This window comes from Calonectris borealis, chromosome 2, assembly GCF_964195595.1.
Source record: "Calonectris borealis chromosome 2, bCalBor7.hap1.2, whole genome shotgun sequence".
In the NCBI taxonomy this organism is placed as follows: Eukaryota; Metazoa; Chordata; class Aves; order Procellariiformes; family Procellariidae; genus Calonectris; species Calonectris borealis.
Genome location: NC_134313.1, coordinates 15,240,134 through 15,365,763, shown reverse-complemented (window position 1 = coordinate 15,365,763; position 125,630 = coordinate 15,240,134). Strand labels below are relative to the sequence as shown.

The window sequence follows — 125,630 nt, the reverse complement described above, 5'->3', positions numbered from 1 at the left end:
CAACATTTACCTTTGTAAGATCTTGATTTTTGCAGTTTACTGCTCTGATAAACTAGCATTTGCACTGACCATTTGTGTGCTGGAAAGAGTGGGGATTTTTAATCTATTTTTAATTTAAGGCAAAATATGCCAAACATTTTTGAGATTAAAACAAAGGATGTATACTTTGCTATACTGATGTTAAACAAAATTCTCTGTCCTTTCTATAAACAGATCTCAAGCTTACATACCCTAGAGCAACAGATTGGATTTTGGGGGCTGGGGAAGAATGGCCTTTGTTAAGTGAATACGTTCATCCATCCCTACCAAATTCCAGCCAGATTTGGTCAAGTTATAAATCTTTGAGATCTTTGTGTATGCTCAGCACTGTGTGCTACTTGCTCACATTTAACGGCTGAGCTCTCTGAAGATCATCTTCTCCGTGTGTCTTTGAGCCCCTTACCGACCATGGGTCACACTGTAGGTTTATTTCAAGGGAAAGGAGTTTTAAAAGGTGCTCACAGTCACAACAGGATCCAGGAGTAGGGTCCTGTCCGTCCGTTCATCATACACACACCCCCGCCCCCCAGCACAGCTGCACGCAGAGCCCACATCTCTCCTGTAAAAAATGTGTGCTTGTGCATGCTGAGGAAGGGGATTCCTTGTCCTGAAAGAAATCCTGCCCCATCCCCCAGACAAAATCAAACCCCACCAGGAAATCTCCCCATGGACTCTCCGTCCATCTTCCACGCTCCCTACAGCCCCTTCCCTCACCATCAGTCCTTCAAGAGAACGAACATTGAAAAGGAGGATAAAATCAAAGCTTTGAGGAGCTGCTGAATAGGTGGTGGGTCCTGTATTGTAAATGAAACAGGGCTGCTGTTGGAAAGACAGCACGGAGTACGTTATAATGGCACAGAGACCATAGAAGCGGACAGATTTCAAGTGTTTGATTTAGAAATCTTAAAATACGATGACAGTATTTTTGCATGTCAGATCAAATAATTCTAGATAAAAATCCAGTTAGAGTTATAGAAGTACTAAATGCACTAAAGTACAAAAAAGTTTTGTTTGTTTTTTTTTTTAAATAAATATTCTGCAATGTCTAGAAGCAAAATATCTTAGCATTTTAACACAGGGGAGCAAAAAAAGTACGGAAGAAGAAACAAATTAGCAAACTCACAGAAGATGTCCCCACCTCATAGCAGGCTGTTCCCAGCATTGTGCTCCCTAATAGTGTTTGAATTCCATTTAAAAGAAGATGCCTCTTGCTTCCCTTAGAAGATAATGTGCAGCCTGCAGTGCCGTTGACAATACTTTTATCCTTTGATCCCCATCTGACTTTCATATGATTTTTTTCAATTTTTTTTTTTATTTCAGCTTATCACTTCTAATTATTTGTTGCCCCAGAAAAATACATCCGTTCTAGAGCAGAGGGGCTTAAACTCATCGTTACAAGTGCTCTGCTGAATAAAGACATGTTTACCTAACAAACTCAACAATTTCTCCGCATTCACAGAGTTTATGTATTATCAGTGTTTGGAGACAAGCACGAGCTTCCCCACTTAGTGTCCTTTCAGCACGGTTAGCAGGAACTAGCATGATTTAGTATTTTCCAATATATTCATTGCAATCTAAAAATATTTCGGCAGATATTTACCCCTGTTTAACACCACAGCATTCTTAGTCATATGGCTATCAACTTCTTTGAGTCACACTAAGTTAAAATAAATTTTTGTAAACTCTCTCTCGTTCTGTATAAACAAACTCAGGCTATTTGGCAAAACGGACGCTGTTGTCTCTAGATGTCATGGGGAGTGGTGGCTCTTGCTTTAGGTAATGTTTCATCAGAATTAACGTACACCAACTAGCACAGTTCAAGTGGGGGCAGTGGCCCAGGGCAGGGCACGGTCAGAGGAGCACGCAACACTGCAAGTGGAAGCCAGTGCCCGTCTTTAAGGGCCCAAAAGGCACAGGAAGGCTTTAGGAATGGATTTCTACCCATAAGTGGTAGACCCCTAAGAAGGGGTTTGTGCAGTGCCCCACCACTCTTGTACAGACGGTGACCATCACTGCATTTTATCAAACATCCTCTCCTTGCAGCGTATCCCCGGTGAGCTATGATCAGAGCTGTTGGATCTGCTCTCTGGACTTGGCTTTAGGCAGCAGTGAGGCACAAGCTGCTCAGATCAGGTCAGGGCTGGACATGCACGGGAATATAACTGCTGCCCTTAGGAAATTTCCAGGTGTGGCAGGCAGCTACTTCCCATTTGAAGGAGCAGCTCAGCTGGACAGACAGTGGATTGCAAGTCTTGGATAAGGAACTAAAAATCCATCAAGGTCCTACTTTGATCATGCAAAACATCCAATCTAATGAAAACCAAAATGACAACAGATATGTGAGGTTCAGAAAATAGTACTCAGGAATTTGATTTTACAACAAATGCACCAAGAAGACGACATACTGAGAGGCATAGTTTCATGCTGTCATATGTAGCACAGGCCAGGCTGTACTGGAAGGTTAATGAAAACAATAAAAAATATTCTTTCTTTTTCAATATTCAGACTTTAAGAAGATGATAGTGGGTAAGACTGAACCTCTGCAGCCACATAGGAGAAAAGATTATACAGGCTCAGCTTTAAAGCAGCTGTTCTCCTCATCAGAATCAAAAATCTGAATATCTCTTGATCTTGTGCAATCAGAGGGAGTAGCTATATACTTAAAGCAGGCCACACATTGAGCACCTATATATGGATTTCCGGAGCTAACATTAAGACCCCATTTTTAAAAGCTGTGTTTACAGATGCCTCAGCCTGCTAGAAATAAAGACCTTTTGAACATTACTCTTTTTAATCCCTTCATTTTCTGCATTCATTTTTAAACAGCATTGTTGCAAATAAATTCATCAAAAAATTATACTGGAAGTTAAATATGCCATGGGTAGTACAGCACTAAAATCAACCGTGAAAAACAGTGCTTCAAAAAAAATCGCGCTGTAGATAGTCACGAATAAAAGAAGATTGTGACTTACAAGAAATATACAACCCCTCCTCCTGTTAATCTGTTCCATATTTGATGATTGAGCGTGAATTACAGTTGAAAAATATCCTGAGGGATTACTTAATATACCGCCTAATCCAACCATCCACCCCCTGCAAAGAACAACCTCATGCGGTTTTGCTTCATTAGGAGTTTCTCTGCAGCTCCAATGTCCCGGCTCAGTTTCACCTCCTGCAAACAGGTCTGAGCATGAAGAAACTTCTTCTGTGGCCGGAACTGTGCAGAAATATGTAATTCTGTACAAGCATAATTGCACGAGCTGAGCTAATGGAAAAAACATACTTTGTCCGGCTACCTTCTAGGCATGGCTGGAGTTACCCCTTCTGCAATCTGAATGGATGATGTGGTCTTGTATCTATGGCTTTGCTTTGACATATTTTCCTTTTCTTAACTTAGTTTACAGTATTTGGGCTGGATACAGTTTTGTTCAAACTCCAGAGGTTTACCACTTCTCCTGTTCAACAACATTTTTCCTGCCATGAAATGTTTTATTTCCAATAGACTTTGACGGGGGGATGTTATGGTATCCTTTATCCTGAGTTTATGCAAAAATGTATCTTCACTTTGAAAAGTCATCAGATCCAGAACTTCTAAAGAGTCCCTGTCAAAAAATTAATCCTCCTCCTCTCCTGAGGCTCTGCTAACCACAGTACACCAGGCTATGAGCAGCTATAAGATAGCAGAGCTTTACAAACCTGCACCAGCAGGATCCACCTCCTTGAGAGTATCTGCCACAGGGAGCTTGGGATGGAAGAGAAATGGCCATAAACTGGAGTTGTGGGTAAACGTGTGCAGGGAGACCAAGCGTGGATACATGAAGAATCGTAAAGATCTTAACTAAAGTTCAGTTCTCCCTGACCAGCATGAAAAGGCTCTGCATGGGCTGAAGGTTTCCACTGAGAGAGCACGAACTTCCTGAGATAGCTTAAAGCTTTATCACTTGGGACATCACACATCGCGCTCCAGATCCTGGATAAGGCCAGAAAAGGGCCAGAGGGGAAAGCAGTGTATTACCAGCATCACACAAGATCCTGCTCCTTGGCTTGAGGGCTGACACCGCAACTCCTTTATCTACTTTCCACATCACTAAAACATTGCTTTCTATACCTCCTATCCTTCTCTTCTCCTACTGGTTTTCTTGCCCTAAACCAATCCCTATGTCCTATCCCAAACAACACCTCTATAATTTAACACAGATACAGCTCTACCTCATTTTGAAGTTCCTGATCTTGTACAATATGTACAAATTATGCCAAATTCCACATTCTGAACAAGATGTGCAAATTTCTTAAGTGAAACAGTAATTCACAAATTGTAACTAGGGACCAGGTTAATAAAATCCTTCAAGAAATTTGACATGCATATGCCCCAAAAGGGAACACCACAAATTTCAAGGCTGTTCTTATCTGCTACAGAAAATCGAATGTTGAAAGCTGGCTGTAAAGGTTTGAAAAGAGATATTTCACTAGGAATAAGGGAGATGTACATAAAATTTAAAAAATTGATGACCCAATAGCACAGCTACAAACTCCCCACAAACTGTACCCTTTTCACCAAAGAGCAATGGACCAGATAACACCGATCCATAGGTGAGGGTAGCCAACAAACACAGCCACAAATATAGCCAACATGCTACAGAACTGAGAAGTCGGGAAACTCCAGAAAAGTCTTACAGAGGAAGGGGTGATGACTTCCAAGTGGTCCCACTGCACGACAGGATTTGGACACACAGATGGATTTGCAGGTCATACAATAAGACCAGCCTCTGGAGCATGGTGAGGAATTTTGACCACCCACCAGCTGCTGTGCCAACAAGAAGCTGTTGGTCCAACAGCCGTGGCATGACTTGGGTTGTTCATGCAGCGTTTGTAATTCAAGACTTCAAGACCAGCAAATTGGCCACCATTACTATAGTGCCTGGATCCCTTCCTGAAAAGAAAGTTATAATCTGGAGAGAACATAAACATTTCAATCTTTTGGGGGTTGGGGAAATCGGTTGATTTTTTGGGAAGAAAAAAATAATAATAATTTCTTACTTCTTATCGCCTACGATTGGTGTATAAAGGATATTTCAAGTGAATGAACAACTTATCCTTGTATTGATTTCCAAGCATTTTGAGTGAAGCCCATAGAAAATCCAGTGTGAAAGGAAGCTACAAGCCCAACTACAACGTGGATTAGGACCTTCTGAGTGCGAGACTGAGCAGGTAGCAATCAAGGTGACGGCTGTTCCTGCATCGAAATGCACTCAATTCTGGGGAAAAAACTGAGAGCAAACTGGCCTGTTTGGTTTTGGATGCTGCAGAGTGGAGCTGTTGTGCAGTGAAGGTTTTGGGGCTACCCAAATGATCTCTGACTTGAATTTTACATATGACTATTTGAGACTTCTAAAACAACTCCAGTTTGTTCACAAAGCTTGGTTTATATTCCTGCTTATAATTTATCTTCTGCTTTTGATTCCTCACAACATCTGTGTCCTTTTTTCCAGACCCCCCTGCATGGTTTTATTCACTAAAGCTTTCAGAGTTTTGTTTCTGTTCTAAAGTTTTTGCCTTCTAAGTTGTTTTTATTATGATGTACACCACACTGAGTGCTCTGGCAGCCTGCAAGGGGTGTTTTCTAAGAAGAATAAATTATGGGCATTAATAAAACAAAGCACAGAGCTTTTGAACATTTGGTTTCAACGTGGAAGGATTCTCTTTCATATGAGAATCATGTTGAGGATTTATTTCTAGGGGGACTTTTTCCGTTATTAAGATCTAACAAAGCAGTATTTTACTGAAGGCTTTTTGTTTTTTCCTTGCCCACTCAGTCATGGTTATTGCGAAGCTCTTCTGCTGTTTCTCATTTTGCTGCAAGGTACCTATGTGCATATGAAAGGTACACTGTGCAGGGTTTGCTTTCAAGTTTTCAGTTAAGTGGGGGGAGGGAGGTTTTGTAGGTTTTGTTTGAGCTTCTTTTGTGGAGGGGGATTAAGGTAAGGATACGGAAACCAGGGGCAAAGTAGTTCTTTAAAATAAATCCAGATCTCCCCTCTGTAAACACATGCCAACTAAATATACAAATTATAGCAAATTGGTTGGCTGTGTTCACAACTGGGTTAGTGCTAAAAAACAAGAGCACTATAAGCATGAGTTACAACATTTATTTGGACCTCCTTGAAAAGTCTTCCTTTCAGTAGGCTCAATCCTGCAACATAAGCAATTTAGCTCTCATGAGTAGTCCCATTGACTAAAAGCAGGGCCTGGATTTACAGGGTCACCTAAACCAACAGAAGAGTTTTGAATGCAACATTTTCCCATAAGTCACTTCCCATTATACCCTTTTGCCACCTGGACTCCATCTCCTTAAATCTGCTTTATTGGTCCCATATGCCTTTATTCAGCGAAGTGCTCAAGCTTTGATGGAATGGAAGGGACGTAAGCGAGCACCGAATGGCTTTCCTGAACTGGTGCTGCAGCCGCACTCCCGATTAATGCCTCCTTTCATATAGCTGCATGCCTGCACTACAGGCAGGGAACAGCCTCCCACTTGTAGTTCCCAAACACGCCGGCTTTCTCTTCCAAACACGCTCACAAAATCCACTGCTTCCCGGCTGCCTCCAGCTCATGGCTTTGCACCGTTGTTCTTTACATGATGGAGGCGCATTTTGCTCAACACCACCAAGTGCTTAAACTCCCATGGGGTTCAGTTCCCTCTGGTTCCCAAGAGCAGGGTCTCACCTGCAGCCCAGCAGGTCTGGGGGCTGGCAGCCCCCACCTGGAACCGCTGCCCCCTCCTTGTACCGCCTCTGGCCCTCACTTGGCATCCAGGGGATTTAGTTTAGGTCCCCAAAGGCACAAAACATCTTTTTCCCCCTGATTTTTATTGGATTTGGTTTCTGGCTATTAGCAAGCTAAATCACCCCATCAAGGTGAGCCTCTGGGCTGATGTACAGGAATCCCCAGAAGTAGAGTGGGAGAAGGACAGGACCACCATGTTCAGCAATACTGGGTTAACTAATTTAGAATCAGACCCGAATTAGCAAAGAGACAGCGGCAGCTCCATATATCCTTCCTGCAGTGTATCTCCATGCACCTTCTCCTTTTTGTCTGCATTTTACAAAACAAAAATATGAGAAAATATTTTAGTGTAGATTTCTCTAAAACAATGGCAATTTTTGCACCCAGACAGATTTTTAGCAGCATCTAAACATATTTCAAAGCTAGTATATGTTAGCTATACACCTAGGTTTAAGTTAAAGATGCAAACAGTTTGATGACATCATACTTCACATCAAAAAGTGGGGGGTGGGAACCACAAACTTTGCAATGTTTGACTTGAACTCAAGTGAAAACATTTGAAGGCTTTTATGGGTGTTTGTATTTCTCAGTGACAGGAATCAAGGTAAAAGCGTCTTGATTGTTTCTTTTTATCACTTTCCAGCTGTGGTACAAAAACAGGAATCCGTTAATCATTTCAGACACCGATGGGGTCGGATTGGCAGCAGCAAGGAGCTCTGAGCCTTTTCCTTGTAACTGCTGTCATGAAAAACTCCCGTGTGTTTCCTTCCTCCCTGCATGTCTCACAAAGAGATTTATGGCTGTGTTTTAACCACGTGTCAATGAGCCATTCAAGATTTACAGCAGCAAATTTGGAGACTTATCTGCAACAGAATTTTCCCACTGATAGGACATAATTTATAGTAAGTGCTTGCATATTTAATTAGCTGTATGATGAGATGAAATACTACAGAACGGTGGCCTAAATGAAGGAGGCAAGCCAATGGCTCCGTATCCCTTCCTAGGAGGGTGAAAAGCAATCAGGACCTGAGAAATGAGATCAGATTTCTTAGCTGCACCAAGCTGCTCACAAGCAGCAGCAAGTAAGTGTATAGGAATACCAAGAAATGGATGTTTATTTGCATGTCCTGAGGTTTTGCTTTAGTTCTTGCAGGATCTCTTACCATCAATGCTACTTCTGTCAATTCGTTTTCAACCGGACTCCCAAACTTCCCAGCAGAGACAAAGACCTATACATTGAATTTATGCTGGTGATCATGTTGACTTGTTTAGCCACCTTTTACTAAACAAAGGGTTTGAAAGCCATTTGTCCAGGCATTTTGGGGGTGGATCGGGGGGGTGGGCTTGGAGTGCATGTGCACAGGACAGGGCTCTGTGAGGCTGGAACAGAGAGGGGCAATGGGCTTATGAGGGAATGCCAAGGAAGAAGCCTGGAGCAGGTGAGAGCTGAACACCCATATTTTCTTTACATGCCATCTCTTGTCTCTTGGCACTGTGTCTCTTGAGAGCTCTCAGCCGCTTTCATGACATGCATGCCAGGGAATGGGACAGCACACCGAGGAGTACCTGCAGAAGGTCTAAGCCATACAATTTCCTATTACCAGAGATGCACTTTTTTCTCAGGTCTTCTCCCAGCTTATTACTTCTCAGCCAACGAAAGCTCAAATCTAGCTAAGGTCGTGTCAGCTCCTCCTCCTCTTTTTTTGGCATGTGCCCAGAGCATAATCTTCCTCCACGTTTCAAATATCAAACTTTTCATTAGGGCTTTGAGCATTTCCAGTTTAAGTTGTTGTAACCTCTTCTGCAACATATCCACGTAGCCAAAAGAACATATACAACTCAGACACCACAGCAACTTGCTAAGTTGTGTTCAGTTTCTCACTTCCATTTGGAGTTTGCTGTTATAGATGACAATATTGAAATAAGCATATGTCAGACTTCATTAATTAAGAGCTGTTGAGTTGACTCGGAAAACTCCAAAAAGCTCTCCATCCTAATTTCAGATTAGATTTCTTTGGTTCATCTCTAAGGTTCAGTAACTCCTTTCCTTCAGGTCCGTTATTCTTAGTACCAGCGTTGATACTCTTATCACCCCTTTTGGCTCAAAAAGTGAAAACACCTCCAGGCTCAGCTTGCTATACCTCTTACTATCATCCCACCTGTAAATTCATTACTTCAGAGAGAGAGAAGCATTTAACAGAACAAGCCTAGGGAAGCCTGACCCAAATTAACAGGTGACAGCACCTGTCCTTCTTCCACTTTGTCTTCTTGCCCCACTGACAGTCATTTCCATGTAATGTTAGCATATAAACACCTTGATGCAAAATCCACATTTTACTTTTTACAAAATGCTCATAGCACCTTCAAAAAACATGTAATTACCACCAAAGCAGAATTTTGCTGTTTGAACTATCAGTCCTCACGCATCTTCCAGAGGACCAATATGAATTTCAAAAGTAAAATTAAGCACAAAATATACTCTAAAAGACAACTTTTCAAGATGCTTTCCTATATTTTAAAGGATTTACAGAGCACAATCCCATCTTGTTTCCTTCTCAAGTTACTTGCAAGACACTCGGGAATTCTTGAAGCACAATAAAAAGCCAACTTAGGTATAAATACAACACATGCATAGCAGAAGTAAAACAGGTAATCCATTTTTAAAACTAATTATTGGAGCATGTACTCTCCAGCAGAGTTTCACCCCTCTATTAATTCAGCTCATTCTTTACCAATAGGTAAAAACAGCAGGATCAATGTGGAACTGTGCAAATAAATAAGAAGAGCAATAATATAACTTGCAAAGGGTTCCAAGAAGGTGTTGCCTCTCTCTTGCAAAGCAACAGTCTTCTCTCTCTGATCCCTTATGCTTTCGCCATTCATCTAAGGTTGGAAGTAAGACGAAATTGTTAAATCAGAGGCTGGGGACTACGCCAGGCTTCCAAGCCCAGGCTGTGAAAGGCCCCCTCTGTCCATTGCAGAGTTTTATGGGGACTGCAGACAGCAGATCTGAGACAGCCTTTCAGGCCTGTCTTTATCAGTCAAATCTCCTCTTGCGCTCTGGAGGAGCCCCCTGGAGAGGCTTCAGCCCCCCTGGTTGTGCTGGCGCAAGGGGCTCGGCGGTGTGCACCCCCAGCCAGCCGGACCTCCAGGCTGCCAAACTTTCCCTTCATGCAGCCAGTTGGCTCTCAAGCAGCACTGGCCTCCCTCTGCTTGCAGGACTTCTCTTTCTTACACCAGTTTCGATATATGGAAAAACAAGATACCTGTCAGGAGAAGAAATTAAGCCCCTTTCAGTTTTATTACATTCCTTCTATTTTATAGGTAGGCTGTTCCTTTCTTGTTTGCTTTGCAAAAGACATTATAATAATAATTAACCAGTGGAAAGAGTTTGCTTTTGATTCCTTTGGATGAATTGCCTTAGAGAGACTGTGTCTGAAGTAGAAGAGATTAGTACTATATTTACTAACACACCACAGGCTCAGTGAGAGAAGGGGGGAGTAAGCCCTCAAAAAGGGCTGTTTGTTATAAAACCCACCACAAGTAATCAATATACCCCAAAAGAGCAAAGGCAGCGATGGAGCAAACCCTTAATGTGAACCAGACCGAATAACATGAAACAATCATCAGCTTGATGGGTGAAGTAGTGATTTGGCAAATGTTCCGATGCTCCTTGCCATGGGATTTCTGGACAGTCATGGTGAAAGTAAGTAAACACGCCTCATCAGAAATAACATTAGCAACAGGCACAGCAGTAATGCGCAGCTGGGCCGTTCATTCAGAAAAGCGATTCCTTCCTTTACGTGATACTAAATCTTACCCTCTGCATGGTGCCACAAAGCAACTTGGATATGAACTTTATATCAAAAATTCACTTCCATCAAAATACTTTTGAGCTAAGTTCACACTACATGACAAAACCGAGAGGTTCCCTGAACGAATCCATACCCAGAAGACCAGCCTGGCTGAACAGAGAGCTTTGGCTGGAACCCAGGAAAAAAAGGAGAGTTTATGACCTTTGGAAGAAGGGGCAGACAATTCAGGAGGACTACAAAGATGTCATGAGGTTATGCAGGGAGAAAATTAGAAGGGCCAAAGCCCAGCTAGAACTTAATCTGGCTACTGCCGTAAAAGACACTAAAAAACGTTTCTATAAATACATTAGCAACAAAAGGAGGGCTCAGGAGAATCTCCATCCTTTATTGGATGTGGGGGGAAACCTAGTGACAATGGATGAGGAAAAGGCCGAGGTACTTAATGCCTTCTTTGCCCCAGTCTTTAATAGTAAGACCAGTTGTTCTCTGGGTACCCAGGCCCCTGAGCTGGAAGACAGGGACGGGGAGCAGAATGAAGCCCCCATAATCCAAGGGGAAATGGTTAGCGACCTGCTACGCCACTTAGACACACACAAGTCTATGGGGCCAGATGGGATCCACCCAAGGGTACTGAGGGAGCTGACGGAATGCTCACCAAGCCACTTTCCATCCTTTATCAGCAGTTCTGGCTAACTGGGGAGATCCCAGTTGGCTGGAGGTTAGCAAATGTGACACCCGTCTACAAGAAGGGCTGGAAGGAGGACCCGGGGAACTACAGGCCTGTCAGTCTGACCTCGGGGGGAGGAGATCATCTTGAGTGCCATCACATGGCACGTACAGGACAACCAGGCGATCAGGCCCAGTCAGCATGGGTTTATGAAAGGCAGGTCCTGCTTGACCAACCTGATCTCCTTCTATGACCAGGGGACCCATTTAGTGGATAAGGGAAAGGTTGTAGATTTTGTCTACCTAGACCCTAGTAAAGCTTTTGACACCATTTCCAACAGCATTCTCCTGGAGAAAATGACTGCTCATGGCTTGGACGGGCATATTCTTTGCTGGGTAAAAAACTGGCTGGACGGCCGAGCCCAGAGAGTTGTGGTGAATGGAGTTAAATCCAGGTGGTGGCCGGTCACAAGTGGTGATCCCTAGGGCTCAGTTTTGGGGCCAGTTCTGTTTAATATCTTTATCAACGATCTGGACGAGGGGATCGAGTGCTCCCTCAGTAAGTTTGCAGACGACACCAAGTTGGGCGGGAGTGTTGATCTGCTGGAGGGTGGGAAGGCTCTGCAGAGGGACCTGGACAGGCTGGATCGATGGGCCGAGGCCAACTGTATGAGGTTCAACAAGGCCAAGTGCCGGGTCCTGCACTTCGGCCACAACAACCCCAGGCAACGCTACAGGCTTGGGGAAGAGTGGCTGGAAAGCTGCCCGGAGGAAAAGGACCTGGTTGACAGCCAGATGAATATGAGCCGGCAGTGTGCCCAGGTGGCCAAGGAGGCCAATGGCATCCTGGCCTGTATCAGAACTGGTGTGGCCAGCAGGAGCAGGGAGGTGATCGTGCCCCTGTACTCGGCACTGGTGAGGCCGCACCTCGAATCCTGTGTTCAGTTTTGGGCCCCTCACTACAAGAAGGACATGGAGGTGCTGGAGCGTGTCCAGAGAAGGGCAACGAAGCTGGTGAAGGGCCTGGAGCACAAGTCTTATGAGGAGCGGCTGAGGGAGCTGGGACTGTTTAGTCTGGAGAAGAGGAGGCTGAGGGGAGACCTCATCGCGCTCTACAACTACCTGAAGGGAGGTTGTAGCGAGGTGGGGGTCGGTCTCTTCTCCCAAGTAACTAGCAATAGGACGAGAGGAAATGGCCTCAAGTTGCACCAGGGGAGGTTTAGATTGGACATTAGGAGAAATTTCTTTACTGAAAGAGTGGTCAGGCCTTGGAACAGGCTGCCCAGGGAAGTGGTTGAGTCACCATCCCTGGAGGTATTTAAAAGACGTGTAGATGTGGTGCTTAGGGACATGGTTTAGTGGTGGACCTGGCAGTGCTAGGTTAACAGTTGGACTTGATGATCTTAAAGGTCTTTTCCAACAGATGATTCTATATCCATTACGAATGTTTGAGGAAACAATCCAGGAGCTGGCATCTTCTGGCTCCCAATCTCATGCTCTATCCGTCACACAATGAAATTCTGTGTTTCAGTGACAGGATTACCCAGGCCTTTCTGGGGAGTTTTAAGCCAAATTGATTTCCTCACCTGGAAAACAAGAATAAGAGGGTTAAAACATGCAAAGGGTTTTAAACATTGACAGTGAAAATGCGAATTGCTATTCTCCATGTAGCAACTGAATCTTGATCTTTTTGTTTATATTTTATTGAAGGAACTCCTCCCATCCCTGGGGAGTGTGAACTGTGCAGAATGGAGAGAAGCAGAAAAGGGATGTCTCATTTTGTCAGGAGAGGGATTCGGTCCCTCCAGGAAAAGGAATATAATATATAAAATCACTTTATAAATCTTCCGCTCCAGAGCTACTAATCCAGGGTTCCTTCAATGTCTTCAAACTCAGATGATCTCCTGATGCCCAGCCCTTCTCTCTGATTAGCTGCAAAGAGATGTGAGCTTTTTTGGTGACACCAAACTTCGGGGGAATTTGAGACAATCCCCTAGACTGGAAATCAACAGCAACAATTGTATACAAAGGTTTGGATTTTTGGATAAAACATCAGGGCCCATGGGGAACATTCCTGCATTAAAGTCAGTGTTTGATTCCAAAATTTGACATCTCCAAGATGCTAGAGAGCTTTCCAGAAAACAAGACCATCACTCAAAGTGTGACAGGGGCTTCTAACTGTTACAACATCTTCTCCAACAGGCATTAACACTAAGCTTTAAACACTGAACACTGGGGTTTGATGCAGCTCCAGGAAAGTGCTTTGCTAAGCTTCGGAGAGGATGTGATAAATTTGGAACGTTGTCCAAAGAGAAAACCAACTATTTTCACCAGAAGTCCATCTAATGTTTTGCAATGACCTTAAAGCAGGCAGATATAACAAGGGATGGCAAGTAGCCACTGACATGAATCGTATTTCATCCCAGCTCTAAGGTCGCTTGTCAAATACAAATAGTGATCAAATATTGAGAAGACACATGGTGTTTAACATGCAGCACAAGGCTGAAGGGAGCTTGCAGTATGGCTGAGGGACAGCCTCCTGCCTTCTACAGAAGGAGCTCCCAGCTGGTTGTGTGTTTCTCTGCTACTGAGGACCTGATCAAGATAGTGATCAATTTTGTGTTGCAGAAGACACCAGCGTAGGCCAACGTTTCTCCTGCACTTTTTATATATTCATATCTCTGCAACAACCAGCTTTAGCATGCTCTTAGAGGTACCAGCATGGTTACCTAAATGCAAAATACATCACCCAAAATGTACTCTAAGTCACTCAAACCAGGGTAGATTCCCACTCCCACCGGAGTATGTCCTCTGGCAAGACACTGATTCATGGCTCTGCTGCGCTGACTCCAGTGTGTCCTGTTTATTTGGGTGCTTCCTGCACAGGTCCTGGTGCTGTAGACCCTTGTTTCAAACTACATTATCCACAGCAACCAGCAGATGGTCTTACAGCACCCTTCCTCCGTTTGCTTCCCCACATCAACACCACACTGCAAACCAAGTCAGGGAGCTGTTCCAGATCAGAAATTTTGAGCCAGCTTGCTCTCAGTCAGATCCATTTTGCAATGTTAAATGCTGCCAAGAAGAAAGGGGCACAGCACCACACCCTTGCTGTTCGCATGCTGCATAGCTGCACGTTGGGGCTGCAGGACCAGCCGAATCTTCCCGGTGCTGCCACTGATACCAACAGCAACACAGAGCAGCCCAGCACGGTCACTGCATATGAATTCCTGACTTCTTTATTTATGGAGCACCATTCAAAATTGTTCTTTGGACAAGATGATCAAGAGATGTCCTTGCAATAGTGTCCAAGCAGTTTCCCAAATATTATGACAATGCTCCTTTGAGGTAAAGGCATTATCACTATTTTCAGATGAGACATTAACAAACTATTTCCACTAATTTTAGAGCCTGCCTTCAAGACTTCAAGAATCCCAGTTTCTAGAATTCATAGCATTATATAGCACTACTACTACAGTCTGTAATAGGCACTACCAGAGACTTGCTCTACTGGATATGTGCAGCACAGACCCCTGTTATCTCCAGCTGAAGCCATCAAGAATCAGTAGTTCTCTTAATCAGAGCTGTGCGTCTCAAGCTGAGTGCTGAACAGAAAAGTTAAAAATGACTTTTTCTGAAAATTATAGCTGAAATGACCTGGCAGCATCCCATAATAATTTTGTCTATAGAGACACAGAAACAGAATTCAGCCCTGAACAAGATTGAGCTGATCTGAGCATGACCTGATTCCTCCTGCAGCCTCATTCCCCACTCAAGACACTGCTTTGAGATCATTTAATCATACTTTGATGCCGAGGAGCTGAGTAAAGTTGCCCAGATGGTTTTATGTCCACTTGAATTGCAACCTTAATCATATTCTCCAAAGAGAACACTTTGTGGTTTTTTTTTTAGAAAGATTGAGTTCAAAGAAGAGCAATTTCTCGTGTGTCGCTGATGTGATGCACATTGACTCTTTTGTGGTTCAACAGCAGCACTGGAAAACACCCGGCTCGCACAAGGTAAGAGACTGGCAACTAAGAGACATCCTGTTGGTAACTGATACCTACAGAGGAATAAAGCATGCATTTTAGCGAACGGCTATGAAACCTATTGCCCAGGAGCACTGAGACTCCTGAACCTCTGGTTACAACCCAACGTCTGGAGGGGATTGTGCTTCAAAGGGCTTTTGTCTTGTCATTTTTGCCCGTTGTCCCTCGATGCCCAACCTCTCCTCCTTGTTGCTGTTCCCTCTCAGATCTTCCTTTGACTTTATTCTCTGTCACTGGTTCCTTGTTCCAGTTCTTGATCCATTCGCTTAGTTCCCTCACTCCCTGGGCTAGCTTAACTTTCTATTTCACGTTTGACTCACCTTCATCGGGGGTCAGTCTAAACCACCAGACTTCACCCTGGAGCGGCTGAGCCCGAAGCGCCCATTCCCTGCTGCTGCCTCTGCCCTGGGGGCAGCAACTTTGTGATCTGCTTCAGCCGTGTATCAAAGTGATAAGTCTCACAGAAATTCACAGGGCTTTGATTTCACCATGCTGGTGTCTCTTCTGGAAATCGGGCAAAGACTTCTAAATCACGTGGATGGTTTGGCCAATTCTATCTCTCATGTCTACTGAAAACTGCAAGTCTTTTCATTATTTTGGGCAGATGTTAGTGGATGATTCAGGGAGCAGATACACATAGTTGCCAGCCACTGAGCTGAAGAAGTCCAAGAAGGAGTCCAAGGGATGATAAAGTTGAGCAGAACTGAGAGTTATCCAAAGCTTGTAGTTTGCACTCAGCTCCCCTGGGAACACACAACACACACTGAGCAATGGATTCCAAAATATTAAGAAATAAGCTAGCGTGTAAGAAAAATAAGGATCTCCTGTTGAATTAAAGAGTTAGGTCATTAATGCTTGTTCATATTACATTACTCACACTTGAGAGACAAATAACTATCTGTTGCCTCACTAACCCACATATTTATTTGAACAAATATTTCCCAAGAAGTAGGGAGAGAGAACCATTTCAACAGAAAAGTTCTATATCATGGTCTTATCATAACAAACCACTTCACAGTACACTGATGTGTATCATATACAAGCATCCATTGTAAAAAGCTATTAAGTGTATCTCATTTTACGGTGCTGACATGTTCGTTCATTCACAGAGGTCATTAGCTCACAACGGGGCCTCTCATTTCCATATGCCCTACTGAGGTTTTGCTATATTTCAGAATCAAACCTTAATATGAGCATTATTAACTCCAAAGGACATGATCGGTGTCATATAAAGTCAATTTATATAAAAATCTTGCAATCATTCAAAACAAATTTTATATTAAAAAACCTATAGTCTCTGAATGGAAAGGACATAGTACATGATTAGCTCAACTTCACATGCTTAATATGTTTAACAGAAGGCTAGCCTTTTAAAAAGAAAAAGAAAAAAATATCCAATCCTAAACAAAACTACCTATTTTCCTGTTAAGTTGAAAATGCTGCTCAGCTGCCTGTTTACAGGCTGGCCTGTAAACATGGTGCTGGACGCAAGCTGTGTGTGGAGGTCAATCGCTGCTTACGTTTTGATCAAACAAGTCGGTTATTGCTGCTGGAGTGCCAGCGTGAGCCTCAGCCCAGCAAGCAGAGCCCTGCCAGGCAGCAGTGCTGCCCCTCGCCCCGATCGGCTCCACCGCGCCGGAGCTGTGCCGGGCAGCCAAGGGCAGAACGCTATCCATCCGAGCAGTAGAAAACACACAGGAGAAAGTGAAAACCTCTGAAAAAGTAAAACAACATGCTATGGGAGCAGGCAGCAGCTAATTAGCAGACTGCCCTCACCCGCACACATGCACATAGTTTTAACCATCTCTGTAACTTTTTCAAGGGCATGAAAGATTATTTGGTGGCATGTACTGATACCTTCTGCATGAATATACTTCTGTCTCCTGGTTCTGCTCCTCATCCCAATGGGGTTTGAAACCTTGACATCCTGAGCAGCTCATGTCTGAGGCTGTAGAAAAGAAAAAAAAATAGTAGAGGAAAAGAAAATGGGGGGAAGGAAGATGGGAGACACAAGAGCAAGCGGAGTGGGGGTGCGGAGAAGAGAAGGAGCCTGAGAACTGATGGGGTGCGAGGTGGCCCTTGTCCGTGCAGTGAATTCAGCTTGTGAGAGCTACACAAGCAGTTCACCTTCCAGTCTCTTCCCCTTCCCCAGCCTGGCAAGGTGCTGGTACAGCAAGAGCAGGCGCACAAAATGTCCTAAACAACTCACCTAAACAGCAGATGTGGCCAATGAACCGATTGGTCATCATGCAGAAGGAGGGGTTGGAGAAAAAGTCCTGGTGGGTACGACCTAGCGCGGGTGAGCTCAAGTACTTCTTGTCTATTTTATCCTGCCTCCCTGAAAGGGCAGAGAAGTCATTTGCATGCAAATAGAGGACTTGAGCTGTAATTTGAAGGAAGAGAGGGATGTTGCCTTGACAGAGAGGAACTATGCAGATACTAAAAAAAAAAAACCAGCCTGAACAATATCAGGATCCAAAAAGCTGGGATAGTCATGTCCCTCCAACGAATGTCAAAGCCCCAAGAACATTAGACATGTAACAACTCACCACCTGGAGCTTCTTTTAACAGTATAAGGCATTATGGATGCCTTATACGAATTAATTTTTACTTTAAATAACAGTTTCAAAAAAATGCCCTAAGATTTACAGCTTCCCTGTTTTTCTGTTGTAGACAGGTAACTGTCAGGAGTTGCTTCAGGAGCCTAGCGTATAGAGCAGGATCGTCCCAGCCTGAAGGTCTGCCCAGAATGAATCTTCCCGTCATCCTCGGGTGAAGCCTCCATCATATTTAAGTACAAAAAAGGTAGATGAATGAGAAAAACCAGCACTCAAACTGGGGAAGCTGGAAGGGCTCTCAATGGCCTGGCAATACCTGCTCCAACTGGTGACACTGATTACCTAAAATTGGCCCAGACTGTAGAGGCAGGTACGGGTCATTGGCTCGACTCAGAACCACGACCAGAAATACATATTGATAAAAACATAGCTCCTCTGTGCACAAAGGCCAATTCCCAACCGTGTTTCTGTGCAACCCAAGTACACATTACATATGTAATTATAGAACAGGTAAATCAGGTTCAAAGTGTATTTGATTTTTGTAAAACAACTGTAAATCACATATTTAGAAGCTTTCCTTATTTTTAATAGCATAAACGATTAAAGGAAAATTAAAAGAGAAAATCCAAGCTCTTAGTTTCAGGTAGTTGACAGGTATTCAGTCACGATAAATTGCCTGACTCTGGAAAAGAAATGAAGCTCTTGCTAGGTTCTCGATTAACACTAAGGAATACAGCACTCAAGGAGAAGAGTCAAAAATTAAGCAGCTGTTATATGTTATACACATTATCAGTGTTTTGTTTTCATTTTATAAATGCATTTTTCTCCAATCAAATTGTTGAACTTTTATTGAAAAAATGAATACTGTATTCAACCTCACTCTCGATACTATTTTATTTAGATTTTCATATCTCTTACATAACAGCAGTAGTCAATAAACAATTCCTTGAAGTCCTTTATCAATTCTCTTATAACATAATTGCACTTCTCTCTTCCATGAAGAGACATGGCCTCAAGTTGCACCAAGGGAGGATTAGATTGGACATTAGAAGAAATTTCTTTACTGAAGGAGTGGTCAGGCCTTGGAACAGGCTGCCCAGGGCAGTGGTGGAGTCCCCATCCCTGGAAGTATTTAAAAGACGTGTAGATGAGGCGCTTAGGGACATGGTGTAGTGGTCATGGTGGTGTTGGATTGATGGTTGGACTCGGTGATCTTAGAGGTCTTTTCCAACCTTAATGATTCTATGATTCTATGACATACAAAAAAGCTTTGTTCTCTCTCCTCCTCTGTGTCTTGTCCTAGCTTATAAGTGCTGAGTGTTTTATTAAGTACCTGAAAGGTTTTCAATGCTGTAAAAAAAAAGGTCTATTTTTAAAAATCTGAGTCTTAAGATTAAAGCAATTGAAAGTGTTCAGTATTTTGAAATCAGTCAAGTACTCAATAAAAACCATGAATTCCAACTTTTTAAAACGACTGCATCCTTTGATAAAAGCATTTGAGATAGATAGAGAAACATTTTCTATACATACTGCTCCAAACACAAGAAAAAGAAAGAAAGATGTATGCACAGGCTCTGGAACTGTAAGACGTCCATAAGGGACAAAGAACATCTATGCCTGGAGGAGAAATAGGCTGTAGTAGCCTGCTGGCCACAGAGCTGGGAACAGACCACGAAAAACCACGATAAGAGACTCAAACCCTCAGCGCAGGGCATCATCCTGCTCCAAAGCAGCTTAAACCCTCTGCTTTGCTGGATGTCTTTGAGTGATCTGCCTTCCTTGAAGCTTGGACACCTCTCAGATGACTATTACATCAATAAGCTGGAATAAGAATCAAAAGTAAAGAAATAATGGAGGAAAACAAGTGAAGATGGCAGCAGCTCCGTGGGTGAGTCCAAAATACCTAAAAGCAGTAGAAACTGCCTTAAGAAGGCGAGTGATAGAACTGATGCAACACCTTTAATCTCTCCAGGTCTCTCTTCACTGAGGTGATAGATCATCTCAGTCCCTCCTCTTCCTTCTTCCCTACCTCCAGTTGTTCCTTCTTCCCTACCTCCAGTTTTTTCAGTGTACAGAAAAATTGGGAATTAAGTGACTAAAACTAGCAAAACAACGATGCACTGCCAATAACTTTTATATCAACTTGAAAAGCTGTAGTCAAATATTTCCAAAACTGCTAAAAAACCTTCTTCCCACATATACTTCAATTCTACTCCCGGGTGTGAGATGAGCTACCAAAAGACGAAAGCCTTTTCTATAATGCCAACGTTGAAGGCATTAAAAAACTTGAAAGACTTAGCAAAATAAGCGACTAGAAGCTCAGCAGAAGCAGTAGTGTAAGGTAAAAGAGGTCCAGGACTGCTTCTACATACGCTGTAGCTGGGCGCTGAAGGAAGACTGTGGCCACCTTTCCGTTGCTCTCACGGTGTCCCCTGGGTCCCGCGCTGAAACCCACACCCCGGCAGGCGCAGCACGGCTGGGCACAAGCCGCGCCAGCACCCACGAGAAACAGAGGGTTACTCACACGAATTCAAACAGCTTTTAAATCATGAGCGACTTTGAGTCATCCCTCCTTTTCCTGGAAAGGTGAGGAACGGGTAACTTCCAGAAGAGGCTTTTTTTCCCTGAAATAAGTTTTTGAAGAGGGGAAGAGTCAATCATGACTCGAAATGTGGTTTCACTCCTAATGTGCTTTCAAACTTTTTCCCTCTTTTTAGGGCATATTTTCATTTAGAAGTTTTATCAGTTACTTGTATTTTACAGAATGATTTATTTATAAAATATAGGAACATTTAGAAAATGAAAAGTGCATTTTCAGAATGAAATGCTTCATATTAACACTCTTCTGAAATTCAATTCTGTGGATAAAAGTAAAATAGAATAGAATAAAATAGAATAATAAGAAAGAAAGAAAGAAGAAAAATAATTTAAAAAACTCTATTTCACCTGAAATGACCTTTGGAGTAATTTTTGAAGAGCATGTCTTTTGCCATTTATTGTTAAGACCATTCCTTTTTTATTTTTAACACAGCAAAGAAAAAAATAACTGCCGGTCACGTAAGCTCATCTCACTCCAGCCTTCCAAAATCTCCAAAATGAATCCAATTCAAACCATTCACTCAACCAATTCACAACAAAATTCAGACTCCCGAAGAGGCGCAGATGTAATAACTTGAGTTCACTCTATCGTATTGTTTTCTCAGAGTGAAGTCGCAAGGAGCCACGGAGCCAAACGAACCGGCGGCTGCTGCCAAGGAGGGTTTTGCTCTGGCTCGCGCCTCCCGCCCTCCTCTCCCCGCCCCACCCTCGGCTCCGCAGGCCGAGCATCATCCTCGCTGCCTGCTCAGCCTCTGCCCAGGAGTTTCGGCTCGCTAACGCAGCACGAACGAGCCCGATTTTATTCGCAGGTTAGAGAGTAGTATCGGGCCCCAGAAGAGCCCGGTTAGCACCCAGAAAATCCAGTGTGGGACTGCGGGGTCAGGAGCTGCGGGGAGAAATAGCTCCTTGCCGCAGCGGTGGCAAACTGAGATCAGCCCAAAGCACACCCGTGCGGTTTCACTTTGACTCAGAAACGAAGAAAATCCAGCTAAATACGCTTTCAATTTTTGCTGTCACTTCGTGATGTTTACCACAAAAACATTCATGCTTTTCTTCCTAAGCACCATACTAGATGAAGTATGCTTCAATAAAATACAAAGCCTTTCTAATGAAATCATGACTTATCTACATCAAGAAAGGTCACTAACATTGTAGATTTATCTGGACAAAAATAATAAAAAAAGAAAACCTTGGAAATGTGTTTAGCAAAACTATACGTAGGATATCAGGAATAACACAGACCTTATATATTAGCTGCCATGGCTTAATGTGTGTGTAAACACTCACATATTATTATTGCCATTTAAATTATAAAAGCAGGAAACAAATACGTATTATATAAATAATACACATTTTTATACATGTATATAAATACAAAGATATAAAAGTAATTAAATCTCATGCAAAACTTTTATTTTTACTGTGTGTATTTTAAGGCCCCCATTGCAATACTGATGCCGCATTGAAAATCAGGTTCCTAATTTTCTGTGACATAACTGTCTTAACGAACTAAAAATATTGCCATGACTAAAAATTCCTTGTATTGAAATTTACATAAATTATCAGATTTCTGTGAATATGAAATCAACTAAAACTAAACAGTTTTTATATCCTAAAAAGCTAAACAGTGTAAGGATACCTTGTGATCATTGAAACGAACCCTAATGACAGCTGGAGTACTTTATGGGACTGCACAATTTATCATAGAAAGATGGTACCTGCTCATCCAAGAACACAAAGAATTTGCACCCTGCTGTCCTTCCTTCCAAAGGCACAGGACGGACTGACAGGGCCTGGTAGTGAACCGATCAAAGCTGAAACGCATGCTTACTCGGGCACCAAAGGAAAGAAGCTATATCCTAATTAGAGACTTGAGCACGTCTACGAATTAAAACATGCAGCAGTTACTTCGTGAATTCTATGATTATTCTATAATTATGCTGAGAAATAAAGAAAAACATCAAGGTAAATGAAAAGTCTGCATTAAAAATGCATATTGGTCTTTTAATATTACATATTTTCCCTACACTTATGTGCATTATAATGTTTATAATGAACAAAACAAAGGAAGTCGTGTTAAAAACGGAGAAGTTGTCGTGGTTTAACCTGGCAGGCAGCCAAACTCCATACAGCCGCTCGCTCACTCCCCCCTGCCCCCAGTGGGACGGGGAGAGAATCGGAAGGGTAAAAGTGAGAAAAACTCGTGGGTTGAGATAAAGACAGTTTAATAGGACAGAAAAGGAAGGGAAAATTAATAATAATAATAATAATAATAATAATAATATACAAAATGAGTGATGTACAATGCAATTGCTCACCACCCGCGCTGACCGATAACCAAGTAGCGATTGCTACTTCCTGGATCATGCCTACCATTCATATACTGAGCATGACGTCACATGGTATGGAATACCCTGTTGGCCAGCTGGGCCAACTGTCCCGGCTATGCTCCCTCCCAGCCTCTCGTGTGCTTGGTAGAGCATGGAAGCTGAATGTCCTTGACTAGCAGGGTACTTAGCAACAACTAAAAACATCAGTGTGTTATCAGCATTCTTCTCATCCTAAATCCAAAACACAGCACTAGGAAGAAATTTAACTCTATCCCAGCCGAAACCAGGACAGATATCAAAATAAATTCTCCAGACTTTGACCTCTTTGTGCATTTTCAGGAACATATGCATTTCTACTTTATATGTGTAGTGTGTGTTCTTCCAGTATCTGGATACTACCCCACCTAAACCAAATATTTCTCCTTTTGTTTCAAGGACAGTGCACTATAAACCAGAAGTTTTAACCGAAAATCAGAGCCCAGACCAAAATCAACTGCATAGGTTACAGCCAGCCTACGAGGTTTGAAGGTGGCAAGGAAAAAGAGCTTAGTCCGCCGTCCAAACACAAAGTTTTAACTTGAATTGAAGTCAGGTTCTATCTTTGAAATAGTCATCGATTTTTCGGTAGAAGACAAATCCAAGCTAAACTGCGGTCGGTAAGATCTTTGGCAGGCAAGGGCCTCTGTTTCCTAAGCCACCCCCAAGCGCCCATCACATCCCGGGAGCCACCGCAGTAATTTCATCGACAAAAATGGAAGATCAAAGAATCCATGAAAATGAACTATAGCAGCAAGGACCCTGCACTGTGGCAGGGCAAAGTCTCCCATAAACATCCCCTGCAGATGTTTGCCAATCTGCTGCTTAAAAACCTACAAGAAAAGAGCTTTCACATCATCGTTAGGTGCCTGTTAGACTATTTTCCACCTTAACATTCAACAAAAATATTTTTCTTTGCAAATAAAGCTGATCCCTTCCTTCCCACAGGAAATATCAAGAACAACTGATAAACATTTTTTGTTGTAGCAATATTTTAGGTATTAGAAGGGAGAGTTTCTTCCTCAGACGACTTTTATTCTAGACCTGGAACACTCAGTTCCCTTTTTTTTTTTTTCTTATATGCAATGTTACCTATTGTTTCCATTTAGGGGAATTTGCCCACCTATTTCTTAAAATGTGTTGTCCAAAATCACTGGCACTTGATAGAATAATTACATTCACATCTTATATAAAAAATTCCTGCTAACCCTTAAGTGAGTTTTGCTTTTTGCAATAGGATCAAGTTGCTCACCTCTGTGCAACCAGATCCTTTTTTTCCTCACTGCATCCTGCAGGATGGGGGGAATGGTTTGCTTTCAGGCACTTCATTTTCCCTCAAGTTCAGGATTTCACATTCATTCCTGCTGAATTTTAGCTTTCTGCTTTTGGATCACTGTGCAATCTGCCTAATTATTTTGACTTCTGAGCACGCCCACCAGTTTGTGAGCACTGCCTGTCCATGGAGTAACCCCTGCAGACCTCAGACTTACTTTGTTTGACGGAACATCAAACATGTTAATGGATCTTCTGAACCAGGACCATGACATAACCTCAGAAATTGCACTGGAAAAAGTATTTTTAGATTTTTTTCCCCTCCCATTTTCTGGTAACGGTGTCCATATTTCCTTAGCATATATTCAATAATTTACTTACAGTCGTAAAGCCAAATACGGCGCTAGAAATACCGTGTTACAGCTCTGCCTCAGTTCTGTGCTCATATCACTAAACAATATGTTTCCCCTCAGCGTAAGAGTTAAATGCATGTCTCCAAAAGTAGAAACTACAGCAGCCTAAATTATCCATGACCTCATTTTTGAAACATAAATGCATCTGCCTTCACTCTCCCAAACAATGCCAGCTTTCATTGCTTATTAGCCCAGGTCTCCCACAAACACCTTTGGCACTGTTACCTCACTCCTTAGCCAAGGGAAAAACACCTAAAAATATTTCCGTCGAGCTATTGCTATAGCCTCCCAATCTCTCCCTGTGATTCACGCTTCATGATGCTAACATAACAGCTTGCTGGCTCACGAGAGGGGGTAAGGCGAGCTGCACACATGGCTAGTCTACCCAAAACACGCTCGGTACCTCATCCGACCCACACTTACGTGTTTTCCTGTTCCTGCTGCACCTTGAGCTCACCTAAGCTGTCGGAGCTTGCAGTGGTTGCTAGAGAGGAAACAAGTCACACCAAGGGGGGCTTCACCCAACACAAAGAGCTGCTGGCGCGGGAGCAGATGGGCACCACATCCCACCGGGAGAGAGGCTGCGACGCTGCCTGGGTCCATCGCGTCCGAACCCAGCCCAAACAGATCTTAACATGTATTCCGAGTGCAACGGTTCGCACGACTATCCACGCAGTATGAAAGGGATATGGTGTTTCAATAACAAAATCAGTGTATGTGTATTACAAAATACCTGAGTCCATCATCTTTCCATTTTACAGATAATTTGGTATTAGAAAAACTACAGGATTCAACAGCAGGTATATAATATAAAAGTATTTATTAACTTTCATGAAACAGAATATGGCTTAAAAAAAATCTTCTTGCGTCCCTGTTGAACTTTCTCTCTTTGCCCTAAGGAGAATCAGTCTCTCACAGGAATTTGGGAAAAAATTTTAAAAAATATTTAACCCAAATAGAACCATCTTCTAGAAAGCCAAATGTGAAGTGAACTCTGGGCAACAGAAGTCAACCAGTGCATGGAAATAAAACCCCTGCCTCTACATACAAATAAAGAAAATACATAAAAAGTGGCAGAGATGATTTATCTCTACTATCAAAACTTCTAAAAACTTAAGTTTTTAAATAAAACATTTGCTGGGTGTAAATAATATACTGCATAAAACACAGCTAAAGAAATTTAAATGTATCCATCATTTAAAGTCCCAGACCTAGCTTAATCTACTCCTGTATTTCTCCTGTAGATTCATGAGCTGATCGTATAGAATGCTTCCAAAAAAACCACTCTTCCGCAGGAGGAAATAGGTATTTTTCAATTTTTAAGCTTTTCAAAAGTATTTTTTAATTTTAGCAAAGCCATCTTTCAAAAGCATATTCCAATGTCAAGCTTGAAGAAAAAATTCTGCCTCTGTCAAAATAATTTGCAAACTTTATTGGATTTTTAAAAGCCTGATTACAGGACAAAACATGCATTAAGCATTTTGCTAAAATTCCAAAAACATAATTGCAGAATGTCATTATATTTGAAGGGTCATGTCCATAATAAATACCTGCAGCTTAAAAGCAGCTTGGAAATTTTTAAGAGTTTTAGTACCTGAAAAAGGCAAATGTTCTATACATTTCTTAAAATTCTGACATTACATTGCAATGGTTAAAGCAAGAAACAGCTCAACTGAAGACAACAGAAAATCCCTGTCTTCTCAGGAGGTCTACACTTGGTTATACAATACTACTCTGGAAACAGCACTTCACCAAAGGTCTGGCAATTGGCTTCTGCTTAAAACATACTCTGCCTCATAACATTCTTCAAAGGATTAAAACATAATTGATTCTGGCAGTACACATGGTCAGCATGATGTGCAGGGGGTTGCCAGTGGATGTGGGGCCCTTACATAAAGGGCTGTTTTCTTTGTTTAAAATGGAAAAAAGAGTGGGAGGTGTGGAGAACAGTGAAATACAAAATGACTCAGAATCGTAAAACATATTTTTTGAATCAGATTATTTCAACAACCACATATGCAAATAGAAGGCTTCAAACGAGGACGGTGGCAGAGCTTCTGAATTGCTAAGGCAATTCACATATTCTTATTTCCATAAAAAAAGATAGAAGCTATAGTTATATACATTCTTCTAAGTATTCAGAGAATATTGCAAGTTGAACTCCAGAGAAGCCATCGATATCAGTCTGAAAGTGACGGGGAACGGATTGATCGTGCACTGGCTGGACTGTTAGAGAAAGCAAAGGGATCCTTTTCCTTTTCTTTACTATCATGTTTATGTTTATGCTTATGTTTATGCTTGTGTTTCTTCTTCTTTTTCTTGTGCTCATGGTGGTGATGGTGATGGTGATCACTATGTTTTGAGGAGTTTGATTCTTTACTAAACACAGACAGTGGAGCTGCTGAGACAGGGTGCATGTTCATCTCTCCCGAAGATTGTTCTTTACCTAAAAAAATGGATATAGTGGAATTAATAAATGTTTGACTTGCATTGTTTTCAAACATAAGAAATTCTGAAATATTAGATCAAACCTACAGTATCATTTAAACATGCAAACACAGAAGCTGTTACTATACTTGTACCATTAGCTTATTGATTTTTTCAGAAAAGGCTCTGAACATGCCATTAATGCTCCCGTACTACTGATGATTTTTACAGAGAACTCCTTCCTCCCTCAAAAGTATAAATGTATCCCAATTAGGAATTGTAAAGAGCTAAGAAACGGCAGGTTATACTAGCTTCCAGAAATTCATTTTTAGACAGAGTAGGAAGGCCACTATACCATGCATAGTGAAAATATAACTGCTTATGAAAACTATGATACAAAGTGTAGGACTGGCATACATTAAAGTGCTGTTTTGGGATGTGAACTCCTTTTAGTCAGGAGCTAAAGCTCTCTGCAAGAACATACAAATTTTCTGATATTGAACAGAAGAATTAAATTGCTTTTTCTAAAAATTGCATCTTACAGCCAATTTAGCCTATTTGAAAGATTACACAAAGTTTTGTTATTAAACAAAAAGCACATTCCAATGAAGACAATTACATCATCTTTGTTAGTATATATTTCACAAATACACTAGAACTACTTATATATTGAGTAAGCCTGGTATCTGAATCTGAGGAGAGAAAATCTGATCCATGACCTCTCAATTCCTGAACAACTTTCTCGTTCTCTCTTTGGCTCATTTAGTATTTCATTATTTCACACAAACTGCTTCAATAGTAGGGAATAACATTGTTAATGAGGGGAAACACTTGGAAGGTAGGAAAGCTCAAATTCCTTTAGGCAAAAACTGAATCCAATCACTCACATTGCAAGGACGTGCTTTAACTACTAGACAAATGTAGAAAAGCACCATCAGATTTTTGAAGGCAACTAACTCTGTTAAGTTTTACTTAAAACGGATTTTCTTCAGAGCTGCTTTAAATGTTGGGTTTTTTCCCTCTCCAGTTGTCAGTGAAAATATCCCTGTTAAATAACAAGGAATTATGTTATGTACTTTGCAGTTATCTTTTTTCTGTATATTTGAAAATGGATTTTTTTTTTCCAGTACATCTTTTTGTTTGGTTCGTTGGTTTTGTATCTTTAAAGGCAAGAATGATTCGTTTATGGTAACGATTCCTGGAAGTCTGAAGAGCCAGCCCCCTTTAGTATGACAAACAAGCTTTGAGAAAGACTTCCATGCAATCTTTCTAGCCTTATCCAAAAGATGAAGAACTGATTCAACCAAGCACATACATAGGAAAGTTTCTAGACAGTACAGCTGTTCTGTTTTTTGTTTGTTTGTTTTTAAATATAGCTGGAAAAAAACAAAATCTACATCTGTAAGCAGTGTTTGTAAGTCAGAATAGAAATACAAAACATTTTTACAGTGAGGATAATCAATGACTTACTACGGGACATGGTGGAATCTCTATTGCTTAAAGTCTTAAACAGCAAAAGTGATGTCTTTCTAGAAATACGTTTGGGCTCGACTGCAAGATGTGAATATGGTGCAATATAAAATTCTGCTGATGTTACAAAGGAGGCTAGAATAGAGTACAATAGTTTCCTATAGACTTAAAATCTCTAATATGCAAGTATTTTAAAAAACTTTAATTTTTATTTCATCAGAACTATGCAGTAGTAAACACATGTTATCAATGCAAAGATTTATTCTTAGAACTCAAAATGACTTTACTTTTTTAACGTATATTATGGCAGATAGAAGATATGCACACAAATTCAAACTTCCACCTGCTGACTTCAATGCACAGTTACTACAACTTTTTTACGTTGTTACCTGGAGCAGTTCTCGACAATGCAGACAGCATACAAGTATACTGTATTTGATGCAAAAAGATACAAGATTGCTTCACAATTTAACAGTTTCTAATTATATTTCTCTTACCTGTACCTAAACCTATCTCCGTAACCTGAGCTCATTCCTCTAAAGCATACAGCTTTTAAACAAGTAAGAAAATTTTACTTAGTAGCTGCAAGCATGCAAAACCAGCCATGAAACAGAAGAGAGAATGGTGGAAAAGGAGCGTATCTGACTCGCGCCATTAGAAAAGGAATGGTTGGAGGCTGTACCTCAGAAAACCAAAGTACACAATATTTGACACCATTAAAATGGGCTACAGTAGTTAAAGGTGAACTGTTGCAGTGACACAAACACAGCTTCTAGTAACACAGAAATAAAGGTCGTGGCAAAAAGCCTGAAGAATACCCATCAGTGTTCGTCCATAAAAGATGTACAAAAGATTATCCAAGGTATGGAACACATTCTCACATGTTCTCAAGCTATCGGCACATGATGCATTAAAATATACAAAGGAAACTAAAGTGAACTTAGAAAAAAAGAAAACAAAAAACCCACACGCATGACACAAACCCTTAAAACTTCACAGCCCCATTAGTTCCAAACTGTGAAGTTATTTTTAGACGGAAACTGAACCTGTAAGTCTAGACACTGCATTTGTAACAACCTCAAACCAAAGCTAAGCCTCTGAGCTTTAAAAATTTTAACCCAGTATAGCTGGTATAAGGTCATGGGCTTAAGTCTGCCGGGATGATGTGGCAGTAGTGCCAAGTGCCAGTGAAGACCAAGGATGCAATCAAACAGACGCTCTTGACTCTGTTGCACTACCTGCCACTTGTACAAATTTCCTGCTGTTTACTGAACTACCAGCTCTGCTAAGGCAACAGTCTGCATTATCACTTTTTTACTTACTTCAGGTAGGTTATTAAAAAAAAATCTATTATTTAGAGCAGTTAAACACCATTGACTGGAACAAGTTAGGGAGCAAATACAACAGCAGCTTAAGCCAACAGGACTGAAGAGGAGGTGATGAGCACCTGGAAACTGAAAAAGGCAGGAAGATCTTCAGGAAGGGGAGAAATGGAATCCAACTGCAACTCAATGGCTACTGACGCTTAAGGAGACAGTCGACATTGGTAATATGGCACAAATGTCAATTAAAAAATGAAAGAATGTCATTACAAAAATCTACTTTTACTGAGCCAGTACGAAGAGTACACATACACTTTCTTCACAGAGGTCAATGATAGCTATAATCTTGTTGTTTTTTTAAATGCAAAAATAACAACTACTCAGAAAATTTCCTCCTACTGTTAAAGAGTGCTTTAAAATCAGGAATCAACTGTATTGATCCTGGACAATGGCTCAGAAAGGATGTACGCAGACGACTGAATTCAGTTGTCTATAAAATGGACAGACCTGTAAAAGCTCTATAAAAAATTCTACAGATTTGTACTTGCAAAATTCACTGTTAAACTTGCAGAACAATTTTTCTTCATTTTAATTTCTTTTTAATCAATATCTATTTAAGGCCCATGCCAAGAACCTGTCAAACTAGGGGAGCAAGGCTAAATAGGAATTGCTTTACAGGGTTTTAATATCATCCTCATATCAACAGGGGTAGCAGGACTGCTGCAAGGAGGCACGGAGCACTCCCTCTTCCTGCAGGGAACCCACTTCCTCCTGGCAGAGGGAGCAGGACTGGAACCCGGGTTTCTCAATTCACAGAAACACACAATAAGTGGAGGGTGAGCCCAGGAGCTCGCTTCTGAAGTGGTTAGTAGCATTCCTTGGAAGAAAATGCACATACATGTGTCTATCCACTTGGACCTCCTTCTGTTTGGGATGTGGAGATTCCAATGTAATTATTGGCTTTGCGGTGTTCCAGCTAGCTGGGTAGGTGTTCAAAATTAGACAAGATTACTATCCCATGGGAGAAAGATTGGAAACTGTGTGCATACCTTGTCACAGGGACTGATACAAATGCTGTAGATATTGTGAGAGAGAATAAAATATGAAAACCAGATCCCGTAGTTTAGTTTTAGAATGAAAGGGGATTACATCTTGATAAGCTTTAAAGTAACATTTTCTGTCATAATAAAAATCGCTGTCAGTTAATTGTAACATCCTGATCATCAATTACCTAGGGTAAGTTTTTTTCTTTTTAAGAATCATTGGTGCATGAACATTGAACAATGTTGTTGGGTACAGTGTTTTACCTATTCTCCTCTTATTTTGTTGTTGAACCTTTACAATTTGGGAACATGTAACTTGAAACTTTAACATGCCAACAAGCTTTCATAAGATCTATATGGTCTCTCCTGTATTTCTGATTTTGTGTGAAGAGGGTGGGACACCACAGACTTACAGTCTCTGTTTCTTTGCATATACAATCTCTTTAAAACAGTTGGCTTGTGTAGGACTTTTCCAAATTGGCACCTGTTAAAAATGATCCCATTTGCACCCTGATTTATTCAAACGACAGAGAGGGAGAAACCAACTTCACAAATCTCAGCAAAGGATAAGGCCCATGGGTCCAGTGTTTCAGCTGAGGACGGACTGGTGCTCCAGAACCTGACACTGACCACCTCTGGGAAGAAGGGGACATCAACACAAGCACATGAGCACTTAATATGCCTCTCCCAGAACCCAAAGAAAGCTTGCTAATGAGAAAAATAATGCACTCTCTTTGCCTAGCAGTTGAACTGCAGCTCTGGCTAGCATTTTCTCTAACGAGAGAACACTAAAAAAGCTGAAAAGATCTTGAAAACTGTTTTGACAATTACCCTGTTTTTCCTTATTTCTACTATTCTTTTTTAGTATTACCCTGGAAACATCCAAGACACACTATTTTTTAATTTAATGCTGTGTTTATGCACCTGTTGAACCATCAACAAAGCACATACAGAAAGTTACCAAGCATAAGTAATTCCAAGCTTCCAGAATGCAAGTGTGTTTTGTCATTTGTCTTAAGAAGCAGAATTTTTAGATTATGTATCTCTGGAAAAAAGTTATCAATTTCCTGTCTAGTAGAGTATTCTTTTACAGACCATATGACAAAATTTAAAGTTTGAGAGTGAGAAGTAAAGGTCTAGTAAAAAAAAAAAAAAAAAAAAAACAACAAAAAACAACCCACCCAAAAGTTTTCTGAGGATGTGCTAAACAAATCAGTTAATTTGGCTCCAACATAAAAATTTTAACTAGTTCCAATTTACAGATTCATTTGACTTCATATTTTTAGGGGGATTTATATCCAGATAGATAATTCCTTATACCTACACCAAAGGATAGCCTCTGCTGAAGTACTGCATAGACGAGCTGGTGATTTAACTAAAATATACTTTTAACTGGTAACCATTTTATTAGTTTCCTCATTTGACTTTCACTTAACAACTATATTGCTTTGTCCTTACACTAAAGTAATAACTTAACTGTGCTGTTATTTTTACTACATTTACTTCAATATTCTAGAGTATTCCCTACTTTAGAGAAAAATAATTTAAATCAGTAAGTCAATTCAGAATACTTTGTGCCTCTAAGTTTCAGGTAGTTCACTTGAAAATTTAGTTGCTAGTCTTATCCATCTTCTAGGTTTGAGAGTGATCAGATGTTTTCTCAGAGACAGTCATAGCTACAATATTATGTTGTTTTTATTAAATCATGTAGTTGACACACTGCAGCCACACGCTGATGCAATTCTCATTTATGCTGTCACTTTAATAGAAACATAAGCCCTGCAGATAAAGCTGCTTTCATGCACTTTAGGATAAAACACCTGAAAACACCCTTCCTTGTGAAGTGTACAATTAACCACGTACTATTTCAGTGAGGCAAAATTATCTACAGAACCTCAAAGCCTATGAGCTACCAGTTTGGAAACAGTTATATTTTAGGTCATAAAATCAACATATGTGTAACAGATACTATCAAACAGATACCATATTAATATTATATATTATTAAAGGGTAGTCTAACAGAACAGTTGTAACAGCTTTTCCCTCCTTAAAAAGTAAAGCAAAAATCCATCATTGTCAGCAGCATCCTCCTATCCAAGAAGCGTTCATTTCTGTATTTGTCTGTGTGCTGATGTTTCGGTAACCCTTTTGGGCAGGGAGCCACTAACTAATGGCTGAACTTTGAGGTACTGATGCTCTTATAGCTAACTCGGGTAACTCCGCTAGGCTGCAGAGGACCGGGCTTTTTATACATTTCAGACTGAATTCCTATTAACTACTGTATCCACACTTGAAATGTGGTGATTTGCACCACAAGCTCAAATCTACTTTGTAAACGTACAATATACAAAATAATGCCTATAGTAGTTTCCCTCTACACTTTACTGCAGTATGTGCTGTATCTAGTCTCAAATTGTTCCAGAAACAATTCAATCCAGCTAAATCATTATTTCATGAAACTGCAGACAGTAACTGTGATAAACAAGACTACAACCCAATCAACACGTATGACTGTGGTCTAGACCTTCAAAGTTTCATGTACATCTGCATGGCAAACAGAGTGACCTACAAGGTCAGCAGTAGAAATTTCCAGTTTGATTATCCTGGAAAACAGCAAAAGGATTAATAGAATGGCCAAAGGATTTTTCTGATCTGAGTTCGAATGCTCAGGATGTGTCCTCAAAGCCCACTGCTCCTGAATGTGATCAGAAAAAGGACTGCCAGTGCACAAAGAGAACATCACTGTATTTACCTTTTTTTTCCTTTGTAGAAATAAAAAAGAAACTTGGAGACTGCTTTGTATCAACTATCAAACTATCAAAAATAGTTGGGAAAGTTCTAATTAAATGTTTATCAGTGATGACCTGTTAAGCCATAACAACGTGTAACTTCACTGGCAGATCATGCAGGCTACAGCCAGGCATTTATTTTGGAAACAGAGAAGAACAGACCAATCAATAACCACTGACACATACAGCAGAAATTTTTCAAGGTTAATTTTGAAGTATTGTACTTTCAGATGAGTGAAATATTAAAGTAAAGAAGCGTATCTTAATCTGATTTCACTGAAGTCAACAATGCATGACAAGTCACCTTACATTCTGAAATGAGAGTTTAAATGTACTGTTTACACAGAATCTGATCTTGAAATTCTTTTGATCTTAAGATAAGAGTAGGGAGTGTTACTACTATTCTTGATGACTTAGTAGCAACTAAAAATCTGTTCTCGCATTAGAAACGTGACCTTGCACAGCTTTGGAGGCTCAAAGGAGGCTACCATGTTTCTAGCCCTTAGGGCAGATGAATAATCAACACAACAGCGTTCTTCAGACAGTTCACAACTGATGTTTTGTTTGTTTTAATAACTTATTGAAAAATGCTCAGAATCCCTTATAACTACCAGAGTCCACAGTTCTATTATCGTAGACAGGATGCTTTAGTAGGATTTAAAACATTTTCTATATGAACAACTACAAAAGGCGCTGTAATTATATTACTGAAACCTGTAATCCTGAAGAGTTGTAGTACAAGACTTCTTTTATTGCCCTTGCAGCATCTCTCAACCCTAACTTTTCACATCCATAAGCAGAAGCATACAGAAATAAAAGTTTTTAAAGGAAAATAATATTTTCCTGGCTTTACGGGGGTTACATCAACTTGAACAAACCCAAATTATCATTTGGGGTGGTATGGGGAGTGTAAAAAAAAAAAAAGAATACACAGATATGGCAGGATTTAGACCCAACATGAACTTCCTCCTGGCAGCTGCTGTTTGCAGGCTGTGTTTGGTTGATGACCTAACACTTCATGTGACATGTGGGGACATAACCACAGCTGTGAGAGGAAAACTGAGTATGGACTAAGAGCTCGCTGCCTTCCAAGTAAGAGTCATAGAACTGAGGCAGATACAAGATCTTACAGATTTACTAACAAGATACTGAGACCATTTCAGAACCTGTTGTCAATCTATTTCACAATAATCACTCACTGAAGTGCACCCATCCTCCGTCATTGCTGCAAAAACTCAAAGGCCCTCAGGAAATATTATCTGTGATTCCTTTGTAAAACAGAACACTCCTATGTGTGAACAATTTTATTTACGTATGCTTTTATTTTTCCCCATCTGTTTGGCATTTCTTCTCAGAAGTATGCCATTTCCTAAAGATTGAACTGTCTTTATTTACTCAGTCTGAAATTCATACATCTCTGCTTCTAAGAAAAATGCTATGAATAAGAAACAGGTGAAATTTTAGAAGCAAAGAATATCTGAAGTGGAACTGTTTCTAACCGCACAAACCAAAGAAAATGAAATTAATCTGAAGTGTTTCAAAATAATGCTTTTCAAAGGCTTATTATTTAAAATGAATTCTGTGGCAAAAAAACCAGCATTTGTCTCATTTATTACCTAGGAAAGAAAATGTACTCTAGTGTGCTGAATGCCTAAATGGCAGAGGTGAGAAGGTCATTCAGCACACAAGTGAAACTCGAAGTAGCTTTTGTATGCTGTAGGTCTACAAAAGCAGCAGTCAACTAGTCATTATTCCACTCCTGATCAGACCCTACCCTTTCTGAACTCTAGTGCAAACTTAATATGCAACAGTCCTGGAGCACAGAGCTGGCGTACAAAGGGTCCCGTAAGTCCTATTTGTGAAGTATTTGGCAGAGTTTTGTTTATGACTTTATATTCCGTAGAGTGTGTAAATCTAGTAAAAAAAACTGGTTGCAAAATGTTACGTAAGAGTTATAAATACTAATCCTCAGTGGATCAGCTTTGCACTCGCGTGCCCTGGATGTGTCATTCTTTGCCGTAACAGAAAATGTAACGGTTGACCATAACACTGAGGACAAAATTCAAAGCAGCTCTGAGAGGCTTAAAGTAAAGGTTGTGCGGAATTAGGCTCCTGAGTTCATGAGAGCAACTTATATGCAGCCTTCCCCTTTACTCTGCTGAAATGCCTACGATTTAGGCAAAAAGTTGTGAGGTTTGCTACTCTACGTATCTAACAGCAAATCCGTCCTGATGGAGCTAGCTGTACAGGCCCATGTCATTAACCAAAGGCCATCTGGAATCCAGAAACTAGACCTCCCTGTGTTTTATGTCCCCATATGAACTTAATTTGTTAGCTGAGCAATGACAGCAGTTACCTTTTATAAAAAAAAAGACACAAAACTCCTTAGTGGCTAGAGCCTCTGCCAAGGAAGTAAAAACGTAAGTCCTAGGCCCTAAGGGAGTATGAGCCTACAGCTTCCACATCCCCGGCCAGCACCAAGGCACCGGCCTCAGCAGGAGAGCAGGCCACCAGCCCTTCTCTTAAAACGTGGCCGCTAAATTGCCAGGTCACAGGGAAAGCAGATGAGGTTGCCTGTCAGCATAGCTCAGGACCTAGGGCACTCAAGACAGACCCAACATTCCAGATCCTGCTGCTAAGGTCTACTTGTGTTTTACATTAGGCAACCACTGGATAAAAACAGAAAAACAAGCAAGAGGATAATTACTTTGAATCCTGCTTCTAAGGCCAAATACTTCACTTTTACACATTGCAGTACTGCAACATTAAAACCTTGTTTTGGATGTGTACCGAAGATCTCTCAAAATGCTTGTAACATAGTCACACTACCTCAGCTTAGCTCCACTGGCACATTCTGGAACTAAACTTGAGAAATGTGGTTAAAATATTTTGAGAAAATGAGACTAACCACTGAATTTCTTTGCTACGGACAGATAAGCAAAGAAGGCGGAAGTTTATCAATGAAGTTCAGCCTCCTTTAAGGTTTTTAAGAAACGCTATTCTTTGAGAAGTAATTTTGCCAAATATTTTATGAAAAAGATACTAAGAGAAGTAGTAAAAGAAAAGAAGTGCTTGAAATGAAACCATTTTACTCATAGATGCAATCTTTTCAACTTTGAAAAGCCCTTCTAAGCATCTTTGAGGCTTGCATGTTTTTTAACTACTGATGTCAAGTTATAAATCATTAAGATAAGAGTTTTTTTTTTCACCTGAATAGTCTTGCTTTTTTTTTTGAAGTTAATCTTCAAAATTATTATTTTTTAAATGACAACTATGGTAAAGTAAGTTTTACCTAATACCTTATGGGGTTCTATTTCAGCTTTATGTTATTTTATTCATTCCTTAGCTTTTTACTTTTACAACCATGATACATACTTGCTTTACTTAGATATGTATGAAAATACACAAGTACAGAGTTACCTATAAATATACTGGAAGCTAAAGAAATGTTCTTATGCTCCCTTTACATACTTCTTTGAATTCATTTAACAATTAACACTTACCAGCACTATATGTATAGGAATAAGCAGTAGCAAAAAAAAAAACCCCACAACTCAAATAGTTGGAAAATTCATACTATCATTTTGCCAATAAATTTACTCATACCTGGTGTGGATGGTCTCTCCAACATATTCAAATGATGGTAAATAAAGGCTTGACTGTCATGAACTGTGTCCATATCAATTTCCTCCTCTTCTTGAGAGTTTGAGAACTAAGATACCAGGAAAAAAATAAGCAGATGCTAATAATTCATAGCAATATCACTAAATAGAACTTAAATATTTTATTTTTGAGGTAAACTGAGGGTGAGAGGGAAAGGAAGTGATATCTACCACTGCAAAGGAATAAAAATTCAATAAAATTAAAAAGGGTCAGTGTCTTTTCTTCTTTCTAATTTACTGTGAAACTGCGTGAACAAAAGCATTAACTGTCAACTTTAGTTCTTGCCAGCCAATAAAGAATCTGATGGGAAATTTTTTTGCCAAAGTAAGTGTAATAACTACTGTACACATATACACAACATGTCGTTTGTTTGAACACAGCTTTAAGGGAAGTCAGCAGAAGCCACTGCTGTTATTCTGAATACCCTACATATTGTGCAAGTTGAATTTCCATTTCTTACTCTGATTTTGAGTTTGACTTTACTGTCTTCATTCTTCTCTAGTATTTGCCCTGGCTCCAATGGAGACCCGAGTGGCATATCAGCCTTCCTCTTCACCCCCTGCTGATGACCAGAAATGCTGGATGCTGTTTCCTTAATAAGATGATCATCCTCCTGAAGCAGCATTAAAAGACCAGAATTAGAAGATAGCAAGAGCCATGTTTCAGCCTAAAAGAGACCTGATAGCTGAAAACACTTCTGAGTCAAGTGGGTGATTTGAACAAAGTTTTCCCTGTAGTTCTGGCAAAAAGTATTTTCTAAAACCCTGTATGGATTTGTGCCAACCTCTCCTACAAACATAGTTTCTCTTTACTTCTATCCCTGCTCCCTCTGCATATCTAGCATTGGCATCTTTTCTGTCCCTTCTCACAATCATGGTACTGTTGGTGTGCAACAACATTTGCTGCCTCTGAATAGCCTTTCTATAAATCTGTGCTTCGCAGACTCTCCTCAGTCCAAATCTCAGTTGAAAAACTGTGATAGCCTCTGATCTACACATGGGATTTAGCTAAATCTTCTTTTATTTAGCTTTAAAAGCTAATGCTTACTTTGTTGAATACAAATCATAACAAGCACTTATAACTTGGGCTTTTTTTGATTTCACAACAATATTTATTAAAAAAAGGTAAACTGTTTTGTAAATTACTGCTTAGATTGTCAAAAAAACAGGGTCAAAGGAATATAAAAATAGCAGGAGAGCCTACTAAGTTACACATATAGTAATTAAAACAGGAGACAAGTGTTTCAACAAGTCCAATACACAAAATATAGAAGGAAAAATAAAGTACCCACAGAAGCAAACATAATTAACAGCCCACTAAAAAACTAGACAAAGCCTTATCATAGACTCTCAAGAGTATATGCTGCTCCACTGAACTGCTCTTCCTCTATTCTACAAAGGGCACTCCATCCCCACAAAATCTTGCCCTGAACAATTCAAATTCAATTTTATGAAGTGGGGAACTTCTATCATCCTCATCAAATTCAGTGTCACAAGTCTATCAGTACTGATTTTAACGTGTTTATGCTCTCAGAATCTAGTTAATCTGATGTATTCTATCACCTGTTAATTCTTTCTTCCCCTCAAATACATATTTCCCTTTTTTCATCCCTATTATTCAACCCAACACACTGCTGTTGTGAAACACTTTTGGATAAGCTTTGGCTGATGTGAGAGGCAGCCTTTGTTTTATATTACTGGTTTTGGTTTTTTTACAAGGAAAATCAGTTCCCTGCATTTTGGGGAAGTTACAGTGAAAATGGTAACCTTAACAAAGTAAGGGGTAGGAGAATGGAGATGAGGCATAGGAGAAGATATGAGGGATGAAGTGTGAGTTGAGGCTTATACTAATGCTGTATTTTCAGACTAGTGTAAGGCAGTACTGCTGCTAGAAGCAGCAGCCTCTTCCCCTTCCTCACACATTTCTGTCCTGGGCTGCCACAAGCATTTGTATAACTACATGATGAACTGGATCAGGAGGAAATATCTGTTCATAAAGGTATATTCCAACCAGATCCTCCCCTGATCCAGCTCACTATGCAGCAACAACTGTGCTAGCACAAGGGAGAGGACAGTATAGGAAAAAGAAGAGCTAAGAGGAAATATTTTGATTAAGATAGTCTGGCTACTAAAAAAGTTTGGATGCTCACTGAACTGCAGCCTAAAAATCTGCCAACAAAATGTCTCCTGCTATTTAATTCTGATGTCTGTGCGCAGCAAATTAGGACTTGTTACACGTTCTGTAAATATGTAGGGTAGCTCTAATGATATTTGACTTCATCATCATTTTCTCCCCCTACTGGAAATAGCCTGAAGGTACCGTAATAGTTTGCACTCTCAGTATACTTCTGAATAAGAACAATTTAGAAATTAACTACGGACTGATAAAATAACAGTAAACCGTCCCATTCAAAAGGGTGGAAAGAGTTTCAAACATGCTAACCACATGTTCACATTCTCTTTCAGGATTTACTCCTAAGTAGTTTCAATCAAATGTAGTTTTTGAAACTGTTAAGAAAATTACTCATTATTTCCATGTCCATCGAGTTTTTTCCCTCATAATTAAATTCGTCCAACAAAAAGACTTAGTCTTGCAGCAGTGGCAGTTATTCTTAAGAAAAGTATGACTTGAATAGCTTGTAAGATCCATTTTCTAACTACACAATGGATTATGTGTTAGGACTGAAGCCTCCGAAGCCAGAAAGCTATCAAACTTAATGTATGCGATTTTTCAGAAGTTGTTACAAATCCTTCAGAGCAGAGTACTAAATAGTCAGATTCAAGTGTTCAACGAAGATGTGTTCAAGTTCCAACTTTCACATCTCTTAAAGTTGTTTAAAAAGAGCTACACTATGTATTTTAAGATGTAATAAATTTACTGATAAAAGGTTTTGTTTTGGAAAATTGCATAACTTGCCTATAAGCAATATTCTTAGTCTAATAAAATAAAGTTTTCATCACAGCATCAAACATTTCTGTGAATCACTTCAAGTCTTATAAGCAATATAGAAAAAGTAAAGTTTTATAAACAAGAGAAATTATGAGACTAGAAAAAACAAGTAAAAAGCTTGCATACACTATGCAAAACAGTTTAAAAAAGTCAAAAAAGTTATGGTATATGCCAGCTTTTCAAGTGGAAGGAATAAAGAGTAACAAGGTATAAAGGTAGCTTAGGTAAAGCATGAAAAGCTTGAACACAATACAAAATTAAATCAGCAACCAACGCAAGGACTCAGAGCCAGCTGAATGGGATGTATGCAGATGGTTTGTGCTTACGGTGTTCTGAAATCCTACTGACTGTCCGTGATTGTTAGTACTATTCACAGGTTCCTGATTATTTGCAACTGATTCAGGGATAATCGTTGGATTAAGTACAGCCTTCTTTTCTTTCAGATTAAGAACAAGTCCAAGCTCTGGTAATGGTAAACAAGAAGGTCTGCTGAGGCCAAAAAGTGTGAAATAGAGGTCCACAGCACCACATCGTAATCTCCAGTCATGTGAAGTTCCTAAAATCCAAAAGAGATTATTGTTAATACAGAGATACAATCTTCTCCTCCCCCACAAGACAGTTTAAGTGATCTGGATCTGCCAGACTATGACATTTTCTGTGCTTAAGATACACTTCCCTCATTATTCCTGCCTCTTACTGACTCAAACTCACATGCTACATCCTGTTCAAAAGGAAGGCTTTAAGTTGTTTGGGTTGTAAGCTGGATGTGTGTAGTAGAACAAGACTGGGAAACTATAATAACATAATGAAAAATAAAATGAAAATAATCATACCCATATGCTTTTATTTTCAAAGTTTCACTTTAGGTTTTACTATAGGACAATGAAGTAGAACATTTTGTTAGCAAACTGGCTTCCCATATCAGTGGATTTGGTTGCACTTGCCTATGTATTCCATGAAATGTAGTAGAAGCCTTAAGCATGACTGCGATCTGTACCCTCTGAAACCGCACTGATAGAGAACACAAATCAGCAATGCATAAACATGCTTTTTGATGTCACTACTATGTCACATACTTCACTGGATATGCAATACTTTATCTGGAGTATTCATACTGAAAATATGTATTCTTACTGCAAAAAGCAATGCTTTATTGATTTTATTTGTCACTGCAAACTGTGTACTGCTTTTTTATCTTCATACACAAATGGTCAAAGCACGTTTGGCACCAATCACAACAGAAAGACATCCGACATCTGGTGCAACGCTGCAAATTCAGTGATTCTGGTGTTAACTCAGCCTAGCTCTTGACTGATTGCAAGTTTATTGAACATATTGTTCCACAGCAGTAATAGAACTATATCAGGTAAACAAGACACAGATGTGCCAACTGCCATGTTAATGTGGCTGTGCAAGAGTTAGCACAAAATAAAATTACTAGATCTATCCCTGTAAATACTAAGCTTCAAGGGGCCGAATAGTGTTTTGAGTAAGCTTAGCTGTACATACACTTACCCAGTTACAAATAAGTCTGATGAGTTTCATGAACAGCTGGGTAAGGATAAAGCAATATGAATATTAATCTGGACATTTCTAACATTAAAATACTCTCCAGAGAATGACAAATTTTAAATTTTAGAATTTAATTTCACAATATTAATTTTAAAACTATTCTAATATTTTAACAATAAATAATTTACTCAACTTCTTAAATAGTACATCTTAAAATGATATGATGAATTCCCATTCAGTATCTCTCTCCTTTTCCAGCGGAACAGCTAAGCTTAAATACAACTGGTTGCTGAATTTCTCTGCAATCTTTGGAACTTGTGAGCATTATCAACTTAATGCAGATTAATACAGAAGGAAAAAAAAAAGATTATATATATCAATCAGATTCTGTTTTCTATTGCATGTGCTTATGCTAAATGAAAGCAACTCATGATTCTAGAATCATGAAGCTTTAAACCTGGCTACTAACTTGTCTCACATTAACAAACATTTTTTCAAGGCACCCTGGAATGCTACAGTTATCCCTTACAGAAAATAAACTGAAACATTATGTCATCTCGATGCCCAGAAATTTAAGTACTTAAAGCCCCATGAATCATCATAAGAATGTATACCCTATTTGTTACCTGCAAAAAGAGGTAATGGTTGTAAGTAACACTGTGCACACTCTTCTCTCAAGAAAAAGGAAAAAAAAACTCTCTGATGGGAACATCAAAATTGTTTATTTTCTGTGCCTGACACTTGGCAAATCCTACAGAACTGAACTAGTAGTCTCCCACTTCAAACCCTGGAGTGTAGCTGTAAACTTTTAAACATTAAAAACGATGATATACAGAGAAGAGACAGCCTTCAATGACCTAAAAAAGCTGCATAAACGTTTATATGTAATCTATGTAGTAATGTGCCAGATGTTAAAGGGCAGTTTGTCACGACTGGATAAAACTGCTTCAGTAAATGAAAAACAGGTCAATGGTAGAGATGCAAGCCCTTCTCTCATTAGGATCTTTCCTAATCACACAGGGCAAATTGAGTCTTAGGTTTATAATACACTTCTAGAAATCTCGTTTAAATTATCTATACAAATGTTATCCTCTCATATTCTCTCAGAGTTTAGTAAAAGAGGACAAAGAGAGAAAATCTAAAGCAAACTATAAAGAAAAAGGTAACACAGACACCATCATTTGAGGAAACATTTGCTTTGAACATCTGGGTCAAAGAATCATTCTGTGCCAAGGTACATCAAAGCATATTACAGTAGTAGACAAAATGAAAAACAAGGAAGTTTGGTACCCTGTGTCACTGAGAAAGTTCTGGAGGTACGTATGTGACATTGAAATTCTGAGACTGAATTTTCAATTTCTAATTATCTAAGAGAGCTCTTGCCATATTCTGAAGCAAGTCTTTAACACTTACTTCAAAAAACCTTACAATAAAAAAACCCAAAAAACAACGAAACGACAAACAAACCAAAACCCAACCTGAATTCATCAGTTTCCAGAGTTGATCTACCAAAGCTTCGTTACACAAAGGGGACTCCATGTTCTTGGTAAAAGGCGGATTCTTAGTCAGCATATCCAGAATCTTATGCCTGAAAAAGCAATAGAAAAAACCACTTTTATTAAATCCAAATGAATACACTATGAATACAAAGTCTGTTCAGTTTCCAATATTCTTACAAACTTATTCAAGACAGGATTTCTTCCAAAATTTTAATCAATGTTTTATGCTTTTAGTTCTTCCTTCTGTCCACAATATGCATAGACAGAGATTTACCATCAGCAATATAACTTAAAGTTAAAAAGTAAGGTGCAAGGCAACAGGATGTTATTAGACATCATTTTTAACAGTTAGGTACAAAATTGTAGGCTACATTATGCTCTTCTGTTTAGTAACAATCTTTTTTGCACACTGACTTCATAATTACAAAGAAGGAGCAACATTGGCTTATAAACTCCTCACATACTGACACCAAAGAGTTTTTAAATAACTTTAAATGTTTATCACTGATACAAAATGACAGGACCAAAACCAGTGACTTGCACATCCTTCTGGAAAGGAACACTGTCATCTCTTACGTTACACTGGTGTATAAAAATTCTGCACTTAACATGTTTGCCTATAACTTACACACCGAGCTGAAAGTAGATACATTTGTCCCCACTTTCTTTAAACTTGGCCTTGAAAACATTCTATGAATGAGAATAATTATTTGTTCCATTATTTATTATTTTAACTATTTTCCCCATATAGCCAGCTTTCCCATTGCTGTCTTACACATTTGGTACACAAAGATTTTTTTTTTTGCTTTTCTTTAAGAAGAGGTTTACATATAGCACTCAATTCAAAATTTAAACTCCTCTTTAAAAAGATACAAATCAAGTTAAATCTCCTTCCTAGACTGAAGCGAAACCTCCTCTAGTGAGTCTAACTGTATCTACTTTCATTAACAAGAATAATAGAAATAAAATAGAGAACAATTTTGCAGCTATGATTTTTGTAAGAATACACCTATAGAGAGAGTAAAAGTAGTATTATTAATCTCAGTATTTTAATGGTGGCCATAAGAAGAATGTGTTGGGGAAAAATAGTTATTATGAACCTTGGTGTTCAAGGGTTTATAATGAATGTGCTAAAATATCCGACCACTCACTGGTGGAAACAAAGTTGAAACAGGCAATACTAGAAATTACACCATATTCTCACATGTTATCCTTTCACCCCATCTACAGTCTAACAATTGCTTTACACTCCTTGCTGGCAAAACATTGTGTGCACTATATCTCAACCTTTGTCTTTACTAAGTATCACAGTCTTTTTGCCATACGCAACATCAGATTTATATACTTATTTATGATCACAGGGGTAGAACATAAAAGACAAAAATAATATAATGGAAAATAAGAACAGAGTATATTAATTTTTGAGACGTGAACTGTTGAAACTCGAAACACGTTTCAATTTATAAAAAATAACAAGAAGAAAAAACAGTTTTGTGAAGAAGTATTATGCAGTTAAGCATTTGATCTATTCTAGCAATTCCAGGCCAAGAATTTACTTAGTAGTTCCAGCATTAGTGAAAATACTGGCTCTTTATTACTCACTAACCTTATGTAGGGTACAGGATCATTCTGAACCATAGTAAGCAGCCACTGTAGCTCTTCATAGCTCCTATCAACTGCAAAGAAAAATAAAATAAAATGCCTATAAATATACATAAACTGGAAGGATTTTGATCAAGACAATCACAAGTTCCTGAATTAGCACACAAAGAGCTTGAATCACTGCAACTAAAGAGGAATTTCATTAATTCTAGTGCAAATTCAAAGTAAAAGGTGGTTTATTTTACACTGAAATAGAAATGTGCATGAAACTCCCTCATGCCTCAATTGTTCAGTAACCGCCAATTGACTATTAGCAGGTAACTCTGTCACTCGTGAGCATTGATTGGGAAGATCACAGAGTAAATGATCATCTTGATATTTTGTGCTTCCTAAAATGAATGCATTGAAATATCCTTTTAACAATCAGAAGTATAATATTTTCTATAGGGAATAGAGAATATATAATTCTCATACACAGGAGTCTGTGAAAGATTATTATCTATAAATAGGATAGAAAGAGGAAGACTATAGGACTCATACTAAACTGCAAGCATACTCCTCTCAGTAGCCTTTCTTAGTTTTTTAAATCAGTATATTTTGCAATTAAAATGTATTTTGAAACTTATCACCACATGCTTCTAGAAAATTGCTGCCTGACATTGTTGGAAACAAAATCAGCTTGTTAGTTTAAAATTTAAATTACATTACAAAATTCCTTTGATTGTCAGAGTAACATTGCAAAATAGGAAACAACACAGGATATCATCATCACCAATTACACAAAAAAAGAAAGAATTTTTATGTAATCTTTTTCTCAGGTGCATAATTGTAAGATTTTTACAGCAGTATTCTCTTCTCATTTCCTCAAAACAATGAAGAGCTTGCTAAGGCTTTGCTTTACTTCAGAATTTGGGGTATATTAATTCCTGTGTAGGCAGCTCCAAAAACATTTCTGTTGCTTTCCATTTTGTGGTCCTAGCAATGTATTTCTTTCTTCCCCATGCCTACTGTATTTTCAGTTCTAAATACCTCAGTTCAACTTTCCTTCCTGATCTCAGTCAGTTTTCAATCAATAATTTTTAAATACAACTTTTCTAGTCCAACCAATTCTAATACCTATTATTCCCTTGTTATTCTAGAGTAAGTTGCTTTTAAAGGAAGAGGCAATTATTTAAATTATATTATGAGAATCGGCACTTCAGTTCTATTAGAAGTTCTTTAAATACTTTAGACAACTAGAACATAAGATCTCTTCTTGGGTTGGGAGGGGGCAACCAAGCAATTAAAAACTACATTATAATATTGCTTACAAGATGGCTGAACAGCCTTTTGCAAGCGACTTGCAAGTTAGCTCTGCTCTCCCTACAGTCCAATCAGAACAGAACTGGTTATACTGGCGAGGCACTGAACCCGGCGGATAAGCCCTGTTTAGAGGCTGAATGTATTAGTTCACATTCTGCACCATTCAAGACCATGGCTACACAGTTCTGGATGATGCCAGAGCAAATCTGTATCCATACAGACCATAACTGCAATCTCAGATTTGCCTTAAGAGTCGGAGAATTCTTTGAAAAGTTACGCCTAGGACATACTTTTAAGGGATTAATGACTGGCTGTGCTCAACTCCATGCACAGCTGCTTTTCCTGGCAGCTACCTTGCTTGGGATAGAGGGCAGCTAGAACACTGCAAACAAAAGTTGTTTTGCATGGAAGAAAAAATAATATTGTATAACCATGCAGCAAAGACTCACAACATGGTGAACACATTAAGTCACATTCATAAGCAAGCTGCAATTATTTCAACGGCTAACAAAAGGGATTTTAAAATGGTTTTTGATCAGAAAATGAGAAGTCTAGGAGATGAATTCTTTAGGCTAATAGTACTGGATAACAGAATCAGGAAACACCATACTTTTGTGGTTAAAAAAAAAGTCTTTTTTGCTTCTTAAACTTATTTGTGCTTGAAATAAAGTTAAGTTTTCCCTGCTATTTGCCTTATAACATAAACTAGGCCTGCTAGACTTCCAAAGCTTTGATACTAACGCATTTAACCTGCTCTTCAAATTTATATAGTAACTATGAAACATTTGGGGAGCAATGACAAATTAAACCTGACCTTGGGCAGAACAAATCTTATTAGCCAGAAGAATCATGCAACAGCCCAGTTTGGAAGTGACCTCAAAAGATCATCTGGTCCAACCTTTCATGGGAAAGGGAGCCTAAGTGGGATTATCTAGCACCCTGTCCAATTGCATCTTGAAAACCTCCAGTGATGGGGACCCCACCACATCCCTGGGGAGGTTGTTCCACTGATTGATTATTCTCACTGTAAAAAATTTCTTTCTTATATCAAGATGAAACCTCTCCTGGTGCAACTTGTACCTGTTGCCCCTTAACCTCCCCATGTGGCTACTTGTGAAGAGAGAGCCTCCATCCTCTTTGTAGCCGCCCTTTAAGTACTCAAGTATTGCGATGACATCCCCCCAAGCCTTCTCTTCTCCAGGGAGAAAAGACCTAACTCCTTCAGTCTTTCCTCAGGGCAGGTTCTCCAGCCCTCTGATCATCTTCGTGGCCCTCCTCTGGACCCTCTCCAGTCTATCCATGTCATTCTTGAATTGTGGAGGCCAGAACTGGACGCAGGACTCCAGGTGTGCCCTGACAAGCACTGAGTAGAGTGAGATGATCGCATCTCTCTCTCTGCTAGTAATGCCCCTGCAGATGCAGCCCAGGATGCGACTTGCCTTCGTTGCTGCAGCGGCGCACTGCTGACTCATGGTCAGCTGCTTGTCCACCAGGACCGCCAGGTCCCTTTCAGCAACACTGCTCCCCAGCCACACAGATCCTAGCCTGTACTGGGCTCTTTGGTTATGTTGTCCCAGGTGCAGGACTTTGCACTTGTCTTTGTTGAGCTTTGTACAGTTTTTGCTTGCCCACTCTTACAGAGAGACCTGGACAGGCTGGAAGATGGCTCTCCCTTCTGACGTGTCCACCTCACCACCCACCCCACCACCTCATCAGCAAACGTGGTGAGGCTGCTTTCAATGCTGTTGTCCAGATCATTTATGGAGACATTCCCTCGGGGACCCCACTTGTGACAGGCTGCCAAGCCTAAGTAAAAACCATTGGTTGCCATCTCCTGAGTGCGGCCCATGGCCCAATTTCCTACCCATCTCACTGACCACCCATCCTCTCTGTACCTTGCCAATTGGTCTAGGAGAAGGCTGTGGGAAAAGAAAGATGTGTAGACTTTCGTACTTCTGGCAGACATAAAAACAAGTGATTGCTTGCTGAAGTAAAAATCCTCTTGAGATTTTTTTCAAATTACACGAGATGGTGTATCAGTTTTCAATTACAGCAGAGCATCTCTGAGACCCTACATTTGTCAGATTAGATAATCATGGATATTTATTTAGAACAGTTTGTTGTTACCCCTTATAAATATGCAACTGCTTTGCTGTATACATATAACTACTAATAGCCATATAACTATTAAAAAGTTAATAAACCCTGTTCACTTCAAGCCAATTTAGATCAACTGTCCGAGTCCTTATATGCTGCCTCAAGCATTTTAGTTACTGTGTCTCAAAAAAAGCCTTACTATTAACAGCAAAGAAAACAACTTATTCAGTTCCATGGAGAAATTATTTCTTCTAAAGTAACTTAAAAAAGGCATTGCTATTCCTGCCCTGAGAGTTGATAGAAAAACATGGGAGTTCCACACTGCCCCAGAAAATATAGACTTTCTTTTTTATGGAAATTACAAAATCTGTCAGCTTCCTTTACAAGAACTGTTAAAAAGCCAGCTTTGGCACAAGCAACAGGCATTTGATAGCTGCTGGTTTACATCCAGTACGAACTGGAAACCAGGTAACTGGGAACAACGAGAATTAGACCTCTTGGCAATAAACGGCCAATCATTTCTCCTTCCAAAGCCAGTTTTAGGGCTCTGCGAGACAAGCGCTGCTAACTTCTATGTGGGTAGCTGAAGAAGTCGGTTAGCACACTGAGCTTCCAGATGTACCCCTCCACCAAAAACTTACCAGTCTTACTGCTCAGGAGCAGAAGCTGATGTGTTTAGTGCTGGAAGGTTGTATTTGAGAAATGATACTGATGACCAGTTAGACAGTAGGCTGTGTTGTGAATTGTAGTGACTTTATAGCAGATAAGTATTTGCATCTGCTACCTCTGCATCAGAGAAAAACTCGTTGGCAAGGGGCAAGGCAGTTAGGTACAGTAATACTCTAATCCATCATTTCCAGATCTCACAGTGAGCTCAGTCAAAAATTATGTTCAGCTCAAGCACTGATTTCTTCAAGTAATCTTTCTACTACTTTTTACCATTCAAGTTTTACCTTCCTGTAGAGTATTTCGAGCAACTTACCCTATCTTGCTTATACAGTAACCCATTTGATCAGCTGTTTTAAAGATGTACTATATTACTTTGCAGTACAAACACTTTCTTATCCAAGTCAGTTATTAACTGTAAACATCATCCACAAAAGGTCAAGAATTTAATGAGAAAACATTACTTCTATCAGTTTGTCTTTCCAAAGGGTGGGATGAATTAGTGAGGAGATTATTCTAAAGGAAGCAGGCTGATGAGTAAGCTTTCCATCCTCCAGCAAATCTTTCCACTAACACTCTTTGAAGGGAGAAACAAAAAGAGCAGCCTAACAGAGAGAGAGATGCACAGCACCAGCAGACTTCTGAATTCTAGCTGGGTATCCCTCACAGGGTCACCAAATGATACATGTGCAGTGGGTTATAGATCCAGAATGCCTGGCGAATTACAAGACTGAGGACTGAGCTTGAGAGTGACACTCAGTGCACAGCCTCCCCTGAAGTTATTAGTTCTTCTGTATGACAGTCTGGTTTCAGTCTGTAAGCATACGTCCAAATTCTGCCAGATGCATTCACTCAAAGACTCTAATTGACTCAAAACCTCCCATTACCTATCTAGTTTGAGAAGTCTTTGGACAAAGTAATAAGAGATCAGTGTAATCAGTGAGATCAAAGTAATAAAGCCCTGATAAAAAAAGAAAACAATTATTCATGCAAAAAACAAAGGAAACTCCCCATTAGCCTGAAAATGAAAACATGAAATTTGAGGCAGAATAATTAGAAGTCTAGAATCACCAGTCTGTTCACAGAGGAAGAACTGAAAGATTTGGCCACTTTGATAGGGATAACGCTTCAAACACAAGAGCTGTCATAAATTTGCTGAACAGAGAAAGACTAACCCAAATAAATGAACAGGCCAATGTAGTACTAAATTCATTTCATAAAATGCAAATCATTAAAGCTATAATTTCTAACTACCTCTAGAAAATCTGTCAGGATTGAATTTCAACTTCAAATGGCATTTAAGAAAGGACCTGCAACAGTCAACTAAGATAAAGACAATATTAAAAGAAAGGAAACATCTCACAAACATAAGCTATGTATAAGGAATTGCAAAGCAGAATCAACCAATAACCATTAAAATAATCTAAAGTTTCCAAAATTTATAACCGTAAGATGCACGCAAAAGGCAAAATAAAGAGATGAGCAAGAAGGCAAAGCAAAACCAAGAACTTTTACTAGCAATTATGGCTGAACTCAACTGAATCAAAATCACAGAAAACGAAGTGTTAAAAGAAACTACCAAAACCCCTTACCACTACTCATTGTGCTGTCTACTCATTATTTCAAAACTTAGCTATTTGATTCAATTTGCAAGACACTGAGAAACAATGCTCACCACATCTTCATAAAACTTGCATTCTCTAGGACAAAGCATTAATAGCAATCTCAGCTTCTTATCAACACATCTGTCATTGCACAAGCTCTTCTGGTGGACAGTATTTCAACCTAATATTAATGAAGTAAGTATTACACTTTTCTACTATATCAAAAGTGTTACAAAGTGTCAGAATACTTGAAAAAAGTACCTTTTGTGTAATCAACGACAGCCTCCAATGCTGCTATTCGGACATCTACAAAGTGCCCATATTCTGCATATGACTTGAAGAGAGCAGGATCACTTGGGACATGACCATTTTTCTGAAGCACTCGAATAGCTTTTAAACAGCTAGATGTGGTAGAAAGAGGAAATTTACATTAGGTTTCTGGAATGCCAGCCAAGAAGAATAAAATTACTTTCTTCAAAATCAAGTACTGCAATTGTTCTAGAATTATATTATCCAAATTAAGATGTTACAATTACTTTCACAGCATTAACACATAGCTCTCATTACCTCTGAATTAGGCAGAAACACAAACAACATTCCCCACTGTGTCAAATCCATTGTTTGGTTTCAGTAGAACTGTACTAACTTACAGAGGAAACACAGCTCAGATTATGTGTGTACTCTACAGATGTTATTAAAAGGCTACCTTTTGTAAAACTTTCATAAATGCTCTTCTTAAAGAGGTACAAGCATGATCAACTTATGCCTGCTATTAAAAATCTACATTGATAGAAATTAATGTTGAAAAATAAAGCAATCGAGACAAACTTGCACTATCAGCTTTTGGAAACTGGAAGGAATTTGACATTTAAGATCAAGACATGAAAGCTAAAATCTCAAATACTAACTACAGAAGGGTACATAAAAAACAAAAAAGTTGCATTAATGTGTCTGCTCTCTTCATGTGTACAACAATTATTAAACCACACCTGACTGTAATGGTATGCCTGTAACTGGGAAGAAGCTTCTCCATATTTAGGAAACGGGTAATTTCCTCAAGAATAAGTCGAACATCAGGATTTAAGTTATCCAATGTTCGAACTTCATTGTTCACACTGACTGCAGGAGTTACAGAGTTGGCGAGGGCATCAATCAGCTCAGCACGATAGTAGTTGTCTGAAAACTAGATAAAAACAGCATTTAAACACAAGCAGATATAACAATATATATTCTTTAAAAGCTAAGAAATGCTGAAACACTGCTACAGAACAAGATCTTAAAAACCTTGGGAGAAACTGCATGAGAAAGCAAAACAGGAACAAATTTGTTCTGAAAATGGATTTGAGAGTGATCGAGCAAGCAGACATACTATCAATCATTAATCTTCGCTCTGTGATAAGAGCATGTTAATAGTAATACGAGCATATTAATAGTAATACATTGTTTTATAAAAATGGAAAAATCAGGCATTGAAATTTTTCCAGATATGGAAAATAAAAGCCATTATTTCTAAATGTGAGCATCTAAAACTACCTGTCTGTTTCTATATTCAGAACCAAGGTTACCAAGGTTAATGGGTGCTTAGCACCTCAGAAAATCAGACAGTTTATCTAAATAGCAACTTCACAAGCTTCTGAGGTGAACTAATGGGCTCACTGCTGCTTAGGGAGAAAAATCTTGCTTCTTCATTTGCTCCTTTTACCTAAGCTCACAGTTTCACCCCTTCTGTTGTGCTGGCTGTTGCATTTGTTGGTCGTGTTAATTTAGTAAGCAGCAAAAAGTATAAAAAGAAAATTTAAAACGCAGAAAAAAATACTGGATTTGAATATTAGTTAATTTAATCTAAACAAACCCAATTTCTGTCAGATCCAGCAGAAGATGTCAAATACATGCATGGAAGGGACACTTGGAAAAGTGAGGCGGGATCTCTCCTTTGGTAGTGGGGAGATGTTAGCACAACTCACCACATTCTGTGACTACTGGTGCTTACATTCACGTGTCTAACTCTCTACCTCTCCACCCTCTATCATCCTCTTATTTCAGTAATCTTGCAACAAGTGTCTTGTTACAATATATGTTTCTACACACAAGAAAGTGAGGCTTAAGAGGCTTCAGATTTGTTACACTTAACTTTGGCTACTTAGCTGGGAAGATCACATGCTAGGCTCCTAGCAATTGTAGACTTCCTCTGTAGCTAAGGAGCTAGAATTTTGTAACATCTCACGATCTTAAAGGTCATCTAATCATCCTTCAGAGGTGGTTTGTGTGGGAAGGAACTTTAGATGACAACACTTCCAACCCAGACGCTTCAATTTAGTGATGGAACAATATTAACCTGCGTTTCAGCTGTTATTCAACTAGATGAAGACAGTCCAGTTCTGTGAGCTACAGCTGACATTCAGAACCCAGAATTCCAGAGTCCTGTATACCATTTAAAAAAAGATTATTTCTTTTCTTTGCTGTTAGCAAATACTCTTCTCAAGGTGAAAAAAAAAACCAACAAACCAGTGCTTAACTTTGCATGCTACATGTTAGCCTCATGCACATTTTCTCAAAACACATGGGTCTTTTGAATGAAAAAGAGTAAAGCAAGAAAAGTATGTGTGCAAATGAAGACAGGCAGGTCCTTAGTAAGTCAACAAGCACAAAGAGCTTTGAAACATTCAAGAAATGCTGCCATGGAAATGTCAGCCACAGAACATTCTGTAACATTTACTGCTGAGTTTAGTGTATCACCTTTTCATCAACTCTCCTAGCCAGATATTTACATTAATGGCATAAAACATCATGCACTATCTTAACTAAGACTTTTTTCAACAAAAAAGTGAGAGATTAAAATAGACACGTTCTTTACCTTATTCTTCCTGTTATCGTTATATTTGATCAAATCCAAAATAAACATTAAAACCTCCTTAGGACAGAGGTTGTGAACATCTCTCAGAAGGGCCATGGCAACAGGCATAGTCTGTGTAATAAAATTAATACTAACGTCATTCTTACATTAGTGAAATGAGAGTTACACCCTGAAAAGTGCTACATCCTGAAAATGGGCAATTAACCATTTTACAATGGCAAATCTCTGAAAAGTTGTATTTAAATGCTTTTTGAAAGTCATACCACAAGCTATATAATTTTCAGATCAAATAAACTATGTAATTATTGCTCAAAAATTAGTCATAGTGCAGACATTCGAAAAAACTGTATATCCAAGAAAAGACTCTCAAGTCAAGGCACTATCAAAAAGATAACAAATGAAAAATAATGAAACACAGAAAATGATGATGAACTCTTCTTAGACAGACACCAAATTTGGGTGTTTTCATGTGAACACGATGTCTAAGCTTCCATTACCACCGAGAGGTATAGATCCAACACAGTCAGTGAAGCCTAAAGAATTATTAGCCAGACAGGTATTAGCCTGATTAGGTATTTATCTTAGAATGAGCTAAGCAGCTCTCTTAGGCTCCACTCACATAGATTTAGGAATCTTACTCTAGATCTATAAACTTGGGACATGGGATTAAAAGGGAGAAAAGTGTAAGATTTAGTGGGAAAGAATGAACAATGACAAAAAGAACAGGAAAATACAAAAGAAGGTCCAAGAAAGAGACTGGTGGGGACAAGGATGAAGAAGTTTTGGACAGAGTAAGAAAACAAAATTTGAGTTTTCTCCGTAATCAGGAATATGAAATCTGTGAAATAAGAACTCAATCATCCAATAATTACAGAATCATAGATTCATAGAATCATCAAGGTTGGAAAAGACCTCTAAGATCATCGAGTCCAACCGTCAACACAACACCATCATGCCCACTAAACCATGTCCCTAAGCGCCTCATCTACACGTCTTTTAAATACCTCCAGGAATGGTGACTCAACCACTTCCCTGGTCAGCTTGTTCCAATGTTTAACCACTTTTAGTAAAGAAACTTTTCCTAATGTCCAATCTAAACCTCCCTTGGCACAACTTGAGGCCACTTCCTCTCGTCCTAAACTGTTATAAAGTGAACCTTGAGAGAAAACAATTGTCATCCATTTTGTTATCCACTGTATAACAACTACAGGTCCCAGTAAAAAACAACTGCATTAACATCAAAATAAGCTGCAACTGTATGTATAAGCAATACATGATGTTGACAACTAATAGAAAGGAGAGGGCAAGAAGGATTATGCAGTGCCTTGAACTAAAAAGCCCACCAATTAAAGATAAGATTTATGAGATTTTATTTGCAGTATGATATCATTCCCATTAATGAATAAAGGCAGCTGCTGAATTCACCTAAAACATAAAATTAGTAGCTTTGTTGCTGTGCAATAAATTCTATTTAAGAATGAGCTCATAAATATTTACAAGTAATTATTATATGTACTCTATTCTTCTGAAGAAACTGCTAATTTAACTTCAGCTACTCAGAAAAAATTGCTAAAATTTTGTTAACTGATTTTTGACTAAGATGGAACAAACAGACATCATATAAGAAAGAACTAGTTATTTTGGATTTTTATGAAGGGGTAAAGCAGGACTGTGCTATCCATGTTTCTGTAGTTGTCAGCCATAAGAACATTTTTGTATTTTGACATTTCTTTTAAAACATTCAGTGAAAAAAATAAATTTTACCTTTTGCAGAAAGTAGCTTTGAAAGTTCATGAAGTTGTTCGTCTTCACAATGTTTGGACAAGTCTTACAACAAAACATTCGGGTAAAGAGTGACTTCATGGCTGGTGGTCCTGTCCACGTACTTACCATGGAATTTGCAATCTGTGTAATTAGCAGGGAAGGGAAATGGTATTAACATCACCACTGCAAGTTTAGTTTGGCTGTAGAAAAATATGCATTTCCCATAATCAAAAAGGGTAATTGCCAAGAACATACTGTCCTTCAAATAGATACATATTTTCATCAATATATTATCTTATATTAGCTAAGTTTTCATTGCCAAAAAACCTGCTTTTGTGCCTTCCCAGCATCCTGGGTTTCATACATTTGCTGTATGGAGCAATGAAAGCCTGCAGACAAGAACACCTATGCCTGATGAGGGATTAAGCCTGATGACAGACCGCGTATGTGTGTGTGCGCAAACAAATGGGGCCAATGTACCCTACAACATTGCAGGAGTTTCCGTTGTTACAGTCCCACCACAAACTAAGGAAAAATATGGTTTCACACAGAAGAAAATGAATTTGATTATTTCCTTCTAAATTATTTAGCTTGTTTCAAAGGGTATTACATATGCAATAAGAGAAAGAAAAGCAGGAGGCTATCTGAAGATGAGTAGCAATCCACTTCACAATTGCTCTTACGTAAGATGGGTCCTTTATTACCGAAAACCATTTTCCCACTAAGCCAGGCTTCAAAGTCAGAGAGAGAAAATACTGCGGTCAGACTAGATGTTCCCTTTGCAATAACTCAAGTCTTCGAACTAAAGAATGCAGGTTTAGCTTTTTCTGTAAGCTACATAATGACTCTTCTTGCAGAGGAAGCTTCATTCCAAAGACTGCTTAGAAACCATGATGATAAAATTGCAAATGTTTGAATTTGCATGTTGAAATTTATGTAGCAGTGTAAAATAAAACCCAATCCCAAAAATATTATCAAAGGTTACTATATTTACAAGATATTCACTATTCCATTAATATTGGAGTGTAAATTTTTAAATATTTTTAACCTTCAACTTATTTTAAGCATTTCATTTTGCAAAATCTATAGATGAACAACAGTCTTTTCAAATTAAATCAATAGTAGTTAAATCATCACCTTTTCAGTATGTGTTCTGACTTGTTTGAATGTCTCTTTAAATACTCGCAGAATCGAAGTTTTCTATTTATTCTACTGATATGCTATGCACTCTGAATTCAATGCATTTGTACATTCCCCACACCATAATGCAAGTAGCCTGTCTTGCATTATGTCTACTTAAAAAGACAGCAGGTACACTCTATTTCTGCATCCTTCAATTCAGTATAGCATAAAAACCTGGCCTAAGATGTAACTATCAAGCACAGCTATGAAACTCCTCAATGTTTGGGGAGGGGGTAGTTTGTCTTCTTGTTGCTTTTTTAAACCTTATAGCACATCACCAACACTGCAATGGATCTGAATGGAAAAATCAGCCTGCATACTCCTGGGAATTAATATTGTGACATTTGTTTTCTCCTTTCTCCGTAGGGTTATTTGTCATTAACTATTCAGCAAAGTGTGTGTGTGTGCGCACACACACATCTATTAACTTCTTTATCAATAAGGATTTAATATGTTACCTGGATACGTTATGTCTGAGAGACTGAAGTGCTGTTTTACAATGAAGTATACTGTACATTTAGAAAGTGTAGTAAATTCAGTTTTATAATTGCATTATCACCTACCATTTCTCTGTATCAACATGAGTACACCAAAAACGTTTTACAATAGTAACCGCAATCCAGCTAGAAGTGGCAAATCAACAAAAAAGAACCCTCCCTCTAATAAACATGAGGGACTTGGCTTTTTTTCAATAAAGAATACAAATCCTGAATATTTACAAGCTGCGAAAATTAAACTCAGTTAATGACAACACAAAGTGATTCTTACTACACCCTGATGTTGGCACTAGTAATAGAATATATCACACTTTCCTCCCAGGTAACTTACATAAACATATCTACAACTCTGTCCTGCCATGCTCCTTCACCTTGATTCAATGTCACAGCCATACCTTTTGCCTAGCTTTATAATCTTTTTTCCGTAAGTCAACAACCATATCTGTACACCCAAGATTTTTCATACAATTACAACTGAGCAAAACTGGTTATGATTATCTGCAGCCCAATTGCCTGAGAATTCAAAGTAAAGACAGAAAAAACTATTGCATTTAACCATTGTAACAACTGCTCTTTTAATATTTACCTGTGGAATATAGGCTTTTAAAGATTCCAAGTGAACTCATTATGAAACATGCATATTTGAAGTCAGATACTGGCAGTACCAATACTAGCACATACAGTATTACATACACATGGCAGTATTACATCAGTGTTTCATAATATTAAAATACTTTGTCACAAACATTTCTTGGATTTTGATTTTCAAAATATGGCTAAAGGGTTTATTTCTGTACAGGTATTGAGTTATTCTCCACGGGTACACAGCAGAAAGCAAGCTACATGCCAATAATCTGAACTCTACAAATTGTCAATAAGTATGCCCTTATGTCCATAAAAGTATGTCAATAACATGCCTTTTCAGAAATTCTTATTCTTCTGTGTTTCCATCCAGTTGTTTTATAGGGTTCTCTAATTTTCGTTCTTAACGCTAATTTTGTGTCTAAACAAAAAAGATCTTCCCTTTTTCAAGGCAATTATTTGGGTTTTTAGTATTTAATTGCAGACCAATATGATGTTTATTTTGTGCCCCTATTCAACCTGAAGCAATACTGAGCAGCAATCCGAATTCACATTAGACATACAGATGAATTTCAGCAGTTCAGAGTTCTCAACAGACAGGCCAAGGAACTTCCCAGTAAAATTAAAAAAACACATTTTGGCTCTGAAAAAGATTAAACAAAAGTCTTTTATTTCTGCCACTTAATGAAATCTGGAAAAATCCCTTGTGGTTTTCATGTCTGACATCTCAATTTTGACCATTATGAAAGCCTTCTGCAGTCTCCATTTACAGACTAAAATAATACAGCTTTCCTTTCAAATCAGTCATGTTAAAAATACTTGGCAAATACTTTTAAGAGGCTAAATATCAAGCCAGTTTAAGAACTGTGATGAGTTTTGACCCATTTTCAAACATCTACAACGTCTAGTGATTTCTTCCCTTACTCCCATCCACACAACCTCACCTTTGCAAGGCAGAAGCAGGCCAGCATTCTTACTCTGTAGAAACATTGTTCTTGTTCTAGTATATCAGTCAGTGCAAGCCGTGATGCTGGAGTAGGGAACTTTTCCAATGCCAGAATGGCTTCTTCTTGTGCAACGACATCTCTCTCATAACGAAGCTGATACTGCCACATGAAATCAGATTGTTCAAATTCTACCTTCCTCAGTACTGACATATCAGGGTCTATTCTTATCCAGAGCAAAGGGGAATCAGCACTAGGACAGACATGAAAAACATTAATAGTTTACAACATTTCAAGACTATAGAAATTGAAAAGATGTTCTAACTTGTTAAAAGTTATTTTTAAAGTATTTAGACTCAAAGAACCATAAAAGAATCTAAGTTAGAGGGGACTTTTGAAAGTCACCTGGTCCAATCTAGGATGGCAATTCTAGAGCCTCCTGGGGCAATCTGTCCAAACCTCTAATATGTCAAAGTGAGTACAGTGTTTTAGTATTTTTAACCTACAGACCTGAGTTCATGGTAAACTACTGTATAATCTCAATATATTTAATTCTACTTCCTCAGACACCATAACTTTCATAGGTGAGCAGCACTTTATCACCTTCTACAGTTTAAGACTACCAAAATAAAAATCCAACACAGAAAATCTGGTGGTAAGCACCCAGTTTTTTATATACTATTTTTTATCAATAGATGTGAAAGTGCTTTACAAACACACACATGCTATGATGTTTGCAGACGTTTGCAGAAGTTTGCAGACGACACCAAGTTGGGCGGGAGTGTTGATCTGCTGGAGGGTAGGAAGGCTCTGCAGAGGGACCTGGACAGGCTGGATCGATGGGCCGAGGCCAACTGTATGAGGTTCAACAAGGCCAAGTGCCGGGTCCTGCACTTCGGCCACAACAACCCCAGGCAACGCTACAGGCTTGGGGAAGAGTGGCTGGAAAGCTGCCCAGAGGAAAAGGACCTGGGGGTGCTGGTTAACAGCCGGCTGAACATGAGCCGGCAGTGTGCCCAGGTGGCCAAGAAGGCCAACAGCATCCTGGCCTGTATCAGAAATAGTGTGGCCAGCAGGAGCAGGGAGGTGATCGTGCCCCTGTACTCGGCACTGGTGAGGCCGCACCTCGAATCCTGTGTTCAGTTTTGGGCCCCTCACTACAAGAAGGACATGGAGGTGCTGGAGCGTGTCCAGAGAAGGGCAACGAAGCTGGTGAAGGGCCTGGAGCACAAGTCTTATGAGGAGCGGCTGAGGGAACTGGGGTTGTTTAGCCTGGAGAAGAGGAGGCTGAGGGGAGACCTCATCGCGCTCTACAACTACCTGAAAGGAGGTTGTAGCGAGGTGGGTGTTGGTCTCTTCTCCCAAGTAACTAGCGATAGGACAAGAGGAAATGGCCTCAAGTTGCGCCAAGGGAGGTTTAGATTGAACATTAGGAAAAATTTCTTTACTGAAAGAGTGGTCAGGCCTTGGAACAGGCTGCCCAGGGAAGTGGTGGAGTCACCATCCCTGGAGGTATTTAAAAGACGTGTAGATGAGGCCCTTACGGACATGGTGTAGTGGGCATGGTGGTGTTGGGTTGACGGTTGGACACGATGATCTTAGAGGTCTTTTCCAACCTGTATGATTCTATGATTCTATGATTCTATGTTGAAAGCTGATAAGGCTAACCATGCAAATGTACAGAACTGCCAAGCCAAATGACGGTAAAAGTGAAAGTATCCACAGACAGGATTAAAGTTTTAGTCCTACAGATAAAATTACTCAGTTGTATTCCACCCAAAGAAGCATTTTATACTTTACAATTCACACAGCACCATGACTGCAGAAGTCATTTATGGGAGCAACAAGCACAAACTATATAATAAAGTCTCTTACTCAGTTTTCCACATAAAATTGATAATAGGAAAATACAGACACGGAATTAGGAGAGAGTTTGGAATGATGAAAAGAGCATCAGTATAAATATGATGCGTATTTCTATATGCATTTGTAGAATATCTAGAATTACTGTCAAGATAGTAGCTGGAGAAGAAAGGACAGTGAAAAGAAGAGTGCATACACGGGATTTAGAAGTATAGAAAAGAACAAACATTATCATATGTGTTTGGAGCAGAGGAGTCCAAACTGGACAAAAGAATGACAGTAGATTAGAAAGTGAGCAGAAAAACAAAGCATAAGTTACTTGCATAAAATCATATACCAGTTCAAAGGTAGTTCTAAGAAGATCATTATGGTCTTGGCTCAGCGTAATGCAATAGCTACCTGAACATAACTGATCAGAACAACTCACAAATATTTATGCTAATTGCTCTTAAATACAATTAAAAAACTATTTATTCATATGTCAACTATCATATAGAAATGATAACAATTACTTGCTCAATTAAAATATCCTTTAGAAAATTATTTCTCATCCTATTTTAAATGAGGTTGAATTTACAAGAATCTCCAACACTTTTAAGGTGACAAGCAATCTATCCTTCTTCAAAGAGACACCATCAGTTTTCAAAAGCAGATTATTTGCTTCCCTCAGCCAGCACAAGGTACCAACACCTTCAGTATTTCTGAGAGCACCACTGGCTCCAACTCAAGGAGGGTAAAGCATGTAATTATATTGAGCAAGAATTTGCTTCCAAAGAGCTAAACAGTTCCAACTGAAATTAATGCCAGTATGAATTTCAGTATGAAGCATTTCATCACTTATTTTCAATCTAAAAGGATTCTTTTGGAATTAACCACAGATTTCAGGAACTTGTCTATCTTGGTGCTAGTTAAAGGGTCTTCATCGAGGTCCAACAAAAATTGCTCTTACTTTGTTTCAAGCAAATTCTTGTTTACATTTTACCTATAAACTCAGCTGAAAGATATCATTAGAAATGTGTAAGAAAGAATCAAGTAATTTATTCTATCACCTTATCATGCTTAAGATTTTTTTTAAAACTGATTATAGTAGTTAACCCATACATTTTACACTTCACCAGCATCTTCCCAGCTACAGAAGAAAAGTCTCAAAGAAGGCAAAGAAATGTGGTATAGTCTTGAAATTTGCCAGTCATATAATGAAGTACAACATCACTATCAAATCCTTCAAAATAGACGCTTCGGACAAGGGGAACAAGGCTCAGTCTCACACTGAGAAACTCCAACAAGCTAACTTACTCCATAGCAGAAAGGTCCATGTCCACCTCTTCTCCATTCATCAGTGGAATCTTTTTCTTCTTATTTCTATTAAAAAAGAGAAAATAGAAAAAAAAGGTATTTAAAAAATTACCATACTAGCAAAGATATGTTTATAAATGGAGCTTAAGCCTGCAGAAGTACTCTGTGTATTTCACCACACCGAAAAATAACGCTCTCTCCAGCAAAAAATACTCACAAAGTCAGTGAGTGCATCAGTTTTGTTCAAATAACAATCACCAATATTTTACATCGGTTTAAACTTGACTCCCCACCATTTTTACAATTACACATAAGCATACAACTCTGAGAAGTAGGGGTGAAAGTAGTTATTAAAATGCATTAGGAAACTGAGAGAATGGATTTGGGAAGTATGTTACTTGACTTTTCTTGCTCGTTAGGTTTGGTGAACAGCCCTGGCACTCTCAACAGAAAAGGAAAACTATGCAAGTGCTTCATTCATATATCTTCCCTTGAGGTAATCCTCTGGCCTACATTTGTCTTCCCTCTAATTTGTCTTTCCCACTCAAAGGCATTTTGAATAATTTGATTAATTACAGTCTTCATTTAACTTGTTCTATACAAATAAGCTCTTTATAAAACTTTTACAAAATTTAAGACCTTTACTTATAATTAAGAACTGCATACAAAATGTAAGGTTTCTTGCTGTCCAAAAACAGTAGTAAATTCTATTTTCTCCCCTTACATCACAGGGGAATCTTATCCAGTAAGATTAACAAAATATAAACACAAAATTTAAAAAGCATATATTTATCATCAATGCACTATATGTCTTCATATATCCATACTAAAAATACTTGCAGTTTGTATTTTAATTCTTACCTTCTGCTTTTAGAATGGCAAGGTATATCATGTTTAAGACTGTTTTCTTCAATCTGCAATGTATGGTTGAATGATCCATCAAGTTCTTGCACCGTCACTTTAAGAGGACCCTTCAAGTTCACAAGATTTTGTTATTAACACTAAAATTATGCTTATTAATGTTTACATCATACCTGTACGTGTATGTAAAATATGGAAAATTGGCCTTACCACGTATTTCTGAGTCCCAGGAGACGTGTAGTCTTGCTTTATTTCCAATTCCAATACATTCCGTTTTCTATTAAATGCAAAGCTACCATAAAATTTTACCACTCCACTCTGATCCCTAACAAGCAGTATAGGAATTCTAGCACACAATGCAGTAGTAATAAACAAACATAATTCTCAATGTTTGCACTCTTTACACTTGCTTTATGCTTCTTTATTCCTAGAATTTCCTACCCAAGAAAATCAGGAAATGAAAACATTTATGTTAGTTTATGAACTTTTAAAGATTTTTTTTTTCTTTCAACAGTTCTTTAATGTACACTCATGTATCTTACAGAGAAAAACTGAAGTACAATGAAAATTATCTTGTAAGAAAAAAGTCATTATGAAAAACTGTATTGGACCCCACTACATCCAATGTCCTTGGCATGCTCTCAGAGAAAGTAGTTGAGTAGGACTTCAGCAATTTAATATAATTTGTTTTACTATATATTTCAGTTAAATAAAACTCAGGGGAAAACACAGACATTAGCTTCTGTTTTCTACCCACGCTACATTTAACTCAATTATTTTATTGCAGTTTTTCAAACTGGGTCATTGTGAGCGTGAGTGTGTGTGTGTGCGCGTGCGTGCGTGTTCACATATACATGAGAGTATACAATATGACTGATAAAAAGTTATGATCTCACTCTGCATTTTTATCCCAGGCAACAATTTCTTCAAGTCAACTGTTCCTGTGAATAATTTCATCATTCATTATTTGTATGACAGCCGTTACTACACTTCACTTCTAGTAAAGCTAAAACACTAGAAGTATTTTAGTGTAGTGCATGCTCCCAACAAGTCTCTGACAATATAAGGCAAAAGCAGGTAAGGAAAACCTGTTCTTTCATGCCCTGACCAAAATACGGTCATTTGGCTAGATACCTCAGACTGGTTCTGTTCACAGAGGCTGCCTTCATACAGGTCTGTCATCATGTACAACTTAAGGCATTTTTAGTGGTTTCTTCAGCACAAGGTTTAAACTCAGCATCAACACAGCACTCGTTAATAGCGTAAGATATCGCTAGTTAATAGTAATATGATATCCTCCCAAACAATACAAAGACCAGCTGTGGTCTTACAAGGCGGAAAATCTGCTATCACAAATGCAACAGTGTCTGAAGCATAGTAGGGAGGTTGCAACCATAGGATTAAACGCAAGTTACAGTCAACAGGATCAGCCTTGGGGCCAAATTCCAGAGAAGCTGAAAAATCCCCAAATCTGAGAGTTACAATTCTTCCTTGCTTACAGAACAGACGTAGCTAAGATTCACCCAGCTCATATAGTAATGCTGACATTTAGGTACAGCTGCAGTGTGAATATATGTACATACAGAACCCCTAATTTCCTCAAGTGCTGGGCACAGCAAAGTATGGAAATTAGAATAATGTGTATTTATACTTTATGAATACTATTGATGCAGATAAAATACTAACTTCTTATACTACTCTATAAATATTAATTATACAGTGTTTTTTAGTTAGATATTGAGATGCATGGACATTATTAAGTCAGCTCAAATAAATAATGGCTAAATATAAATACCTACTTTTATTTTCTGTTAGAACTGTAAGGTATGGTTTTACTGCAGTCATGTATGATTTTAGGCTGCAGTCACTTTAATTAAAACTACCAATTAAACCTGTTAAATGGAGCAAATTCAAATTTACCCTCACACCCATCCAAAATAAGAAATCCTATTTCTTGACTAATATCACTGAAATTTGAAGAATCAACACACAAAGGTTTATTTTACCTGAAATTGTAATATTAACACAAGCTACCAAGCTATTAAAAGTCAGTGTATTTTAAACTATCAACCTGTTCTTTAGGTTACTTATTTCATGGTGATTTACTGGAAATCACATCTTAAAATGCACCAGACTATAGCATTTTCCATGTCAGACTTCAGCATATTTCTATGGGCAGTGTCCTCTGGAATCCCTTTAGTGTAATTTGGCCTTAAATTCCAGCAGAGTTTTTGTGCTTCTTTCAAAGTAAAACTTAAAATCATGAAATCCCTTCTAGGAAAGAACACCCAAAAAAGCTAGCATACTCTAAATGACTATGAAAGGAGTGTGAACCTGTGGCTCACATCTATTTCTAATCTAAAGAATAATGTACTTTTAAGCAAAGATATTTCATAACTTTCTTCACATTCCTTTAATAGTGCCAATTAAAAAACAAATTCATTCTCCATATTAACAATCCAGACCAAGAATAAAAAGGATACACCCACTGCTTTATTAAAGGTTGGATGTCTTTGCCAGAGACATTTGAGATAGATTTCAAAAACCCAGATGTGGAAACCAACATCTGACTCCACATGTGTGACTGGAACTTCTGAGATGAAGCAGTGCTGGCCAGACTCAACAACTTGTTGAAAACCTAAAATGATAAAAAGTTATTACTTTCACTAAATACTTCAATATATAAAATAAGCTTTTCTGTTTAATTGCAGCTGAATTGCAACTAAAGGCCAATAAAATCATTCCCTGATAACTGGCCTCAAAGAAAGTCTTTCAAAATAAAGACGTTTCAGAAAATTATTTCCTTGTCCATATCAGAAATTGTGATTTGCAGACATAAATGTATTTTTACTTAAGGCAAACCATCCACGATGTTGAGAACAGCTCTGAACCCCCAGCTTCTTAACGTGAGAAATGCTTAACAGTAACAAAATTAAACTAAAAATGTCTTCTTTGCTCATCACCGCTACAGATACAACTTATCATGCAGCTTTTTAACAAACAGAGTTGAATTCAAAGTGGAAGATAGAAGCACTTTTTGGCATCCATATTCTAGTTCTAAGCACCTCTATACTTCAAAACCATGTAATTTGTGAGGTTAGTCACTGCAAGCAGGTGTGGCCTTTATTTACCAAATTATAATTCAGAGGGTAAAGGGTGTGTTTTTAATCAATTCTTCCCACCTGAGCTTCTTCAAAGAACCAACATCCTCAAAGTTACATATACATACACAAAACCCATTAAAAGACCATGAGCTTTCAAAAATTATCTACAGTAAAACAGAACACTGACTATATCTGCTCTTTAGAAATAAAACAGTCATCAAGTCCTCTGCTTTACTATTCTTTTTTAAAAATTGCAAAGAATAATTAAAATTATGTAAGGAAAGCTTTAAAAATGGTGCAGCTGCTGTATTTTCAACCTGACAACTGCTTATAATAGCTCTAGCACAAGCACATGCATGTTATCCTTCAAAAAAAACCCAACCAACCAACAAAACAAACAAACAAAAAAATCCAAAAACCTGAAGTTGATAGGAAACGGTATCACTCAGTTTCTAACTGGGTGTTTGTTTACAGCACCCTGTCTTTTTTAAGGCATGTCAAAAAACATATTTAGTAAAGAAGAAAAACTACAACTCTGCAGAAGTTTAGTATTTCAGAATAAAATTACAATCTTCTATTCAACTTCTTCTTCTAATATAAAGATCTATGCTCCCTTTAGCACTGAAAATTTTATGCAGTGGAGAGAGCAGAAGCTGGATTCTCATTACTTTCATTATTTGTAATTTGATTAGATTAGCTCACAGCAACACCAGTTAGAGTAAGTAAAACAGGTCCTTGGTGTTAACAACCAATCACAATAAACCAAAGCAATGAAATACCTTAACATTAAACAGAATATGCAATATATAAAAAGTATTACAAGTTATGTATAAGAATAATAGCTAACCTTATCCTAACACAAATGACCTACATTTTATGTTTGCTCTATCCTGCTAAAACTGAAAATACAAATGGAATCCTATGATGACCTGTTTTGCTCTTTCTTAAACGCCATTTAAAGGATAGAAATGCAAGTAAAGACAAAAGTTGTCTATATTCCACATAATCATTTAAATACCTACCTGTAACATGAACTCCATGCTAATCCTGTTCTCAATCAGTCTCATAACAAGATGTGCTTTACACTGGAACATAGTGTAATATTCCCAGGACAGTGTATGAGGGTGTTTGATAGAAAAATGTAAATGTGATGCAGGGCTGAAAAATAAAAATAAAAAAACCCCAGCTTTTTATTTTGCATTTTATGGAATGAAACTTAAAATATAACTTGGCAACCAAAATTATAGTTGCACCAACAATTATTTAGGATCTCTTCTACTGCTTTAAAGTTATAAATTATGACATGCTAAAATGACCGCATGCTTGTACAGAAAGGTGACATGGGTGTATGTACCTGGCATACAGCAAGTACTGTATAGAGAATAATGACAGGTAATACATGCTGTGTATTACTGTAAAGACAGTGGTAGCAGTAGCAACCAGAGCAAGGAATCTGTGACTTGAGTCTGGAAATTAATCATGAATTGACATTCCTCCTGCTCCACTTCCATTTCAAAGTGATTGTACATAGTGAATATTTTATATTTAAATAAATAATTGTTGCAATTAAAGAAAAATAAGAGTTTTAAAATTCACAGCAGACTTTCATGTGATGAGCCAAAGGAATTGCTTGTTTTTTATTTTAGTTAGCAACTTTATGCTTTCAATACTTTGGCAAACTGATATCTTCTAAATCAGATAACACGCCAAGGAAGACTAGGCAGAGCGCATCATGTTACAGCTGCCACGTTGTTTCCATAACTTGAACTATCTGTGGTGCTCCTTCACACATACCCTTTATGTCTATAAGCAAAATATTTTAAATGGTTTAATTTCATTCGATATCAGAAGACAAACAAATGGTGAAACCCTGAAACTTTTAAAAACAGAACTGATTTCTGGATAGCCTTCGTGACTCTACAGCAATAAAACGCCAAAAGACTTAATTTTGATGAGCTTTAAAATTAATTTTCTCCACCAAGTTTTGCATTTCAGAACACAAACATTCTGACCTACAGTCCAGTTTCAAAGTAGAAGAGTAGCTGTAACACTGTAACTCTCAAGAAAAATAAGACCTTTTTTGCCCCCTTTCAATTATTTGGAAAGTGGAGATAATTAGAAGTCTGACTTTAGTGATGGCAACTGTATTTTGTTGTGCTATGTTTTTTCTCTCAGTTCTTTTCACAGGACATTTGAGTTTTCCATGAATGAATAACAAACACCTTAAGAAACTGGACCCACACCATATCAGGCCAACTTCTTCAGAAGTGGGAATCCAGACTTATTTTATGCTGGTTGGTGAAGAATCACAAATTGGCCATTGCGACATAGAAAATGCCAGCTAATTAAAATTTCTGGGCTCAAAATTGGATTCTTCGCCTGTGAATCTCACTTATAGGTAATCTAACTAAACCATTTCCAGATGGACCAGGCACTTGATTTGTCCAAAGACTTTAGAAGAAGACACTGCAAGACAGAATTAAATAATTCATGAATTGTAACGATCAAAGATAAGTGCTATGAACCTGATCTTTCATGCCAGCTACCTCAGGAAGACTGGTCTTCCAGAACCTTCAAAGACCTATTAACAGACCATTTTTACTTTGACCAATCTTTCCATGCAGTTGAAAAACATATGCCAGCAAGAAGCATTCTACCATGACAGGACCAGCACTTAGCTCCTTATCTGCAGCCCTTAAGACTTCAGAAGATGGCAAGAACCAAGGTAGCTGCGATACCTTAATATTTTTTTCCATCCTTCTATTTACTGGGAGACTCCCTTGACTTTACTCATGAATGTTTAAACATCTTAAGAAGATACAAAAAGAAAAGTATTTCTAAATTTAAGCAAGTGCTACGCTTCTTAAGTATACTGCGTATATGAGTAAGAAGGTACTTAGGTTTACTACTTGCTGTTTCTAGTTGATAGGCAATTGATAAAGTTCTCCTCATCAAAATTGTCCTGTTATTTTGGATATTCTCTATTCCAAGGTAGGGAAGGGTTAGCAACCATGAAGGAATTGAAACGCAAGGAGGAAACTGAGGTTGTGGCTCAGACATTATATAATAATTTGGTCAAAGTATAAAACTATTCATCCAGCTTCAAATTATACAGTTGATTGACTTTGGTAAAATTCTTTTCTTGAAAATTACAACCAAGCCAGGACCCACATTCTTGGCCTTCTTAAATTTACTAAGCATTGATTGATTTTGGTACTGGTTACATTATTTAACTGCAAATCAAAACTGAGACAAATTTGCATTTGACAGTTAGGTTTTGTAGTTCATTCAATATTAATACATTTCTTCTGATCATATTTTTCTTCAATCATTATACTTCTAAAACTTTTATTGTATTGGCAGCAAATGAGAATTAAAATTAGCAACATGGACCTAGAACGTTTGTCAAAATGAAAATTGAACTAGCTCTTCCATGGAAATTTGTAATGCTCATGCTCTCGAACACACGCCGGTTATTCAACATAAACCTGTCAATATGCTTCTTCCATTTGAAAGATACATATTTATAAATTTCTTGAGTTTTTAACTTTTACAACAGGGTGGTAGCAGCACAATCAAAGACTGAAAAGAACCACAATCTGAGAGGGGAGAACACAAAATGAAAACGTAACACGCAAAGCTTTGTTTTGAAGCTTTCATCCATACAGCAGTTAACCTGCAGTTTCCTTTCTTTCATTTTCCCAAGCTCTGGGATTTTTTCTTTTAAAATAAGTGCTCTGGAGAGCAGTGTTTGTGTTTCACCAGACATAAACTGGAAGAATCTGTAAGACTCTGTTTTGCACAGAAATTAATTCATGTGTCTAAAAGAAGTTTTTTTTTTCCCCAATGATTTCTTTCCCTATTCTAATTTAGTTGAAAAATGAGATTATTAATTAACCTATTTTTTTCTTCATATCATTATTATTTGGGACTGCTGTAATGGAAATATGCTTGGCAGGAAACCATATCATAACAACCAGAACAAAGAAATGCAAAAAATATATTGGAGAGAAATATTCTAGACATCATTATGAAAATAACTCCCTAAATACAAATCATTTCCGAGAGTCAGGAACATATACTTAATTTACATACAAGGGAACTTTACAGTCTACAAGAAACAGCAATTTATATTTAAGTGATGTTATGAATATTATTAATAAGCTGTAATATAATGAAGTAGTGAAATAGCTGTAGAAACATAGAGTGTCTAACACTGATACATCACATAGAGGAAACCTACATTTAAGAGCATTAGAACAGGATTTTGTCAATTATTTGTGTCCAAATCTACAATAAATACAATAAAACTAATAAAATTAACAGTTACAAAGACACTTTTATTTTAGTGAATTTCTGTTTTTGAAAATGTGCCCTTTTTCTCTAGTTCCATCTGATCCTATTAATCTGAATTTAGTTTCTCTGAATAAGAGAGTATATTGCCAAATTGTAATGCTGCCAATTAAAAAGTCTGCCAAGACCTAATTCAGTACCCCAAATTTTCTTTAAAAAAAGACATCATCACCAACAGGACGCCTAAAATGACTGCAGCTAGCTGTAACTTGCTTTTCAGAGGTATACATAACAAAAGCATCTAGGTACCTGGTCTGCTTCACCACTTGAAAGAACAGGACAGTGAACTAAATCAAAATCCATCATGAGCAGGCAAGGAAAACTGAGTCATGGCTTGGCATGCATACACAAACACAAGCTGCATCTGTGATTGTCAACATCCAGAAGACACGGCAGTTGTTGAGGATTCACCTGGCTGGGAAACTAGCCAATATGTCCTATTCCTGATTTCAGAAAACACTTTCTTCTTTTTTCATCTCTCAAAAAAAGATCATTACTCAAATTTTAAATGGGTTATTTGTATACTTCATTCAGTTCTAAATCCAGAGTTTTAATTTTAAATGAACAAAACCTGGATTTGCACACACTCAAAAGCAAGAGAACCACTGCTGCAGACAATTTAGGTTGTATTTTCATAACACAGGGCCTTCTGCTGTGGTAAAGACTTAAGAAATTCATGTATTCTCCCACTCCACCTGCACATGCTCAACCTCACAGTTTTGTACATGCTGCTCATGAGTTTCCAAAGAGCAACTTTTTGTGAGGCTGTGTCACAACTAGATTAATTTATCCAAGAAAAGAAAAACCCAGCAAAAGGTTGAAACCTGGATGAACTTAGTGATCTGGCTTCTAGTAATATTCTTCTACCTCCAGAAGTTAGCACTACTCAGTGGGTAGTACGGGAGTATCACAAAAGAAGTAAAGGGAAAATGCCTAAGCTAGCAATACTGAAGCTACAGTTATTGGGAAAATACAAACCCAGCCAGTTCACAGTTACTAATAGTGACTGATCTAATATTTTTTTTCCAATTGATAAGAAATCTCAGTATAAGATTGCAAGGTGGTAACTGAGAGTGGAAAGAAAAAGAGCACAGAAAAAGAAAACCAATGATGCTGTAAAAAGCCTAAAGATTACTAATCACTCCAGAAATAGCTCAGGTCAAAATTCTGGCTCCATATGCTCTCTCATCCTCTTACTAAAAAGTAGTTTTATAACAGCATTAAAAACATTCATTATACTTAACTCCCTTCAACATTTAAAGTGAAAGAAAAATAAAACAACAGTGATACAATATACTCAAGATGTACTTTATGAGACTGGTAATACATGCCTTGCGCAGCTGAAGTTCTTCAGCCTTTGGCCTTGTGCTACACAACACACCCAAGGCATGTATTAATGGCCCCATAAAAAACATACCCTGTAATGACTTGCGGCTTAAATAAACATACTTGTCTTTCTCTTTCCTCCTCCGAATATTGGATGCAGTAGAACTCCACCAGTCTTCAGTTCATATGCCACTATTTGATCTAACTCCTAAAAAAGTACAACATACATAAGCAAGCATAATTTTGAGAAGTAGAGAAATTATTTAAAGATGACAGGAAAGCTTTTCATATCATTGTTCAAGCCATACCTCCTAATTAAACTTGTTTACAAAAACAAAGAGCATTTTAAACTCAGGGATGTTCCTCAGCATAGCAAACAATAATAAAACAGTAGAAATTAGCAGTTCTGGGTCTGGATTGTAGGTCAGCCCACAATATTTAACTACAATATATCTGAAGAGTATTATTGTTCAATAAATAAGTTGTCTTTGACCAAACGAAATAAAGGTGATCACCATTTCCTTGCAGTGAAAAGTAATACTGGGTATACCTATGCAGCAGACTGCAGCATTTAGAAGCTCACCTTGACTCATGCCCAAGCCAGACAGAAGCTGGCTCTGAACTGGAAGATGAGTTTGAATTTGTGTGGTGCTATGCCCATGTTAACAAGCACACTTCAAGGTAGGATGTTTGTGTGGGCTTACCATCACCCAACAGTCAACATGGCTTTTGAATCAAATTGGGTCAGCTTGCGCACAGGGAGAGTGAATTTATGTCTGTCTGCAACCCAATGTTAGTCAAGGTATTTCCAAATGTTGATATGTATTGATATTTATTGATTCATATCAACTCACACACTTTCATATATTGATAATACATTCAAAGCAGTAAGGGCAGAACTGGAGGCTGTGACAGCAGCACCTCTTAGTTCTATGTGGAAGCACTTAACTGCCTCATAGGGAAGAATGTGAGCAACTAATATCCATAAGGAACTTCTGCTGCATGCAGCAGTGAAATCTCAGGTAGACCTTCATTCAGTTCTACTGTTCTCTATACCACCCGCACCTTTAGCACAGGCAGCACATGACTAGTGAGCTGAATGTATGTTAGGCAGGTAAGGATATGGTATTGGATCGCCATATGAGCAAGGGATGTAAATGGAGCCCGTGAGGTTAGTAATCTAGCTTTTGGAAGAGGAAGGGTAAGAGAATGTGATGAGAGAAAGAAGATATAAATCTTTCTGTGAAAGAATGTTACTGGCAAAGAATGAAGAGTCACTGCTGCTACCATTAGCAAGTACCTGTCTCAAAGCATTACATTTGGAAATGTGAGGTATAGACAGAAATTTCTTTTCCAAGAAAGGAAATCCCTTTTTTTACTGTTCTATTATTTCATTTAGTACTTAAATGATACTGAAAGATACCTGATCCACTATTGATCCAAGCTAACACTGGAGCCCTTCTGACCTATATGGATGGCCATCACAGTATAACAAATTCACCAAATATACCTCCTTATGAATCCCATATTCTATTCTAAATGTTTAAAAAAGTACAATATTTTTTTACTTTTTCTTTCTGTTTTTGTGCAAAAGCCCAAACAAAAAGAGGAAAACTAATTGCACAGAGAGACAATGAAAATTATTATTCATAAGGCAGTCACAGAAACGTATTTGGTTAACATGTTTGATGTTTTTCGTTGCAGCAAGTGGTAAAAATATTTTAGCTCTAAGTTTTGTCATTACTAAGCATTTCTTTAGATTGCAGTGCAAAACTATATTATAGTCTGGTTTTATATTGCATCTTCTTTGATGTAAAATGTCTGAAAGATATAGAAAATACTACTATTATGTTGTTACCTGTTTAATCCAGTGGCGATACTCATTAACACCAAAGGTTTTTTTCATCCAAAGGCCATAAATATAACCAGAGATTCCCTTTAGCACCCATTCATCTGACCTATAATAAGAAAGAAGCATGAATTACAGCACTTCAGAAGGTATTTTGTAAGGAGTGGTATTTTTGACCAGCTCAAAATAGCCACAAATTTCAGCAGGTTATATAACTTCTCTAAGTCAATAGGAGTCTGATGAGCTGTGAACCAATTTATGTAACTTGGCACTTGGACGGGACCGATGAAACTGAAAAACCAGTGAAAACTGAACTTTTACCACAGAAACCCAGATTAAAATATAAACCCAAACTATTTTAGCTGAAACAGTAACAATAAAACAGAGGAAATGAACACTAAAGTTAAAACAACTGCTCATCTATATGATTGTAATTTCTTTATAAACATCTCAATGCAATACAAAAGATTTGGACAGCAAGTAGAAAAAATACCTATCTCAATTTGGTGGACACCCATTTAAACACCTCTTTTGAGAGTTATGTTCTAAGAGAGAAAAATATGGTCAAAAACCACAAAATGATCATGAAATAGAATTCTAAACATAAGAATGACATACAGAGTATGATGAAGTGAATAAAATAAAGACACAAACAGAGTCGTTATGAGGGAGGAAAAGATTGTCTTCACAATGGAAATAGACTAGAAACAGGGAAGTGAGCAAGAGAAATTATAATAGTACAAACATCAATTTAAAAACATTTTGGTTTCTTTTTTTTTTTTTTTAAGCCAAGGATACTCTGGGACATACACTTTTGCCATGAAAAAGGTAATGGACTCCTTGTCCCTGATATATAAAGTGTATGCAAAAGGTTTTAAAATAAACACTGATCAGAACTGCAAGAGCCAGCTGGGGGAGATTTTCTGAGGGATGGAGTTATAGACAGCTTACCACCCCAATGAATTTGCCCATTTGACACTCATTTCTGCATTCCCCTCCCCGAACTTGTTCATAATTTATTAGTTCTGTGCTCCACAAGTACCTCCCATGCAGGCTACACTTCTTCACCCAAAATATCTGACAGAAATTTACTGATCATACAAAAGAGTCTCCTCTCTGAATTTCCAGGTGCCAAAGTACACTACAACATTCAGTAGCAACAATTTCTGAGAGAAGACATATTCAATCTCTACAGTCTTTGGACCCTTTATATCTCACATTCCCCTCTCAAACAGAAAAAAAAAAATCTCATGGATTTTCATTTATTGAGCTGGTTTTATTATTCTTCCTTTTTTTTTTTCCCTTTCTTCTACAGTTACTGTTTCACTTATTCTTCCGATAAAATGCAACATGCAAATTAAAATTTGAGTTTCCTAGATTTTTCCCATTTTCTAGAGAGTACAATGGTAAAATACGTACCAGGACATTCTGGATATAAAACATCCAAAGAACTGCTGGGCCAGGGCTTGTGCTAAGCACCTCCTTGTCAGTGGAGTTTCATCTATAATCATTGCGCTGTGCAAGAGATTTGTGCTGGACCCCCATGAAAAGAAAATAACATAATATGAGCACAAGCTCCAAAGAAGCAAAATAGAGACCTTGCTTTAAAAGCCAAAACAAGTAAAATAAAATAATTCCTTCACTGGTTTTCCAATAAGATAGTAACATCTTTTTTTTAATATCCTTAATCCAGGCAGATCTCCTGCTATTATTGTCTACATACAACTTTCTGTGTAGAGCCAAAGTAGTTTGTTTTAACTGCTGAAACACGTTTGGATTCCTGGCACCCTATCCCAGCTGAAGAAAAATAAAACATAATCAAACTTCTGCACTTAATTTGATCTTAAATATTTCATGCATGGTGTTTCTAATTCAGAAAGAAAACCACTGCCAATTTTTTTCTTAAAGAAGATACAAATACAACATCTTTATAACAGATAAAATTGGAAATGGTATTAAAAACCTATAATGTCAACAAAAGCCAGCCTTTTCAAACCAGAGAGCCTAAAACTCATGCTATAAAAATAATAAGAGCTTCACGTATTTCTCAATAGTCTTGGATCTAGAGCTTCTAAGCCTGTGGATTTAGAAGGTGTAATCTTCTCAAATACTTACCTGAAAATACTCATGGATGCATAAGCAGCTACTTCAACATAAGCTTCATCTATAAAAACAGTTTTGAAACAGGAGTACGGATAGCGGCAGGTAAGAATCTCCTCATAAAATTCAAACACCTCATGAAGGTATGACGTGGTATGTTTGAGCAATGGGAGAAGTTGTGGTAAGCAAAAGTGAGTCACCTACAAACAAAGGAAAATTTCGTACAAGACTGACAAATATATTTAAATCCATAAATATCAAGTACATTACATAATAGAAGAAAATCCCACAACACAACAAAAATATAGCTGCTGTAAATTTAACAGAAAAAAGCATTTTCAAGCTGTGATAATGACTATCATGGCAGAAAAGTGCACCAGGATGTCCATCTTAGTTGTGAGAGCAACAACAGGAAAGTAATTTCTAGCAGACAATGCACAATAACAGTGTCTACCTAGTGATGTCTATAATTTAAAAACACATGACATTTTTCTTTGATTTTGCAATCCAATGTCTTTTGGAGATAATATTTTTCTTTTATGCAGCAAAGAATTAGCTATTTTCAAATCAGTTGAGCAGTGCCACTGTTTAGAAGACTTGTTACAGCTAAAACTACAAGTAACCTTTGATATTACTGTTTGTTCCACAAACTTATGATGCAGTCAACGACACTGACCAGTTAAAGCAGTGACACAGGAACCAAGTTGAGAACGAAATATAACTTCAAGTCAGCTCTATAGAAGTCAAACTCTACAAAAATATATCAGTTTGGGTTTTTCAAATATCAACAACTGATTTTTTTTTAAACAACTATTATCTTTCACAAGTGAGTATGATCCACCAGTAAAAGTCAATAGAAAACCATCGCTGAGGACTAAAATCTGATGTTTGCCTTTGGGGCAAGTAAAACATAGCCATTTCCCAGTATTTTCCTATCATGCTTTCCAAAGAAGAATATACAGGCCAGTCTTTATCCTGAACTGGTAACTTAATCTGCCCGCCAAGTCCATCCTTACCCAATCTGAAACTACAGATGTAAATATAAACTGGTGGACTTCAACATTATGGCAACAATCTGTTAAGAATGAAAACTCAATGTCAAATTTAGTTCAGAAGACCACCCAATTGTGTAGCAATAATTTTCATCTACTACCAGCAAGTGGATGGGTTTAAAGCTATTTTGAGAAATATGCTGTTACCAACTCCAACTAAATTAGCCCCATAAATTCAGGCATAAATAGAATTATTGCTCATTCAAAGGCTTTACTTTGGAGACAAATTTAAATACAGGCATTACTAGACAAGTTTTATCATATAACTGTACTAATGGAGATCGTATCTAGACATACCCATACTTGACCAGCATATACTGGTTGCAACATAAAAATAGTCACTAGTTCTTTACAAGAAAAAAAAAGAACACCTCTATGAAGATTATTACCTCATGCATGTATGGATCAACAAGGATTTCAAAAGGTCCTATTGCCAAGGAAATGTTAGAAGCAGCAGTTGGAATAGTCAGCATGTAATGAAAAGTCTTCTTTCTCATATCGTGGGTATATACAGTTTCCACCAAATCTCCGTTTGAAACAGCCACCATTGCAGCATCTACAGTATACTCAAGTTTCCAGGTACACAACTCAGAATATGAATCAACACAAGGAAACCAAAATCTAGGGAAGTTAGGATTGGGGGAAAAATGGTTAACAATTATACTTCCTTTTTCACCGATGATTTTTCTCTCAAGTTCCAGAATATATTCTTAAATACTTTGCATGTTGACATACTGACTCCTACTATACAATAATTTTATAAAGCACTACAAGTTTCTTTGCTATTACCTCCTGCTGAGCTATAAAGACTAGAAATCCTAATTACTAATCATTAGAAGCTACTTCACATCGGTACGCTCCTTTCAAGCACCAATTAAGTTTTATAATTTTTCAAAATTACAAGAATTCAAAGAAATTATTTGTATTTCCTACACTTTGAGATTAAATAGGAAATACAGTCTAAGATTCAAAGATAGTTTTCTTACCTTGTAGAATTTTGATAACCACATGAAAAGACATGAGCCCCTCTTTCTGCCATGCTGCCCTCCATGTTGGGTACCACAAAATGAAGGCCTCCTTTTGGCTGGTCCAGAGAAAAGTTTATATGCACCTTCAGGACTTTTAACTCTGCCGTACCAAGACCAAAATTAGAGTAAATATATACAACTTACATGAAAGTTATTTCAGAATAATCATTCAGTTTTGGACTCAGTCTTTCAAGATTGTATGTTTACTTCATTCTCATGGACCTCCAGGTCCACTTACAAAGCACAGCTCAAAAGCTTACAAAACTGAGACCTTTTAAGCTTAACTTACAGGATATGAATTTATAAGAATCTTTTTTAATTAATAAAAACTGCAATTGGAGTTACATTTCATCTTCCAACTCCCCAATAGTAATGAATCTTTATACAGTGATTGTACCCTAACCATGATCTCCTTTGTACCTTGCTGAAATAATTTTTTCCAAAAACTGCATGTAACAGGCACATTCTTAAAAGACATGTTATTGTCATTTGCAGTTTCTTAAAACCTCTTATTATAGTTAAAGCTTTTCCTGTAACCGAAGTGTCTTTGCTTTGGTTTAGTTTCACAGAAGTCTCACCTACGAATAGGCTGGCAAGAAAAGAAATTCAGGCATATGGTGAAATTTAACCAACAAGTCTCACCGTATTTTGGCATTCAAACTTTGAAAAGAAAAATTATACCTGTTTGAGTATTTTCCCTTCTAGACTTGCAAGTAACACAACAGGAACTTAAACAAAAATTAAAATAAACAAAAGCGTGTTTCTCATTAAGGTGTACCTGACAACACTGAGTCAGTTTCATGATACTGTTTTTTCTCTCACAGGTCTCACAAATCCACGCGAAAAAACTGATAAAACCATATAAGAAAACCAATACAAGAAACTAATAAAATACATGTAAGAAAATAATCAATGTTGGAGGGTAATTTATTAAAAAAGTTACTTGTTCCAGGATCTAGTACACCAGTTTATAGTCTACTTTTCACTATTGGATCAATTTTAAACCAACCATTCTTCAAAGTGAGATGGGAAAAAAATTAATATAGCTTTTTAAACAACACGTATATAGGCATATCCTTGTAAATTTTTTTGTTTGTTGGCTGCTTTGTAAGCAGCTTCAAATAATTATAATTTAGCACCCAAAATACTCCATTACACCCACATCCTCATGTATACTTCTGGGCTCATGACCACCAGAGAGTTTGTTTGTAAAGGCTGTTGAGAAACCTTGCAACGTCTTCTCCATATTACCGAGAAGTGTGCAGGTATTTTTCAGACTTCAGCTGAAAAGATATAGGTGAGGAAAAAGGAAAGAGTAACCACCATTTCATAATGTAATGTTATTTCTATTTATTTAAATCTACTATCTTCCTATGCAAACTCGTAGCTAACAACTCAATGGCATCTTGAATTAAGCTTTCAGTATCATCTCTTTACTTTACCATCAACATGTTTCCACAACTCCGAGGGAACTTTAATGCAGAGTTCTCCATTTCCAGCATCGGGGTCCACAGCACTGACTGCAGCAGCATAGGCATTGGAAAAATAGTTGAGATTCCTCCTGTCAGAAATACCCAGTTAATTCTTAAAGTACATGCTGAACTACAAAAAACAACTTATAGGATTTCTATACTGAATTTCATGGTGCATGTTCAACCAAGTATTTTGTTGTGTTTTTAAAGGAATGAAGGGAAAAAGGAAGAGTAAAGATTTCAAAAACTAGGCTCTTACAGAAGTGACCATGATCAAAAAGACTTAAGCAGTAATAATCCCCAGTAAATTAAATGAGAAATGCTCAGTGCTCTTTACTTCCCAGTAAAAGTAATATTTACACTTATTGGAATAGCAATTAAAAACCCTTATTTTGGAAAATTTTGGATTACGTTTGTATGTTTATTCTAAAGATTTGTTTTGAAGTGCTGCCTCCTCATATATTGCAGTTTTGTTTTTATGTTGCTTTTCCAAATTTAGTAAGGTTTTAGCTTGGCAATGGTATTTTTCCCCTCTTATCTTGATGGATAGGAACAGCTTTATTTTATGCTCTTTTAAATATCACATAAAATACTAGATTGCTAGAGTTTTGGCTTTAATACACTAAACCACAGAAATATGTATCATATTTTTTAATCCTTAGAAACAATTTTTTTTTAAAATGTTACCACCATTCATTTATTTAGGATGCAGACACAAATTTTTGTAATCAGGTTTGAGATGTTCAGGCTACTATATATTAGCTGCTAATTGACTGCACATTTCATTCCAAAGTAATACCATTACTTCAGTTATGGCTTAGATTAACTGTTTTCTACTGAAATGTGCAGGAACATGCATGTGTCTGCTATAACAGCAGTTATGACCAAGACATTATCTTATTATTTAATGTGATTATGTTCAGATATGGAGGACTGACCAGTCAAGTTCAAAAATAACCTTGGTTTTGCATCTTTACACTACAGCTTTTATACTTTTTCAAAATGGATTTTTAAACTCTGTAAGAAAGCAACACCTTTCTTAATTCTAATCCTCTAGTACACAGAGTTCTTCAAAAGCTTGCACAATTCTATACCTAAAAAGAAAGTGTTTGAATCACTGATGACCTTTTTTCCCAGAATTTCGAGCATTTAGGTGTGTACCACTGATGATTCCAACCACTGTGGGGGCAGAGCCGCAATCAAGCATAAAGTTATCTGCAGCGTTACTGCACCACAATGGAGTAAATTAACTTTTGGCTGTAGACTCCACTCTTCCATGGAATCTGAAGTCCACACAAAGCAGACATGATCTCATTTCAGGATTTTACTTTCATTTAACCATTCCCTATTCACCACCCTCAGAGAAAACAACATTCAACCCAAATTACCTTACTTGGAAGAATGAAGGGTAATTAACCAGGCCAGGAGCACCCTATAAGTCTAGGTATGTCAAACACCACGCTTATATTCCTAGCCTTCCACATCTAAAAAACTTTGCTAAAAAGCTGAAATATGTTGAGAACATATTTTCATGCAGTTCTTGATCTTTGGCAATAATAGCGCACAAATTCCCTGGCACCCCTACGAAGACTGAGAATGTTAGGAGCAGTAAACTTGTCTACTTTGCTTGGAAGCTTCTGAAAATAGGACGTGAAGAGTAAATGGGAGCATATGAGCATAGAAACACCCAAATCCCAAGTTTTAATACATAATCATTTTTTCCTTTTTCATAGCTGAAGTGTACCTAAAGATAGGATATAATGCCAACAAGTTTTAAAAGCACAAGGTCTAATTTGTACACTGGAATGTACTGTAACTTTGGCTATGGTTCCAGAACAATTCAAACCAACCTAAACTCCAGCTGATGTGCTGTCTCCTAGTCTCAGCCACACATTCCTACTCCCTCACTAAGGAGACTACTGTCCATCTGACCCTGCGGTGATGCAGCTGAAAGTGCCAAATGGAAAAAAAAAAAAAAAGTCTTTCTTTTTTGCAGACAGCTTTGAGTTGGTTTAGCTCCCTGATCTAACATACTAAGGGGTCAAAGTAGTGCTACTACTAAGGCATGGGAGACTGTCCATGGGATCATAACCACCCCAACCGATGTTGCTTTAAGCTGTCTTCAAATGGCATCCTAGGAAGGCAAGCAAATACCATTGGAAAAACTCCCTTTAAAAAAAAGACTGCATGACTAAAAACTATCTTAGTAATTAAAGAAACTAGCAACATAAAACAACAGTAACATTCTGTAAGATTGTAAAGTCTCAAAGTTTTTCAGTTTAATCTAAACTGGTTCTGAAAATTCACAATTACTGATAGGGGATCCCTTTCCAATACATCAGTGAGAATTTGTTCCAAGTTTGAGGATCGTGATGTGCTTGTGGTTACATTTTAAACATCAATAGGTTTATAGACAGGAAAAGGTTATAATTTTATAGCAAGAAAGGTAGACTCCACAGGGCTTAACATTTTATGGAAAACAGTCTATTCTGATATTTCTATTTTTGTGAAGTGTTCCAATTCAAATGGGTGATTCATTGTAAAAGGAATCCATTAAAGGCTTAGTACCACAGATTAATTTTTTCATAGGTTGAACTATTCTCAATAAACTGGATATGGCCATTTTAACAAAAACAGAGCACATGCCAAAAGTTACAGCCCAAAGAACAAAGATAAATTTTCCTAATGCTAAGTATAGATTGACAATGAAAAAGTAATATGCATTCATGTTTTTTCTGGTAGAGATACATTTTATTACCAGAATCACCCAAAACACTCAATTACAGCCCAAGTGCATGCTTGTTGACTGACTAGAAACAAGTGATCCTGTAGAGACGTATTTTTTAAAGCTACTCATTGATTCCAAATACCTCCATGTCAACTTTCCATAGCATCTCTCACTACTAGCTGCAGCGGTGTTACTTAACTGTTACACAGCCCAAACATATAGTCTATAAATCACTTTCTTCCTGCAGCATTTAACATCAACCTGGCAAAATAAATTCTTTGATCCACATGTAATTCATTACTCTTCATTACCTGTAATTAATTTACTATTCTACTTTGCTTCCCAGCTACAATTAGCACTTGGTTTTGGAGTCCAACCCCAAAATATATGATATAGCATATATTATATGTAGCATATTTTTTAATATATTAACAGGCTTCAAGTTATTTAAAAAAAAAAAAAAAAGCTTAACTAGCGAATAAACAGGTACACACTGCCGAAGGTTAAAATTACACTGAATGGAGTACCTGTGCACAGGAAAGCATTATGTGCACATTAGCTAGCTACGCAAAAACATATCTTTCTTTACACAGAAGTAATAATAAAATGTAATAGCTTCTCAACCCTGCATCATAGTTATCACACAAATGTGCAAAGCACATAACCAGGCAACAGCAGGATCATCACAAACTTCACTTATCACAGCTCAAACCACTGCACCAAAACTCCAAACTTGTGCTGCGGCTATTTAACAGTTTACAATCTTACCCATAGGATTAAGAAAACAGAGATCTCCTTTGCCCGTTTTAACACAAAAGGGGCTGAGATACAAGCAGTTGTCTCAGTAGTCAGAATACACACTGTGGGATTCCTGCATACTATAGCCCAGAAAAATAAATCCTACTTCCCCTATATTCACAGAACCGAGAAAGCAACAATTTATAAAGAAAAGAGGGAAGATGAGGAGAACAGAGGCGGCTGTAACACTCAACAACAACAGCCCTAAGACAAGACTCAAATAGACATTCTCCAACAATATTTCCAGCCTTTGCAAGATTTCAAACTCTTCCTTGAAAGTATAAGCAAAATGGGATTCTCTGCCACCTTGTGTACACATGGTAAAACTATGTGAATGTTTTACACCTTACAGCACTGTTCAGATGTTTGCTCAGTCAGGGAGGAAGTGACTGCATTACATAAGTTCATCCATCTATTCCGATATGAAAAAGCTATGATGTCCTGAAGCCTCAAGAGGAAATTACAAGATGGAAGACTGACTTTATTTCTAGATAAAACTTTAAGAATTCTTTCAGTTGTTAACTGAAATTATGGTTTGGGACTGACAGATAAACTGGTAATGGCATCAATGCTGAAAATATATCTAATGCACTAACTAAAGGTTTCTAACATTTCCTACAAAATTCATCAATTTTTAATTACCTTTTTAGTGAGGGTTTTTTTGTCATTCAGCAGAAGTGACAATAAACAAGATTAAAAAAAAATTGTTTCACCATCTGTAACAATGAAAATGTGAAATGACAGAGACCACATGTCAATGAGTTTGATTTTGGCATCAATAGATGATAAAGCCAAAAGTATTACTTGAACTGAAAACAAGTTGAATGTCCAAATTCAGAACACACAGAGATGATCTGACAGAAGATCTCACCCAAGAAGTAGCAGAGAACATCGTGATGAGACAGAAACAATTTCAGCTGGCGCTGCTTATATTTCATAAAGCTCTCTTCAATCTTGACTTTCTCAACCCTCTTTTAACTACGTTTTCTTGCATGCCAAAATTTGCACAACATAAACAAGAAACAATTAACTTGACCTTCACCTCATATCAGCAGACACAACCTTTCAAGTCACGGATGCTGTAGCAGGTCTTCCCAAAGAAATAATTACAGTGGCTTTAAAATACAGAATTTTCCATTTTTAATTGAATTTTGTTGATAGCTAAGGAAATAAGAAGTCTTCAAAATATTTTAACTTTGATAAAAAAGGTAGGAAAAAGTCCATTAAATTAACAACTTTTTCTACATACTTTATGCATCCCTTTAGAAATCAGCATTTAAGAAAACCAAAAGCATTATCAAAAGCAAGAAAAGGTTTGCATATAAAACCTTAAAACTTGAATTAATTTTTATTTGCTAAACACCACAGGAAAGAGTAAAGATATAAAACAAATTATTTTAAATAAACAGTTTGCCAAGAACCATCTTAATTTCACATTTACTAGTTCAATAGACTACTGAAGAAAACTGTGCAAAAGGTCACTATCCCTGTAACACAAGAAACAAAACCTGATGACTGATCTGTGTCCTGTTCAAAATATTTGATATACCTAGTTCAGCTGCAAGGGTACAAAGGACATCATCACTAAACATGCCATAACAAACGAGAACTTGGAAGAGATGACCAGCAGAGCAAGGACTGATTAGATATAAAGACTACTATAAACCACTGCTGTTTCTAGAAGCAGTTCTTTGTAAAGAAGGGCAGAGGAAACCCACTTGAGAATTTTTTTTTTTTGAGGTACTAATTCTAGTGTTTTTAGATTTCTAGCATTTCTCTTTGTAATCCTGCCTTAAGAGCAGAGATGCTGTATTTAATCAAAACTTAGCTACCATCATGCTCAATACCCAGTTGTGACCAGGTATTTCAATGGAAAAAATACACATCTCTTAATACTTCGTAACCCATGTAGCCTTTGACTTCTGAGATAAAGAAAAGAGGCATACTAGTTTTTCATTAAGAATATTTGGTGACCTCTGTCTTTCGTAACTATGAATAACACAGCAGTTATGAAATACGCTTTCTATTAAGTTCAAATAGCAATGTGAAAACTTGCAGCAGTGAAAACCACAGGCCGCTGTAACCCTGTGAAAGGATTTGACTTTTTCCTCAAATTTCGTTCACTGCTTCTAAACAGGATAATACGAAAAAACCAATGATGTTCCACTATACCACTAGGACGCTAAACAAAGAAACTCACTTTCTCCACAAAATGATAGAGTTATCTCTCCTGATCTCTTCTTTAACATAATGGAGTACTCAGACATTTTAAGTGCTGCTCCTTTCTCATATCTTCCAGAAGTAATTTAGGATTCAGTTATTACAGAATCACAAAACGGTTGAGGTTGGATGGGACCTCTGGAAGTTATCTGGTCCAACCCCTCGGCTCAAGCAGGGCCACCTAGAGTCGGTTACCCAGGACCATGTCCAGGCGGCTTCTGAGTATCTCCAAGGATGGAGACTCCACAATCTCTCTGGGCAAATTGTCCCAGCGCTGAGTCACCCTCACAGTAAAAAAGCATTTCCTAATATTCAGAGGGAACTTCCTGTGTTTCAGTTTGTGCCCATTGCCTCTGGTCCTGTCAGTGGACACGAGTTAAAATACATGAAACTCCACCTGAATATAAGAAAATGCTTTTCAACTGTGAGGGTCATAAAACACTGGAGCAGCTTGCCCAGAGATATTGCAGAGTTTCCATCCTTGGAGATACTCAAAATCCAACTGGACACAGCCCTGTGCAACCTGCTCTAGCTGAGCCTGCTTGAGCAGGAGGGTTGGACTAGGTGATCTCAATAGGTCCTTTCCAACCTAACGGACTCTGCGATTTCATATCAGCCACTGTTAAACATATATAGCGCTTTCATTAGAAGTTCTTTAACAATTCAGCAAACTGTAAATTCAACCAAGCTGCCAAAAGAAGGTGTGAAAACATGAACATAAGTTTCAGTAAAATCAAAAGAGAATACTTAGTGAAAACATTTGCCCATGGTGCTTCTCTTACCAAAAACCAAACAGATATGAGATTTTTATGGACGTCTCTTCCCATATCATTTCCCCAAAACATGTGGGAAGCTACATGTTTTTAAACTTGCTCTGCAATATCAGATGGTGAATAAATTTGAAACTTTTCCTTTCAAATTTCAAAGTGAGTTTAGATAACATTCTAGGACTTATACTCTAATCTAAGATGCTAATAAATAATGAAAGTTTGATTCCTTAGAAAAGACCAAAAGGTTTAATTTCTATCTCTTCAGAACAATTAGAATCCCCTGAATGAAGATTCTGAATTTTTGACTTACCAAGCAATAGCAACAACGACAAAAAAATCAAGTCACAAAACGGACAGGAATTACAGGCTTAATAGACTCAAGTGGTTCAGTATCAGGACTCAAACAAAATTTCAGAACTCTGATATCCAATTCAGTGTCCTATATAAATGAACACTGCATTTGCAAACCAAATCATTGAAACTCTTGCATCAGTGACGAATAAAGGAATATAGAGTGTCTGCCATAAACAAACAGTTCAAATCCAATGATGAGCGACTTAGGATAAAAAGTAGCACTTGAATCTCAGTAACTGAACAACAGAAGTCCTCTTTAATACTCTAGTTTTCAGACAATAGTCAGAGAAGTTAAGTCAGGTTTAACCTGAAAACTGAGATGGGCTAAGAAACATCTCAAAGGCTCTAGTCATTAAGGCAATGGGTAGACAACCTCTTATAGATGTAGCTACAACATTTGAGAATGCCACTATTCTTACAAATCTAACCAGCAGTGCTGTATGAACTCTCCACAGTTTGCTTCAGAATGTCTAGCTAGTTCCTATCTGCCTTCATCAGCTATATGAGGTAATCAAGGTGATATCACCTCTGAAGCTGCTTACTAAGCACCCTCCATCTTTTCAGCCTCCGAATCTCTCAGAGCAATCACTGTCCAAGGGGACACAACAAATACCTGAAGGACAGTAATAAGCATGTTAATTTAGCAATCCAATAGTTAACCTGATACAGTCACATGATTTGCCTTATTCCTATTACTTGTTTCAAAGTAATAAGTTAATTATATGTAAGGCTATCTAAACATATTTAATAAAATCAGAAACAATTCTTACAAAGTCTTATTAGGAAAATGGGAAATATTCCCAAGAACTTTGATATCATATGAATATTCTTAGGTCTAAAAATAGGAAGGAACAAAAATTATCATCCAATCTGACATTACACATCATAAAAATCAGGACAATTTTTGCAGGACAAATTATTAGAACATAATAGTTTTGGTCTACATAATATTATACTGATGCAACCAAACTGATTTAACCAACTATGCTGGAGTAAAAAACAAACAAAAAAGAAACGACAAAAAAAACCCACAAAACCCAAAACTAAGGGCAATCCTCTGACGTAGAACTCTCATGAATGTAGTTGCACCACTGTAAAATGTTCTCTGCAAGAATATAAACAAAATGCTGTTGCCACAATAATGTAACCAAATTTTCTTTAAATAAATGAGAGTCAAAGTTCAGCATAGATAAACCTGAAGTCCATCAAAGATAAAACATTTTACCCAAAGATATTTTCTTACGAGGGAAAAAACACATGAGAAGGACAGTTTCCTAAAGCACTGTGAACACTACTGGCATCCACCACTTTCTTTCCCCATAAAGTACTTCTAAAAAAGTTTCTGATACTTTTATAAAACAACACAAAGAAACATTAGTAAAAGAAATTCTAAAGAAGAATAGCATGAGTCAAAATTATTGCCAAAATACTTTACCAAAATTAAGTCACCATACCAAAAGTTAACTGTTTCTGTCTGAAACTTATGTTCCATTAGGAAATCACCAGGTAAAACTTGCCAATACAATAAAATAGGTCATGCTTAACAGCAACAGAAGACACTACATCTGCAGAATTTTAAACACATCACTTACTGCTTTGACTCATGGTGACAAACCTCCAGCGTTGGATCGTTATAGATGAAAGCTGCTTCTAAATCGTTGACTCTTACTCTATAAATCCGGCACTGTTTACTGTTCAGTTTGATTCTATTCAGGTTTGCAACTGTGGGAAATATTGTCAGTTCCACATAACCCTATGAAAAAACAAATCAAAACCTTTTGTAAAATCTTTACCAATTCACAAAGAGGAGATATATAAAAAAAATTCTTATTAATGTTTTTCAAAAGAAAATCATAGGTAAAAAAATGTTATTTTTTATTTAAAAAGGAAATTGGTTTGCCCTTTTAGATGTCTAGAATACATTTTCTTTCGTATCATTTAACAGGTGAATTTTCCCAGCTGTGAAATAAAACCAAACAAAATAAAAAAACTTCAAAATGACTGACAATCATGCTTGTTTTTACTGGAAATGATCCGCTTGTCTTGACCAGATTTCAAGTTACTAGCATCACTATGTTTTAAGTTTTGGTATCTGAGCTTGAGACAATAATTTTTAAAACCTAAGCAGAATCCCTTTAGGCAGCTATCTAAATTCATAAAAAGCCTCAATGACTTCAGGCCTGAAATCGTAAAAGTCTCTTCAAAGCCCCAGTGAACCCACATACAAGCTAGAAAACTCTACAACCCTATCCCTAACATCAGCCCATGTTGAAGGTCAATTTTGAATTGCAAATTGCTTTGTAATATTATTTATAATGCAGCGACTTTCTTTTAGAAAGCTTTTGCTTACAGAGATTAAAGTGTTCACAATTAGAAGGGATTTTATTTGACGCATCTCAAGGAATGACAGACTTATGAGAGGCATCAGATTATAAAGTATAAAATATAAAGAAGCCGAAGAACATAATTAGCTTGTGTGTGCATGAAGAAAACCCAGACTTCTAATTTCTACTTTCACATTTTATTAAAAAATACTTACTACAACAGACTTTCTCTGAAAATTTATGTTGTTGATACAAACTACCTGGTGAGTTGTGCTGGAAAAAAAAAATAACAATTTAAGTAAGTAAGGTTTTGCACAAATGCCAGCATTTAAAATAATATTTTAACCCAGTTTTAAAAAAACAGAGAGCTCATACAGGATGTATGTACATATAGACAATATGCATATTTAGACCATATATTTATATAAGGAGAATTCATGATGGTCCAAATCTCTTACATGGTCCAAAACAAATAATGAATAGAAGTTGCACACAGGGTCAGAAAAGTTCCAATAAAAGCAAAGTATAGTATCATACCAGTATGAATATTACTAGTAACACAGGAAGATAACAACATCGCTTTTGAACATCATGCAACAGTATATATAGTATTACTAATGGCATAAAATCAGGTTCTAACACTTCAGTGATGTGCATGTTAGAAACGGCATGCAGCTGTAACATTTGCAATCAGAGACCTGTGGAAAATTTACCTGGTGAGTTGATGCTCATACATAACTTATGTAAGCAGGTACTACACATGAAAAAAGATATAGTAGGTGCTTTTACAATTAGTATGTCATAAGAATTTATTATTTTAAATAATGGTTATATATCAGTCAAGATAGGTGTTTTAAACAAGTCAAATGCATTTGCTTAAATGTTGAATGATGTATTAGAACTCCTGGTAAATAAAACTCTGATTTAAAAAATTGAAGAAAAAATAGTAATTCCAACTTTTTTAAAACTTTAGAAGTTATTTCTATGTTTTTTCTGTAGTAGGGCACAGTAGTGCTATTCATGACTCAAGATACAACCTTGTAATAATTCAACTTTTATGCCACATCACACATATGCACATATTCATGTACTCTGTGCATTAAAAAGTGACTCTGCTTCAGCTGAGCAAGTTCAATAAAAATTCCTACAAGAGAATGATAACATCTAGTATCCAATGATGGATTCAAACATTACCTACACATTAAAATGTGTGTGATAACAAGAGTGATTCTATTTAGAAACACATTTGTGTTACATATTTATCAAGAAATCAAGGAGGTATAAACAGAAATACATAAAGATCCACTGAAATCCACAACCAACCGCTTTACAGCTTGGTTACAACCAAAATAATGAATGTGTAAAAATGACAAATTTGCTTAAATGCAAAAGCAAGCATTTTTTTATATATAAAAAAGCCCTTAAGTCAAAAGGGTTTGACACAGCAGTAAGAATGAAACATGGTAGCATGGTCTGTAGTGCTGATACTGTGTGGAGAGATCTCCAAGGTTTGAAGAGTGCGGTGTAAATATCTTTATAAGATAAGACTGCATGGTTGACAGACTCACTGTCCATGAGTCCATTTACACAACAAAACGTACACCCACAACACGCATTTTCTGAGTGCAAGCTACACCATAAGCAATAGTTCCAGCCTTCTCAGGTAAATAATTACTGATCAGCCTGTGGTCTGTTTCAAATGTGCATTGGTCTCAAGTATAGAACTTTAAAAAAAATTGATACTTATAATTTATATGGTCTTGGGCTCTCAAATCCTTTGTCTCCTTTCTTCCTATTCATCCTGAACAGCAGCACTAAACACACACTGCTGGCCGTCAGACTGGCATCAACATCATCCTCGCTTGATGGGTCCTTCGATTTTTCCCTGTGTCAGGTTGTATTTGATCACTCATCTCCCCAGTAGATCAGTGACTCCCAACAGTCAGGCATCTTCAGCTCGAAAAAGCACCATAGTTATATCACAAACAGCACTCAGTCTTTCTACACAACCTTTTGAGTGCAGCACACAACCCCTCTTCCGCTGGGGGTACGATACCAGTTCAGAGGCGCGGCATGCTTCCTTTCCGCAGAAGCCCCGTACATCAACCGGCTCAAGTGGCAGTGGAGGTGGGAGCTACTGAATCTGGAAGGGCGCCGCCGGGGCGGCTGGCCAGGAACGGCCGAGGGGTCTCCGCTCCTGGGACAGCCGGCTGGCGCAGCACCGTCCGCTGACAGGTGGGAGAGGCGGTGCCGGGGGGCGAGTGGGCGGGGAGGGGGGAACGCAGGCGGCACGGCAGAGCTCCCCGCGGCCCGGCCTTATCGTCGCTGCAGACGCGGGCGCTGCTCCGGGCGGCGGCTGGGCTGCGGGCTCCCGCGGCTCGTTCTCGTCCGGGGCAGTCGGCTGGGGCTGGCCGGCATGGAGGGCAGGGGCGGCCCACCGGCACGGCGCGGGCTCTCCAGGCCGCGCGACGCTCCCCCTCAGCAGCGCGCCCGCCGCGCCCCGCCAACTCTCTCCCCTTCAGCAACCGCCGCCATTTTGTTAGTAACCTTTGACCCCTGGCCGTTGAAAGGTCACAGCCTGTTTAAGGGAGCTTTATTTCTTTAAGGATGGAAAGTCTTTTGGAATCTTGTTTTTCAGAAAGGTAGTGTACCGGTGTGAGAGGCAGCCATAGGCAAAAAACAAGCAAAAAAAAAAAAAAAATCCAGAGGACGGGGCCGGTCGTGTCGTCATGCGCATGCGCCCCGCGAGACTCCAGCGCAGGCGCAAGCAGGCGCGCGGGGCACGCAGGCCGCGACTGGCGCACGCGCGCGCCGGGCCCAGGGCGGGGCCTCAGGGCGGCGGGAGGGCGGCCTTGGCGGTGCCGGGTGCCCGCTTCCGCCTCCGCCCGCGCGGGGAACCCGTTCCGCTGCGCTTGCGGCTCGACCCAGAGCCCTCGGGTAGTGTGGAAGGGTCAGGTCCGTCAAATAACTGTTTGGTCCGACTTACAGCCTGGGGTTTATTTCACGTGCGGTGGTGCCCTCAGCGGCCATCTGCCCTGTTGGGGGGGCTCCCCTCGGGCAGGGCAACGCCAGTGAATCACTACCTCGGTATTATGAGACAGCTCTGTTCATGTAATACTTAAATTCTTACTTGTTTCACAAAACAAAACCCAATGTAAATATACACTCTCGTATGACAGACTACAAGACTATTAATTGTCTTGGTGTATTTCAACTAAGGAACCTTGTATGATGCAATGGAAGTTATTTCTAAGGCTTTCACGTTCATATCACCGTTGATCACAGAATCATAGGATCATTAAGGTTGGAAAAGACCTCTAAGATCATCGAGTCCAACCGTCAACCCAACACCACCGTGCCCACTACACCATGTCCCTAAGGGCCTCATCTACACGTCTTTTAAATACCTCCAGGAATGGTGACTCAACCACTGCCCTGGGCAGCCTGTTCCAAGGCCTGACCACTCTTTCAGTAAAGAAATTTTTCCTAATGTCCAATCTAAACTTCCCCTGGTGCAGCTTGAGGCCATTTCCTCTTGTCCTATCGCTTGTTACTTGGCAGAAGAGACCAACCCCCACCTCACTACAACCTCCTTGATGAGGTCTCCCCTCAGCCTCCTCTTCTCCAACTCTGAGAAGGAACCTTCTGGAGCTCTTAGAAGGACCACAGCTGTTGAAACCAGAGAGCGAATTCTTCGCGGCAATTCTTCCCAGCAGAGAGCCTTTATAAGCCGGCTGAGCCTCCACAGCTGGGTCAAACACCACACTTGCACACTTCAGAAATGTGGAGCACAGTGAAGTGATCTTGCATCAGTGGGCAAGAATAAGCAGAGCTCAGGAAGTAGTTTTTATTCAGCTTTTTATCTATAACAAAATTCCAAGGATGCACACATCCATCTTAAGAGTTACATTTGATTTACAGTTTCTTTCCTCTCCCCGCTCACTCTACATTTGGCACGCTAGCAATTCCAAAGTTTTTCATGCCTTACATCTGAGTTTGATGCAGCAAATGCTTTTTGTATAAAAAACCCTACAACTGTTAAGTTTAAAAAAAAAAATCTGAAAAATGTCTAATATTAAACTCCAGTTCACTGACATGCAAACAATCCTTTTTGATGATTACAAAATTTCAATTTCAGGCACTCCACTTTATGACAATATCATAAAAAAAAAAAATCCTGTTTCATTGCTCTACACAGAATAATATTCCACTCTAAGTTTTCAAGACACAATTTGTATGTGTTTTTTTCCCATGACAAAGTTTTTAAAAAATAATCACATTACAAAGTTTTATAAGCTCTCTTTAGAAAGCAAAGGTAGTCTTCTGTAAAACTTAATTTTACATCAGTTATATTCTAATGGCAGTTTATAGGAAGTTCATAACACAATGTCTAACTATTCTCTCGTATCTTCACACTTGATTGCAATTTGTTTTTTTGTAATATTTAAAAGGCAATTCTGCCAAGTGTTAAAGTGTTAAGAGCTTGTGCCAATGTTACTCACAGACATGACCACAAAAAGAACCACCTTCCAAAATTAAGAGTAGTATAGTCTCCATCAGGAATAATTTGTTCATGAACTTGTCAAGGTCTGCAGTATTCAAAATGTCAACACTGCAACGACATCTTAATCTTTAAGAATGCTCACTAATGGGCAAAAGACAAAGCATTTCATTTTGCTGTTGAAATCAATCCAATTGATTCAATTATTCTCAAGTAGGTTTTTTTAATGTCAGACTTCAGTTCATGGATAGACAGCTAAAGTGTATTCAAGAAGTAGCTTGACTCCTGGCATAACTACAGACACAAAGAAAAAAGAAGACGGGCAAGAGGAAGACGGGCAAGAGGAAGACGGGCAAGAGGAAGACGGGCAAAGGCTGCTGACACTAGTTTCTTAGAAGAGGCAAGTGTTCTCACATTCTACTTAGCTGAGCAGAAAACAGAACTCGTTCAAGAAGCTTAGCTGCTTAAACTCAAGAACACTGTATAATATTGGTTGATAACTCCTTTCCCCAGAAGGCAGCAACAAGCAACATTCACGGTTACTCCATTCAGTATTCTCAGTTTTTAAAACAATACTTGTTATGAGATGGGTCTTCTAGAATTATAAACTTTAACACCATTCTGCATTGAGGAGCGAGCATATTTTGTCAGAAGAGCACCAACTGTCTGCTTCTCTGCACATAAGTCTCTATAGAGGAAATAAAGCAGATGACATTGGCATTAGAGATATTCTCATGCAAAATGAATCCGTGAAATACTTGTAAATATAGCAATAAACTGGATTAGGGTATTGGGAGACAAAAAACCCTGTAACTGTCACATAATGCTTTAAATTACTGAAAGTTTAGAACTTGGCTTGACATTTATGCAACAGCCAAAACTACATTGTTTACTTCAAAAACAAGGATTTTGGTTTTTAGGGAGAGTTGGTTGGTTTTTATTATTATTGTTCTCTAAAGGGTTTTCAGTCTAGCAGAACAGTTAGCTTTGAACTAGTTAACTACATTACAGTAAATTTAGAGCCACTCATAAAGATTTGATGCAGTTACTTCTGAGTTACTATCTATATTTGCTCACATGTATCTTGGCTGGGCCTTCCAGATAGCACTGTAGCTTAAGTGTTAACGACCAAAAGAACAAAGGATGCAGTATAGGAAGCACTATTGCTCTATAGTTCTTGTGTTGTAAATATGGAGACATTATAAATGTCAGGAGGTTTATCCTTTGAGGTAAGTCTGCCTCAATCAAGTAAGACAGTTATCGCCCATTTAAATTCAGTAGGATCAGCTCTTTACACAAGTGTAAATCCAATGAATATAGCTACAGTTCCCAGGGGTGGGAAATTTCCATTTAAAATGAAAAGTATAGTATTTGAGGTAATCATAGCTGATAAGAAGTCAGCTATGCAAAAAGGGAAGAATATAACACTAATTTTATCTTAATAAAAAGAAATATATCCTTACTGTATGTAAGGGGTAATATCCACTTCTGTCCACTTTTCCCGTATGCTGAATAAGCTGTTGAATCTTTCCTGATTGTCTTCAGGTAAGTCTTCTACTTTTAGCAGAAAGATGGTCTCTGGTCTTGAGCTTCTGTCCACAAGAGCCAGGCCCTGTAGATCACCATCAGAGAGAAAGTGTTAAGTAAAGACAAAACAATTAAACTTCCTTCTTTCTGGCAATATAAGTTGTTCTTTGCACCTCAAAAGCCTTCTAAAACTGCACTACTAGAGGCAAAGTGAAAAAGTATCATAAAGGCGCTGTTTTACAGGCAGTATTTATCATTTCCTTTATGACAAGAAGGGAGGGGGAAATCCATTAATTCCCAACATCTCTCTGCCTCCTTTGAGCAAAAGGATTTCCATAGTGCTTGCTACTCTACTGGCTGTCACTACAATCTGCTCAACAATAGCTTCAGCTTCTGTTCTAGTTACATTTACAAGTATTAACTACACAGCTGCAACTTTTTTTCAAACAATAAAACATGCCAAACTTGCAGAAACCTGAATTGTCATGATTCCAGACTACTGATACTCATAGAGGATGTCATAAGATGTACTTTAACTCAAAAGCTGACAGAAATAACACAATCGATCCCCATTAATTGATAAAATCTACACGACACAAGTCAGTTAGCAGCCTAGTCATGAAAAAATCCATGCTTCTTTGTTTTTACCTTAAGCTGATCAAGTCTTGTTGTCATCCCTTCAGGGACACTTTGTTGCCAGACTTCTTGAAACTCCAAGAGATTGAATTTAACTGCATTTTGCAAAAGCATGTGTGCTATAGCTCTGCATATTTTATCTTCATGCATTTCAAAGTAAACCTCCCCTGCTGAGAAACAAAAACAGGTTATCTTGGGTTCTTGCTTTTTGATAAAAGAACAAAGAACAGCCTTGTATTTCCATTCTGTTCTACAGTCTTCTACAAACGAAGTATCCTGTTTTTTCTCTTCTTCAGGGAGTAACCAGACTTGGTATTTCTTTGGATAAATTATGTTATCTTCTCATTCTCAAGAACAAATTAAGCAGAGTATTATGTGTGTGCAGCACTGTCCAAGCTACAGTATTCATTTGTACCAATAAATGTATTTGCCTCCCATCTTTTCCCCTTTCAGAGTAACATTGTTTCTCCTACAGCTTTCATTCCTATTTCTGAATGTATTAAAGTGTTTGCTGTCTGTGGTTGAACAATTAAACAAAACTTTCACTTTCTTAATCATCCTTATGAGATGATGAAGGGAATAATGAGAATTTGTTTTCTTTCACGCTGACTTGGCTAAAATTCTCTGAACAGCATCAGGCATGAACACTTCCTTCCATTTTTTCAGTCATCTGGACTTCCTGCAATTCAAACTTGTTCCTTGTGCAACCTGCCTAAATATCCTACGAAGACAATCTGTGTCACTCCAACTACTTTCTTATGTCCTTTAAGGTTGAGTGCAACTCCTACTTCAGCCAAAGGTGGGATGAAAGCAATTGTGGGGAAGAATTCAGATTGAGATTAAGGCACTGAAATATTATGTCTATATGTGAGATGGGCAATGGAGATTTAATCAATACAATCAACGGATCTTGCGGTGCAGTTCAAGCAATCAAAGGCAGATGTCTGCTTCAGGCAAGCTGTATTCAGGGAGATCTACATGTCATTAACTATTCACAATAACATAATTAATTGCTTAAACATCTGAGACCTCCTAGGGTAACTAAAGAGACATTCAGCTAAATTTTACTAGTGATCTGTCTTTAGTCACAAAATTATGGCTTGTAGACACCTAATAAATCACTTCAGGTACCTCTGATAGTTCTTGATTTTTCCCTAGTGTCTTGTACAGTTTAATAGTCCTTTTTCCTATTAAACTTTCTCTAACAATTTTACTGATTTTTAGCTCACTGTTTGCTCCCTCCTTTTACTGGCATTGTAGCAAATTCATTTGTTTGGGCCATCCTCACAAAATCTGCACGTACTCATGAATAACTGTTTCCTTTATGCAAAGTTAAAATACGCATGCTTTCCTAAACTTACCATCATCAATGTGTTTCCTTCCATAGCTTAGAAGAATATGTTCTATCATCTCTCTGGAAAAAAAAAAAAAAAATCAGAAATCAAGGTTTAAAACCGTTCATTAGGACATTACAGAAACATTTACCAAGACGAAGATGAAGGAACAGGTAAAGTAAAAAAATCAAGGAGAATGGAGGATGGGACACGTCTTTGTGGCTGAAATGAACAAATTGCTAAAAACCTAGAAGTAAGTTAAAAGAGGACAAAAGGGGACTAAAAGGACAGATGGGAGTTAATTTCGCATGTCATCCCCAAAAGTCTCTTCCACTTTCTAGTTATAACTAGCAAAGACTAAAAGGCGTAACGAGAATAAGGAAAAGAGACTTTTGCAATATCACTTCTTTCCAATGAGAAGTGATGCAAGTCACAAATTTGGCAGTTAATTATCCCTTACTGAATAGCAGGTATTTGTCCAGACCTCTGGCATAAAATTACAACCTAACTGCAGACACTAATACTAAAGCAAGATTTCTTTTTGAGCCAAAAGCCAAATAAATGGAAAACATTACATATTGTAAATGTTGTTTGTTTGAATGGTAATCTTAAATTACTTCATGACGCCAAATGGCAGTACAATAAACTCGACTCTTAAGATCTGAATTCAGTATTATACCAGAAAATATACCACCATCTCAGACGTTATGCAAGAGGTAAACTAAACATTTTTGGCTAGCTTCAGAACAAGTATTTCAAGATGGTGAGCAATTTACGGCTTACGTACATGCTACTTCGATCATTTGCAATTCAGCAGTAATGTTTCTACTATTGAATCAATGGAAATATTACTAATAGACACAAAAAACAGTTTAGTAACCTGCCTGACTAAACTACTAATGCCCTTGTATATTTTACAGCCAAAGAAAATATATCATTAACACCATGGTAACTGGAATCTAGAGTTGTAAGACTATAATCCTAAAAAATAATTAATAATGATTGCAATTAGTAATAGTTAATAATGATTGTAGACAATTTTAAGTACTAAAAGTAATTGCTTACGTGGGCTCTAAAGAACCAAGTTCCTCAAGGCAGGCACGTAAAGGAACCTTAGTTAAAGACCAGGACTCTGAGTCTATTAGCTGAGTCACGTGATTCAAGAGTTTCATCTCATAGTCAAATTCCAAAATTCTCCAATATCCTGCCAAGTAGAAAACCACAAAACAGTGTTAGAAGGAAAACATTAACACCTTAATGCTATTCCCCTGAAGATACATTACAGGAGTCTGGACATTTAGGTCACATCTTTAAACAGTACAGTGACAGCATTCTGTCCTTTTCAGGATTAAAATTGAGAAAAAGAACAGAATAGTAAGAGCAAAGGTAAAGGAGAAAGAAATAAAATTATCTCAATTATTCATAACTGTTTATGTAGATTAACTGCCACAGATACAAAGACACTACAAATCCCATCCCAAGATGAATCAGACCTGGAAAAACTGATTTTTCAGGGAAAAACCCTGAAAAAAATAAAATTAAGGCACAGAACTGTATAAACAGAACGGGCTGCACTGGCCCTGCAAAGTGGCAGTTCAGGTCCAGCCAAGTTCACAGAAATCCAGATGTGACAAAGCACAGATCTGGTGCTGTGCAGCTGTAAATGACAAAATAATTTGTGAGATTGTCCTCACCTACCTGATGGGATGGCATAGAGAAGACGAAGCAGGAGTCTTCCCAGTGGTGCTCAGTGATGGGACAGAAGGCAACAAGCAAGTTGCAACAAGGGAAATCCCAGCTGGTTATTAGGATACTTTTTTCACCCTTGCAGATAGTCAAACACTGGAACAGCCTGGACAGAGGTTGTGCAATCTCCATCCTTGGAAATGCTCAGAACTTGACCAGTTGAGGCCCTGAGCAGCCAGCGCTAAGTTGGCCCTGTTCTAAAGCAAGGGTTTGGATCTGATAACCTCCAGAACTCAGTTCTGCCCTATATTATTCTATGACTAGGACTGCTGTCACCTCGTGTCTGGGTTTGGGCTTGGCCAAGTATAGGATGAGTAGGAGCTGTCCCAAGGTGAAGCACTTGGTCTATATGCCTCATATGGTAGGAAGACTTCTGGATAAACCCAGTCTGGGAGAAAGAAAGGACTATCAAAGGGCTGGGGTTACCTAAGGATCAGCTATTTTTGCCTCTAGAACCGCAGAAAGCAGTACCCACTCATCCATGAAGAGGGCAACCAACCAAAAAATACTCATGCTATGGGTGGGATACTCTGATGCCAGTGTTTGTAGAAGTAAAGAAGGAATTACCCTGGAAAGAGCCAGACTGGTCAATTCCTGCTCAGTTTTATCTTTTTGATCAGCTTCATAGCAGCAGAGGATATAGGAAATATGGAAGCAGATCTTAGTACTTTGAAGTAACTTGCACCTTGAAAGACGAGGATGTGGAATGGGCCTTAGAAAAAAGGAGAGACAGATATTTTGGGAAAAAAAGCAGGGTTATTTCCTCATAGGCAATAATATTCTTTAGAGACAAATACCTTCAATTTTGCAGGCATCTATAACCTGCAGTTGGTGCAGTATTTCTTCTTCACTTGCTTGAATCAGATTTAACAAATCTTCTGTTGTATACTGCAACAAGGAAAAAAATGAAGGAAATAAAACAGGTTATCCTTACTCCTCTCCTTTGCTTCAGCAAGCATGCTAAAAGCATAATAAGATATAATGAAAGAAAGACTTAAAAGATTGATTTTTTTTCCCCAGACTCTGAATTTTCTAAGGTTTACCACACTCTCTGAAACTTTTCCTGTAACTTACAACATTTTCTTGAAGGGTTATTCAATATAAAAACCAGTCTAACTACAGGGAAGTCTTGTGCAATGCATAAGTAATATACCTGTATTCCCAGGATGTCAAACTAGCCCAAGTAGGCATCATAAGTAAAGTATCACAGCAAAAATGAAAAGTCAATGTGTCCTGTCTTTCCTAAATCACATATTTTAATTTGTGGGATTCAAAGAAAAGGCAAAACAAAAATCACTTATCACTTTTGGATAGAAGTCAGAACTCCAACATAGTACCTCCACTGAGGGAAACCTTCCTCCCGCATGACCTCAACAGTTATGTGTTGTGTTTTGGTGTCTGCTAACCAATTAGCGGACATGCAGCACATAATACCCAGCCACAGTACATACAGCTCCTTGCAGAACAGTTACTTGGTGAGACGGGAGGGTGCTGTGGATACTGCGGTAAAGATTTAGGAGACATGGGAGGAACAGAAGGTATCATGACGAGTGAAGTAAAGGGAAGGAACACCAGACTGAAAATTGATAGGAAATAGGGCTTCATCAATTCCTTTATTCACCTTACAGCCTTTTTAATCAACTCTTAATATTAAGTTTTGTTGATTATAGTGTAAGAATAGTTCCTATTAAAAAAAAAATAAAATTGGATTAAGTACTTGAGATCTATCAGACCATGGGAACACAAATGGAACAACACTAAGTTTGGAACATCCACATGTTAAAAAAAAAAATTAATAAATACAGAAAGGTCTCCTCTTCCTGCTATGCCACTCCTATTAGACAGTATGTTGAAACATCATCAGGCTACACAGCACTGAACTCACATCAGTATTTCAGCAAGGGATGACCATATTATACAATACTTTAAAAAATACTGCTAGCAAATGAGAGCAAAAATATCCCCAGATCAATATGCAAGTGTGTCTTAGAGTTAGATACTGCCATTCAGATAAGACCCTGCACAGGAGTCCTTAGCATTTGTTCCCCGTGTGAGGCCCGGCTAGCATTCCAACAACTTTTTTAAGAAATCACTGCTCTCGGCTACGATGCTTTTATCAGCTGCATCATCCTTGCAAACATAAAATGGAATGGATTGACTTGTATCACGTCTATACCAGCAATTTCCAGATAAGGGTAAGAAACATATTAAATATATTAACTTGGATGCATTCAATCATTTGAATACACCTTGCCATCTCACTGTAAAACCCAGGATTTTAATTTGGTGCATCCTGAGCAAGCTGTGTACTAGTCTGTTTCTAAGTTTTCCTGTAGTCTACTAAATCACATCACTATGCTTCAGGCTTCCTTACAGTAATTCCTTATAGTGCTATAGTTCCTTTTGGTTCCTTTCCTGTAGTTCTCTGTGTATGATACAGTACAAACAACTGAAAACCATGAGAAGTTTACAGTAAGCCACCACAACATAGTAACTTGTTTTCAAACAGATTAAAGATGGCTTATTTGTTGCCAGCACCCAATAAATATTAAGTATAAGCAAACAACACAGCAAAAATTTTTACTACACATGTATTGTTTGGAATCCAATGAGAATTAGTCCCATAGGAAAGAGAGCTTTCCCGTGGAGAGTTTTCAGATTAAAGTTCCACCAGTGGCATAGCTAAGCTTCATCTACGTTTATCAGATATATCTAGTTATTCTCTAGTAATCCGATACATGAAACATTCTCCTTCAAAACAAACGGAGAAGATCAGTCCTCAAACTAGGCACTAATGTTTGGGAGACACTGACATGTTTTTATAAAATGAACTTAATATTATCAGTAAATACTATTGCATATGACATCTTTTTGTGTTGCTAGCCTTAGACAATGCTTATAATTTCTGGACAATTTAAGCCCTTTTCCCTCTGCCATCCCTTATTTTGCTGCTATGTCCTTCTATGCCAAGACCAGAGTAGGTAGGAAAAATGAATGGGGGGGGAAGGCAATGCTGGGGGAAAGATTTTGAAACTCATCAGAAATTAGATGGTTAATCATCCAGAGAGGCAGCATTTCTCTCCAAGGGAGAAAAGTAACATCTATGTTTGTACATGCAAGCACACAGAGATGGTTTGTTAGTACCAGCTTCAACCAAGCCTCAGTGTAAAAGACTCTGGAGCAACCATTTCTGTTTTTTAAAGTCAAAAGGAAAACCAACCAAACTAACAAAACTCCAGGATTTTTATAAGCCTTTTATCTGAGATCATATGCTGCACAGTCCAGGTCTCTCCATTACTGTTTAGATCCTACACTGGATTTCCTAGAAACATAAAAGGGCAGCAGGACAGGATTTTATTTGTGTTTTCCTTTCTTGTAGTGTCAGTCATATTCTCTGCCTTATATCATCCTCGTCTTTCTCTGCAACTCCGTGCTTCTCCTTGTCATCATAAATTACTGATTGGCAAGCGACTTGTACGTGGGTGTCCTGTGACCATATACTTAGCTCATACATGACATGTCATACATGACAGCCCCAAAGAAGGAGGAAAGGCTGCATTATACCTTGGTAGTCATATAACTCTCAAGGAACTTACAAAAGGTTCTGAAGATTGTCTTCAAGAAACTCCCCACATGAAAAGGGAAATCCCCAGTCTCTTTCGGCGTCCTTCCTTTTCCTTTTTTTACTAAAAAAAGGTTGCTTACCGGCTACTCAGTGAAAGTACTAATAATTACCAACTTGTTTAGAATAGTAGGCTCAAAAAATTAACTCAAAGCAGCACTGTGAAACATGGGAGGAAAGGCATTTTTCTAGTTAAAAATGTATCTTCACTTTAGTTTGCCCATTACCAATTACAAGAAAGTAATTTACGTAACTAATTTACCTTTGAAAATGTTGAAGTCTGATCTTTCTGGTTATCTGGCCCTTCATATGGATCTTCCATTAAAAGCTTCCTCAGTTTCTTCAGTTTAGGTCGACATCTCCTTAATTCCCAATAGTTATTGCCGAAGCCAGCAATCTACAAGAAAAAACAGCAACTCTTAAAACATTCTGATCTACCATTTGGATTCAAAGAAGCTTACCAAAAATTGTCAGCAAAAAGTATTAATCTAGTCACTGAGAACAAGAATTTATTAATAGGGTAATTACTTTAAAAATGAAACAATTATTGTAATATTTTCAATAAAAAAATTTACCGCAGCCAATAAAGAATAAAAATCCACTGTTGATTGATAAAAATATGTTCGTAGTGCATATCACAAAGGGAACAACTCAACTCTACATGCAAATGATAGAATATCATCATGGGATATATTTCTGCACAGTCCTCATGAACATTTCTTTTCATCTTAATACTAAGTTATATTACCGCCATAAAACCCCTCCTGTATTATCCTGTTTCCATCTTCCCTACTTCTTCTTCCCATGGGATCTACTTCATGGTCTTTTTACACCTTAATGAATCATCATGTCACTAAGCTCAAGTAAAACAGACATTAATGAGACAGTAAGTTACACTTGCACACAACTAACAAGACATCTCTGTTCCTTACTCTGATTCAACGCACAAATTTAAAGGGTGCAACAGGAAATTCAGGTGTAATTGATTCAACAACACTAATCTAATAAAACTTTACCTTCAGAGCAATCCTGAGGTGTTTCATGGAGTACGGCTTGGACTTGCTAAAAGATTCCTTGAAGAGGACAGTGTATCGGAGGCCCTTCAGCATTTTCTGCCATTTACCAAACCAACAGAATGGCAGAGGCAGAACAGGCTCCAGGTTTGTGACTCCTGACCAACCACAGCCTCCATGAAAAAGCCTCCAGATAGTACTTCAAAATAACCTAAATGCTTCACCAGACTGCTTTTTTTTTTTAAGGTCATCCATTAAAAAAAACCCAAAAAAACCCCAAACCAAACCAAACAAACCCCAAACTTTAAAATAATGTTCCATTTAAATCAACTATAAGCAAATCACCTATATGTAGAATAAGTCCTATCCAAATTCTAATACAGAGAAAGCTCTCAGTTTTTAATCTAACTATTCCATAGCTCGCTTGGCACAAAATTCAGGTAAATACTAATTTCCTGATAAACTTCTAAGCTTTTTTTCCCTCCATGTCAAATAGCATTTACCTAAGTGTTAGATTTTTTTCCTGCCAAGTTTTTTTCTGAGCAATTTGGTAATGAACAAGAAGGTACTCTGCATAGAAAAGAAAATAAATAATCCTAATTTATAATCCAAAGCTCATAACTGGAGCTGGTCTGTTTGAAGTGAATAAAATGGCAGATGCCTTGGCTGTGAGTATTGACCTTGCCAGTGGTACAAAGAATGGCACCGAGACTGCAGGAGAAGGGCAGTGAAGCCCCAACACACTGAGTAAACATAGTATCTTTTGCAATGTTTCAATTTGCAGTGTTAATACACCATATAATGTTTTTGAAAACATTAAGAGAGCTCTTAGAAATAAAACTCTCAAAATAATTCCTAAGCAAATCACATTTATATCATGTTGACATATGTGACTTCAGAGGACTAGTGAGATCATTAAACATAGCAAAAAAAAAAGAATATGGAAGAATATTACTTTCTCATTAATCTACTTTAGTTTGAATTAACTTTTTCTATTAGCTGAACTGCTGACTTCACGGAAGAAATGATGTTGTTTTGATTATTATGTTCATGAAAGGACAAGCAGGATTACTCTTCAATGATGTCATTATATCCATTACAGCAAATAATGACGTAGTAATAATATTTGCCTAATTATTTTTAGTAGAATTTTATTAACTATGCTTCAGAAGAGCAGAGAACAATGAATTCTTTAAACTGAGAACTCTAAAATCATTCACTGCAACAAATCTTTCCAGATGCTAGTTGAAAGAGAGTCACCTTTGAATATATTTCTGTATTTAAAAAAATAACATTCAGGCATGACATCGTATAATCTGCCTTTCGGGAAAGCACTCCTAAGAAACAATTTGCAAACAGCTTATTTTAAAAATAGCTGCTAACACTAAGAAATTAAATTTTCTTTGAAAGCTTTTAATACCTAACACAAGTAATTACTATCCACTGAAAATAAACGAAAGTTTTAACTTCTTAGAAACAATAATTATCATACATTATGGATAAAATTCAGTTGCCTAAAGAAGGGGCCTAGAGCCATTTTGGACACCCTAAGGTATAGCGTGCCCCCTGTGTACAAAGCATATTTATAAAGACATTCTCCTGGGGCTGTTCAATATACAAAGAACCTACAGGAGACTCACGTCCTTCCAGAGTGGCAGCTCGTAGCTAGACCAATACCACAAGGCATCAAGATGGTATTAGAAGCCTATGTTTAGGCAACTGAATCCCAGCTGGGTTTCTCATATGCATCTTGGATAAAATACAAGAAATTATAGAGAATAAGAAAGTAGGGAATTAAAGCAAACAAACAAAAACCCAGAAAGACATACCTGTGAATGAATAATATCACAAGATGCTTGATCTGCATTCAGCTGTTCTGGAGTTTTGCAACCAGGAATAAACAGCAGCATATTTGAGGTATCTGCTATTTTCATGTCGTAAGTTTTGTCTTTGCTGCACAACACTGCTTGTTCATCCTTTTCACCACGGATTACTAGGCTGGAAAAAAAATAGCATAAAAATAAAGATGTATTTTTACCTCTATTTCAGGATGAACAGCTATTAAACTTGTCTGATATTTTTTGACATTTATACATTGGTAAAGAAGTTATAAACTGCAATTCTATTTGGTAGCAGAGTCACAGTATACCAAAATATAAAGATGTAATTGTCAATTAATCTCAAATATCTTAACATTATGTTTTTTCCTCACCTTTTTGAGTTTTCCCACTCTGAAAGACAAGTACACAAGGTTTTTAAGCAGATCACAGTCGAACCTCCTCACCTGCCTTTGCACAGAAAGCCCCCTAAAACACTGATTAGGTGATGCTTAAAGCCTGAACTAGTTCACTAATCTTAGAAATGAGACTACAACTAGAATTGTTCTTTAATGAGGACCCTTGTAAAACAAGAAAGCAAACAGAAATTGTGTCTATTGTGCAGCATCCTTCAGATAATTCCCTCTCAAAAACATACACATTTTCTTGCAAGTAATTCCAAGCAGGAAAGAAAACCTTCTAGAGCATTTCAGTACAAAGAATCAATGCAAACCCCCCTCTTCAGCTCACATACTTGATTAAATAGAGATTCTTAGCGAGGACATGACAACACCGAAGCAGGACCACAACAGGGGAACATTCAGTTCCTCCCAGGCTACACTAAATTAAGTGCTCAGATTCAATTTAATCAAACTGCTCTTCTTTCTTCCAAAAGCTTGCATGCATGATTAAAGCTCAGCTGTGCTCCAAGTGCTCCTCAGCATGATTCAGGCCTCTAACCAATTGCAGTTTATCAATATTGCACTGAGTATGGACAGGCTTAATAACATACATCTCTGTCATGGTTTAACCTGGCAGGCCGCCAAATACCACGCAGCCGCTCGCTCACTCCCCCCCTCCCCGGTGGGATGGGGACAGAATCGGAAGGGTAAGAGTGAGAAAAACTCGTGGGTTGAGATAAAGACAATTTAATAGAACAGAAAAGGGAAAATAATAATGATAATGGTAGAATATACAAAACCAGTGATACACAATGCAATTGCTCACCACCTGCGCTGACCGATAACCAAGTAGTGATCGCTACTTCCTGGAACACGCCTACCATTCATATACTGAGCATGACATCACATGGTATGGAATACCCTGTTGGCCAGCTGGGCCAGCTGTCCCGGCTATGCTCCCTCCCATCTTGTGCGCGTAGCTTAGTCGGTGGAGCATGGGAGCTGAATGTCCTTGACTAGGAGGGTACTTAGCAACAACTAAAAACAGCAGTGTGTTATCAGCATTCTTCTCATACTAAATCCAAAACACAGCACTAGGAAGAAATTTAACTCTATCCCAGCTAAAACCAGGACAATCTCTGGGGACTATTTTCTTTAGAGGGAGTTCTAATGTTGTATAATTTTAAACATTTTTATGATGTCACTGGCATTGCAGCAAAGGAAGAAACTTTAAAACAGTACCAAAAACTTATCTAGAATCTGTTCTTGGTCCAGAGGTAGATGTCATGTAACCATCCTACCAAATGCCTATGCTAATACTGTACATCCTTCTCCTGTCCTCTTTGTCTAACTTGTAGGCACCCTGCCATCCACCCGACCTCAAGAGCTCCAGTAAGAAAATCTCAGAAGCCAGAGGGATTCATTTAAAGACATAATCTCCTTCCCTAAACACAAATTTTTAGGCATCTACCTCTATAAGCCCGGCAAGAAACTCTCCTCAGTTTTAGCTAGAAGTCTCTTGAGAAGCAATTTTTCCATATGGAAAAAAAAACACCAAAAAAACCCCCACACCAAACATGACAGAACAGTCACCAATACAACAGCCTACAGAAGTGGGAAACTTTAGTAATAAAGTTGCTACTCTGACCAGATTGAACAGTCTGGGAACAGGAACTGAGCTTGTTTTCGGTCCTTGTCACTCACTCACACTGTAGCAATACATGAACCATCCCCTAGCTCATCTTTTTGTTTAATGTGCACAACAGTTACTTTGCTGAAATAATCTAAATGTGTTATAAATACCCATCATAAAGTGCTGTTATGTTTGCTTTGTTTGTTTTAGGTGGTGTTAGCTTTTAGTTTCCAATTTAACTGAGCCAGGTTTAAGGGACAGTTACATTTTCATGCAAACCGTATGAGAAGAATTAAAGTCTGGAAAAAGCGACGTTTAAGAGCCATGTCAGATACTTAACACTAACAATGGGATAGCGCAGCCCTGCCCCATCTCCTTCCCGCGCCGCTGCTCCCCCACGCACGGCGGGGCGACCTGTAAGGGTGGAAAACTCCAGCCTCCCGGGGCGGGCCTGCCCCGGTTCCTCAGCCTGCCTCGGGTCGCCGTTCCGGCCACCAGGCCCCAAGCGGCGACGGGGCGGCGGGGGGTGTCGCCGCGGTCCGGGCCTCGCCTGGCCTCAGGGGCTTCGCCTGAGCCCAGGCCAGGCGAGGCGAGGCGCGGCCCGGACCGCGGCGACACCCCCCGCCCTCCAGGGGGCGCCCCACCCCGCCCGTACCTGCGTCCCGCCTCCAGCTCGGCGCAGAGGCCCGGCTCCAGCTGCAGCAGGCAGCACTCGCCGGCGCCGGCCTGCGGACCGAAGCTGAGGCAGTGCACGACCGGCAGCAGCTCCGCCGGGTTCAGTTTGGCCGTCTGCAGCGTAGCGTCTACCTCCCCGCGGCTCCGCATGGCGCCCGCCGGGTCGACCCGCTCCGAAAGCCGCGCCACACCGTCCTCCGCCCCCGCCGAGGCGGTGCCGGTCGCGGCAAGGGGCGGGAGGCGGTGAGCCGGGCACTGTCGGCGCGCGCAGGCTGGGTTGATTCTCTGGTTGCCTGCGATGCCGCCCGGCCGTGGCCGGCGGGGCGGGCGGCAACACCTCGGGGCTACACTGAAGGGAATGGCTCTGCTCAGCGGCAGCACATTCCCGCCCGGCGAGGCCCGGGCCAGCCCGCGGGGGTGCAGCTCCACCGCCGGGTCTGATGCGGGACAAACCTCCCGATTTCTGTCCGGCTGCACTAGAGCCAGGCTGGGCTGCAATAAAATCTCTCTATATGCCAGTAAAATGCCATAAAAATCCACAAAATGCCCTAAATAAAACGTATCTGTAAAATAAAACAAAACCAGGCCGAATATGGGAGTCCCTGTCCAGCCCTGACTAAGGCAGCACCCCGTAGGCATTCCCTTGACACCAGAGCATGAGAGCAAGGGTGGAGAGAGGGAGGCCGACTGCCCAAGCTGCCATTATGGGGCCTGGCTGTGCCGGGGAAGACACGGGGCGAGGCAGCTGCAGGTGGGCACCTACCATCGTCACCCACCCCTGCTCCTTCTGTCACCACAGCTGTGGGGATAGTCTGACCGAGGGCACGCATCTGCTGGCTCTCGTTGCCACATGATCCCTTAGGAAAGGGATTGCACAGCCCCCACGGAGGGGTTCATCTCCCGTGACTCAGGGCCCAGCTGGGCTTCGCACTGTGGCCTGACCTGGGCTCTGTCTGCTTGAGGAAGCTGTGAGTAAGTGCTTGAGCTAGAGCCACGACAGAGATGAGTAAAAACCACAAGCAAGCGCAATTATTGCAATGGAAATAGTCTGCAGCTCAGAGATTCAAGAGGACATCCTTAAACCATAAAAACCTGAAAGCAGAGGCTCAGAAGAGAGTGGCTCAGCACCACTCTGCAAGGAGCAGCACAGGACACCTCTTCCCTGCCTGGTCCAGGACGGCCAGCTCCCCAAAGGCTCACTGAGTTCTTGCTGCGGGGTATATTAACGCTCGGCCTAGTAGCGTGTTAGTCCTAGCTGTCGGCTGTGTGCATTAGCTAACAAATAATTACTCTGTGCTCCTAAGTTGCGTATATTCGCTTGCAGAGTCTCTCTGTGCTTGGTATAAGCCTGCACCAAATGACCCAGACAAGGTCGTACCACGTTTGTGTTGGAACCAGAAGCAGGAGCCAGTGGGATGGAGCTGGCTCGGTTCGGTTCCCAGCCCAGCAGAGAGCAACTGTTGTTGTAGGTGAGACTGAGTTGGGCATCTTCTGCCTTCAGGCCCTTTGCCTGAGTGGTGCCAGCAAGGCAATTGGCCTTGGAGAAAACTTTGACTGAAGTAATGAGGCAGTTACCTCTATCACATGTGCAGTGGCTTGTTCAAAGACTCAGCCATCTATCATATTTTCATGTTTTAATTCAGTTATTGGAAGGTGGAAATACAGTCATTGTGTACACAGGAAACCTGAGGCACTTTGACTTTGGCTAGTTTCTACTAATGTGTAGGTGCAAACTGATATGTGTACAGCCTTATTTGAGACTGTTACATTTTGCTTTAATGTAAATCTGTTCCTGCACACCTCTAAGGTAAACCAGAAAATCACTGTTCTAACAAGTAAATGCTCACAGTTACTAACTGTTTAATTAGCAGCTTAATTATGCTGGTTCTAATTTATACTTTAATTTGCGCAACTTTCCAATGACCTTGCATGCGTGCTTCTTCATTTTTTAACTATATTACTACTTGATATTATAACTATACTACCAATTGCTAAATTGTTGTATTAAACAGAGCTAACGTAGAAAGGATTAGGATGGAAATGTTTATAAGAGGTGTGTGGGATCCGCTTCGTTTCACTGCCAGTAAGATGATGTGCTGGTTTTGGCTGGGATAGAGTTAATTTTGTTCACAGGAGCTACTATGGGGCTGTGTTTTGGATTTGTGCTGAAAACCATGTTGATAACACAGGGATGTTTTCGTTATTGCTGAGCAGTGCTTACACAGAGCCAAGGCCTTTTCTGCTTCTCACACCACCCACCACCAAGAAGCTGGGAGGGGACACATCTGGGACAGCTGACCCCAACTGACCAAAGGGATATTCCACACCTTATGATGTCATGCTCAGCATATAAAGCTGGGGGAAGAAGAAGGAAGGGGGGGGACGTTCGGAGTGATGGTGTTTTGTCTTCCCAAGTCACTGTTACGCATGATGGAGCCCTGCTTTCCTGGAGATGGCTGAACACCTGCCTGCCGATGGGAAGGAGTGAATGAATTCCTTGTTTTGCTTTGCTTGCGTGTCCAGCTTTTCCTTTCCCTATTGAACTGTCTTTATCCCAACCCACGCGTTTTCTCACTTTTACCCTTCCGATTCTCTCCCCCATCCCACCGGGGGGGAGTGAGCGAGCGGCTGTGTGGGGCTTAGTTGCCGGCTGGGGTTAAACCGTGACAGATGTGAACAGCAAAATAAATGAAGGACAGCTGTGACAAATCAAGGAAAGGAAGTTCAAATAACTCCAAAGCTCCACAACTAAGACATAAAACAATGAACCGCAAGATAACAAAACATATGTTGTAACAGTGCACATTATCGGTGTCAGGCTGTAGTCATCAGGCAGCACGTTAGGAGGATGACTTCGCAGGTGTGATTTCAATTCAAGTGCTTGGGAGCTCTACAGTAAAATGTAGTGAGAAAATTGGGCTACATGAAATGGGGTGTTTAAATGTCAAAGAAAGATGTACACACTAGAAACTTCTGAATGTCCTTCAAAGCACAACATAGGTAGCTGTGAAAATAAAAATATAATAAAGCCAGCACTGGAAAAACTGGCACAGTGCCAAAGTTGAATACCGTAACACATTATCAGCTTGGTGATAATTACACAATTCACAGTTACAGTTCTTGGAGATTATTCCACAAGTGCGGCTCAGTTTGATTAAAGCCTCACAAAACTTAGTTCAAAGATTCATTTTTTCAGCTGAAATGCCATCTGCAATATTTAACATGAGCATGTATGTCACATTTTCACCCATTAAATGGCAGTTTCTCATTGTCTAGAAATATCTGTCAGTGGACGTGCCCACTGTGCTTCAACACAGAAGGTGACCATGGCAGTTGGACCTATAGGTGGGACTGGAGTTAGAGCACAAGAGCTCTGAATGCCATTTCAGCATGCCCCAGACTCCTGTGAGACACTGTGAGAATAACTGTCTACATTTCCTTCCTGGGAAAACAAGAAAGAGAAAAAAACCACCATAAAATATACTTATGCCATTGTATAACTCCATGGTGCACACATACCTTGAATAATGATTGTCTAGTCTGTTCCAACTGTAAGAACTGGGAAATACTGCTGAAATGAACAGAAAGTAAGTTATGGATAACAGGAGAGAAGACCTTTCTATGTAACACACTGTGGAACATGTGATATGTGGTAGAAGTCAAAATGAGTGCGATCCACGAAAGAGTTAGACAAATTCATAAACGTTAGATGTGCTTGTCTCTGTTAATCACCATGTTCAGGTTTTAGTCGTAGCTCAGGACCCTAAATAAGCTCAGTCCCCCTAAACACCACAGCATATGCTCCATTGGAGTTGGTTATTGAGTTAGACACATTTTTACTTTTTTTTTTTTTTACTTTTTTTAATGAATAGCTAAAATAGCAAAGCAGTGGCTTGTATATTCTATGTTCCAGGCATTGATTAATTGTATTATCATGTCCCAGTAAAACCATCATACCTGTCAGCGAGCAAAGCACCACAAAACAGGTGATAATGAGTCCAAGATTCAAACAGGGAAAATTTCAGCCAATTAGTAGAATAACCAGATAGCTCATTGCTACCTCAGATAAGCGCTGTCTTGTCACTCTTAATAGGCCAACAGGGAGATGCAAAACAGTTACATTCAAATTAGGAGAAAATAGACAGTTGTAACCAACGCTAAATATTTGTGTAAACTATACAATAGCTTGGAGTATCTCAGTGACTTAAAATTGGTTCTGTACTGGAAACAATGGAGAAGAAACACTCAAGCATATACCAAAATAGCCGGGGCACAAACACCATCAACACAGTTAGGGAATGACTTTGAGAATTTCACAGTACACAGCTGTGACAAACAAGAACTCAGATGCCCAATGCTTGTGACACAACTGGTGCTTAGATAGCTGTTTTGTTGGTATGTTATTTCTCTGCAAGGACAACATATGTAATTGCAAACAAAGCCAGAGGATCAGTCATGATAAGGTGGGGTAAACCTGAACAAGCTGGTACCCAGCCTACATTCATCGCTTTTCCCAGTCTCAGACAGTCAGCCAGGACATTCTTAGCTACAGAGCGTGTCCTCACAGTGTAACCACTGGTGCAACGGGTGGGAAGGTGCTATGATTTCTGTTAACATTGGCATGAAAGAGCAGGACATTTTTTTCAAGAATATATTAATTATAGGGACACAGTCCCTTTTAGAGTATATGACAGGTGTGCATGCCGTTTAATGCATGAGTACACCATGAAGGTCTTTTGCTCCATCTACATTTTCTGGATAGATCTCCAGAGTGCTTCTACCACAGCAAAAATTGTAATTCAGACTCAACTGATTTTGCTAGTTGGCAAAATTAACAGCAATACTTTACTGCGTGCCCTAAAATTTAATCACATAATACACCTGCTGCTAAAATTATTTGAAACAGTATTACCGTCAGTATCTAGGAGATAAATGTCTATAGATAAATGGAATTAAATATAATTTTTTAAAATACTGTGTAGAGTGCTTTGTGGCTAATTTCAAGGCTCAGTCTGGAGACCTTATTAATAGTGACAAACTAAACATCAGTATGTGTCATCTGGCAAGTTATCATATTGTCTCACTTCTTGGTTAACTAGTATCTGCATAGTGGTAACCTCAGAAAGTTTTTTTACAGTTAATGTATTATTATTTTTTGAGACATTGCTAGGGCTAAGCACTACAAGTATATCCCAGCAAACCATATATCTATAATATCTGTATGAATCTAAAATAACTAACTAGATTAATTAATTAATGTGAAAACCATAGCAAAATATTAACAGATCAGGAAGACGCATCAGATATTCTATTTGTGAAGAGTATACAATGGAGGAGTACAGTGGTGCAGAAAAATGACAGTGAAAAATAGCAGGATGAAAACTCGAATGAGACCATGGAGAAGCCAGTATAGGAAAAGCTCATATAACAAAAGGAGCAGAAGACTTACACAGGGAAAAATTAAAACAATACAAATGAGCACATCATAAAAATTCTGTCCAAAAACCCCAATGTTGGCATGATCTATAAACTGCAGAACCAGTATCTGATTCTGTTACATCTAGTTGTTCAACTACAACAACAATTCTAGTTGTTTCTCTTGTTTCTGCTTGTAGGGCCTTCTAGTCTCACCCTCAGTCATGTTGAATAATCAGATCTCAGGCTGGGGCCTTCCAAGAATTACCAGTTAGCTCAATTTTGTCAGTCTCAACTTTCCTCCTGGTGCTGAAATGTTAGACGAGCAGGCTACCCCCTTCCCATCCTGCTCCCCAACATACCTAGGAGACCTTCTAGTCCCACGTCCTTTGTAGCCCCAAACCGTCTGCTTGGCATGAAAGTTCAAAAAACTCTGCAGACATTTCTGAAGATTTCCAATTCCCCCCTTACCAGGTATTACTAGGCCCTATGCCTAAAGCATGGACGTTCCTGTGTCAATTCTATTTTTGATTTTTTTTTCTGTGTAGATCCTAACCATCTGTAGGTTTTTTCCTCTTGTTGCTGAATATTAGAGCCTGTCACGAGGCCAAACATTTTTCCATTGTAATCACTGTGTCAATGAGTAGCTGTGTGGAGGAATCAATGTCTGAGAGTACAAGCAGTATCATAGCATTGGTAAACAAGAAGCCATGGGAAGATGGGAAGTGAAAGAAGCCATGGGAAAAAGGGAGATAAGAGGTGGCAGTTCACGGTTCTGAGGGCGTGACAAAGATAAGGAAATTAGCGGAAGAGTGTCAAGATGATCTTTGCTTAGGGGATGTACTAGGGAATTCTGTGAAGTGCATACGTGGCATAATGTGAGGTATAAAAAGGCGCTTGTGCTGTATAATAAAGGATTTCGTCTTCGTCTTCGTTCCCTCTCAGATGGAGTCCGTGCCCTTATTTGCCACAAATGGCGCCCGAACAGGGACTGGGACATTCTGTCTGAAGGGCCATAAAGTCGGCAATTGCCGATCTGGTGGCGAGCCCCCGCTGAACTGCAAAGCCGTTGAAAGGAAACGGGATAAAAGCCATTGAAAGGAAACAGGATAGTGACGTCGCGTAATCGTCTCTGCAGAACAGAGGTGAGCAGCGGGGGGCGGTAGTCATGGGTTTAAACATGACAAAGGAGGAAAAAACTGTTTGCAGGACCATGGAATTGATCCTGAAAAAACATCAAGTAACCATGGATAATGGGGACTTGAGACGACTCCTGAAGTGGGTAACAACCACCGTTAAGGGAGTCGATTCTACTAACATTTATGATCCAAAAATTTGGAATGAAGCAGGCACCCAGCTTTGGGATGCTGCCACTCGTTCGGACTCAGTGGCTGCGGGACTGCTAGCGCCTTGGAGGACTCTGAATGAGACCCTAAAAAAGCATGTCAGTGCTAAAGAGAAGCTGAGAGGTGAAAACTCAGGAGGGAGTGCATCTGTGGCCAAAGAGCCTTCTGCGCCCCGGGCCACTGAGGCTGGAGCAGTGGCTGCCTGGGGGGAGCAGGGTAGCGGCAGTGATGATCCCAATCCGTTCAATCCGGGACCAGTCAACCCAGAGAAAGAGCCGGATTTATATCCCCCGCATCTGCATGATGTGTGGAAGGGGATTCAAAGGGAGGCAGAGAAAGAAGGGGACTCTGACCTTGTGGTTAAGCTCCGTGAGGTCCGGGCGTTCCCGGTGATTTATGAAGCTCATCAAAGGCCCCGGTGGGAGGCTCTGAATTTCCAAGTAGTGAGGGAGTTGAGAAGGGGAGTGATTGAATTTGGCCTTAATGCCCCCTACTCTGCGAACATGCTAGGGTCGGTCATGAGGAGTTACACGTTATGTCCGCTCAGTTGTAAAACGCTGGCGCAATTGTTGCTCTCCTCTGCTCAGTTTATGCTCTGGAATGGGGAGTGGCGGCGACTCTGTGAGGCAAAAGCCCTGGAATATTTGGAGCGTCCCGCGGCAGATCCAGTGAGATTATTGGGAGTTGACGCATTGGTAGGAGAGGGTCGATATGCCACTGCCCATGCCCAGGTACTACTCCCGATGGAAGCCTTAAAGGATTCAAAGAATCTTGCTTACCTAGCATTTATGAAGGTCCCCGATGTAGGGAAGCCCCAACGCTCGTTTGCTAATATTAGGCAGGGACCGCAGGAACCGTTTATGAAATTTATCGAGACATTAAAAGATGCTTTGGACAAACAAGTAGAGAATGAGGAAGCGCGGAAAATATTATTACAAAAATTGGCAATTGAAAACGCTAACGCAGATTGCCAGAAGGTGCTCCGTCCGTTAAAAAACCCTACGGTAGTTGAAATGATAGAGGAATGCAACCGTGTGGGGACCACGGAGCACCAGGCTGTGGCGATGGCTACTGCTTTTGCAAACTTTAAGTTCAGTCAACAGACGTGCTTCACCTGTGGCCGTCCCGGTCACTTTAAGAGACAGTGCCCGCAGGCAGGCAGGCGGAGGCGGGAACTGGCTGACTCACAACCGGGAGCGTGTCCAAAATGTAGGAAGGGCCGGCAGTTTGCGAATCAATGCCGGTCGCGGTATGATAAAGACGGTCAGCCTACCCAGGGAAAGGGTTGCAGGAGCGCGGGGAGGGGCCGCGCGATGATACAAGCAGCCCCCCATGCGATGAGGCAAAGTGCCCCCAGCCCCCCGCTGGCATCCGTGCCTCCGAATTATCCGCCCGGACACGGGGAAGTGCCGGCGTGGACTTGGCCCCCTCCCACCCAGCGAACCTGACTCCTACGGCTGTTCAAGCGGCGCCCGCCGGAGCGCGGGGGCCGCTAGGCGGCGGTTACAGCGCGCTCGTACTGGGACGTTCATCCGCCGCGCCACAGGGCTTGTTCGCTCTCCCGGGGGTTATCGATGCAGGCTATACGGGAGAAATCAAAATCATGTGGACGCCTACTCCGCCCTGTTACGTGCCGGCAGGAGCACGAATAGCACAGCTCGTCTGCTTTCGAGCTGCCCCTCCTGCCGCGAAGCCTCAGGAACGGGGGGGTGAAGGTTTTGATTCCACCCGCACGCCACAGCTGTGGTGGGCGCAGCCTGTCGCTGCGGGGCGACCGCGACTGTCTTGCTGCCTGTCAGGCGGTGGCCCTCAGCAGTCTGTGTGCATCAGCGGCCGTATTGATACCGGAGCTGATGTGACAGTCATTGCGCAGTCACACTGGCCAGCTCAATGGCCGACGAAACAGGTCCCGATTGCCCTTACAGGTATCGGAGGGCAAACAGCACCACTGCAGAGTGTTCAATTAATTCAAATCGAGGGACCGGAGGGTCGGTGGGCCAATGTCTGACCGTTCGTTCTTCCGGCCCCTCTCACGCTGTGGGGACGAGATTGTTTGTCACAATGGGGAATCATGCTGGGGACAGATTTATCCTAGGGGCTACTGATCGGCAGCAGACCCTGAAGTTGCAGTGGTCCTGTGAAAAGCCTATATGGGTGGATCAGTGGCCCCTCTCCAGGGATAAGCTGCATCACTTGCAGGACCTAGTTGCTGAGCAGCTGCGCGCTGGGCACATTGTGCCATCCACGAGCCCATGGAACTCACCAGTTTTTGTCATCTGGAAGAAATCAGGAAAGTGGAGGCTCCTTCATGATCTAAGACTTATAAATGAGGCTATAGAGGACATGGGAGCTCTACAGCCAGGTCTCCCTTCACCAACCATGATACCTATGAACTGGCACATCACTATAATAGACCTTAAGGACTGTGACTGTTTTTTTACCATTCCGCTACACCCAGATGACGCGCCGCGGTTTGCTTTTACTGTACCCGCGACCGACGTAGCCCAGCCGAGTCAACGGTACCATTGGACGGTGCTCCCGCAAGGCATGAAAAATAGTCCCACCATATGTCAGTGGTTCGTGGCTCGGGCCCTTAGTCCAGCCCGCGCCCAATTGCCTGAAGTCGTAATTTATCATTATATGGATGATATCCTTGTAGCAACCCCTTCTGAGGCCATGATACGAGGGGCCATAGAGGTTGTCGTAATGAGCCTCCAGCGTAACGGCTTGATAGTTACCCCAGAAAAGGTGCAGCAGACCGCTCCCTGGAAATATCTAGGGTGGCACATTACTGAGCAAACTGTGATACCGCAAGGGCTCAAGATCAGTAGTCAGGTCCACACCCTGACTGATTTGCAGAAATTATTGGGCACCATCAATTGGGTAAGGCCTCTGTTGGGAATCAACAACGAGCTGTTGAGACCTCTGTTTAATTTGCTAAAAGGTGATCCTGCGTTGGGGTCTCGACAAATGTTAACCCCTGAGGCTCAGCAAGCGTTGCAGCGGATTGCTACAATGATATCGGCTCGGCAAGCACAGCGCTGTGATCCAGAGCTTCCTTTTCAGTTAGCAGTAGCGAACACTGACTTCCAACCATATGGTTTGTTGTTTCAATGGAAGCCAACACCCAGCGGCGAACAGTTGTTGGTCATAGAATGGGCGTTTCTTCCCCATCAATTTGGAAAAACCATCACCACTAGAGCAGAAATGTTTGCATCCCTGGTCATGAGAGGGAGGCAATGGTTGATAGCACTGTGCGGAAAAGAGCCGCATACCATTTACATTCCTGTCGTGATGCCTATGTTAACTTGGTTGATGCAAATGTCTGTACCTTTTCAAATGGCTATGGAAGGTTTTACAGGAGCGATTTCTGTTCACCCTCCCAGTCATAAATGGCTGCAGTCCCCACTACCACTGCAGCAATTGCCGAAATGTGGCGTGACCCCTTTGGACGCTCTAACGGTCTTCACGGATGGGTCCGGGTGCACAGGTAAGTCTGTCCTTGTCTGGAAAGACGACCACGATCAATGGCAATCTGATATCTGGAAACAAGACGGTTCACCACAAATCGTGGAGTTGGCGGCAGTGGTACGAGTGTTTGAAAAATGGCAATGCCCCGTCAACATCGTGACTGATTCTGCATATGTTGCAGGGGTAGTGTCCCGCATGGAGTTTGCTTATTTGAAAGATGTAAATAATGCCCAGCTTTTTGCTCTGTTTAAAACCCTCAGAGAACGCATTCATCGAAGGGTCCACTCTTTTTTTATATTACATATCAGATCTCATACTGCATTGCCGGGGCCCCTGGTTGAGGGAAACCGGTTGGCTGATTCGCTTGCAGGGGCTGTTGTTGTCCTGGGAAAATTTGAGCAAGCGAGGCGTTCACATAACTTTTATCATCAGAACGCTAAGGCCTTGGCTAGAATGTTTCATTTACCACTTACGCAAGCACGCCAAATTGTCACTGCATGCCCTGAGTGCTGGTGTGCGGGCCCTCCACAGCTGGGAGGAGTCAACCCTCGTGACTTTGGCAGGCTGATGTTACACATCTTCCCGACTTTGGTCAACTCAAATGTGTCCATGGCTCAGTGGATACATTTTCGGGAGCAATTGCAGCCACAGCCCACACTGGGGAAAAGACCCAGGATGTCCGAAAACATTTTCTTCTTGCTTTTTCCATTCTCGGAGTACCAAGCAAAATAAAAACAGATAACGGCCCCAGATACGTTGCCCAAGCCACTTGGACCTTCCTGCAAACGTGGGGAATCACTCATATCACGGGAATTCCACACAGCCCCACAGGGCAAGCCATTGTTGAGCATGCGCACCATTCGCTCAAAGACATGTTAACAAAACAAAAAGGGGGAGTAGGGGATTTAACCCCACAGGAAAGATTGGCAAAAGCCATTTATGTTCTTAATTTTCTCAATCAGTGGGCTGAGGAAGGTGGACCCCCGATTTGCAGACGTTTTGATTCTGTTGAAGGTCATGAGGCAATCATAAGGGACAAGGCGTGGGTAAAGGTGAGAAACCTGGAATCTCATGAGTGGGAAGGCCCGTTTTCATTGATAACCTGGGGTCGAGGGTATGCTTGTGTCTCCACAGATCGAGGACCAAGATGCGTACCAGTGTGGTTTGTCAAGCCGTCTTTTTCGCCGTTGTCGCAGGCGTAAGCGCGTTTTGGGCCCCACCGCAGCCCAAAGAGAATGTCTGGATCGCCCTTGCGAATCAGACAGGCCAGGAGACCATTTGCCTTTCGCTCTTGTCACCTGGAGATCCTTTTTCCACCTGCTTAGTGGGACTCCCGTGGAACAATTGGACCCTAGATCTCACGGAGCCGCATGCAACACTTTGTAGTGGCGGCTGCAATGTGACTGACAATTGGGACGGATGTTTGTTGTCCTGTCCACCCCTGAGTGTAGAGCCACAAGAGATAGAATTATTGGGGCTTGGCAAAATGGGTAATGAGTTTGATTGAACTGGGAATTATACGTTTGATTGTATTTGTATGTATTCTTGTGTGTGTACTATGCTTATTGCAATGTGTGAAATGAAAAATAGAAAAGTCAGTTAGCTTAGTGTTTGTTGTAAAAGAAAAAGGGGGAGGTGTGGAGGAATCAATGTCTGAGAGTACAAGCAGTATCATAGCGTTGGTAAACAAGAAGCCATGGGAAGATGGGAAGTGAAAGAAGCCATGGGAAAAAGGGAGATAAGAGGTGGCAGTTCACGGTTCTGAGGGCGTGACAAAGATAAGGAAATTAGCGGAAGAGTGTCAAGATGATCTTTGCTTAGGGGATGTACTAGGGAATTCTGTGAAGTGCATACGTGGCATAATGTGAGGTATAAAAAGGCGCTTGTGCTGTATAATAAAGGATTTCGTCTTCGTCTTCGTTCCCTCTCAGACGGAGTCCGTGCCCTTATTCGCCACATAGCTGGAATTTTTTTCTTACAACTCTATGAGTAATGATTAGTAGTGAGTATATCACAAGTGACATCAATGTCTTGAGATGCTGAACAATTTGACATCATGTGGTAAGCTGTAACCGGGACAACAGAAGTAACTTCCCATTCATCGGATGTTTTGGCCTCTCAGATCTGCAATAACTCTCAACTCGGAAAATAACTTCATTGCCTGTACAGTTAGGAGAGATCCTTGTCCTCTCATCTTCTCCCCTCTAGGTGTTGGAAGCTGGGTCACTAGTTTTGGTGTGGACCTTACCTAACAGAATTGCCTTTCTCCTGAAATTGTTTGGTAAGTGGGTGATGAGGCTGCTGTCATCATGAACTGCTTGAGAAGAGATGTTGTGTGAGGCTTGAGGGGAGATACTGCCCTTCAAGCCCTCTTCGGAGAGCTAAATGAGTTTTCCCCTCAAATTTAACAATTTGAATGAGAGAAACATCAAAGGCAATTAAGAAACTTAGAAATCTTTAATTAAGAATTCTGTGCAAGTTCCATTCCTGAGGGAGTGGGTGCTGGGGTCTGCCAAATTGGGTTATAGGAAAAGTACAGGTGTAGCCGATCCTATTCCGTGGTGGGGATGTGCAGTAAGTGGGTCCCCACTGAGATGCTTCCAGGCCAGTTTTCTATACTGACATCTTTAAGAGTGACAATTTGGAGGGCTTCTCTCCAGAGAGGAGTCAATGCAGACAAGGAAGAAAGGTCTTGTCTCTCTGCTGGTTGCTGTGGAGACAGGCAGCATCCCACTGTGAAGACAGTGTAAAACAGAGGGGAAAAGCTCTGAGGGACATCAGAAAGACAATTTATTCCTCCACCTCCTTCCTCAGCCTGGCTCTGTTGCTGCTATCTTCCTTCCAGCTTCTTCTCTTCCCTTCCTGATTCTCTCCCCTTCTTTTCTTCAGCTCAAGTCCCACTTCTTTTCTTAGTGGGACTCTCTTCTCCCCATTCCTTTTCTCTTCACAGGTCTTTCCTGTACCTTTTTCTCCTCATTTCACCCCACTTCCCTGGTGAACACACCTTGGTGAAGTTCTTCCCAGACATAAGTACAGACTGATTTTCAGATGCTTTTTTTTCTGCTGAGACGTTGAGAGCAGGACAGTGTTCCCAGTACAGTTCAGCCTTGGCAATATTATTACCAGGTTCTGTATTTCAAGAGACCTGAATTTGTTCTTATGAGAAAACCTTGCTATGCTTCTGTTTCATCCCAGTTGTGCCTGTTGGTGCCTCCTTCCGTCAGTTCCTTTGGCACTCAATTTTGCTGACGCAGAGCTGCAGCAAAGAATTCTGGTTCTCTGTAGCACCAAAAATACCCTCTCTTTGGTTCAATAAAGGGACTGGTCATATCTGATCATTTTGATATATCTCAGCGCAATGCGGTATCTGATTTATTTTAGAAACATATTCTACTGAGTTTATCTCATTGCTTCAGCACTCCAAGAGATCTGTAAATATTTTGAGAACCCAGGAGGTCCCGGAGAAACACTTCCTTGCAAAGCGCTTTCATAAAAGAGAATATTGACATATCTAGTATTTTACTGGCTTTGATTTTTCATTTTGATTAGATTGGGTGGTTATTCTGGCATTCGCTGTGGAGGGAATTTAATGATGGAGTCAAGTATGTTTGTGTTTGTAATCCTGTGCAAAAATTATATTGTCTAAAGATTATTCCCTTATAAAATTACCATTAGCTTCATCTAACAGTCCTCTCCTTTTGTCGAGCATCAGTTCACAACGATTTTCTAACAGGCATTTTCGTTCTTAAATTCTTGAAAGGACCACAGGGTGGCAGAGTGATTAAACACTGGAAACAGTTTATTTCGCAGACAAAACCAGACCGGAGTTAGGCAACCCAGAGTAGCTGCTGGTGGTGATTATCCCAGTGGAGGCTGCATGATGCCATTGGTTTGTAGCATTTCTGACGTCTCGCAGCACTGGTGGCATAATTGCAACGTGCCCCCGCGAGGCCTGTCAGGCGGAGGAGCAGCTTCGCTGGCGGGTGTTCCTCAGTCCTCTGTGTGCCGCACGGCCTCACCTAACAGGACGTGGTGTGGTTAAGGATAGAGACAATGCTGCAACCTCTGCTTTGGAGAGTACTGTTTGACAAAGACTGTTTTTCTTATTAAAAGCCTCATCAATCATAGGGGAGTATGATTCTGTATCTCACGGCAGCAGCTGTTTGGCAGCCTGTCAAACTGTTTGCATCTGTTCCTGCCACCAGCACCACATATTCACAGATACGTGCGCACCGCATGCTTGCACCCACCATCCACCCCAAACCCTGGCTGTGGTGCTCACCCTAGGGCACAGAAGCGCCGGATCGCCTAAGGTAGAGTGTGCTCCGTCACAGGCAGTGTGGAAAGAGCAACAGTCAACAGAAAGTCGGGCTGAGAAGCAGGAACAGGTAGAAAAGGACAGGACCAGTAAGGAACAGTGTCTTAGACTGAACCTCAGCTCTTAGGTGTTGCCTCCTAAAGGAGAAAAAAAAATGTGCCTGAGTGTTCAGGGCTGGTCGCAGTGCAGAGTCAAACCGTCAGCTCAAGCCACAGCGGTTTAAGCAATCTTTTTTCATCTTGCAACCAGACATCAAGCGCATTAACACAGATATAGCTGGGGGACAGCTTAAGAAGATGGCTTTTACGACTTAGCTGGTAGGTGTTGTCTTCACACTTGAGATGTGGTTTAGAAAGCAGTTCCTTCTGAGCTTTTAGTCACATTTCCCAGCTGACTCACACCTCCAGCCCGTGCACTAAGCTGGATACTACAAAAGCCCTGGACTACAACCTGGGCTAAACATACAATGTACATATAGCTCAGGCTGAGTGAGTTCATAATTGCTATCAGTTAAATGCAGAATAAAATAAAGAGAAAACAAACCAAAAAAAGAACTACTGGAAATACATATGAAAACTTGAAAGAAAGTTTTACAGGTGCTTTTTGACAGGTAAATATTTTTGTGATGCTCAAAATTAGAAATTATTACAAAACTACTGAATATGTGAAATAAGAGAAAATAGAAAATGTTCCAGGTGTAATAGATCAATAGAGGGACTCGAGTGTATAGAACAAATGGCGTCACTGGCATTGGGTAGTGCAAAACACTGGTTTAGCAGACCATACTGTCAATTTGAGTTATTGGGTCTGCTGGTCTGATGTGAATTTCTGATCTTTTTTCTTATTAAAGCTGTTTGTTTCCATAAAATATTTATCTGTTCACAGGAGCAAGCACTAAAACATGTACCCATCCCCTGGTCGTGCTTTAGCCGTCAGTATGCACAAGAATCTCACTGTCTTTTGCCCAGTGAGTGTTTGAACACGTAACACAAAATGGAAAAGCTGAGTAAGGAAGGCTTAGAAAGCCCCTTTCAGATTGTCTCTGCATATCTCAGGATCAAAATGCTTTTTTCTCTGCACTTCAGCTCACTATCATAACAATTACCAGGTCAGTGCCGCCTGAAATGTAAGACTTTAAACAGATAGGAGTCTCACTCTAGTGCTGAAATGTTGGACCGATTGTGATAAATTCCTCCTGTTATCTTACCATGGTGGCTTTTGCAGGAACTTGGATGTTATAATAGAAAAAGAGAAGTTTAAAACATATCTTTTTTTTTTTTTTTGCTGAAAACTTACTAGCTTTTCCTGTGGTTTATCACAAGACTAAAATTAGCTTGACCAGATGCATTCAGTCCTTTGAATCACACACGCACTGATTCTTCTGACAGATTCCTAGCAGAGAACTTAAATTGTTCGAACTTAGAGCAGCAAATGAGCCGCAACGAATGTAATCCGTGCACTGCCAGATTAAAAGAGGAGGGGAGACTGGACAATACCTGGTAGTTCCTCTGGTTCCCCTTGCCAGGCCCCTAGTGCTAAGGAAGTGAACCAGTTGAAACACAAAGACAAGTGAGCTCTCTTTGCAAATAAGCATGGGAATATAGAAAAAAAACCCCACACTCATTTTCCATGAGGCTTGCAAGACCTACTTACATGAAAGGCCAACTTAAAAGCCAAAACCCTATTTGTATTTGTCTTCCTCAGTAAGAGGGACCAAGTATTTTTAAATTTGATATTTACATAATTCTGGCTCTTATACAAAAGATGTTAGGAAAAACAGAACTGTTAACCCATCGAACAGCTCACCTGCTAATGCCTTTTCTTCCTCAAGTGCTTCACCACCTTTTGCATGAGGTGATCAATGCCTTAATGATTTGTCTGTCATTTTCCTGTTTAAAAAGGTCTAGTCATCCAGGAAAGGAAAGACAACCTTATATGGGACTCAAGAACAATGCTATAGGAGAAATGAGCAGTACACACATGAATGGTAATTTGGTAAGTTTTTCATGTGAGTGTCCAATGCTAAAATAAGCTTGCAGAAAATTAATTAGTGAGACTTTTAATTTATCAAATCTCAGATTAATTTATCAAGTCAAAATGTAGGCCACAGATGCAATATTCTTTAAAGCAGATTCATATTTCATTATGTAAACATTTAGTGTTTCACCATGTGGGCATTTACCCAGTGAGATAAGAAAGTTTATACAAATTACTAGAATGTTTTCTAAAACCAGTACTCTAATACAATGTCCCTATTCATGCATGATGTTCCACAGAGCGTCATGACCTTGGGGGTTCAAATGTGTAGCCCAATACTTTACTGCATGCCAGAGAGCCTCCAGCGTCATCAAAAGTCAGTGGAAGACACTTGAACTTCCCCTCATGCCTTTGGTACCAACTCTCCACCAGACTTACGCAGCTCTTTTTACTCTCTTGATGTTGTGGAGGATGAGTTTTAAAGTGTCCCAGCGCTCCAGCTCAAAGATCTGTCATGCTCTTGGCTGAGGAATGCCTTACTGTTAGCTAGCTACATCTTCCTTAACTCCAGCCGTGCTACGGCAAAATGCGAGTATGTATTCATATCTAAAACAGATACCAACTCCTAAAATTAATCCTGTATTTAGAGAAAAGAAATCAATCCACTTCCCGGAGGTTACCTCAGAGGGATGTCTCTCTCTCTCTTGCTGTCAGGATTTCAGGCTCTGCACATGCTGTCCCACCTCTTAGAGGAGCGTCTTAGTCTTGGTGACGAGTCTCACCTGGGAGAAAGAGTCAAGACAATTTAATCTTTTGCTAGATCTATAGCAGTCTGTTTGTTAAAAACAAACAAGCTACACACATCTAAACAGGTTATTTTATGTAGCTTATTACTGGCTTTTGGCTGAAACGTGACCCTTTGGGGTTATGTTAATTAACCATTTTTGGGTGACAGCAGGCTTGGAGTCACTGATACCCAATTCCTTCCTCTCAGGCACACTGTAACTGTAAGAAATTTCAGTGTGAACATGTGGAACAAATTACAAATGGGATATCAGTGCGCAAAGGCAAACATGGCCGAGTATAACCATTAAATAATTCAGTACAGGAGATTGCACTGGCCTGCATTTTCCAAGCTGCAAGACTATGTAAGGAAAGATACGCATTTCAGGCTGCAGTTCCACAAACACCCTGAGTCAAGCTGATAGCTTGTCACTGCCCAAAGACAGCTTCTTCCCCCTTTTTCTCTCCCTCTTCCTCCTCTTTTGTTCCTGCTCCTAGCTGCCCAGGCCCACTCCACCTCGGTGCCAGCTCTGGCACTTGTTGGACCCTACAGCCATCTGCACAGTTCTGCTCACTAGCCCAGAAGAAACTCTCCACTTTCTGGTACTCCTCCCTGTTTAGTGAATTGAATTGCAGCAAGCAGAGGTCCTACAAGTGAGAAAACTAGCATAAGACACATTGCAGATTGTGCCGCTGGAGCTGAAAAGAACGGTGTATCCCCTTTTAGCAGTGGTGAACGGCTGAATCAGCCAAACCCAGGTGATGGAGCCGAAGGCTTACCCAGAAATGGTCTGCAATGTACAGTAACATTCTCCTGAAATTGTCTTTCCTTCAGTCATGTGATAAAGTGCTTGATAAAAATTACTGAGTAAATTCTTTGTCCTAAAGATAAGGTTGGACGAGATGGTTGTTTCAATTCCCTTTTTGGTTCCAGCTCTGTGAATCTGTACTTTGTATCTTTGCAGTATGAGTGGAATTAGAGGGTGTTTGCAAGTATTCAGACTAAATGCATGTCTTCCAAATTTACAGCAAGCAAGCTCAAGCTGTAGTGTTTACAGTCCTAAGGTGTCCTCTCTCCCTGGCGCATTCCATGAATGAAATGCAGGCAGATTCTGTTTTTTCCCTTTGCCATCCATGGATCTCTAGTGCTTTTTGAGACCCACAAAGGTGCTCATTAAAATGACCATACTGGGTTGAACCAAAGGTCCATCTAGCCCAGTATTCAGCTCAGTGGCTATAAACAGATGCTTAGGAAACAGCAGGGAAAGCATACATGAAACACCTCACAAGTGCTTGCCTAGCTTCCAATTATTTTTAGAACAGAGAATTTCCTGAGCTGGATGTAGCTGCTGTCTGCTTAGTAACCCTCTGTAGATTTCTTTTCTAAGTACTTGTCCACTTTTTCCTTGACTCCAAGTCCATTCTTTTACATCAAGAGCCCCCTTTGGTACTGCAAGTCTGCTATAGGCCATGCAAAGAATCACCTCCTTCCCGTTGTCTGCAGCCTGGTTACTACTAGGTTCACTTGATTCCCTCTTAGCTCTTCTCTTGGTTCTGAAACTATCGTCTTGGTCCTGAATCTATCGTCTT

At 39.4% G+C, this 125,630-nt stretch overlaps 2 protein-coding genes across 3 annotated transcripts; both read right to left on the bottom strand.

Annotated features, from left to right (window-relative positions):
* Positions 1 to 25,362: 25,362 nt before the first annotated feature.
* TAF2 (TATA-box binding protein associated factor 2) lies at positions 25,363 to 90,671 on the bottom strand. Of its 2 annotated transcripts, XM_075141237.1 has the most exons (26): positions 89,573 to 90,671; positions 88,041 to 88,095; positions 87,094 to 87,254; positions 78,602 to 78,720; positions 77,118 to 77,259; positions 76,521 to 76,752; positions 75,095 to 75,279; positions 74,399 to 74,512; positions 72,989 to 73,088; positions 71,250 to 71,338; positions 66,474 to 66,609; positions 64,831 to 64,985; positions 62,558 to 62,672; positions 62,348 to 62,457; positions 61,487 to 61,552; positions 58,328 to 58,580; positions 55,123 to 55,263; positions 53,359 to 53,469; positions 51,494 to 51,687; positions 50,766 to 50,905; positions 44,840 to 44,909; positions 43,213 to 43,322; positions 40,549 to 40,778; positions 37,734 to 37,886; positions 37,217 to 37,322; positions 25,363 to 27,005 (listed from the first exon to the last, which is right to left on the bottom strand). In XM_075141237.1, the coding sequence occupies exons 1-26, from the start codon at positions 89,623 to 89,625 to the stop codon at positions 26,740 to 26,742; spliced, it is 3,606 nt and encodes a 1,201-aa protein (XP_074997338.1). In that variant the 5' UTR covers positions 89,626 to 90,671; the 3' UTR covers positions 25,363 to 26,739. The 2 variants fall into 2 exon arrangements, with proteins under 2 accessions (XP_074997338.1, XP_074997339.1); XM_075141238.1 differs by lacking the exon at positions 37,734 to 37,886 and having other exon boundaries at positions 89,573 to 90,668.
* A 987-nt stretch (positions 90,672 to 91,658) lies between these two features.
* On the bottom strand, positions 91,659 to 106,938 carry DSCC1 (DNA replication and sister chromatid cohesion 1). The gene is made up of 9 exons (XM_075141233.1): positions 106,711 to 106,938; positions 104,034 to 104,202; positions 101,454 to 101,588; positions 98,367 to 98,457; positions 96,889 to 97,027; positions 95,851 to 95,903; positions 94,502 to 94,659; positions 93,790 to 93,938; positions 91,659 to 93,014 (listed from the first exon to the last, which is right to left on the bottom strand). The coding sequence occupies exons 1-9, from the start codon at positions 106,878 to 106,880 to the stop codon at positions 92,906 to 92,908; spliced, it is 1,173 nt and encodes a 390-aa protein (XP_074997334.1). The 5' UTR covers positions 106,881 to 106,938; the 3' UTR covers positions 91,659 to 92,905.
* Between the last annotated feature and the right edge of the window lie 18,692 nt (positions 106,939 to 125,630).

What these genes read in the sequence shown, in the direction of transcription:
- TAF2 (XM_075141237.1), bottom strand. Translation starts at nt 89,625, where the DNA reads ATGAATAGGAAGAAAGGAGACAAAGGATTTGAGAGCCCAAGACCATAT. An exon ending in GATCCTGTACCCTACATAAG is followed by an intron (nt 43,323 to 44,839) that starts GTTAGTGAGTAA and finishes TTGCTTTTTCAG; the next exon opens with GCATAAGATTCTGGATATGC. An exon ending in CAGTAGGATTTCAGAACACC is followed by an intron (nt 37,887 to 40,548) that starts GTAAGCACAAAC and finishes ATGCTGCTTCAG; the next exon opens with GAGGATGATCATCTTATTAA.
- DSCC1 (XM_075141233.1), bottom strand. Translation starts at nt 106,880, where the DNA reads ATGCGGAGCCGCGGGGAGGTAGACGCTACGCTGCAGACGGCCAAACTG. An exon ending in AGATGCCTGCAAAATTGAAG is followed by an intron (nt 97,028 to 98,366) that starts GTATTTGTCTCT and finishes TCTACTTGGCAG; the next exon opens with GATATTGGAGAATTTTGGAA. An exon ending in AAGGAAACACATTGATGATG is followed by an intron (nt 94,660 to 95,850) that starts GTAAGTTTAGGA and finishes TTTGTTTCTCAG; the next exon opens with CAGGGGAGGTTTACTTTGAA.